Below are 141759 nucleotides of genomic sequence, written 5' to 3'. Positions count from 1 at the left end.
CATTACCACCTTGTAGAGTGGCCTTGACACTTATTCTTGGTATGCTGTTGGCTATTCCAGGAACTGAAGTATTTGACTTTTCTCATGAAGGTGATTTCTACAAGGAAAGGAATTGAGAGGACTGAGTCTCCTGAAATAAGTATTTATCATCAATTATTGGAAGGGAGTACGTTAAAGAAAAGATGCAGAGAAACAGCAGCCCAAATGCCCATGGTAGTTCCGCCTCGGGTGTACTTTGATGGGCATGGATGTATTATCATATTGCAGCACCTTATTCTATGAGCCAGTATACAGAGGGAGGCAGGCTGTGTTGGCAAAAGGTAATTTTCCATTTTCATGCCCCAGGTTAATATGGAAATACTCTTGCTCCATATCTTGGTGGAGGAAATCTCCACTTACCTCTTCATTTGCAAAGGACAGGGTTGTGGGGACCTGGGGACTGGAAGGGTGAGGCAGTCAAAAGCTTCAGGCCAGGGTTGGTGCTGTAGTATAGTGGGTAAAGCCACTGCCTGCAATGCCAGTATTCCATATGGGTGCCAGTTCGTGCCTCAGCTGCTCCGCTTCCAATCCGTCTCCCAGCTAATTGGGAAAAGCCATGGAAGATGGCCCCAGGACTTGGGCCTCTGCCACTCATGTGAGAGACACAGAAGAAGCTCCTGGCTCCTGGCTTTGGCCTGGCCCAGCCCTGGTTGTTGAAGCCATCTGGGGCGTGAACCAGCAGATGGAAGACCTCTCTCTTTCTGTCTCTTTCTTTCTGTAATTGTGACTTTCAAATAAATGAATAAATCTTTAAGCCTATCTTGTCAGGGCTTTTCATTCCACTCAGTGTTAATCTTACCATTTTAGGGGAGATAGGAGACAGTCTCAGGTTTAAGTAAGCTTGGGTCAGGATGACAATGGTACAACTGTGACAGGAAAGGAAGAATGGGTTACAGTTACAGAGGCTTCTATGTCTCCAGGTCTGTCACCCCTGTGGCCAGTGGACACAGCCTGAAGCCAGTGTTTCCCAGTGGCCTTCCCCTGCCCACTCTGGCCCCTCTCCCTGAATGTCCTTAGCTTGTTCCCCTCTAGCACTTCTCTCTTTGCAATTGTAGGAATCTGTAGGAAAGTTGGGTTTGAATTACAGAATGTCATTTTATGGGCAATTTGTTCCAATATCCTGGATAACGAAGGGCCTCTGGGTAGTGTAGGGATTACAAAGAGGACTCCAGAGTCAGCTTAGCCAGATTCGCATCCTGGCAGAACCGCTCGTTATCTGTGTGTCCTGGAGCAAGCTTTTCCAATTGGAAACACCGCGATGGCAGCCTCTACCCTAGAAGGTTCTGAGAATCCATCAGATCGTATATATGAAGTACTCAGAAGAGCACCCGGCACATGATAAGTGCTCAGGAAATATTAAGTGCTATTATTAGTAACAAACTGACATATATTTGTTAACTGTGATGGTGGGTTCATGGGTGTTCTTTTTATTAAGCTTTATACTGTGCATAGTTCTTATAAATCCCTTTTATGTGTATGATATATTTCACATGCATAAAAATACACATTAAAGATGAATGAGCATTTAGAAGGTTCATTTTAGCAGTCATCTGTTCCAGGGTTTCAAGGCAGCAATGAAGTAGAATACTCTATCCCGTTATGGAGCTGTGTGCCAAGCAAAGGAGTGTCCATGTGTTCTGCATCTTGGTTCAGGAAAACATATGGTTGCAACAGGAATTGCACTGATTCCCTGGGCGTTATTATCTGAGTGTGTTGTCTTTTTTCCCCCTTCTTCCTAGAAGATCAGTTGATTTTAGATTCAACAGAATCACTGGGGTGTTTCAATGGAGATGAGTCCTGGGGGGTTCTTGTCTTGGCACAAGAAAGAATTCAGGCGTAGAACAGAGAGCAAAGGAGCAGGGCTTTACTGAGGACAGGGCATCCGTCAGAACGGAAGGGACAGAGAGAGAGCCCAGTCACTCAGACTGGGGGAAAGCAAGGTTGCATGGTTAAATGCAAAGAATACACCTGGCAGGCCAGGCAGGCGGCTCAGCTGAGAGTGGAGAGAGCCAAGCGTGCGCAGTCTTTGTTCAGACTGAAGCTTCTAAGGGAACGGTCCAGTTCGTTCCTGCCGTTTCTCATTACCTCCTCCCCCTTCTCCTCCAGGACAAAAGGTTTGCTGAGTGTAAATTAAGAAATTCCTTCCCCGGTTTGTCATCAGATGGGGTGGGGTGGGGTGGGATTGAGGAGGTGGGGGGGGGGGTGGGGGCACCTGCTGGGCCTAGGGTGCTTGCCTTGGAGGAAGTAGGTAAAGGTTTTATTTTATTTTATTAAAAATTATTTATTTTACTTGAAAGTCAGAGTTACAGAGAGGCAGAGAGAGAGGTTTCCATCCACTGGTTCACTCCCTAAATGGCCGCAATGGCCAGAGCTGCACCTATCTGAATCAGGAGCCAGGAGCCTCTTCTGGGTCTCCTACATGGGTGCAGGGGCTCAAGCACTTGGGCCATCTTCTACTGCTTTCCCAGGCCATAGCAGAGAGCTGGGTCAGAAGTGGATTAGCCAGGACTTGAACTGGCGCCCATATGGGATGCTGGCACTGCAGGTGTGGCTTTACCCCCACAACACAGTGCCGGCCCAAATGTCAAGGTTTTATTGCTCAATGTTATCAGGCCAGGTAACCCATTTGGTCCTGGGGAGAGAGAATTCTCCCGGGAGCTTTCCTTGGGGGAAGGGCTGGGACCACCTGGAAAGTGTTCAGGGTCTGGGCAGCACTTTGAAGTGTAGATGCTGGGCTGCTTCCCAAGTGAGCTTCTGCAGATGTGCCATTGCATTTCTCTCAGGCTGATTTCTAACTCCCTGCCTAACAGATGGAGCCACTGTGTGCCTGATTGCTAGGATGGCGACCCTGGCCAGCAAGGTAAGGACAGCATGGGGTGGTCTCCTGGCTCACTTCCAAGTGAGCTTACACCCAGCAGACTTGAAAGCACCACCCACCCTTTCTTTCTTTTTTTTCTTGCTTTCTCTCTTCTTTCCCCCTCTCTTTCTTCTCTTTTTTCCTTCCTTCTCTCTTCTTTCTTTCTTTCTTTTTTTTTAAGATATTTATTTATTTATTTGAAAGGTAAAGTTACAGAGAGGCAGAGAAAAGAGAGACAGAGGAAGAAAGAGAATCTTCCATCTATTGCTTCACTCCCCAAACGGCTATAATGGCTATAATGGCTATGGCTGGGCCAAGCCAAAGCCAGGAGCCTGGAACTCCATATGGGTCTCCCACATGAGTATAGGGGCCCATGTATTGGAGCCATCTTCTTTTTCTCCCAGGTGCATTAGCAGGGAGCTGGATTGGAAGCGGACCACTGGGACTTGAATGGATGCTCGTATGGAATGGCAGCATCACAGTTGGTGGCTCAAACCACCGAGCCACAGCTCCAGGCCCCACGTTTTCTTTTTTTCTCTCAATTCCTCACGTAGAAAGGGGGTGATACTTGCAAGGATGTGTAGTTCTGGAGTTTAGGGCGTGGACGAGACAGGTACAGCTCATTCTCTGATGGAGTTTGTAGTGTTTACAGTGCCCTCTCTCACGCTAGCTGCTACACTGTAGGCATTTGTGCACCTGCTAACCTCCTCCACTGACTGCAAGTGTCTTAAAGGAAAAAAGTCTCTTATTTCTCTTCAAACCCCACAGTGACTTGCTTAGTAAGCATCTGTTGAGTGTATAAATGGATGAGAGGGTGATGGGAACCATTACACAAAAGCTGAAAAGAAAGTGGAGAGATTGGACCGTCAGTCTTCTAGGTAATAATATTTTAAAAATACAGGAATGGGGCTGGCCTTGTGGCACAGCAGGTTAAGCTGTTGCCTGCAATGCTGGCATCCCATATGAGCTCTGGCTCGTGTCCTAGCTGCCCTGTTTCCAATCCAGCTCCCTGCTAATGTGCCTGGGAAGGCAGAAGAAGATGGTCCGAGTGCTTGGGCCCCTGCATCCATGTGGGAGAGCAGATGGAGCTCCAGGCTCCTGGCTTTGGTCTGGCCCAGCTGTGGCCATTGCAGCCTTTGGGGAGTGAACCAGAATATGGAAGATCTCTTTTACTCCATGACTTCTGTTTTCAAATAAATAAATCTTTAAGAAAAAATAGAGGGGTGGGCATTTGGCACAGTGGTTAATAGAGTGCCTAGGATGTCCACATCCTACGTCTGAGTGCCTGCCTGAGTTTGAGTCCTGGCTCTGCTCCCAATCCTGCAAACCCCTGGAGGCAGCAGTGACGGCTCAAGCAGTTGTGTCCCTGCCACTCACGTAGAAGATCTGAACTGAGTTCCAGGCTCTTGGCTTTGACCTGTCCCAGCCTTGCCTGCTGTAGGCATTTGGGGAATAGAACAGTGGATGGGAGATCATTCTGTCTCTCTTCCTTTCAAATAAATAAGTATATAAATAAATAATTTATATTGATTCCTCTGTATCTGTAGGTTCTGCATCCACAGATTCAAAATTGAAAATACTTGGGCAAAATTGCAATGGTGCTAAACATATACAGACTTTCATCTCTTGTCATTATCCACTGAACACTGTAGTAGAGCAACTATTTACATAGCATTTATTAGGTGTTGTAATCTCTACAGATGATTTAAAGTGTATGGAAGCTTGTATGTAGAGTCTATGCAAATCTAAATTGCTGCAAAAATGGGACTTGGAGCATGCATGGATTTTGTGTCTGTGGAGGTCCAAGAACAAGCTCTTTGTGTATACGGAGGAAAAACTGTACTTTCAGGATATTCTAACACGTTGAGTTGATGGAATGGAGGTTTTTTTTTTTTTGATTATTTACATTTTTATTTCATAGCATGACTTTCACTCTGCCATCCTGCTAAACTTGGAGGGAAAGTAAGGAAAACATGGAACCCCAAAAACTGCAGTGCGAGTGCGAGTGTCATGAGAAGATGGGATGGAGGGCGTCTCCCGAGCCACAGAAGGAATGGTCCAGTAGTTAAGATAAAGCAGAAATTAGATCTGTGAGAGCTGCCCACCATTGGCAGTGGTCTTGCTGGTATTGTCATTCTCAGACCCAAAGTACCCGACGATTTCCATACTACCCATGTCCTCTTTCACTCTGCCGAAGACTGCATGCTCGCCATCTACCCATTCAGTGTGGGCAGTGCAGATGAAAAAACTGGGAACTATCTGTGTTGGGTCCAGCATTTACCATGGCCAAGATGCCACGGCCTGTTTGCTTTGGGATGAAGTTATCATCGAATTTCTCTCCAAAGATGGACTTGCCCCCAGTGTCATGGTTGTGGAGTCACTGCCCTGGCATGAAAACCCTGGAATAATCCTAGGAAAGCAGGAACCCTTGTAACCAAACCCTTTCTTTCCGGTGTTCAGAGCATGGAAGTTTTCTGCTGTCTTTGGAACTTTGCAAATAGCTCAAAGGAGACATGGCCCAAAGGCTTGCCATCGATGGCAATGTCGAAGATCACGGTGGGGTTGACCACGGCTGCCAGCAGCAAAGGTGTCTGCAAGGCTGGAATAGAGATTTTTTAAAAAAAGATTTTATTTATTTACTTGAGAGTTAAAGTTACAGACAATGAGCGGGAGAGATAGAAAGAGGTCTTCCATCTGCTGTTTCACTCCCTGAATGGCCGCAATGGCCAGAGCTGTGCTGATCGGAAGCCAGGAGCCAGGAACTTCTTCCAGGTCTCTCACATGGGTGCAGGGGCCCAAGGACTTGGGCCATCCTCTACTGCTTACCCAGCCATAGTAGAGAGCTGGTTTGGAAGTGGAGCAGCCAGGGCATGAACCGGCACCCATATGGGATGTTGGCACTGCAGGCAGAGGATTAACCTATTGCGCCACAGTGCTGGCCCCATGGAATATTTTTAAATGTGGTGTCATTTGTAAAGATTTATTATTGTCACAAGGTTGAGAACTCCATGAAAGCAAGGCTCACATTCATACCCCACAGCTGTCACATAGTGTGAATGTGTTATGGTTTGAACAGGCATTGGCTTCCCACTGTGAGATGTTTATACCCTGAAGTCTTTTGTTAAGGCTCAGTGGATTAACATAGTAGTTGATGGATTAGTTGGTGGTGGAGGCGTGGTCTATGGTATCTGAGGTGGGGCTGTAGGAAGTGATTGGATTGTATTAGGTTGCTAGGGTTAGGGTGCATCCCTGTGGTCAAATCATGAGGGCTTTAAATAGAGACTCGCAGAAATGGAGGATGAGTGTGCTTGCTGTGTCTCTCTGCTTTCTGGCTCACTGTGTGACCATCCCTCTCATGCTGTCAGCCACTGCCAATCTCCATGAGATGCTAGACCAATGTGACTGCCAGATCTTAGACTGTGAACCTCCAAAACGAAGCTGAAGGAAGTTGTCCTCTTCCCAAGAAGCTCCTCACAGGTGTTTGTTGTAGGAATGAAAATCTGGATAATGCAGCGTGCTAAAAGAAAGATCGTCTCCCCTTTCAGTTAGTCCAGCCAGTAACCCCCATGGGAAGGAAGGCACAGGCCACTCTCAATAAACCTTTGCAGAGCTTCCACTTCCCCGAGCGCTTTGTCAGGGACTGAGTAAGACCATGGATCGGTCTTGGATTTTCTGCTTCAGGAATTTTCAGTATTTGGAGGCAGATGCGTTGGAGAAATCACCTGACCTGAGTGTGGTGAGTGTGACAACAGAAGTAAAGACGCCAAGTGCTCCAGGAGAGGAGGAACCCGTTCCAGCCACCAGGAGCTGCAGAATGAGCTCCACAGGGCAGGTAGGGTTTTAGCGGAGGATCATGTCTAGTGGCTATTTTGCCGGATATTGGATGGGAAGGTGAGAGTCAAGGTTGAAAAGTATGGCAGCAGGCTCCAAGGAGGCACACACTGATCTGTGCCTCCTGGTACTCAGGCTGTTGTGTAGTCCCCACTCCCCAGCATAGCCCCCTCACACGTTGCTTCAAGGTTGGTATGTGTGACCCACTGGTTAAGGTGGAGTGGTGATCTGTGACCTCTAAGACTAGCTCATTGAAGATGCGGCCGCTTCCCTTACTGGGTCTTGAAAGCCTGCTCTGGGAGAAGCCGGCTGCCTTGTCATGAGGAGGCACAAGCATCCTAGAGAGAGTCCACATGGAGGAGGAACTAAGTCCCCTGCCAATAGTCAGTACCCACTGCTCTCCATGGGAGTCAGCCATCTTGAAAGTGGATCCACCAGTCAAGGATTCCGATGATTGTAGCCCTGCCCACACCTTGACTGAAACCTAGGAGAGGCCCCGAGCTGGAAAACCCAGTTAAGATCTTCCTGGATTTCTATACTGCGGAACCATCAATGTTTCATTGTTGCTTTAAGCTACTAGCTTCTGAGACCATCTGCTGTGTAGAAATAGATGATAAGAAACACAGGCTGGGCCAGTCAGAAGCCAGGAGCTTCTTCCAGGTCTCCCACATGGGTGCAGGAGCCCAAGGATTTGGGCCATCTTCTTCTTTTTTTTTTTTTTTTTTACAGGCAGAGTGGACAGAGAGAGAGAAAGGTCTTCCTTTTGCCGTTGGTTCACCCTCCAATGGCTGCCGCGGCTGGCGCGCTGTGGCCGGCGCACCGCGCCTATCCAAAGGCAGGAGCCAGGAGGACAGAATCCGGTGCCCCGACCGGGACTAGAACCCGGTGTGCCGGCGCCGCTAGGCAGAGGATTAGCCTAGTGAGCCGCGGCGCCGGCCTGGGCCATCTTCTATTGCTTTCCCAGGCCATAGCAGATAGCTGGATCAGAAGAGGAGCAGCCGGGACCAGAACCGGCGTCCATATGGGATGTCAGCACTGCAGATGGCAGCTTTACCCAGTATGCCACAGAATCGGCCCTGGGAGGTCTTCATTTACAAGGAGCTGCACATTGTTGGGTGTACAGTGGGGGGTGATGCTTTCTTGAAAGACAGTGATAGATAAATACTGAGGAAGGGTATAGTGTGGGTGGTCACCAGGAGAGACTGGGGGCAAGGAAGTGATCGAGGAGGTCACTGGGCAGTGGGAAGGCAAGAGAGGGTCTGAACTCAGTGGGCAGGGAAGGGGGCATCTCAGGAGTGCGGTTAACAAGGCAGTCAGTAAGGACAGGAAGGGAGAGCAAAGTATGACTCCTGATTCTGAGCCCGGGAACGCGGCTGTCTTGGTCCACTTCCAGTGGCCATCACAGAATACTCAAGACGGGGTCATTTCTGATGGAAAGAGGTTATGGAGGCTGAGAAATCAGATCTGGCATCCATATCTGGGAGGGCCGTGTGCTGCTTCATCCCAAGGTGGAATATGGATGGAGGCCAGGTGCACACAGGAGAGACGAAACGCTGGGAGCAGCCTCCGTTTCTAACAAGTGGCTCTCCCCATAACAAATTCAGCCCCTGGATTTGCCCCTGGCAGGACAACTCACTCACTGCCCTGAGAATTAGCCTGGTCCTGTGAGAAAGGTGGCAGTCCATTCCTGAGGGTTCTGCCCCATGTCCCACACAGCCCCGACTTGGCACCTCCCTCCCAGCACTGCCCCATGGATGAATTAAGGCTCCACCACCACTGGCACACACAAACACGGCAATGGAGGAGCCAAGATTCCTTTTATCCAAAGAGGAAACTTGGAAGTGAGCACTGGCAGGGGGGACAGGGCTGGGCAGGGGTAAAAAAAATGGGGACTGCCCCCCCCATGTCTCCAGAGAAGCCCCTGACTCCAGAGCTTGGCGGCAGGCAGGACACCAGGCTCCTTCCCAGACTGGGCTGTTTGTGACTTCGCTCCCTGAAGGCCAGGGCTGTGCCATGCCACAGCACATCGTCCTTGCCACCACGTGTTCCCCAGTGACGTCGCTGCCAGCAGTAGTTTGGCTTGCAGCCTTTCAGCGCTGAGGAGCTGTGTCCACCTCCTGGGGCGGCCAGCCAGTGATCTTCAGGGCAGGGAACTTCAGTGGGGCCGTGCCAGGCTGCTGGGGAGACAACGCCTGGCCTTACAGAAATCCCCCCCGCCTCTCTCTCTCTCCCTCTCTCTCTCTCTCTCTCTCTCCCAGCCAGCCAGCCAGCCGGCCAGCACGGGGCTGCCAGCCGCAGTGCGAGCAGAAGCTAACAACCCGGCTCCCGAATCCCAGGTGGGAGGAAGCTTCCACCTAATTGCCTTCCACGGCAATTACATGCAGCCTGAAGGGAAGACCTGGCCAGGGAGTGTTAGAAAAGCTCCAGGATGTAAACATGGCTTTTAGAGATCTTGGAAACAGCCTGAGCAGAAACCTCTTGGGATGCATAACATGCTTGGGTGCACCAAATAGAACCTGCTGTGGGGCAAAGGAAGAGAGCATTAAGGGAAGCTTGAGAAAGAGTGAGTGGCTCTCAGATGGGGCCTGCACCCTGGCCGTAACACTAACTGTAACACTAACCCTAACCTGATCCCGAACCCGAACCCTGGGGAAGCAGACCTCGGTGCACGTGCAGGGATTTTTAAGGTGTGTGTTTTCACTTTTATGACAACCTAAACCGACTGAGCTAAGCGTGGCCTCAGCTGTCCAGCTGTCCCCTTCCTTCGTGAGTACTCTCTTGCCACGGCTGGACCCATATCCGTGAATGCGTTTGTAATCATTTTGATGCCAAGCGGATCTTTCTAAAGTCACGTGGCCTCACGAAGAAAGCCAAGAGGCGGATTCAGTACAGGAGTATTTCAAGTGAAGGTCGGATGATGCATTAGCCCCCTAGTGAATACAAGTGTGGCAGCACCTCCCAACAAGAATACCTGGGTGTTGGGGCCAGCGCTGTGGCACAGCAGATAAAGCTGGCACCTCCAGTGCTGGCATCCCATGTGGGCACCGGTTCGAGTCCTGGCTGCTCCACTTCTGATCTAGCTCTCTGCTATGGCCTGGGAAAGCAGTAGAAGATGGCCCAAGTCCTTGGGTCCCTGCACCATGTGGGAGACCAGGAAGAGGCTCCTGGCTCCTGGCTTCAGATCAGCACAGCTCTGGCCATTGCGGCCAAATGGGGAGTGAACCAGCAGATGAAAGACCTCCCTCTCTGCGTCTCCATCTCTCCCTGTGTAACTCTGACTTTCAAATGAATAAATAAAAAAAAAAAAAAAAAAAAAAAAAGAGCACCCGTGTGGACATTTGGCTTGGCGGTTGAGATGCTGGTTAAGGTGTACCTGGGTTCGAGGTCTGGTGCCAGCTCCTGGCTCCAGCTTCATGCCGGTGCAGTTCCCAGGAAGCAGTGGTGGTGGCTCAAGTGACTGGGCCGCTGCCATCCATGTGGGAGACCTGGCTTGAGTTCCAGGTTCCTGCCTTTGGTCTTGGCCCAGCCATTGCAGGCATTTGGTGAGTGAGCTAGCTGATGAGCTCTATCTATTTACTTCTTAAACACACACACACACACACACACACACATACACAACCACCAAGCTGCCTGGGACAGCCAGGGTCACCTTCATGGCTTGAAGGGAATTAAAATTCAACAAAACAATGCCATATATCACTCTTTCTTTCTTTCTTTCTTTCTTTCTTTCTTTCTTTCTTTCTTTCTTTTTTTTTCTTTTGAGTTGCAAAATGATCTTATTTATTTATTTTATTTTATTTTAATTTTAATACTTCTTAATGGATTCAAAGTGATTTTTAGATACAATTATTTAATTTTTTAAAGATTGATTTTTTTTATTTATTTGAAAATCATAGTTAATGGGGGAGAGGTGGGAGGGGGAGAGACACAGAGAGAGAAAGAGATCAATCTTCCATCCGCTGATTCATTCCCCAAATGGTCTCAATGGCTAGATCTGGGTCAGACTAAAGCCAGGAGCCAGAAGCTTCTTTCTGGTCTCCCACATGGGTGCAGGCGCCCAAGCACTTGGGCCATCTTCTGCTGCTTTCTCAGGCACATTAACAAAGAATTGGATCGAAAGTGGAGCAGCTGGGACTCGAACCAGCACCCATATTGGATGTTGACATTGCAGGTCTCAGGCAGCAGCTTACCTGCTATGCCACAGCGATGGCTCCAGATACAACTGCAGCCGGCGCACTGCGCTGATCCGTTGGCAGGAGCCAGGTACTTATCCTGGTCTCCCATGGGGTGCAGGGCCCAAGCACTTGGGCCATCCTCCACTGCACTCCCGGGCCACAGCAGAGAGCTGGCCTGGAAGAGGGGCAACCAGGACAGAATCCGGCGCCCTGACTGGGACTAGAACCCGGTGTGCCGGCGCCGCAGGCAGAGGATTAGCCTAGTGAGCCGCGGCGCCGGCCTAACATTCTTAACTATTGCTTTGACAAAGGTATAAAACAAAGTTTTACAAAATTCTACTTGCAGCAATACTGATATACATAGACACTCCTTTTTTCTGTTTTAAACTTCAGCTCCCACATATAAGAGAACATGTGGTATTTGTCTTTCTGGGTCTGGCTTATCTCACTCAACATTATGTCCTCCAGTTGTGTCCATTTTGCTGCAAGTGGTAGAGTTTCTTTCTTTTTAAAGCTGAATAATATTTCATTATATATATATACATACACACACACATATATATATATATATGAACACCACCTTTATCTGTTCGTAATGATGGACACTTGGGTTGGTTCCAAATTTTGGCTATTGTGAACAGTGCTGCTGTAAACATGGTGGCACAGTTATCTCTTTGATAAAATGTGTATCAATGTCTTTTGGGTGTAGTGGGATTGCTGGACCATATGGCAAGCCTATTTTTGGTTTTTTGAGAAATGTCCACACTGTTTTCCACAATGGCTGCACTAATTTGCATTCCCACCAACAGTGTATAAGTGTTCCCCTTTCTCCACATCCTCCCCAGCATTTGTTACTCTCTGCATTTTGGATCTCAGCCCTTCTGACAGGGGTAAGGCGATAACTCATTGTGGTTTTGATTTGTATTTCCCTGATGGCTAGCGATGTTGAGCATTTTTGCATATATTTGTTGGTCATTTGTATCTCTTCTTTTCAGAATTGTCCATTGAAATCCTTTGCTCATTTTTCAATTAGATTAGTAGTTTGTTGTTGTTGTTGTTGAGTTTTTTAAGTTGCTGATATATTTGGGATATTAATCCTTTGTCAGATAGGTGGTTTGCAAATATTTTTTCCCATTCTGTTGGATGTCTCTTCACTCTTTTTTTTTTTTTAAGATTTTTATTTATTTATTTGAGAGGTAGAGCTGCAGACTGAGAGAGGGAGAGATAGAAAGGTCTTCCATCCACTGGTTCACTCCCCAGATGGCAGCAACAGCTGGAGCCAGACCAATCTGAAGCCAGAATCCAGGAGCTTCTTCCAGGTCTCCCACGCAGGTGCAGGGGCCCAAGCACTTGGGCCATCTTCCACTGCTTTCCCAGACCACTAGCAGGGAGCTGGATCAAAAGAGGAACAGCCGGGGCATGAATCGGTATCATACGGGATGCCAGTGCCACAGTTGGAGGCTTAGTCTAACTAAGTGCTATTACTCAGTGCCACCCCCCCCCCCCATAGAGTGCCATCACTCTATTGATTCACTCTGAACTAATGTGGTTACCTGGAATTTGGGGATATTGAAATTTGGCATTTAAGCTGCAGCCTACCACCTGGCAGAATAGGCCGATAAAATGTACAACCTGGCACAAGTCAGTTTGAGTAGACGGCCATGGAGGGGTGAAGCTGCACACACTTGGTTCTTCTCCCAGACATACAAAGTGGGGAAGTCCAGTCTTCTACCCAAGGGAGAGTGTGAAAGAGCAGGGAAGATGCAGCTGGAAACCCAGTTGATCCTTGAGAGTCTAGAACAAGAATTATTCTGAACCAGAGCCATTTATTGTCCCCCAAAATAGCAGTCCCAGTGGCTGCTGAGCTGGGGTATGATGGGTACCATTTCCAAGAGATCTGTGATTCCACCTAAAAAGAGAGGGAGAGAAGTTCTCCTTTTGGAGGGAGTTTATTTATTTATTTTTAAAGATTTCTTTATTTGAAAGACAGAGTTATGGAGAGAGGTAGAGACACACACACAGAGAGGTCTTCCATCCGCTGGTTCACTGTCAAAATGGCCAAAACGGCTGGAGCTGGGCCAACCCGAAGCCAGGAGCTTCTTCTGGGTCTCCCACACAGGTGCAGGGGCCCAAGGACATCTTCTACTGCTTTCCTAGGCTATTAGCAGAGAGCTGGACCAGAAGTGGAGCAGACAGCACTCGAACTGGTGCCCATATGGGATGCCGGAGCTGCAGGCAGTGGCTTTACCCACCACGCCACAGCGCCGGCCCCTTGGCGAGAATTTAATCATCGCCATCAGCAGCAGCATTGCCATCATCAAATGCATTTACTAGGGGTCTGCCCGATGAACCTCAGCGGGCTTTAATGACAGAGAGTTTATGTTGTGTGCTGGAGAATATTTTGAGATTAGCACCTGTGGTCACATCGCTAATGATGTGATGGCACACTTGGAGTCTGCCCTGGATGGCGTGGTTCAGATGGACAACTGCAGGATTTGTTCCTGAGCCTCAGTTAGGGCTGGGCTGCAGGGATAGAGGATTTTCAGGCCAGATGACAGGACCAAGTTTCGGGTGAAAAATGGGCTAGGGAAGGGACCTGCAACAAGAAGATTCTGTGTGGCTGCGAAAACTGCTTTGTGCTGAGTCCACTCCACACTGCTGCAGTATATAACTGCTGGGAGTTGGGGCAGGGACAGAAACAGCAGAAGAGCCACAGAAGGAATCAAAGCAGCAGGTAGAAGGCTCCTTCTCTGCCCCCAGCAAATTTGGCTCAGGTGGTGAGCCTTGTGCACACCAAAGATGCTGTGCCTGTGGCACACACACCTGGCTTCCAGGCTGTGGATTTCTTTTCTTTAAATTACTTTTAAAACATCTGTTTATTTGAGGGGAGAGAGAGAGAGGGAGAGAGAGAGAAATCCCACCTGCTGGTTCTCTCTCCAAATACCTCTGATGGCCAAGGTAAAGGAACTGGGCCTGGTTGAAGCTGGGAGCCAGGATCTCAGTCCAGGTCTGTCTGGAGTCAGAGCTGGGGACCTAACCCAGGTTCTCCCGTGTATGTGTGGCAGGGGGCGGGGGAGGTCTTAACTGCTAGGTCAAATGCCTGCCTTGCTTGTGAATCTTGAAGGTCCTCCCCACACTGCCTGAAAATGCTTGATAGCTCACCTGCCCCTGGCTCTTGTATTTCCCCTTGAAGCAAGCACATGTGGTCCCATTGCTCCCAGACAGGATTTGTCTCAAAGCTCAGTCTTTTGGTAGTCATCCACCTGTCCCAGTCAATCTAACTAAACCATGGGATTAATTCAATTAGTATTGCTATACTTTTGAAGATTTAAGGACTTATAGAGGGGCTGGCGCTGTGGCGTAATGGATAAAGCCACCGCTTGCAGTGCCGGCATCTTATGTGGGTACCGATTCAAGTCCCGGCTGCTCCTCTTCTTATCCGGCTCTCTGCTATGGTCTGGGAAAGCAGTGGAAGATGGTCCAAGCACTTGGACCCCTGCACCTGCGTGGGAGACCACGTAGGAAGTGGCTCCTGGCTCCAGATCAGCTCAGCTGCAGCCATTAGCAGCCATCTGGAGAGTGAACCAGCGGAAGGAAGATCTCTCTCTCTCTGTCTCTCTCTCTCTCTGCCTCTTCCTCTCTGTAGCTCTGCCTTTCAAATAAATAAATCTATTCTTTTAAAGACCTTATGGAGAGAGGTGACACACTGTCTCCTGGTGCTGCTTCATTTCACGATGACCTATCAGTTCCTCTGGTGCTTCTTCCCTGAATCAGTCAGGGGTTGCATGTGGCTGTAATGGAAATCTGACTGCAGAGTTAACCCAATAGAGTATTTTTAAAGAGAGTTATTGTGTATGTGATACCAGTTGCACAGATTTTAAGTATACAAGACAGTGAGGTTTTATTTTTATTTTTTTAAAAGATTTTATTTATTTGAGAGCGCTAGAGTTACAGACAGAGGGAGGTAGAGACATAGAGAAAGGTCTTCCATCCGAAGGTTCACTCCCCAAATGGTCACCACGCCAGAGCTATGCTGATCTGAACCCAGGAGCCAGGAGCTTCTTCAGGTCTCCCATGTGGGTGCAGGGGCCCAAGGACTTGGGCCATCGTCCACTGCTTTCCTAGGCCACAGCAGAGAGCTGGATTGGAAGAGGAGCAGCCGGGACTAGAACCGGTGCTCATATGGGATGCCCGCACTGCAGGCAGAGGATTAATCTACTGTGCCACGGTGCTGGCCCCGGTGAGGTTTTATTTTTTTTTTTAATATTTATTTGTAGGCCGGCGCCCTGGCTCACTAGGCTAATCCTCCACCTGTGGCGCCGGCACACCAGGTTCTAGTCCTGGTCGGGGTGCCGGATTCTGTCCCGGTTGCCCCTCTTCCAGGCCAGCTCTCTGCTGTAGCCCAGCAGTGCAGTGGAGGATGGCCCAGGTGCTTGGGCCCTGCACCCACATGGGAGACTGGGGGAAGAACCTGGTTCATTGCTTTGGATCAGCACGGTGCACTGGCCGCAGGCCGCCAGCCGCAGCGGCCATTGTGGGGTGAACCAATGGCAAAGGAAGACCTTTCTCTCTGTCTCTCTCTCTCACTGTCCACTCTGCCTGTCCAAAACAAACAAACAAAAAAACCATCCTAAGCCTCTTACCCTCAGCCTCTAATTCAATCCCGATTACCTCCCCAAAGGCCCCACCTCCACACACACACACAAAATATTTATTTATTTATTTGGAAGCCAGAGTTAGAGAGAGATCTTCTGTTCATTGATTTGCTCCCCAAATGGTCATAATGGCCGAGGTGAGGCCAGGCCAAAGCAGAAGCCCAGAACTCCATTCGTGTCTCCCACATGGGTAGCAGGTCTCCAAATACTTGGGACATCTGCTGCTGCTTTCCTAGGTGCATTAGCAGGGAGCTGGATCCGGAGTGGAGCAGCCAGGACTCGAACTAGTGCTCCTATGGGATGCCCGTGATGTGGGTGGCAGTTTAAACCTGCTGCACCACAACATTGGGCCCACAGTGAGATTTTAGAAAATTATTTTCAATGAACAGCATAACTACGTACTTATAGGATGCAACTCATTTTGATATAACTATATGCTGTCTAAGGATCAAATTGCTGTTTGAAACATTCGTCATTTGTGTTGGGAGCCTTCAAAATCCTTTCTGGTAGCTATTTTGAAATGTACCAGGAATTACTGTTGGCGATATTTCACTGTTATGCTATGGAACACTGGAACTTATCTGTCCTAGCCATCTAAATAACTGTAGTCGCACCCAGTGCTCAGCCTCGCTCTACCTGCCCTGCCCCTGCGCTGCCCAGCCCCGGGGAGCAGCCACTCTTCTGCCTCTTCTCCTGTGAGGTCAGTTTACTTAGCAGCCACAGGAGCGAGACCTTGCTGTGTTGTCTTTCTGTGTCTGCCGTATTCTGCTTTGCAGAAGGCCTTCTGGGCTCCTCCATGCTGCCGAAAATGACAGAATTTCAGTATTCAAAGTCGTTCCATCAGAAAATATCATTGGTGCCCTTAGGGAATGATGCCATTTCCCTTTCCTGTTAGTCTTGGCTGCTTCTGTTGGGACTTCTCTTGCCCCAACATTGTTTTACCTGTGTAATGGAATAATATAGGAGGACTTCAGAAAGTTCATGGAAAATGGAACTAAAGTTTAATGTGATACAAGAAATTTAGACTTCATTCCTACTTTTCTCATAATATGCATTTTTTTCATGAGCTTTTTGAAAACCTTTTGTGTGGTATTGGGCTTCTTTGTGCTTGACATAATGTTTCTGAGATCCATTCATGTTGTTGAATGTAGCAGTGAGTAGCATTAGTATTACTGAGTAGTGTTCTATTGAATGAGCAGATACTTCGAGAAGTTCACGGGAGGGGCAGGTGTGTGGCACAGCAGGTAAGTGACCACTTGGGATGCCCAGATCCCATATCAGAGTGCCACGTTCAAGTTCTGGCTACTCTGCTTCAAATCCAGGTCCCTGCCAATGGGAGGCAGAAGATGATGGCTCAGCTACTTGGGTCCCTGTTACCTGTGATGGAGACCTGGGTTGAATTCTAGATTCCTGGCTTTGGCTCAGCCCAGCCCAGCCCTGACTATTGTGGTTATATTGGGGGGGTGGTGAACCAGTAAGTGAAAGAACTCTCTCTGTTGGTTTCTCTGTCTCACCTCCTTTTAGATAAAATGAAAATAAATACATGAAAGTTAACAGTTCTTGAAAAATGGAATTAAAAGTAAAATTCTTTTGGTGCAAAATGTTTTGGAAATCTACGTGGTTTTTTTTCATAAGAGAGGATCTTCAGAAAGCTCTAGGATGTATATTATGAAAAAATGGATACATTATTTTCTATTTTTTTGTACCAAAAGAAACCTATCTTTAATTTTATGGTTCACTCTCCAAATGCCTGCACCAGCTGGGGCTCCTCCACTGCAACCAAAGTGGGGAGACTGGGACTCCATCCAGGTCTCCCACGTGGGGGCAGGAGCCCATTACTTGAGCCATCACTGCTGTCCTTCAGGGTCTACGTAAGCAGAATGCTGGAATTAGGAGCTGGAGCTTGGAAACCCATCAGGCTTTCCCATGTGGAATGTGGGCATCTTAGCAGAACTCTTAACTGGATTGGATTCTTGATACCGCTTTCCATTATATTTTTGAAATCCTGTGTTGCTACAATTAGTTTATTCTCTTGCTTATTGCTGAATATTTGGGCTATTTTCAATTTTTGCGTATTATGAACAAAACTATTAGAAACATTATTATGTAATTCTTTTATCTCATATGTTTTCATTTTCTGGAGCAAAGAACCAGAAGTAGAGTTGTTGGGTAATGAATAGGTGCCTATTTAATATCATAAAAACTACATGGCAATTTTTTTAAAGTTGCACTATTTTATACTCCAGATGGCAGTGTATGAAGGCTCTAGTTTTCCCACGTGCTCATCAACACTTAGTGTCATCATTTAAAACATTTTAGCCATTCTTGGGGCTGGCGTTGTGGTGAGCAGGTTCAGCCATGGCATGCGATGCTGGCCTTCCAGTGCTAGTTGGAGTCCTGGCTGCTCCACTTCCAATCCAACTCCCTGCTCAATGTGCTTGGGAAAGCAGCAGAAGATGGCCCAAGTGCTTGGGTCCTTGTGTCCCCCTGGGAGACCATGGTGGAGTTCCTGGCTCCTGGCTTTGGCCTGGCCCAGCCCTGGCTCTTGCAGCCATTTGGGGAAGGAACCAGTGGATGGATGATTCTCTCTCTCTCTCTCTCTCTCTCTCTGTCTCTGTCTCTGTCTCTGTCTCTCTCTCTGTAACTCTGCCTTTCAAATAAGTAGATCTTTTTTCAAACTTAAAAAAATAAAAAAAATTGTTTTAGGTATTCTAGAGTCACTATTATAGGAGAAATTAATGAAAATCTGAAGAGGGGCTTAGGCCATCTTTCACTGCTTTCCCAGGTCATAAGCAGGGAGCTGGATCAGAGGTGGAGCAGCTGGGACATGAGCCAGTGCCCATATGGGATGCTGGCATTGCAGGCGGTGGCTTTACCCACTGTGCCACAGCGCCAGCCCCAAATCTTCTGATTTTTTTTCCTGTGTGTTTTGCTACCGCCACAGAGAAAAGAACAGCGACTTAGGTGCCAAAATTGATGTGTGTGATTTTATATGCTCTCTCTAGTCCCAGCATTCTGACAGCTCCACGTTGTGTGTGTGTCCGTGTGAAGCTGAGGAGAAAAGTCTCCTCCCTCCACTCTTCAACACACCCGTTCGTAAATCAAAATGTCCACCTCCTTGTGTGTGCACTGGCATGTTGCAGCATAGGCTCACCGGGCCAGCTTTTCCTGGGGCTGTTTGGAATGTGCCTTTCGGGCAGCCGGTGCGTTAGAGGATTTCCCCATGGCTCTCACATCCAGCAACGTCTCTAGTGCGCGGCATCGGGACCCACATGTGGCCCTACCATTAGGGGTTGCCAGGCTTAGCAGATAAAAATGCATGCTGTATTTGGGACATACTTAAACTAAAAAATTATTCATTGTCTGAAATGAAAATTTAATTGACTGTCCTATATTTTGCTGGCTGAGGCTATTTGCAATGTAAGCAGCAATCTCTCATTCAGGCTATTGGGTTCATTTGCAAATTTTGAATCTCTGAACAGCACTTATGGCTTTACTACCTTAAAGCAGTCAGTGCCCCCTAGAATCTCAAAGCCAGAGGAAGCAGCATGGCAGGCGTTTCTTCTCAGATGGTTCCATGGGTCCAGCCTGTGGTGCAGAGCTTGCTTTTCATGTGCAAAGGATCCTAGCAAGCTGGCTGAGAGAAAAACCTCACCACGTCTCAGAGCAGGCGCTTGCTGCAGTTTCCAGCGTGGATCTCCTCCCTGGAGTGTTTGTAAACCCAGGTACACTGCCTGCTGCCGAGTCATTTATTTGTTACCAGCAGTGTCGCATCCTTGTTCCAAGGAGACACAAAATTGGGTGGCAGTAGCCGGGGAAGAACACAGCATGCCTCAGCCAGAACAGTTTTCCATTTTGTGGGGGGATGAACAGAAGCATAAGCAGGTGCCGACAGGAGGAGATTAGGGGACAGTAAAGCATCTGCTTGAGCTGGCACCACCCATGTAGGCTGCAGGGCTGGCTTCCAGAGCTGCCAGAACCAAGTACCACCGCTGGGCCGGCTCACACACAGGGATGCGTTCTCTCGTCTCCCTGGAGGCTGGAAAATCAAGGAGACAGCAGGGCTGTGCTCTCCAAAGGCTGCAAGGGCCGAATCTGCTCTGTGCTGCTCTTTGAGCTTCTGGTGTTCCCAGCAATCCTTGGTGTTCCTTGACATGGCTCTGGCCTCGGCCTCTGTTGTTGCATGGCACTTTCCCGGGTATCCGTCTCTGCTGCTGCTTCTAAGCACATCTGTGCTGTTAGATCAAGGGCCCGCCCTGCTCCAGCGTGAGCTCATACTCAACAAGTTCCGCTTGGAGCAGGCTTGTTTGCAAATGAGGTCCCCTTCTGAAGTTCCAAGGATTAGAACTGAACGTCTTTTTGGGGGACACAATTCAAAAGACAACAGCTCCCAAGACATGTCCTAGAGTTTGTAAGGTGGGCCAAGCCCAAGATGCCAGGATTATGATTTTGTAAGGTCCGCGAACAAAGCGGTGTTACTAGGAGGAGCCCGTACTGCTTACATCACACTTCCCTGGGCTGCTGCTCTGGGTGACGACTGAGGATTCCACTGTTAGGCTAATGCTGCAGTCAGACACTCACTGCCTCCGTCCAGCTGGCCCCGGAGCCCAGCTCCAGGTGGTGAGAAAGAAGCCAGTGAGCAGCCTGGGAGTATTTGGGTCCTGGTTCTGGATGTGCCTAGGGCCATCTTCCCTCCAGCCATGGGCACACGAGCCCACACAGCTTCCTTTTTGCCTCCCATTGTCTCCAATCCTGAGCTGGCAAAGGGTGGGTAGAGGGGTGACTCTGTGTGCACTCAGCAAAGCTGAGAATGAATTTGTCAAGACCCAAGAAGGTGCATCTTATGGGGAGGTGGGGTGGTGGTTGAGAGGAGCATTCTTTGTTAAATAGGGGGAGGGGCTGGGACCCCGGGCCCTAAGGACTTGAGAGGCTCGTGGCAGGAGAGATCAAGTGGAGTGACACAGGGGCTGGGAACCTGGAAGTGTCTACATGTGGCACTGTCCTTGCACCAACTGGAGTCTGCCAGGCTTCCTCCCAGCAGGTACAAGGAAGTGAGTGAGATCATGTAGCAATTTCTGGCCCTCCCACATGAACCCTGGCACCCCAGGTAAAAACTCTAGCTCCCCAACCCTTGTTTGTGGAAGGCCGGTGAGGTGAGGGGCACTCAGGAAAGAAGCACCTGCCCCTGTGGAGGTGAAGGGCCCACAGTGTGGCAAGGACTGCGGAGGAGGTACGTGGGCTCCCGCCATGGGGTAGCTCCACAGCCCCAGGTTCCTTCACTCCATGCTTGGTCTCCCTCTTGCTGCAGCTCTGGGAAAGGGGAGGGGCGACCTCGCTGGACGGTGCTGCAGGAACTTCACTGTGCTCTGGGACCTTGTCCAGCTCCAGGAACCACATCCCCCTTTGGCATGCATGGGAGAATCTAAAAACTTCTGGGTCTTGGAAATCTTTAGGCATGATGGGGAGCCGTGAGAACAGAGGTCATCTGTGTGTGTAGTGTGTAGTGTATGTGTGTTTCCTTGTGAATTTTGTGTGTTATATGCTATGTGTGTATATGCGCTGGGTGTATGTGTGTTGTATGGTGAATGTATGTGTTATGTTGGTTGTATGTTGGGTTCGAGTATGTGTGTTGGGTGTGTGTATGTATTGCATATTGGGTTTTAGGTATTTTGTGTTGTGTGTTGGCCATGTTGGGATTGAGTATGTGGTTGTGTGCATGTGTATATTGCATATTGGGTTTTTGAGTGTTTTGTGTTGTGTGTTGGCTGTGTATATGTGTATTGTGTGTGTTGGGTATATGTGTGTGTTTTGGGGGCACTGGGAGTTGGTGTGTATTGTGTGTGTGTGTATGGTGAGTGTATGTGTGTGCATCTCCTACCACACCTCCTACAACTCTCACTTGGGTGCCTGGGCTTCGTGCGATGGTTCTAGGAGCCAAGACTTTGGGGGTGGGCAGGGCAGTGCTGGGCAGCTGGATTTGCTTCCAGCTCCACCTATTTCTGAACCAAGTTTTTTCTAAAATTTTGTGCCATCAGTCTGCAGATTCCTAGAAAAACAGCTAAGCGGTTCCTCTCTGCTGCGCATGAATAACCCATCCCTGGAAAGCTGCCCTGCAGGACGCGGCCCTGCTGAACAAGCAGGAGGGGAGTGACGGCAGCGCCGACCTTCACGGGAGAGACCCGAGCTCAGTGCTGAGAGCCAGGAAGGCTTTGAACACCTCCCTGCGCCTCTGGGGGGAGAAGCCAGGCAATGCCACACAGACAGACGCGTGGGCAGGGCAGAGCTGTGTCTAACTCCCCATAGAGAAGCCATCCCAAGTCCCAGGACGGAGAGCTGGGGACCAGAGTCAGGGACTGAAGGAGTTAAGTGTGGCGCACCGTCCTGTGTGGGAACCTGTTGGTGCCCAGGGCAAAAGAGTCATTTCCCAAGGTATCATTTGCTCTTTCCTGTTCTCCTGCCCCTGGCCCCTGCTCAGGATGGCTCCAGCTGGCGCCCGGGTTCCTGCCAGGCTGCTGGCAGTGCGTGCCCCCAAGAGGCTCTCTATGGACCCAGCATGTGTTTTGCAGGCTGCTGAAGGCTCTCACAGGCGAAGATCCTGGCGGTGCTGTCGGGGCTTTGTGGCCTCTAGAAGACAGCTGATGTCCCCAGCTTGCCAGGGAGCCCTGGGCCCTTGGTGGGATGTCTCCACTTAGCTCACAGACCACCTTCCGCCCTACCCCGGTGGCTCCTCCGGGGCTGAGCTCTGTGGAAGCCGCCCTCGTGCTGGGAAGGACCTGCCCTTAAGGATGTGTTCTGACCCCTAGGACATTTTGAAAAGCTCTCCATTGAGTTTCTTTCCACAATGCATTAGCAGTCCTGGGCAGGTTGGCTTTATATATATATATATATATATATATATATATATATATATATAGTTGTTGTTTTTGTTTTTTGGTACTTATGTCCAGACAAGTAACTCTTTGACCTCTAGGGTGATCCTTGGACCTCAGGGTTGATCCCTTCCTAGGCGCCAAATGCAGCATTCAAAATGGTGAGGGGAAGAATATGGCCAGAGTTAAATAAGAGCATGCGTACTCAGTGGCCTCCTAGAAACATCTCTGTGCTGCTACGCTTGGGGCAAATCTGCCTGCTGCTGCCCTCAGGGCTGGGTTCCCTTCAGAGCTGAGATGCTTCCAGGGTGCTGGAGACAGGGGCTGTGGCAGGGTGGTGCCCACCATGTGCTAAGGAAGAGGTCCTCAAGGACCAGGGGCCTCCCGTGTGGGGGTGCTTTCTCCTCTGTAGCATCAAGGACTTGGGCTTGTGTGTGTGCCTGTTTCAAATTTTTGTTTAGATTTATCTGTTTATTTGAAAGGCAGAACAAGTGAGCAAGCGTGTGAGAGAGATATCTTTCATCTCTGGGTTCACTCCCCAAATGGCTGCAATAACCAGGATTGGGCCAAGCCAAAGCTAGGAGCCAGGAACTCCCTCCTGGTCTCTGACATGGGTGGAAGGGGTCCAAGCACTTGGGCCATCTTTCGCTGCTTTCCCAAGTGCATTAGCAGGGAGCACATTAGCACAGACTCAGAGTGGTAGCTGAGACCTGAACCAGTGCTCTGATATGGGACACCAGTGTTGTAAGTAGGGGCTAAATCCACTACTGCAACGTTAGTCCCTTAAGTTTTAAATTTATTTTTACTTTTATTTATCTTAAAGACACACAACACAGAGAGAGAGAGAGAGAGAAGAAATATTCCATCTGCTGGTTCACTCCCCATCTTCACATGAGTGGCAAGACTAAACTATTTGAGCCGTCACTTGCTGCCTCCCAGGGTGCACATTAGTAGGAAACTGGATCCAGAAATGGAGCCAGGACTTGAACCCAGATCCTCTGATATGCCATGTGGACATCCCAAGCAGTGTCTTAACCAGGGTGCCAAATGCCTGTGCCCTGGGTTTATTTTGTGTACTTCTCGAGTGAGTGAACGATCGATCATCCTCTGTTGTTGGCTTGGGTTTTTTGTTTTGGTTTTAATTTGAGAGGCAGAGTTACAGAGAGAGAGAGAGAGACAGAGAGAGAGAGAGAGAGAGAGAGAGAGAGAGAGAGAGAGAGAAAGGTCTTCCATCTTCTGGTTCACTCCCCAAATGGCCTCAGTGTCTAGAGCTGGGCCGATCTGAAGCCAGGAGCCAGGAGCTTCTTCCAGGTCTCCCACACAGGTGCAGGGGCCCAAGGACTTGGGCCATCTTCTACTGCTTTCTCAGGCCATAAGCAGAGAGCTAGATTGGAAGATGAGCAGCCAGGGCATGAACTGGTGTTCATACGGGATGCAGGTGTCATAGACAGAGGCTTACCCTGCTACGCCACAGCGGCTGCCCCTTGGCTTAGGTTTTGAATAAAGAGCGTAGCTTCCCCTTGGCCCCTGGACCCAGCTACAGAAACTGCTCCCCTCTCCCCGTCCCCTCCCTGCCTGTGTCCTGCTTTCTGTACCTGCCAACACTTGCAGCCACGACAAAGGGACCACCCGTCCCCACAGAGCTCATGTGGAGTTGTTCTTCTAGGTCCCAAGTGGGTTGTGAGGCTCCGGTGTCTGAAGATGGCTGTTCTCAAGCTTGGCTGTCAGCTGGAATCACATAAGCCATGTCTGAGGCTCATCCCTGGGTTTTCTGACTTAACACATGGAGCGCCAGCAGCCTGGCCAAGACAACTAACTAACTAACTAACTAACTAGCTTCCTTCCTTCCTTCCTTCCTTCCTTCTTCCTCCCTCCTTCCCTCCCTCCCTTCCTTCCAAGATTTATTTTATTTACTTGAAAGGCAGAGTTACAGAGACAGGTAGACACACACACACACACACACACACACAGAGGTCTTTCTTCCTCTGGTTCACTCCCCAAATGGCCATAACGGCTGGAGCTGGGCTGATCCAAAGCCAGAAGTCAGGAGCTTCTTCCGGGTCTCCCATGTGGGTGCAGGGGCCCAAGGACTTGGGCCATCTTCTACTGCTTTCCCAGGCCATAGCAGAGAGCTGGATCAGAAGTGGAACAGCCGGGACTCGAACTGGTGCCCATATAGGATGCCGGCACTGCAGGCTGGGGCTTTAACCTGCTGTGCCACAGTACTGGCCCCAGTGACAACTTTTCAAAGCTCCCTGGGTTTTAATGTGCAACAGAGTTTGCGAACCTTTGATGTAAGACCTTGTTCCTCCACGTGGACTCCACAGGACAATCGCATCATCAACTTAGCAGAAATGCAGATCAGGCCCCCTTAGACCTACCAAACCCAAATCCACATCTTAGCCAGGGTCTTGCTTATCTGCATGCACATTCAAGTTTGGGACGCACTGCTTTAAGAGGGTGGGGGCGGAATCTACCTTACTAACGATCTCTGTGCTCCTTGGCCATTGCCCGATATGTCAGCCCCTCCAAGAGCCCTGTTCCTTGGGCAGTAGCAGTCCTTGAACGTTTAGCCACCTGGGAGTTAAAGGGGACACCTTCCACGCAGCACTCGTCTCCCTTCTAACGCCAGCTGCCAGTTCAGGGGTCCCCTGGACCATGCTCAGTGGTCCTGACTGCAAGGGCCCACAGGACTGACTCAAGGCTGTCACACCCAGGGTTGTGTTACCAGAAGCTCAGTCTCTGTTTCCAGTGTTGAAGCAAAGGTGTGGAGGTGGAGGAAAGGGAAAGTTTAATCTAGCTGTGGGTGAGGACGACAGCCGGTTGACATTTTGAGGGCTGCCGTCCTGTGCAGTTAGGAGGGTCTGGGGTTTGTCCAGAGGCTGCAGAGGAGATGGGGCCGCTGAGCCCGCTGTGAGCCCGGCGCTGAAGCCCGCTGCGGCTCTGCCAACAGGTGTCTCGGCCGACGGTACGCTTGCTTGGGAAATTTACTTGATGGTTTGACTTCCTCCGGAGGAGGGAATCGCAGGACAGTCTGTGAAACTCAGCAGCTGCAAAATGTTATTTGGCTGAGGTCTCAAAAGCGTCAGAGTGTTGTGGTAAGAGATTCCAGTGTTTCATTAATCACGGCGACGTCCACTCAGCCCGGAGCCCACGCGTCCTGTAGCTGCCCGTGCTGCTTCCTTCCCTCTGTCCATTCTGTTACCATAAATTCAAGCTGCCAGTCGTGCCCACCAGGCAGGCCAGATCACTTTGCAACTTCAGCTGGCTTTCTCAAGGCCAGTTTCTGGAATTCACCAGCAAGCATCGTTTGTTTGAAGACACGCTAGTCAGTCACAGGCTCGGTAGTCCTCAGAATAGGAAAAGGAGAAGAAAAATGGCTTTGGTTTGGTTACAGTTACGATCTCTTATGGGGCAAGGACACAGGCTCAGCAGCCAAGGCACGGAGACGGGACTGAGTCCAGGAAAGCGCTCAGTGCACGTAGATGCTGTGGTCTCCTCCCTGTGGAGTCCCGGGCAGGGCCGCTCTCACCGCGTCCGTGTGAGACTGTGTTCCGGGAGGACAGAGGCGCCTCAGGTTGCGGTGGGGTTACATCTTAGGAAACCACTGTGAGTTGAGAATATCCTAAGTGGAAAATGCGCTTAAGCCACCTCACCCAGTGCACATCACAGCTCTGCACCCTGCCCGGCCTCGCTGTGCCCCCTTGAGACTGTGGGGCTGGCTGGGAGCTGCCAGCACCCAAGCCCAGGAAAGATCCAAAATTCACAACTCTAAGTGTGGTTTCTACTGAATGTGAATAACTTTCCCACCACTGTGAAGCTGAAAAATTGTAGGTTGAACCAGCTTAAGTTGGAGACCCTGTGTATGGCCTAGTTGGGAAGCGCATGAGGATCTTTGGGGTCCAGAGCCTTTTTCAAAGGATGTATTTATTTATTTGAAAGGCAGAGTGATGGAGAGAGAGAGGGAGGAAGAGAGAGATTTCATCCATCTGCTGGTTCATTCCCCAGGTGGCTGCAACAGCCTGGTTGGGGGCAGACTGAGGCCAAGAGCCAGTAACTCCATCGGGTTTCCCACATGGATGCAGGGGCCCAAGGACTTGGGCTATCATTCGCTGCCTTGCCAGGTGCATAGCAGGAAGCTGGGTTGGAGTGGAGCGGCTGAGACTTGAAACTGTACTCTGGTATGGGGTGCTTGCGGAATGCTGGTGTTGCAAGTGGTGGCTTAATCTGCTGCACCACAGCATCAGCCCGTGGGGTTCAGAGTCTTTACTGGGCTTAGCCACATGAGCACAGCTCACTGTGCACATGGCCAGTGTCAGTGTGCAGGCCCACAGTCCTGAGTCTCAATCACACGCCGTTAGGTAGAACCCAATGCCCCAGCAAAGAAAGACAGCCCCTCAGGCAGGACACTCTGAGGGCTTAGCATCCCCTCCAAGAGGCCAGGGCAAAGGCAGACCTCTTCACTGTACACTCCGTTCTGCTCAGTCCTGCTCCCGAGGTCTCTGACTGCCCTCCAGCCCTTCCTCCAGCCTTCTCTGCTTCCCTAAGCCTTTCCCCATGCCCTTTGGGGACATGCCCACCTCTGTCTGCATCGCTGGCATCCTATGTGGGCGCCAGTTCTAGTCCCAGCTGCTCCTCTTCTGATCCTGCTCTCTGCTGTGGCCTGGGAAAGCAATAGAAGATGGCCCAAGTGCCCACATGGGAGACCCAGAAGAAGCTCCTGGTTCCTGGCTTTGGATCAGCCCAGCTCTGGCCATTGTGGCCCTTTGGGGAGTGAACTAGCAGATGGAAGACCTCTCTCTCTGTCTCTCCCTCTCTCTGTTGCTCTACCTCTCAAGTAAATAAATAGAATCTTTACAAAGGGGGGGGGGGGGACGGGCTGGCGCCGCGGCTCACTAGGCTAATCCTCCGCCTTGCCGCACCGGCACACTGGGTTCTAGTCCCGGTCGGGGCGCCAGATTCTGTCCCAGTTGCCCCTCTTCCAGGCCAGCTCTCTGCTGTGGCCAGGGAGTGCGGTGGAGGATGGCCCAAGTGTTTGGGCCCTGCACCCCATGGGAGACCAGGAGAAGCACCTGGCTCCTGGCTTTGGATCAGCGTGATGTGCTGGCCACAGCGCACCGGCCGCGGCGGCCATTGGAGGGTGAACCAATGGCAAAGGAAGACCTTTCTCTCTGTCTCTCTCTCTCAGGGTCCACTCTGCCTGTCAAAAACAAACAAACAAACAAACAAAAACAAAAGGGGGGTATTTCAGCACAGTATCTGCTACACTTAGGACACATTAATAGGTGTTAGAGATTATTTTTATTATGATGATGACTCGAGCTAGGATCTCAGCTTCACCACATGTTCACCCTGGGATCTTTCTTGGTCTTCTCATCTGCAAACTGGGGGCAGTGGGGTGATAATGCCTCTTCATAAGCTTATTGTAAAGATTTAAATGAGGCAATGTGTGTAAGGTTGCATCCCTTTAGTTTCATCCAGTAAATGTTCTCTTATTTTTATCCTCATCTCACCTTATACTTTTAAAAGTTATTGATTGATTGATTGATTTGAAAGGCAGAACAACAGAGGGGGAGAGAGATTGATAGGAAGAAAGATGTTCCTCCCACAGTTCATTCCCCTGTGTGAAAATTGAGGCCAGGCCAGGCTGAAGTCAGGAGCCAGGAATTCCATCCGAGTCTCCCACATGGGTGCCAGGGACCCGACTGCCTCATCCGTGGTCTGTTGTCTCCCAGGGTGCACACCCACAGGAAGCTGGATCAGAAGCGGAAGGGCGAGACTCCAGCCCAGACAACTCTGATATGGGATGTGGGTGTCCCAAACAGCAGCTTGCCCCACTACACCACAACACTTGCTCCCATCACTTCTCCTTCTTCTTTTGTTTATTCCCTGCGGTAGGTATAGACTTAGGGAACTAAGCTTATTACAAACCTTTGTAAAATGACCAGGCCCCTTAGGGCCTTTCCAAGAGTCAAACATTGTTTAATGAATAGTCTCTGTTAAATCTGTTTTGACTGTGCAGGATCATCTTGTGCTGTGTCTCAGTTCGTTGGCTGATCTAGATGAGTGGATGAGTTCCAGGTGAGTGAAGCAACTGTTCAGGACATTCTGCCGATAAACTCGTGTCGGTTCTGATTTGTGAGTGTGACTCAAACACAGCCTGGCAACAGTGGAGCTGTAGTTCAAATGCTTTGTTTTCCTCTCTGAGGATACTTTTAAAATGTGTGTTTGCATTTGGAAAATGCTATGTACAAAGCCCTCTGGTTACCCAAAAAGATCTTTAACAAGCTTCGTATACAGTATGAATTGTATTGTCTCGCAGGATATGTGAAAACATCTGTTTTCCTTTGAATGCACAGTAAACATGGAAGGATCTCTTGGGATATCGTTTAAGTCGACGTAATGCAACATTCAGGAATGATAAACAAAATATAATCACAGTCATCAGGGCATGTGCACATTTCATATTAATGACACCGGAGCCTTATGTTTAATGCAGTGTTAAAAGTCGACAATGAACCATGGTGGAGTCAGGAAATTCAATTAAAATTATCACAGTCATATGAATTTAGCCACATCCTGTATTAGTTATGAAATCCATTTAACACCACAAGCAATAATGTTTTCAGCTAGTTTATTCAAAAGGAAAATAAGAACAAAACCACTAATGCCATGTATCCTCTGTTAATGGGGTCAGGCTGATTTCTGGGGAGCGAAACTTGATTTCTACATATTTGAATGGCCAGTCATTTAATCTGAGTAGTGCATTTCCTTGCTTGTTGCATAATTTCTCTCAACAGCAGAAAGACAGAACAGAAAACAGAGGAGCTTTTCTCTTCCCCCTACTCCTCCCTGAGAGCTGTGGGTAGAGTACTGCCTGCAGTGTCAGCATCCCATATGGGCACTGGTTCGAGACCCGGCTACTCCACTTCTGATCCAGCTCTCTGCTGTGGCCTGGGAAAGCAGTAGAAGATGGCCCAAGTCCTTGGGCCCCTACACCTATGTGGGAGACCTGGAAGAAGCTCTTGGCTCCTGGCTTCGGATCAACCCAGCTCCAGCCATTGCCGCCATCTGGGGAGTGAACCAACAGATGGAAGACCTCTCTCTCTCTTTCTCTCTGCCTCTGCCTCTCTGTAATTCTGCCTTTCAAATAAATAAATAAATCTTAAAAAAAAAAAAAGGATAACCAAAGTCAAGAAAGTGCTAGAACTTCAGCTACCCTCTCAAATGCCCCTGACCACGTACTGTAAGAATGATGATAGAAAAGTGGTCTCTAGAAGGACTTCTTGGGGATGGCACCTGTGTTCATTCAGTTGCTCAAGTCAGAAATCTGAGAACCATTGCTGATCCCTAATCCCTCACTAAGCTTTGTAGCTACTATTTAGTGAACAGGTCTCAGTTCCACTCGATTCTGCTGAATCCCCTTGCTACCATACGAGTTTAATGGGCAATCATTTCTCCATAGATCTCTGGAACACACTCCAGCCACTCTTCCTCTGTCCTACAGTGCTCCTCCTCTTAAAGCCCCCAGGTGACTTCTCTCTGACCAGGATCACTTAATGGGACTGGCAAGGCCCTTTGTGATGGACTTCCCCAAACTCCTCCCTCACCACTCTTCAATCCAGTTTCCAGATGAGTGGCGTTGTTTTCAGTTCCTCAGCTGCTTGGTGACTATCGTGTGCTCAGGATCGTTGAACACAGCATCTCCTGTTTCCTTGTGTCTTTGCCAAGGCACCATCTCCTCTGGGAAGAGTTCTCTGATACCCTCTGTGAAGAATATTGAGATGGTTGCCTACTCAGCATCCATTTCCCATTCACCCAAGCTCTGTGCAAGGCAGTAATGTGCCCAGCTGAAAGACTGTATTTCTAGTCTGTTCTGAAGCTAGGAGTGGTCATGTGACAGCAACCTGGCCAGTGAAATAATTGTAGAAGTTGAAGGGTGAGATTTCCAGGGAAGCTCTTCAAAGGAGTAATTCCTCTTTTCTCATTTTACTCTTTCTTCCCTTCTTCCTAAAATGCAAAACAAATGTCAGAGGCTCCAGAAGCCATCTTAGACAATAAGGTGATGTTAAAGTGGAAATAGCACCTTATGATGGTGAAATAGAAAAGACATCTGGCTCCTGCATGGCCTTGGAGTTGCCACACCTGCCCTGGTTTACCTATCAATGGAATTAATTTGCATGAGAGAAAACAAACTTTATGAGTTTAAATCCTTGCTAATTTTTTTTGTTTGTTTATAGCTAAATGAATTTAATCCTAACATTTTAATACTAATTGGATCTATTGCTTAGAGCCAAGCCAATAAGTCTTGAAGTTGGGTAGCGTCATTTCTCTTTGTTCTTCCTCAGTTTTCTCTTGGCTATTTTGGGTCTTGTGCCTCTTTATATAAACTTTAGTGTGAAATGTGCAAAGATAATTTCTTGGGATTTTATTGAATTGTATTGAATCTGTAGATTGAGTTGTGAAGAAATGACATCCTGATAATATTGAGTGTTCCTATCCGTGAACATGTATTATGTATCCATTTATTTGGTTCTTTCTTGGTTTCTTTTATTAGAGTTTTTAATTTTCCTCATTTATAGTTTGCATACATTTTGTTAGGATTATATCCAAATAGATTATTTTAGGGGGTTCTAATATAAATGGCATTGTGCTTTTAATTTCAAAATACCAGTTGCTTATTGCCGGTATAAAGGAAAGTGATTGACTGTTGTGTCTTAACCTTGTATCCTGCAACCTTGCTTTAATTGATTATTAGTTTAAGGAGTTTTCAATTGATTCTTTCAGAATTCCTTCACAGACAATAATGTCTTTTATTTCTTTCTTCCCAATATGTATATTTAAACTTATTTTTCCTGTCTTATTTCACTAGCTAGGATTTCCAGTACAATGTTGAAGTACAAAAAGAAATTATGCCTTGTTCCTTAATTTAGTAGAAAAGCTCTGGTTTCTCTTCCGTAAGTCTGAAGTTCACTGTAAGGTTGTGTGTGTGTGTGTGTGTGTGTGTGTGTGAATGTTCTTTATTATGCTAGAAAAGTTCCCTGTATCCCTAGTTGTCTGAGGATGTGCTGGCCATTGAGAGTGCTCACATTTCTATTAGCCAGTTGGTAATTTATGAGAGGAGCAGGGGCTGGGGCAGAGCCCGTGGCAGGTGAGATCCAGACCAGCAGAAGGCCACATCTCCTCCCTGCAGTTCTGCCATCTCCCAGCTGATCATCCTGGCCAAGTCGTGTGAGCCTCCGGTTCCTCTTGTAAAATGCGCTAAATAAGGGAAGGCATGCAGAGGGCTTAGATTCTGGGGACATGACGAGTCCTCAGTGGATTTTTGCTGTTACTGTTTATTCTTGGGTGGGGTTCCTGTCCCAGGATGTCCTGCCCTGTGCCCTAGGACCAGACTCCAAAGGCCATTCCATTCTCTCTTGATTTGAAATACTTAGTCCCTAAGACTTTTTCTGGGTAGTAGGTATATAATTTCCTGAGGACTTTTCTCTGAATTCCCAACAGAATCAGGAAAACTCCTATCTTTTAAGTGATTGGTTGCTTTTTAAAGATGGTTTATATTTAATGCCTTCCCTTAGATGTCATTTTTCTTGTTCACCTTACTTCTTTTGGAATGGAGCAGGTAGTCCAACCTCCTGGCTGAGTGGCTTCTGGTGAAGATGGTGGAGGACCTGAGACCAGGAGCAACTTCCAGCAATTTCTTTGGTTGTTTTCCATAGATGCAGAATATATTTATTGTTTGGGCCAGTCCAGGACATAGGTCACCTGACCTTAGAATCACAAATGGATGATTGTACCACCCTACCTAAAACAGAGGAACAGTGGTTATACAATGAGATATTAACTAACGTACCTGGTGTGGTCCCAGTGGCAGCATTGTTGGTCCGTGTAGAAAGGCGAGGTGACGAGCTTCCCAGCACCTGCTACTTCTAACCTATCTGAAATGCAAAGCCAGGAGCCTCTACAATCCGCACATTCTATATGTTAGCTCCTATGAATTTCTTTGTTGAACCTTTACTAAATTATTTCCATGCAATACACTCTTACCCCTAAATCAAAAATGACTAAGCTGACTAAACATCCATGGGTTTTTGAAATGCTCACTTAAATTCAGTGATATTGAGGTGTAATTTTTTAAAATATGTATGATTATTTGAGAGGTAGAGTTACAGACAGAGGGAGAGACAGAGAGAAAGATCTTTCATCCATCCCAAATGGCTGCAAAAGCCAGAGCTGGACTAATTCGAAGCCAGGAGCCAGGAGCCTCCTCCAGGTCTCCCATGTGGGTGCAGGAGCCCAGGCACTTGGGCCATCTTCCACTGCTTTCCCAGGCCATAGCAGAGGGCTGGATTGGAAGAGGAGCCACCAGGACATGAACTGGTGCCCATATGGGATGCTGGAGCTGCGGATGGAGTCTTAGCCTACTAAGCCACAGCGCTGACCCCTTGAGGTCTAATCTCCATACAATAAATGAATCCATTTTGACAAATATGTGCTACCATGTAACAACCCCAAAATAAAGATATAGAACATATTCATCACCCCCAGAAGATTCCTTATGAGCTTTCCCAGTCCCTACTGTTTTGCTTTCTCTCTATGTAGATTATACTGGCCTTTCTGGAGTCCCATGAAAATGGAATCACACAGCACCCACTCCTGGTCTCTCTTCCTTCATTCAGCATAATGCTTTTGATTCATCCAGGTTGTGCACACCAGGAATGTCTTGTTTTTATTTTTTAATTTTTTAAAATATTTTATTTATTTATTTGACAGGTAGAGTTACAGACAGTGAGAGAGAGAGAGAGAGAGAGAGAGAGAGAGAGAGAGAAAGGTCTTCCTTCCGTTAGTTCACCCCCCAAATGTCTGGTGTGCTGTGCCGATCAGCAGCCAGGAGCCAGGTGCTTCCTCCTGGTCTCCCATGCGGGTGCAGGGCCCAAGCACTTGGGCAATCCTCCACTGCCCTCCCGGGCCACAGCAGAGAGCTGGCCTGGAAGAGGGGCAACCGGGACAGAACCTGGCACCTACATGGGATGCCGGTGCTGCAGATGAAGGATTCACCAAGGGACCATGGCGCCGGCCCCATCTTATTTGATTACTGGATAGTTCCCTTGTTGAATGTACTAGAGTTTGTTTATCCATTCACCAGCTGATAGACATTTGGGTGTCTGCTTTGGGCCATTTTGAAGAAAACTGCTATAAACATTATAATACAAGTCTTTGTGTCAACGTGAGGTGCATTTGTACCTCACAAAAATTCTGGGGCCTGCCACTGCTGTGAAATTTCCCAGCGTTTCTGGGCATTTCTGCACATAAAATGTGAGAATATGTGTCCCATACAAATACCCAAAAAGCAACTGCAGCAGGGTAAGATTGCAGTAATTAAGTGGACAAGATGTTCCATCCTGAGAGCATCCGCCCACTTCTTTTCCCAGCAACCAGTCCCTTGCCCAAAGGGCTTACAAACATAAGGCCATGGGGACAGGGCTATGGATGGACACAGCAACACGGCTTTCCACTTGCTAAGTGTAATTTGGCTGCCACCACTGCTGAGCATTTAACTGCCAAGAATAGAAATCCACACCAATATGGCATGAGCCCTTGGGGTAGAGGAGGTGACTACAAAGCCACCTGGTGTTGGGCTGAGCACCCTAGGCCACGTCCATCATGGAAGGGGCAATGCTTTCCTTCATTGGAATAGGTGTTTTCTGTGGGTATGGATTTGCCTTCCCTAACCTCAGTGCTGTGCCAGGCCCACCATCTCTGAACAGAATTTTGTTTGTAATGAAATCCCACCCACCGTACCTCTGTTCAAGGCAGTGATTCTACTACAAAAGCAGGACAGTGGCTTCACGATCAAGGTCTTCTTTGATATTCATTGGGAGCAGGTGGCTTGATTAGCAAGTGGAATGGGTTTTGAAAGGCTCACATATAGCACAGCTGGGTGTCCAGCCTTTGCAGACCTGGAGTTAAGTCCTCCAGGCTGAAGTACAGGCTCTGAGCCACCTCTGCACGATGCTACTTCTCCCATAGTCAGAATTCGTGGGTCCAGGAATCATGGGTTAAAATGGAATGACTTTTCTTACTGTCGCCCCTGGTGTGGGCTCTGCTAGTCTAGAAGAAAGTTCCTAAGAGAGTAATAATGTTGCTGTAAGGGAACCCACAATGATTCCAGGAAATTGGAAGGTGAGTTTGCTCTCTCCTATGCCAGTGAAGCAACAGGCAAATCCACCTCACAGGGGGTGGATTCTAATTACCAAGGGGAAGTCAGACCACCACTAAGCAATGGGGGTGAGGAGCATGCACTCCATGTTTGGTGATTAATGTCAGTGACAAACAACATAATAGCATAGGACTAATAAAGGTCTAGGCCATTCAGGAATAAGGATTTGGCTCACCTCACCCAGGTAAGAGGCTGTGACCGCTGAGGTTCTTACTGAGGCAAAGGAAATATAGAATGAAGAGTGGAAGAAGGTAATTGCAAATATCAGTCAACAAACACATAACTGGTTTTAGGAATGTGATGGCCATAGTATTCGCCTTTTTCATGGCTGCGAAGGCTTTCTCCTATGTTTTCTTCTAAAAGCTTTATCTTTCTAGCTTTAGGTTTAGATGTAAGGCTCATTCACAGTTAGATTTTCTGTGATTTTTGGGAAAGGTCAGTGTTTCTTTCGTATGAGCATTCATTTGTCCTAGCACACTCTGCTGAAGACTTTCCTTTCCCCATTGAATTACTTTATCACACATCAGCTGAGCCTAAATGAGCAGCACAATGCTTACTCGCCTTGGAATTGAATGTTCTCAAGATAGCATGCCTGTTACCGACCTCCTTTCCTTAGACAGCCTGTAAGACAAAGCCAAGATGTGAGCAAGGGGTCCCATGCCTGAGGGATCAATGCCTAAGGGATCCCATGCCTGAGGGATCTCATGCCTGAGGGATCCCATGCCTGAGAGATCTCATGCCTAAGGGATCCCATGCCTGAGGGATCTCATGCCTAAGGGATCCCATGCCTGAGGGATCCCATGCCTGAGGGATCAATGCCTAAGGGATCCCATGCCTGAGGGATCCCATGCTTAAGGGATCAATGCCTAAGGGATCCCGTACCTAACCTTTGCTTTTGTACTTGACACACCATCGTGCTCCCTCCCTTAGGGCGTGCTTGCCTAATTTTCCTGCAGACCCTTAAACAACACGATGTTGTGTGTGTTTGTGATGGGAAAGGCAAGAGGATTTATGGATGCCGTCTTGGTCGCCTGCTGTCATGTGAGAGTCATGGACATCTGCTTCTGTTTGTCTGTACCACCCTGATATGGCCAGTTTATAACCTGAGGGTCTAGCGAATGGCAATCATATCTACAAATGCCATTTTGATTTGTAAAGCATGTAGCTCAATGGCCTGACAGGCACTGAACCAATAGCATTTAAGGTTATAGCGAATTCTCTCTGCCGGTTTCCTCACCTGTAGAGTGGCCTGAGGATCATCCCAGGTTGGTTCTAGTCCATATGGAGCCACAGACTGTTCATGGAGGGAAAGGCCATCGGCTTGTTGCCAGGGAACTGGAAATAACACTTCAACAAGGCCGCTTTGGGTCTCTGAGACCATCAGCCTGTGACTGCCTTGTCTGTGTTCATAACAGTTTTTCACATCAGTATTGGTCTGAATGTCCTTTATCTCAACCGAAATGGAAAGGAGGTGTTTCCTAACCATCTACAATCTGTGCCTTGTAGACCTGGATTTCTCTAAGCCCCGCCTCTCACTGGCCCCACCCTGTGTGCCTGCTCCCTCATCACCTGTGGACAGGTGAATCCCAAAGCACAGTGAGGGCAACCTTGACTGGGAAGCAAGGGGAAGAGATGTCACCTGAGGTGGAGACGAAGGATCCATGAATGCTGCTGCCTGACAGTTGGGTGTAGTGGCCTCATGTTGCCATGGTGATGGAGGCGCACCGATGCTAAGTGTATGAGCAGCCCCCATGCTTTTTAATAACAGCTGGTCAGTGCCACTGCTGTCCCCTGCCGAGTGGCTGCTTGGCCCCAGCTGTCCTGCTCTCTGTTGACAAATGGTTGTCCTTCACAGTCAAAGTACCAACAGTGCTCTAATTAATGAATGTGCTAATTATCCTTTCCTACTCCCAGCACATTTGTCTAACTAGCCTGTCACACACAGACAAGTGCAGCATATGCATGAGAACTGGGGGCCACGGAGTGCGCTCGGCAGGAGAGGGTGGGCTCGCGGGCTCAGAGCTCTGGGATGGTTCTTGTGAAGCCACATTTAACGGGCAGGAGTCTCTGGGATATGTGACCTCCTGTGAAGTGTGTATGTTTCCTTCTTTGCTTTACTTTCCTTTTTTTTTTTTTTTTTAATCACTCTTTGGGGCCAAGGAGCCACTGCTTCGTTAGCCAGCCTGTGACTGGATTGCCAAGTACAAGTGCAGAAGGACTGGGCAGACTCCGGCTCTGCAGATGGCTCCAGAGCAGCGCTCAGGGTGGTTTGAACCCCAGACCCTGAAGCTAGACAGGCCTGGGTTTGGATCCTTGTTCCCCTCCTTACTGGGTACGCGAGTCCCTGACTGTTGTTTAAGACTTCTGAACCTCAGTTTCTCCATTTGGGCAGTGGGGGAGGGGTGATAACTTAGCCCCTAGACTCCAGGGTTGCACTGAGGAGGCAAGGGTGGCGCTCTCAGGACAGTGCCCCTTTCAAGCCAGGGCCCCAGGACACAGGTGCCCAGGGCCTCTGGATGCTGGACTGCTCTGGGCTGTTTCCGGCCCCGCCCAGAGCGGGCGGTGGGCTGCAGGCCCTGCTGGGCCTGGATCCCAGCGAGGGAACAGCGCCCCTCCCCCGCACCCCTCCCCCTTTCCTTTTCACTCTGTCTCAGCAGCTCTCTATTGAGATGAATGGCATTTCTAGAGGCTTCACCTCTGGTAAGTGTTCCTCTGCGGCCGCAGGCAGAATCTTAATGTGTGCACTGTAATTTAACGGACATCTTGGCTGACTGTTAACAGCTCTTCCTGGGTGAAGGGGCCACGCTCCACCGGCCAGGCCTCCATGGGGATCACTGCCCTGTGAGTGGCTCCGGGGAGCTCAGAGCGGGGCCTGAGCCTCCCGCCAGGTGCCTTCGGGGCCTTCTAAGGTACAAGTGGCTGGACACTTACCCTGCCTTGCTTACGGGGCTTGGAAATGCTTGGGACACAGGCAAGAGAGGCTGCCCCCAGTGGATGGCTGCGGTGCCTGGTGCTGGTTAGATTTCAGGGCCGTCCTGGGCCCCCCAGTCTGGATCCTGCACATGCTGTGTTCTGTGTGCTGCAGGTCATGCACAAAATTTGTACCCCACAAATACAAAAGCTTGAGTAGGAAGGAAATGGGGATAATCTATAAAGACACCAAGGCGTAAGAGAGAGAAAATTCTTCAAAAACTGGACATTTTAGCCTAGGATTGCACGTAGTGGGCAGTCACAGCATCGCAGTACTCCCGCTTATCCGTCTTTCTTTGGGAGACTCCCTGTCAACCCTGTGATGCTGTGGCAGTCACCAGCGTCTTCCATCTTCCTGCCCTCTGACTCAGTTCCCCAGGCTTGGACACCTGGCCAGCCTGTGCCCGCAGGGCCGCCCTGAGAGTTTAGGTTAGAGAAGGCCACTCTGGACAGGGGGAGGAGCTGTGAGAGTCCTAGGTGGACGTATTTTCCACCTTGGGGAGAATGCTTGTCTGGGAGAGAGGAAGTCTGACCTGCTAAGAGAAGCTGAGGGGGCCAGAGGCTGAGAGGGAGACAGAGAGAGAAGGGTGGTGAGGGAGTGCTCCATTCACAATGACTCCATTAGAGGGAGGGAGAGGGAGAGGGAGAGGGAGAGGGAGAGGGAGAGGAAGAGAGAGAGAGAGAGAAATCCACTATCTCCAAGCCCATCCATCTCTGCCCATTTCCACTTTTGGTTACTCAGTTCTTTGAGTTCTTTGAGCCAGTGCATTTCCCTTTTGCCTGAGCTAAACCTAAGTTTTATTGCCTTCAACTGGATGACTTTTTATGGGGATTGACCTTCATTTCTGACCCATTACCACTAAGATATGGCAACTATTAGAAGATATTAATTATTAGAAGGTATTAAACTCTTCATGAGAGTTCAGACTTCTTCGCTATCAAAACCTAAATATCCTCTGAAAATTAAAAAAAATTGTACCTACAAATGAGATCTCACTCAGGTCAACACACTAATCTTGCTGGAGCATAGTCCCTCTCCAATCCTGTAATAGCTATGGGATGGTTATTTTTTTGTGTCAACTTGACCGCGCTAGAAAATGCCCAGAGGGCTGGGATGTGTGTGTGTGTGGCTGCTTCTAGAAGAAATCAGGATATGGATCAGTGGACCGGGTCAGGAGAACCCTCCCCACCCATGCGAGCCGACATTCTTGAATCCACTGAAACTCAATAGAACAAACGGGAAGGAAGGGCAAGTTTTCTCCTCTCTGTGAATGACTTAAGACACCTGTCTCTTCCTGGCCCTGGACCTTGGAGCCTGGATTCTCCAGCTTTCACACCCAGACAGCCTTGTACCACTGGCCTCCCTGATAATCAGGCCCATGGACTCAGACTGGTCTACACTGCCAGCCTTCCTGCCTCTCCAGCTCACAGATGGTAGATTGTGGCACTTCCTGCTCTCCACAACTGTGTGAACCACTTCCCACGATAAATCTCCTTTTGATGTATCTCCATATCAGCTCCATTTCTTTGTAGACTTCCACCTGTGCAAAGTGCACCAGACACTCAGTGCCCAGGAGCAGCATGACCGGCCTGACCTGCCCTGGCTGCTGGCCTCAGCAGTCCAAGCTCTACATGCCATCCCCCCTCCTCCTTCTAAGTTGAGCCCAAGATGCCCATGCTGGCCCCTGCTGCTCTGGGATGAGGCTGTGGTCCCTTCCCCCACACTGACCTCTCTTGGGGTCAGATGCTGCCCCAGCTGCCTCTAATTACAGTGGCCAATGTTTTCCTTTGCAGTGGGATTTTGATAAAAGTGCCTCTTAATCAACTATGCCAAAGAGCTGAGTCTGGGACAAAGGTGGCAGGAATCTCGCACTTTCTGCAGCGCCCAAGGGGTTGCTGTCAACACAGAGAGAGGCCTCCTATATGATGTGTGGCTTCCACCCAGCCCACCCCCAAGCCCACTCTTGCACTCTCACAGACGCTGGTGCCTCTCCACTCTCACTGTCAATGAGAAGAATTCCAGGGTAGGCATTTCCATAATTGCTCTGAAAAGCCAGTGTTGGACGGTCTTGTTTGGAAGTTCTCCTTCAAGGTAATTGTAACTCCATTTCTGCCCCTTATGGAATTCTTTGGTTTTGGTTTTAGTATTTTGATCTAGTTCTTGTATTCTTCTCATTTCTTTTATGCTGCAGAAAAGAAGACATCGTCTGCTCTCTACTCATCGTCATTCATTTATTCACTCATTCATTTGTTCATTTATGTCTTATGTGGCTGGTATCCCATGGTGTGTTAAGTGCTCATTTTTTTCCTAGGAATTCAAGATAGAAAGGACAGGGTTCAGCATACCTCTTTCTGGTGCTCTATAAAAAGTTTCATTTTCCCCTTTTTTTAAGGTTTATTTTATTTATTCAAAAGACAGAGTTACAGAGCGAGGTGGAGAGAGAGAGAGAGAGAGAGATCCTCCAGCCGCTGATTTACTCCCCAAATGGCCACAACGACCAGAGCTGAGCTGATCCAAAGCTAAGAGCCAGGAGCTTCTTCCAGGTCTCCCACATGGTGCAGGGGCCCAAGGACTTGGGCCATCTTCTGCTGCTTTCCCAAGTGCATCAGCAGGGAGCTGGATAGGAAGTGGAGCAGCCAGGACTCGACTGGTACGCATATGGGATGTTGGTGCTGTAGGCTGGGACTTTAATCCACTGCACCACAGCACCAGTCCCTCCTTTGTTTCTTTGTTGTTATCAGAGATCCCTGCATCTCCCAGAGTCTGGGGTCCTCAGGGGGCTCAGGTTGCTCAGGGTCTTGGGTCTGAGATTCATTCTGGAGGCTGTGAGGGAGGCACCCCCTGGCATTAGTGCTGGCCCCTCAGTTCCTCCCCCCAGCACCCTGTTTCCCCTGGCAGGTTCCGCACAGCCACAGCCTGGGCGCTCTGGCTGATTTCAGAGAATAGGAAGGAGGGGAGGAAGAGGAAAGAGGAGGAGGCAGCTGTGTAACCGTGCCGGGGCCTTTGGAAACTCTGGTGGTGAAAGACGGAGTGCAAGCCCTCACTTCCCCTTCCTGCACTGCGCAGGCTGCCGAGCCGGGGCCACAGCAGTCCTCCCTCGGGCACCTGCAGCAAGCATGGATCAAGAAGCCGTGGGCAATGTCGTCCTGCTGGCCATCGTCACCCTCATCAGCGTGGTCCAAAATGGTAAGGGGATGAATACCTCCTCCCTCCGGGGAGATTTTGTCTGATGGTTGTTCCTGAGTCAGCCTTAGACAGGGGTGTGTGTGTGTGTGTCTTTTCTCTATGGCTTCCTTTCTATTTAAATGTATAGTGGGCTACTATAATACTTTTTTTTTGTAATATTTTTTTCTCTAGCAATGTATCATTTTTGAAGCATTTTTTCATATGCATTATGTACTTAGAGAGAGAGAAACTTTTCTCTTTGGGGTTTGCATCTCCATTAACCCTATTATCAATTAAGAAACCAAGCAGGGTACCCAGATCTGTACCCTTGCAGAAAGACCTTGTAGGATGGTCTTGAACTGCTCCCTAAATTTGGACTTAAGACTGTCTTCACAAGTATTTCCGGCGGTGCTGTGTTACAGTTTATTTAAGATAAGAGAAGAGTAATTCCCATGGGTGGCTGTGGCGGCTCAGTGGCAATAACTTAACAGGGATGCATGGTCACATGTTTGCATGCAGAGCACCTTTGGGGTGTCCTGATCTCGGGCCCCATCTTGAGCACAGACAGATGCTGAAGATTTTGCCTTCTGGGCTCAGGGAGAGGCACCCGTGGGCCTCACACACCACAGGGGCATAACTCTGCATTCCCTAAGTAATGTCCTGGATGGAGCAACGCTGGGCAGCTACCTGGCCCACACATTTCCATAGGAAATCACTCAACACTGAGTTCTAGCTCCAAGGGAACAGGGCCTTCTCTGGGCTGCTCGCTCCTCAAGCCATTGCTGTCCCATACAGACCTTCCGTGTGCACTTGCAGAGACCCTGCTGTGTGCCAGGCCTTGTGCTGGACACATGGAGGCACATCAGTGGAAAACATAGCTCTGTTCCTGCCTTTGGGGACAGGAAGGGACAGGTAGAAGCCAGCAGCCACCCCTTCAGCCTCTGTGAAGGCAGCTGCATGGGAGGGTGGCTGGGCAGTGCTTTCGTAGCTCTGGGTGAGGTCCCTGTCCCCTCTACTCATCCATGTGACTGGCGGACATCAGAGGACCGGGGACCCCATGCCCTGCCTCCTGCTTCTGCGGCTGGGGCTGGGCTCAGCTGGGAAGTTTGAGTTCACTCTTACCCACCTCTTCTCAACTCAGAGTGAAGTTGTGGGCTTACAGGGCTCCCCATGGTGGGAACGGCGTCTTCACCTCTCCCACTGGAGACGTCCCAGGGACCTGCCCTGTCCTGGTGAGCCCTGGGCTTCCGCACTGTGGCTTAGCAAACGCGGAGCACACTGGCAGTGAACTGTGAAATTGGTGATCATTTTTGTAATTTGGGATCAAGGCTTTTTCAGTGGCACAAACGGGGGAGGGAGGTGGGATTGTTGGTGGGAAGATGTCTGGGCCCTCACAGCCAGTCTCAAGACCTTGACTTTCTAGACAGACCAGGACAGCGGCCAGGATGAAGGATTCCTGGCCGGGGAGATACAATCCTGGAGCAGCAAGGCGCAACCCTGTGGGGCTGGGCAGATGGATGGCTGCGGTGTGAGCTGGAGTTGGCAGCGTGGCCCACACATCACTGCCCCTGTCTTCCCAGCTCCTGGGAGCCAGCCTGGGCAGTGGGTGGCCAGAGTGGCTGTCCCTCCGGAGTTCTGGGAAGCCACGGAGGGCCCCTTGCCCACCTGACAGTAGTTTAGACTAAGCCACTTCTGGGGAGAGACCTGAACCTCCAGGGGATACCAAGCTTATCTGTGAGGACTTTCTGTAACTGTTAAACGTGCCTGTGCAGAACAACAAGAAAATTCAAATAACTGGGGAGGTAACACCTTGACTGGTTGCTAGCTGTGAATTTTTAGGATCACAAGCAAGTCCCGGCCCCTCTTTGCAATTCTAATTCACCTCAACAGTTGCAACCACAGACCTACCTTACAGGGTTCCAAAAAATATGCAAACACTCTTCTTTCCTCCCCCTCCACTCAAGATGCCCTGGGAGCGGTAAACAACATTTCCCTGTGGTTACCAGGCACCGCCCACACTCTCCCGAGCCACAAGGGTCCATGGCAGTGTCAGGTTCTGTGCTGTCTGGACACTCTGCGGGTCTGATCTTTCTGATGGGCAGAGCCCTGCCCGCTTGGTGCAACTTCCTCCTCTGCCTTCCAGATGTCCTTTAGTCATCAAGATCTTTGAAACCAGTGGCACTCTTCCAGTTTGAACCAGCAGAATGCAGGCTTGGCAGAACACAACACGTCCCAAATACGCTATGCTGGGCCAGAACTAGCGCAGCTTGGTTTCCAGGGGGTTGTGACAGGTGCACCTCCCGTGAATAATGTGCAGGGAGCTCCACCTTCTCCTGCCAGGGGCCGGCAGCTCTGCCCTGTAGGAAACCTGGGAGATGCATGTGCGTGGTCTCCCCTCTTGTGACGGTCTGATCGGTGATTTTTTTTTTTTTTTTGACCTTACGATGATGTGAAAGTGCACACAGCTGACTGTTGTGGCTTTCACCTTCAGGACTGTGTTCAGTAAATTACAAGAGCTGGTCCACACTTCGCTGTAAACATGGGCTTTGCGTTGGATAAGTTGGCAGTATTCTGAGCATGTGTGAGGAAGACAGGGCTAAGTGAGGACGTTTGGGGGTTAGTATGATGAATACAATATTTTCAACTTATGATGGACTTACTGTTATAACCCCATCGTAAGTTGAGGAGCACTTGTATTTGGGTAAAGCGTTCTTCATGGGAAACCAAACTCATGACCTCAGGAGGAGAAGGTGAGTGGGGGAGGGGCCGAGGGGCACTGGACTGCGTGTGGTGGCACAGGAAGGACCCCTCAGGCAGACACTGTTTGTTCTCAGCCGGTCCAGTTGCGGGGGAAGGAGGGTGTCAGGAGCTAACGTCGCCCTCTGTCCTCCTGGAGAGGCGGCCTTCTCCACGTTGGTTCTTACAGCGAGGCCAACAAGGGAGATGCAGTGGCCCTGTGGTTGAAAGGGTTTGGGAGCCTTGTGCTACAGGGGGCAATGGAGCCTCCGACTCTGCTGTTCCCACCCCAGCACGTGGGGGCACCCCATCGGAAGACCTGGCAACCCGCCCCAGGGTTTGACGGGCTCTAGAAGCAGAACCATAGACCCAGGCTGCTCCCTGCACAAGGCCTCTTCTTCAGCTCGACAGTCCGGTGGGGTGGGGGTGGGGGGTCTTACAGCCCTGAATCGCCCTTTTCATTGTTAGATGCGTGGAGAGCGTGCTATGCATAGGATTATCTCATTGCATTGTGCACCCCATCAGATATTTGCTATCATTTATTCCTTTCTTACCGGGAAGCAAAAGGAGGCCAGAGAGGTGAAACTGTTGGCTCAAAGTTTCAGAGCCAGTGGCAGTGAGCCATAGTTCCAAACCTAAACATCTGGCCCTAGAAAGTAGGCGTGTCTACCGCCTCCACTTCATTCATTCACACGCTCGCTCCTCAGGGAGTCCTCTCTTCCATGGAGCTGAAATCCACTGCCTGTACCTCCATCCAGTGGCCCTGGAACTGTTCTCTGGGAAAGCTTAGACTAAGCTGTGCCTTCTGCTTCTGTGTGTGCAGCGTCATCTGTTACGTCCCTTCTTCAACATAGCCTTTCTCATGTGACTCAGTTTCCTTGGTGTTGAGTCACTTCTCCTCTGCTTGTGTTCTTTCTGAAATGTAGACAGGTGTTCTGAGACCCAGATGCCAAGTCTAGTAAAATCATTTGTCTATCAGTTATCCTTCTGAGGATTTGTATCACACTGCTGACTCATCTTACTTAGCAGTTAACTAAAACTTCAAGATATATTTTTTAAAGATTTATTTATTTATTTGAAAGTCAGAATTACAGAGAGACAGAGAGAGAGAGAGAGAGAGAGAGGAGAGACAGAGAAAGGTCTTCCATCTGCTGATCCACTACCCAAATGGCCACAACAGCCAGGCTGGGCAGGGCCAAAGCCAGGAGCCAAGAGCTGCTGCTTTGTCTCCCACGCAGGTGCAGGGGTCCAAGCACTTGGGCCATCTTCCACTGCTTTCCCAGGCCTAGCAGAGAGCTGGATTGGAAGTGGAGCATCCAGGACTTGAACCGGTGCCCATATGGGATGCAGGCAGAGAATTAACCTGCTGTGCCACGGCATCAGCCCCTCAAGATTTTACATGATCTTGAGAAAGTTGTTTAACTTCTCTGATTCACAGTTTCCTTAACAGAGAAGTGGAGTTATTAATAGCTTGCATTCGTGGTTGTGGAAGGCATTGCGTGAGATCACATAAGCGAAGCAACTGGCAGCACCCAGCGGGCGGCAGACGCTCAATAACTGTTTGCTGCCTTTTCTCTGTGTGTGTCTCTGTCTTGTGCTGGTTTGGGCCAAGATCAGTGTGTTAATGGTCTTTGCATGTGTGGTTTCTGTGAGGTACTGGAGGAACACAGGGGTTGGGAGAGAGAGGATGGTGGGGAGGAAGCAAAGGTAACTCACTTTGGCATTTTTAGCTTAGAGACAAGGAAAGCTGGAATCCGAGGCAATACTGGTCTGAGACAGGCTTGGTCTGCTTTTGTTCTTGGGGCAGGAAATAAACACAGGAAAGACTGAAGAAGGAAAAGACTTGAAGACGGTGGCAGAGCTGGGGTGGAGACCACGGGTGGCGCGCTTAGGCTTGGGAAAGAGGAAGGGGTTGGTTTCTCTGAGCATCGTGGGAAGAAGTTGCAGCCGGTGCAGAGAAGAGCAGGCCCGGTGTGCAGCTGGGTGAGGTAATAACCTCTGACTTTCGTAATCCTGGCCCTGCTGCCGTGTTCAGGGGCCGGGGACGCCGTCTTGGCTTCTGGAAAGAAAACTACCAGAGTTTGTGATTGTGGCTCCGTGGTTAGCAGAGACATTCCGAGACAGGTGGACTAAACGCTGGGGAGCTCATGGAATCCTGCAGGGAATAAAATGGCAGAGACTTCCTCATCGGGCCAGCTCGAGGTGAATTCCCAGCCGCACGGCTCCCACGGCTGGGATGACTCTGAGAAAGGCGCCTCACCTCCCTGAGCCATGGGCTCCTCATTTACAGGGTGGGCACACGGCCACCCACTCCACGGAGCTGGCGCAAAGCTCCGCCAGGAAATATAGAAGGGTTCTCAGAAAAGTTCCTGACGATGCATATGAGGAAAAAAAGCTACGCATGGCTCTCTGAATTGTTTGGGGTCAAAAGCAGCTTGTCTTTTCGTTCTGTTTTGTGATGAACTTTTTGAACTGCGCTTGTAGGTCAGATACACACTGGAATGTCTGCGACATGGTGGGTCGCTTCAGACAGGCCAGCCCCGTGCATTCGCTGACCACGGGCACATTCCTGCAGAGGGGGTGTGTTTTTGCCAAGAAGAAAATTCCCGAAAGCCTTTTCTCCGTGTACACCACTGATAAGGCCGCCTGCTCATGTCTTTGTGAGGGGGCCGATGTGTAGTGAGTGAAAAGGACCCTGTGGGTGGATCCCTGACGATCACCCCCACCCCTCACTCTTGAAATAGGAGTCAAGGAATAACATAGGAGGGAGGAGAGAGGCCTTCATCCCCCACCACCCAATCAAAGCCTCGGGAGTCTGTCTCCTCGGCGTCTCTCACAGGCCCACAGCCGTCACCTAACCAGCCCCATCTCATCTCCACATTCTGGGTCTGGCTGCTCCGCCACTCCAAAGACAGAGTGGCTTTCTGATTCTGCTCTTCCTTAGCTCAAGGCTCTCTGTAGCTCCTGGTGCTCTCAACTGGGACTAAAGTCTGAATCTCTTTACCCAGTTCCCAGCAAGGTCACAGGCAAACTCCACGGGCCCTTCTCAGGCATCATCTTCTTCCAGGCAGGGTCCATGGTTGCTTTCTCACCGAGGCTCCCTCCATCCTCTGGACCGAGCACTTCAAACGACCCCTCACCCCATTCTACTTTCCCTTCGCTGCACCGCTCAACACACGCTGTCACTGTAGCTGCCGTCTCCTCCTCCACTGTCCTCGGCAGAACAGAAGCTCCTGGGGCCAAGGCTCTTTGTCTGTCTCGTTCTCAGACACAAGTGAAATGTCTGGTGCCCGGTGAGTGACAACAGATGTATATCACAGAAAGAATCATTCTCCAGTGGCCTCAGCTGTGGTTCTACCAGGCCTCACTCCCCAGCCTCAGCCTCGGCTTTCTCCCCTTCTAAGCTGCTCATACCGCCGAACATAGACAGCTCTTGCCTTTTTTTTTTTTTTTTTTTTTTTTTTGGCAGTTAGACAGTGAGCCAGGAGCCAGGTGCTTCCTCCTGGTCTCCCATGCATGTGCAGGGCCCAAGCACTTGGGCCATCCTCCACTGCACTCCCAGCCACAGCAGAAAGCTGGACTGGAAGAGGAGCAACCAGGACTAGAACCCAGCACTCATATGGGATGCTGGTGCTACAGGTGGAGGATTAGCCAAGTGAGCCACAGTGCCGGCCCCCAGCAGCTAAAGCCTCTTAACCTTGGCCTATCCCGTTGCACTTGAGCAGGGTGATCCCCGCTGGTACCCCCTGCTCCCCCATATAATTCCTACGTGTTCTTCAGGCTTTATCTGAGGCATCATTTCCTCTAGGGATTCATCTGTTGACTCAAACATGGAATTCAGCTGCCTCTCGCGAGCCTTGGTAATACCAGGGATGCACTTGATCTCATTCTGGCACGAATCCCTCTGCGGTGTCATTCCTCCTTTATCCTGTGTCCCTTTCTTGGGAGTGTAAAGTCCTTGAAAGTGAAGGCTGTGACTTGCTCACGACTGCGTTCCCAATGCTGCACAGTGATTAGCAGGCGGCAGCTGCTGAATACATTGCTGCTAAGTGACATCTAATGGAGGACATTTAGGGCTGTTTGGAGGTCAAGGAAGGTAGCATTTAATGGTCTTGTAAGGCAATGAAACAACACTATTTAAAAGGCAGAAAGAGAGCGAGAGAATCTCCCACCTCTCGGCTCACTCCCCATATGGTAAGAGACTGAAATTCCATCTGGGTCTCCCACATGGGTGGCAGGGTGCAAGTGTTTGGGTGATCCTCCACTGCTTTCCCAGGCACATTAGCAGGGAGCTGATTTGGAAGAGGAGCAGCCGGGACTTGAACTGGCACGCCTATGGGATACCAGTGTCGCAGACGGTGACTTAACCCACTGTACCACAACACCTGCCCCATTCGTGCCCGTCTAACCAAATCCAAACCTTCTTCTCTGGCAGGATTCTTTGCCCACAAGGTGGAGCATGAAAGCAGGAACCAGAATGGGCGGAGCTTCCAGAGGACAGGGACCCTTGCCTTTGAGCGAGTCTACACTGCCAAGTGAGTCCAAACCCTGGGTAGGGGCACGGGCGTGGGTGTGGGTTGAACTTCACCTATGAGATTTTGTGGACATACTTCATTGTCTCAGTGTATTTCTGATGTTAAAAGAAAGGAAGTAGGGATATTGGGGGTGGGGGAGGTGATTTCTGCAACTCCAGAAATGCCTGCGTGAGTCACTTTGCCAGGGGTTGACCAGTTCCCTGCAGGGTTAGTGCAGAGGCCCTGCCATGAAATCACTCATCACTTTGGCTCAGACGCAACAGGCAGGACACAGCAGCAGTCCTCAGCTCCCCTGCCCCTTGCTTTCCTGGAAATCTGGGGGTGATGTCAGCACATTTCACAACCAGGTCTCCTTGAGCCACCAGGACAAGAACAAAGAGGACAGAGCATGGTGCAATGGCCTTTCCCTCTCTCAACCTTTCCTTTTGAATAAAAAGCACTGTTAGAAAACACCTGACCAGCTCTGGGAGGGTGAGTGCAATCTATTTGGGATGCAAATTTGAATGAGTCTTATTCAAACACTTGCTTTTCTTTTATGCAGAATGAATTTAAATAGAGATTTGGCAGGAGCACCTGGGCCTGCTGCTCTTGTCCTCCCCCTCCCGCCCCCCCAAGACTGGAGCCAGTCACCAAGGAAGGGCCAACCAAGGGGCCATCAGCTCCCTCCCAGAGGTGACTCTGATGACCAGAGAGATCCTTCCAAATTGGGAGCCAGGGCCAAATCAAAGGAAGCACATTTATTTTGCATCATAGGAACAGTATAGGCAAGCTCATGGACTAGAGTTCAAAGGCTCTGGCCCTGAGGCTCTGTGGGAGGACCTGGGAGGAAGGGAGTGTCTCCACAGGGACACCTCTATCTTGTCCTTTGGAAAGCTGGCTTTTGATAGGAGGGCCTACATGTCACTCAACTTCAGCCCTGTGCCTCATCAGAGTACTTTGCGTTTTCTCAGTGAGGCATAGGCATGGTGGGTTGGCAGGGGACTTCTGGCAAGTGTTCATCATAGGCCCCTTTTCTCCCCCGGCTTCCCAGTTGCCCTGCCAACACTTTCTGGACCACTTGTGGACATGCTGGTGGGGTCATCGCAGGCTGATGTCCTGGCTCCTCTTCCTCTGTGGGCCCTTGGCTTCTCCAGGCTGTGTTCAAGCTCTGCCTGTGTGCAGTGCACCCCAGAGCCCTCACCCCACATTCTGCCCACCTGCTCTGGGCCCCTCCCTCGCACCAAGCTCTCCTGCCCTGAGTCATTCCAGCAGCCTGAGCGGAAGGGAATCCTTGGCTGCACTCCCTACAGGGAGATTTCCACGGGAACATCTGGGCCATGGGCATATTAGTGCTCAGCATCCATTGGAGAAAGTTAAAGATGTGGTTTCAGACACGCTAGGCCCGTTTGACGAGCACAGGGGAAACAGGCCATCGCATCTGCACCATTTGCAAGGGGAGCAGCAAGAGCACTCTGCTGACAGGTCCTGGGAACAGCAGGTACAAGAGCGTGCCTTTGATCAGGGGCAAGGTCAATGTCTCCAGAAAGCATAACCGAGCCTCAGCCCATGGCAAAGAGCAGAGCCCCCGCCCCAGAAGATGGCGTTCTCCCCAGCTCCCTGGCATTCTCCTGGACCCCTTGGCTCTCCCATTTTGAAGTGACAGTGGAATTTCACTGTCCCGGGGTAGAGGTTGACTTTCTACTTTGCAGGCGACGAAGATGAAATGGAGCAGACGGGGGCCGTTCTGTTCCTGCCACTTCCCCTGAGGCACGAACTAGCTGTGGCTAAGAAGCCATTGTGTTTACACCTGGCCTCGCCAGCTGCCAGCCTCCAAATTGCAGAAGTGCCCTTTGGTTGGGGGTTGTGCCGTGCGTCTTGGTGGGGGCTGGGAAGTTCTGTAATCAGGCCGGGGTCTCAGAGATAAGGAGGCCAGAGAGCAGAGGGCTGGGGCACTGCTGCTGCTCAGGGCTCCCCACTGTAGCCCAGGCCTCAGAGACCCTGTGTCTGCCCCACTTAGCCTCTGTGGGAGGGAGGGGAAGGAGGAAGAGGAGGAGGACAGAATGGCAGGGAGAGATAGGAAGTAAGGTGGTGGCTGCGGAGAGAACTTTCTGTAAGATAAAGGTTGCTCAGACTCCGCTGTGGTTCCCTTACAAACACCACTTCCTCCCTAGCCCAGCAATGCTATGCAGGGGCCTGCAGGATTGTAAAAGGGGGCCAAAGACCGGCACAGCAGGCAGCTGCCTATGTATGGCAGAAGCCAAGGCACAGAGTCTCCAGGAAACCTCTGGGAAGCAGGTTTTGTGGCTTCTCTGGGGGCCTCCAGAGGCAGACAGAGGGTGCAAGATGATCTATAGGGGTGCAGGAAGACACGAACCGTATTTAATCTTCCTATCCAAAAAGTGAGGAATGAAGGCTTACTCACTTTTCATATACAGAGAGTAACACATGTGGTGTATATAATTCATACATAATATACCTGTCATAAGGTTGCATAATCAAAAGTTTTGGTTGACAGGGTGTGGGATCATAAATGTTTAGAGACCGTGGATATAGAGGGAAAAACAGTGTAAAGGATGAGTGATACTGGGGGATGCATATTTCTCAGCATAAAATACGACTGGTGGCTGACAAAGATGGCTTGACAATCTGGGGTAGTTGATTAACAGATAGCTCCGCCAGTGTGGTCTGTCAGCTCAGACGTGGCCTTGACTGATGAGTCTTTCCATCACTTGTCTCCCGCCAGGACAGAGCTGAGTCAGGTGTGAGAGCTAAGGGGAGCTGACCTTGACTCTGTTCAGTTGTATAAAATGTAGCTTGATGCCGTTTCCAGCTGATGCACACAGCTGGAATGGTCTTGGCAGAAGTCTGGTTCCGGGAGAAAAATCCTGGTTAGCTGACCTAAGACTCTTCCCCATGCGTGCAGGAGAGCATGGGTTGCAGAGAGGAGGTGGTCTCTGGAGATGTGTGATTTCCTTAGATGTGTGCCAAGGAGCCCAGGTTCGTGGGTTACTGACAGGTGTTACCGGGAAGAGCAGGTTCTTTATGGCCAGACTTTTTTTTTTTTTTTTTTTTAATTTTTGACAGGCAGAGTGGACAGTGAGAGAGAGAGACAGAGAGAAAGGTCTTCCTTTGCCGTTGGTTCACCCTCCAATGGCCGCCGCTGCAGCCGGCGCACCGCGCTGATCCGATGGCAGGAGCCAGGATCCAGGTGCTTTTCCTGGTCTCCCATGGGGTGCAGGGCCCAAGCACCTGGGCCATCCTCCACTGCACTCCCTGGCCATAGCAGAGAGCTGGCCTGGAAGAGGGGCAACCGGGACAGAATCCGGCGCCCTGACCGGGACTAGAACCCGGTGTGCCGGCGCCGCAAGGTGGAGGATTAGCCTATTGAGCCACGGCGCCGGCCATATGGCCAGACTTTTTGAGAATCTTTAATGCACTAAGAGGCCCTTTGATTCTTGGTTCTCCAAGAGAAGAAGGGCTTACTAACCCCAGACCCTCCCCCTTGGTTGCCCCTCCCCCTTTTTTGCAGAACATATTAACAGTTTAGTGTTTCACAAAACACATTATGGGAACTGCCGCCAGTGCCACTGCTCCCCTGCCTCTCTTGGCATCCATCGAAGGTTCAGATTTAAGCGGCGTAGACTTGCAAAATTATTTGAAGGCGGCAGGTCTACAGTGATCCTATTGATTAGTGTCAATATTGTTGTTAACAGTATTTCCTCACTTCAAATTGATTCAAACTGATTAATGGAACATCAAAGTGTTAAGTGGAGAAAAACGAAAGGGCAAAGAGTGAGTCATTTTCTCCATGAACACATCAATCGTGGGGCGCAGCAGACTAAAGTGCTGCAATATCTGCTACGCAGCTCCTATGCGAGCTCCTTAAAAAATGGGAGCCCAATGGGTTTGTCAGTTCTGTTTCACAGAAGAAAATGACACGGGGTGAGTGTTTGGCACAGTGGTTCAGACACCACTTTGGATGTCCGCATCCCATGTTGGTGTGCCTGTGTTCAAGCCCTGGTTATTTCCAGTCCTGACTCCCAGCTGACGCGCGCTCTGGGAGGCAGTTGAGATGGCTGGAGGACTTGGGTCCCTGCCACTCCCAGAGGGGATCCAGAGTGAGTTTTGGGCTCTTGACTTTAGCTTGGTCCAAATGTGAGCATTTGGGGAGTGCAGCAGTAGTTAGGTGGAAGATTTTCTCTCTCTCTCTGTCTCTTTGCCTTTCGAATAAATAAAAAAAATTCAAAAATGAAACAACGAAAACTAGAAAATAGCACAGAGCTAAATCCTTAATAATAGTGCATTTGTAGGAAGGACCTTCTCTCTAGGGGCTAAAAAGAAAGGCATTGGAGCACTAAGAGCCACCATTCAGTGAGTGCTTCCTGTGAGCCGTGTGGTGCTTCCTCAAAATTTATTCTCAGGGAGGAAATTGCTAATGTCCCCCTCTCCTCTTCCAGATGAGCGCAGTGAAGCTCCATGGGGCTGGGAAGCACCCGCAATCACACACCAGTGAGTGGCAGCCCTGGTGTTGCACAGAAGTTGCATGATGGTTAAACACCACAGTGAGCAGCCGTGAGGCCCCACGGCAAGAGGCTGCCATGTCGCTGGTGGGAGGGACCAGCACCCTCTCTCGGAGGGGCTTCTGTGCATGGATTTTTGAGTGGAAGCTGCACTGGAAGTTCTGGATAGGGAAAGGGACCACCTGAGCCAGAGCAAGGGACAGGGCTTTTGAGAATACTCAGGAAACCCATTCTCCCTGAATCCAGAGCCTGTTTTCTACAGATGGGAGAGTTTCATTCAACTGAAGATGGACCATGTTTTGGCTGGAAATAACAAGCCAGAATGATGGAAGGAATGACCCAATGTCAAATCACTGGATGGTTTTCTCCCAGGAGCAAATCCCTTGGACAACTAAGGATGTTTCTCCTTTTTGTATCACCCAGTCAGAATCACTCCTTAAAAACAAACAGAAAATCCCAGAACGTGGAAGTGAGAAAAGAGCAGGGGAAGTATTTGGCACTGACAGATTTTCAAACGACGAGAGCATCAGCTGTTAGATCCCCTCAGACACAGCCTGTTCTTCAACCAGGTATAAAAGGAATTTTTCCTCTAGTTTGCTTCAGCTGGGAAATGAATCACATTTTCTCAGTCTTGAGACATTTTGCAGTTTTGTGCCTCTATTAATGTGTAAGGATGAGGTGGTGCTGGTGCTCAGAGCTGCTGTGATTGTAACTTTGGGACCTGTTTACTCAACAGCCTCGTCACCCCAGTGGTAGATTTGCATGGGCCTCCTGCCATTTGGAGTTCTTACTGCGTCCGCCAGGTCAGGGGAAATTGTGAGGTTCTGCTCTTTCTGTCCTGTGCCTGGTTTTTGGCTGTGCCTGAATCCCAGCACAGGATACAGGATTTCCCACTATTTGCATTGATTGGCTTGTCTGGGAAAGGGTCTCTGGACCATCAAAGGGGCATTGTCTCAGTCTGATTTCTGTTACTGTAATTAATGCCCCAGAATGGGTAACTTACAATGGAAAGAGGCTTATTTATCTCCCGGTTTTGGGGAGCAAGAGTCGAAACAGCATGGTGCTGACTGACAAGGGCCCCTTGACCACATCCCATCATGACCGTGGTGTGTGCGAGAGGGAAAGATCACACAGCAAGAGAGGAAGTCAAAGAGCAAGCTATTCGGGGACCAGGCTCACTCTTGTAATGACCCTCTATAAGAACTAAGCAGGGGTCCAATGAGAACAACAGCAGTCTACCCCGAGGGCAGTGCCGCCAATGACCTAGACACCTTCCAGTAGGCCCTGACCTTTAAAAGGCTCCACCTGTGAACTTCGCCGCACTGGGGGACCTGATTTTCAACCCTGGAGCCCCTGGGGACACACTCGAACCATATCCAGGCCACAGCAGGCATGAAGGCCCCCGCAGCCAGTCAAAGATGACCCGCCCAGTCTCTCTGGGTTCTCTGCAGGGTACAGATCAAGACCTGGCTGTGAGGCCCACGCTGTGGCGCAGCAGGTTAACGCCCTGGCCTGAAGTGCCGGCATCTCCATATGGACACAGATTCCAGTCCCGGCTGCTCCACTTCTATCCAGCTCTCTGTGACGGCCTGAGAAAGCAGTAGAAGATGGCCCAAGTCCTTGGGCCCCTGCACCCACGTGGGAGACCAGGAAGAAGCTCTTGGCTCCTGGCTTCAGATCAGCCTAGCTCCGGCTGTTGCGGCCAAATGGGGAGTGAACCATCAGATGGACGACCTCTCTCTCTCTCTCTCTCTTTCTCTCTCTCCTCTCTCTGTGTAACTCTGACTTTCAAATAAATAAAAATAAATCTTTAAAAAAAAAGACCTGGCTGTTCCAGAGTTCTCAGTGGTACCACTGAGGCACGTGACCCCAACAGTTTAAGAGATTTGAAAATTGCGTCTCTGCTAATACCTGTGTAGTGTGAATCACTCTGTACCAGTGGTTCTCCAACTTCAGCGGGCATCAGAGTCATCTGGAGGGCTTGTTAAAACACAGATTGTGCAGTCCTTTCTCAGGAATTTTAATTCTCTGGGTCTAAAGTGGGCACAGGTATTTGCTTTTCTAACAAAGTTCTTGAGTGTTGCTGATGCTGCTGGTCTGGGGACCGCACCTTGAGAATCACTGCATTGGACTTCGGCTCTGACAGCTTCAAAAGATCTTAGAGTTAAGGAACATGCCTCAGCCTTACAGGTAGAGGAATTAAATCCAGAGAGATTGCTTTGCCAATGACGAACAGCTAGTCAGTGTCAGAAGTGGACTAAAGGGGCTGGCTCTGTGGCTTAGCGGGTAAAGCCACCACTTGCAGTGCTGGCATCCCATATGGGTGCCAGTTCGAGTCCCGGCTGCTCCACTTCCTATCCAGCTCTCTGCTATGGCCTGGGAAAGCAGTGGAAGATGGCCCATGTGCTTGGGCCCCTGTACCCACATGGGAGACTGGGAGGAAGCACCTGGCTCCTGGCTTCGGATCAGCACAGCTCTGATCATTGCGGCCATCTGGGGAGTGAACCAGTGGATGGAAGACCTCTCTCTGCCTCTCTTTCTCTCTGTATAACTCTGACTTTCAAATAAATAAACAAACAAACAAACAAATCTTTTTTTTATTTAAAGAAGTGGACTAAATTCTGACAAAGCATCTTTTCCACTGTGTTGCCTTGCCACCTTCCTTTTATGCCTCCTGTGTCTCGTTATTTTCCATTGATGCTGCTCATCTCTTAGGTTACTTTGCCATGGATGTGCATACTCATCGTCCTGTCCTACACTGTAAACTCAAGATGACACCTGCTATTTAAATTAGTCATCAAAGAGATAGTTCCCCATACATGTCCAGATCCTAATCCTGGGAGCCCGTGAATATGTTATGCTGCATGGCAAGGAGGAATTCAGGTTGCTAAGCAAATGACTTTAGCTTAAGGATTTATTTTATTTATTTGAAAGACTTACAGAGAGAGGTAGAGACAGACAGAGAGGTCTTCCATCCGCGGGTTCACTTCCCAGATGGCCACAATGGCTGTAGCTGAGCTGATCTGAAGCCAGGAGCCAGGAGCCAGGAGCTTCTTCCAGGTCTCCCACATGGGTGCAGGGGCCCAAGGACTTGGGCCATCTTCTGCTGCTTTCCCAGGTCATAGCAGAGAGCTGGGTCAGAAGAGGAGCAGCCGGGATGAGAATCGGTGCCCATATGGGATGCTGGTGCTTTAGGCCAGGGCTTTAACCCGCTGTGCCACAGCCCCGGCCCCACTAAGCAGATGACTTTAAATAGATGATCCTGGATTATCTGGGTGGGATCCCATGCAATCACAGGGGTCTTTTAAATATGTAAGAAGGGGGCTGGAGAGTAGATGTCAAGAGTTACTCAACAAGAAAGACCTAATTGGCCATTGCTGGTTTTGAGGTTGAAAGGGGCCATGAGCCAAGTAATGTAGGTAATGTCTGGAAGCTGGAGAGGCAGGAGAATGAAGCTTCCCCTAGAGTCCCCAGACAGAACACAGCCCTGCTGACACCTGGCTGTTAGCCCAGGGACACTCATTTTAGACTCCTGACCTCTAAAGCCATGACATAATACATCTTTGTTCCAGCAGCAGCAGCAGCAGGTGTCATGTGTACTCACAACAGGATGGTGAATTAAAGAAGACTGGGGGTAGGAGGGTGGGGAGGAGGCGGGCGTTCTGGTACAACAGGTTAAGTCACCCCTTGCAACACTAGCATCACATATCATAGTCCCTGTTTGTGTCCTGGCTGCTCCACTTCTGATCCAGCTCCCTGCTAATGTGCCTGGAAAAGCAGTGGAGGATGGCCCAAGTGCTTGGGCGTCTGCACCCACATGAGAGGACACAGATGGAATTCCTGGATTCTGGCTTCAACATGGCCCAGACCTGGTTGTTGTGGCCATTTTGGGGAGTGAATCAGCAGAAAAGGATTCTCGGCTGGCACCGCGGCTCACTAGGCTAATCCTCCATCTGCGGCGCCAGCACACCGGGTTCTAGTCCTGGTCGGGGCGCCGGATTCTGTCCCGGTTGCCCCTCTTCCAGGCCAGCTCTCTGCTGTGGCCCAGGAGTGCAGTGGAGGATGGCCCAAGTGCTTGGGCCCTGCACCTGGCTCCTGACTTCACAGTGCGCCGGCCGCGGCGGCCATTGAGGGGTGAACCAACGGCAAAAGAAGACCTTTCTCCCTGTCTCTCTCTCTCTCACTGTCCACTCTGCGTGTCAAAAAAAGGGGGGGGGGAGGGATTCTCTCTCTTTCTCCCTCTCTGTCACTCTGCCTGTCAAATAAATAAATAAATGTTAAAGAAAAAAAAAAAAGGAGATGATGGTGGTAAACACTGGTGTCTGGCACAGAATACAGCCCCTGAGGATGAAGACTGTGCCCGCACACAGGGACTGTGCCATCAGCAAGCTAACTTTATTAGCTTTTCTGAATTGACCTTAATCTGCCTTTTAAAAAATGAATTTATGTATTTAATTTTATTTATTAGACATACACACAGATTTTTTCATACACTGGTTTAGTCCCCAAATTCCCACAACAACCAGGGCTTGGCTAGTCCAAAGCCAGGAGCCTGGAGCTTAAACTGGGTCTCCCCTATGGGTGGCAGAGACCCAAAGACTTACGCCATCACCTGCTCCCTCCCAGGATGTGCATCAGCAAGAAGCAGGGATGGGAAGGGGACCTGGGGCTTGACCCCAGGCACTCTGACATGGTGCAAGGGCAGGCATCCCACTTGTGTCTTAAATGCTGCTCCATACACCTGCCCCAACCCTGGTTGCTTCACTGCTCGAAGAGCACCTCTCCTCTCCTTCCTGCAAATCTGGGCTGATCTGTGTGTCTGACAGGAAGGTTTCCTTAGCAGGGCTCTGCTGCCTTACCACCCCCACCAGACTCAGCCACACCCTTCTGTCTGCATTGCTCACTTTGCAATTCCAAGAAGTGTGCCCGCACAGCGGCACAGCGAAGGAACAGGAAGCCTGCCAAAATGAATACATCAAGAAACCAGGGCTCTGCTCGGCTTCCCTGTAGGAGCAGAGCAAATGGATTCTGAACATGTGTTTGCTTTACGCTGCGATCTGTTCCCAATGTGGCAGCCGCCTCTTCCTGGGCAGAGAGAGAAGCGGAGTTATGAATGGAGTTTGCACCTCTTGTGCGATGATGATTCTTGGCTTGGGATTTGGGGTAATTTTCAGAGCACACTGTAGCAGTTATGTTTTTCTGATTGTTTTCTCCTTATTTATGTGTTCCCCAGCCAGAACTGCGTTGATGCCTACCCTACCTTCCTGGCTGTGCTCTGGACCGCGGGGCTACTGTGCAGTCAAGGTAAGTCCGACGTCCCTTGGTGTGTGCTCGCTCTAGAATGTGTGTGTCGCAGAGGGTCAAAGGGCAGGCATTTTGTTGAAAAGACTTTGCCTGACCTCCAGCTCTGACCTGCAAAGCCCTTGGAGAGAGGAGAGCCCCCCGGGATGTTGTGTTCCGGGCACGCTCTGTGCCTGTGTGGAGCGGCTGTGATAATGCATTGCTAATGCTTGCTCCCAGGTGGTTGGTTGAGAGCTGCTGTGCTGACAAGGGTGGTTTAAGGCTAAATGTGACTCAGAATCCTTAAGCAGTGTGAGCTGGGATACAAGGGCATTGTAAATGAGAGCGCCTGTGGGATCTATTCTGGGACTGCTGTCACTTGGCTCCTCTGCTAATAAGCTTCCGGGCGTGGTGGCCCTCCTTTGCACACGTGTCTGTGACACCGTCGCATGGATTCTAGGTCCCCAGCCTACCCTACGTTATCAGCATCCCACAGTCTCGACACCAGCAAGTTGGGAGAACGGCTCCATTCCCAGAGTTGATTTAAAATGGAACGGAAACCAGTGACTTATTTTCCTATCCCCTTTCACAATTTGGCAGTCAGCAGGCTTGGCCACCACTGGCACCTTGTCTGATGGTGGCGAGGCATGAACTGGCCCGGGGCCGCAGCCCAGCAGGGCCCGCGGAAAAGCCCGCAAGCAGTCCAGCAACCAACTGTTTCATCCTTATCATCTTCTCCCCACTGGGAGAAGTAGGCAGAGCAGATGTTTTCCCTCTGGTACTGTCGAGGACACTTTGGTTCAGGGAGATAACGTGATTTGGTCAAGGTGGCTCAGCAGGTAACTCACAGAGGCAGGCAGGAGGGGCGCCCAGGAGTTGGGGCTGTGAAGTATCCCCCGACTTTATGTAATGAGGTAATAAACGTACTTGGAGCATCCACAAATGCCAGATCTTACTTAATAACACAGAGACAGTGGTGGGGCACCTGCCAGAGGCAGCAGGGTTGGGGTGGGGTCATAGAAAAAGTGAGTGAAGGGATGTGGCATTGCCAAGAGCAAGAGGCACCATGGAAGTGCAAAGCAGGTGCCGGCATGGGGACCAACGGTGAGGGGCAGGCAGCGGAATGCCCCTCGGGGGCACCATCTGGCCTCCTTCTGCGCTCCAAAGGCTGTCGACAAGCTCACCACTTGCTTTCCGCTTTCTGTCCCGAGTTAAATAAGAAACACATCTGGCGTGACTTGAAACATCAAGTCGGATCGTGCTCAGGCCAGGAGCTATGGCGCTTTGTGTCTTAGATGCTACTTAATCTAGATAAATCTACAGATAAATATAACGGGAGCTAGCGGGTGTTTCAGAGCCTGGAAATAGGAATTTCATTCCCAGAGGACACCCGTGGTGGGTCATTGTCACTTTTTTTTTTAAAAAAGATTTTATTTATTTATTTGAGGGATAGAGTTACAGAGAGAGAGAGAGAGAGAGAGAGAGAGAGAGAGAGGGAGAGACAGACACTCCCCAAATGGCTTCAATGGCCGGAGCTGGGCTGATTCTGAAGCCAGGAGCCAGGAGCTTCTTCCAGCCTCCCACATAAACACCAAGCACTCTGCTGCTTTCCCAGGCCATAGCAGAGAGCTGGATCAGAAGAGGAGCAGCCGGGACTAGAACCAACTCCCATATGGGATGCTGGCGCCAAAGGAGAAGCGTTAGCCCACTACACCACAGCAGCCGCCCCCAGAGATTATAGCTTTTCAGCTGCAAGGAAGCCCGGAGATCTTTCTACCGCAAACCCTCATTTTACAAGCAGGAGCCTAAGCCGCCAAGGATAAACGTGTTGCTCTAACTTCATAATGCTTGAGTCTTGATTTCTACTGCCTGGTGTTCCCAGTAGCCCAGGACCCCATGGAAGCCCTCACTATTGCCTGCAGAAGGGCCACATGTGTAGCTGTTTTCCACCTGAGTGCCATTGGCTTTGTTCAACTGAGCCCCGAAGGTCAGAGAAATGAGCCACCTAGATGGGAAAACCCAGGCAAAACTTTGCCCAAGGCAGATAGTGGCGCAGGAGGAATTTCACAGCGGTGCTTTTGGGCTTTGGTTCACTCATCTCCAGGTAGCAATTGTGTTTGGGAAGGAGGTGAATCGGTGGGCAAGCAATGGGTGTTGAGCAGTGACAGACTGGAGGCAAGGCCAAGGACGCTCACTGCTGGGGTGCGACCCGGGGAGCTCACTCAGCCTGAGTGTCCTGGTTGGGAAACAGAACCCTGGTCTTTCCGGCAGCACTCCTGCGATGAGGAAGGCGATAACGTGCACACAGCCCTGGAAACAGTGCTTGGTGTGTAGCAGACTGGAGACTGCCAGGATTGGCTGTTTATGACTCGAAGAAATGGCACTTGCTTGCGGTTCCGTCTGATGATGGAAGCTCCGTAAATGCTGTCAGTGACGGTGCCGGGGTGGTGATAAAGTCTCGAATCAGAAAGACTCATTTCAAATCTCGCTTCCTTTGACCACGTGACTATTTTCCATATGCCAATTATTTCTTTTGGAAGGCAGTAAGCACCAGGCAGGATGCCAGGCCCAGAGATGATTCAGGAAAAGACAACTGGCCTCCATAGAGGTTTCAGTCCTAGCCAGAATTTGCCCCTTTGTCAAACGGTGACCCTAACATGTCCCTCAGCAGGTGTCTGGAAGGACTGGAGACAGGGAAAAGGGGTGTGACTGGCGTGTAAAAATTGCTCGTCAAGACAGCTAATTTGATATTTGACTGATTCTTGGAGGTTTGCAAATTGCCTTTATTTGCACAGCCCTGTTTTGCCCTTAATCCCTAACAGGTTGGAAATCTGTAATCAGGCCCTTAGTCAGATGCAGATGGAGCTTACCACGAGCCCCAGATACCACCAGTCCTGGTGGGTCCGGGTTTTCCAGCCCCCAGCTCCCAGGTTGGGAGGCAATGGGATTCTTGGGGCGCTGCTCGAGGCTGTTGCTGAAAGGGCTGGAACAGGGATGGAGTCTCCTTCCTTGGAATCTTCTCACACAGCAGCCATTCTTCAGGCCCCGTTAAGGGATGCACTGCTGGGAGCCCCCGGGGTGAAGGGTGTGCTTTGCAGAGGGCCAGCCTCAGAGCTGAGCTCAGGGTTCGAGTTCTGCCTCCCAGCCCCTCCTCGCCGACCGACAGCGTCATCCGGAGCCAGCTTTCCCCATCTGGAAGTAGAAACGCCAGTTACTACATGGGAGCATTCGTGGTAGGTGATGGACAGGCAAGTGCTTCCTGAGTGAGGCCCGGTGCAGGCCAAAGGAATCGCACTCACAGGAACGTCCTCGGGTTTCCTCCAGCCCAAGGGCTTCTATCTGCAGAACCCGTGGCCTTGGCTAGATTCTGTGACCACCGTTGATCGCATAGAGGCCGTGTACATATTGTGCTGAGCCAGCGCGTCACAGGTGTTTTCCTTCCTCCACTTAGTCCCGGCGGCCTTTGCTGGCCTGATGTACTTGTTCGTGAGGCAGAAGTACTTCGTCGGCTACCTGGGAGAGAGAACTCAGAGGTAAGTGAGGGACTGTTGAGGAACCGTGGGAGTGATTCGTGCTTTCCGAGCGGGAAGAGTGGTAGATGATTCCAAATGATGTAGGGACTAGCGCTGATGGCTTGGGATGCAGGGCGGGAGGCAGCCTGGGATCCATCATCCTCTTCTCCTTGAACTTAGAGGTCTGAAAACACAGCTGGGAGACTTGGCTGGATTTCCCATGAAAGCATTCCTCCATCTAGCCTTGGAATTACAAAGGGCGCTTTAATGCCGGCCACCGCACATTTCTGTACCTACAGTCTGCAATGACTGTTTTATGTCAGGCTGCCCCAGCCTCGGGGGAGGGAGCCACTCCGCTGTTCATCTAGAGAACCAGATCTGAAGCCTGCACCTTGTGATGATTTATTTTGAGCTACAGCTTTTCCAAGAACCTGCAGCAAGATTAAAAAAAAAAAAGTTTATTTAAAGACAGAGAAGAGAGAGAGAGAGAGAGAGATCTCATCCATTGATTCACTCCCCAAATGCCTATAGTAGCCAGGGCTGGGCCAGGCTGAAGCCAGGAACTGGGAAGTTAACCTGGATCTCCCACAGTGAGTGACAGGGACCCAACTGCTTGGTCCATGCTCCCAAGGCATGCATCAGCAGGAAGCTGGAGTTGGAAGCAGGGCTGGGACTCAAACCCAGGTGCTTTGCTAGAGGATGCAGATGTCCCAAGAGGTGTCTTACCCTATGTGCCCCATGCCCGCCCCAGAGAGAATGCTGAGAACGTAAGATGCGTGGGGAGACGCTGAGACCATGACTATAAGCAACCATCGAGTTGCTTTTAGATATTGCCAGAGAGAAAGCTCCAAGGCAGCCCTGTGCTTTTGTGACATCTGAACTGGGAAATCTGGATTTTAGTAAAATAAACAATGCTACTTATAGAAGACCCGTTGGAGTCCCAGTATGCCATTGTTTCCGTAGCGACTAGAGTGCCTAATGGACCAGACGGGCTTTGAGAGCCAGGAATACATCCTGGGAGGCTGCCACTCCATGTGCCAGCCCCAGCCATCCTGGTGTGTGTCTGCCTCCCATTCCGGCTTTTACAATAGCACATTCTCTAGTGGTTACTAGGCTCCCAGTGTAGACAGCATCGTTCAGCAGTGACAAGGGCAGTGGCATGCTCCGGAGGTTGGCAGAGGAATGCTGGGAGCCTGTGAGGTTCAGGGACTTCAGGGGTTCACGGGGAGCAGGGATGTAGTGGGGAAAATGACCACTGGCCTAGCGATCCCTCCCCCCCAGCCCCTTCTCTCCCCACCAGTGGCGCTCTTATTTACCCATACACCTGCAATGCTCTGTCTCTCTCATTCTTACCCACAGTGTCCTAAATGATGCTCTCTCTTCTCCATTACCCTGATGACCTGTTGTGAAGAGAGAGGGGGCAGAGGGTCCAGCATGGAAACAAAGCGTTCTCTGTTGGACTGGCTCCAGGTGTCCGCAGTTGTATCTTCCTCCCGCCGAGTCCCAGAGATTGGGCTCTGTCACCCTTCTCCATTCTCCTCTTTACCTGTCACCACCAGCTCGAGATCCTGCAGTTGCTTTAATCCTGAGAAGATCTGCTGGGCATGACAAAATTTGTCCGCCTACCCAGTGGCCCTTTAAAAGATATTATAGACTAATCCACTCTTTGGGAATAAAAAGAGGTGGCCAAAAATGTACGATAGAGTATAGACTTGTAAGAAATCTTACAAATATTCGATTTCTCTGGACCTCATTGGACTATAAATGGCCTGATCTCCTGAGTCCCGCCCTCATCTCCCCCATTAGATGATGAGTAGTATCATCAATAGAAATGAATAGAATAGAAATAAATAGAAATATCTCCTGGAGGAAATGTCTAATACGAATCTAGACCAAAATTCAGCCTGAGCTAGATGCAAGCCTGGGGGTATTATGGTAAGGGGAAGGGGTTTTCAATTCTGCCTTGTAATATCCTCTTCAGTTAGACACCCGAGAGCCCCTGTGTCCCTGGGCTGTGCCACCCTTGGGCTTTGCGGATACCTAACACTCCAGTGCCCTTGGGATCTGCTTTTGTCCTTGGCTCACCAGCCTGGGAGAGGATTGTTCATAAAGAGCCTTCTTCCAGGATTTCTCTCTTGGACTGCCGATTGCCTCTGCTCTCTTCCCCAAAGTTGCTTTGGCCCTGTCCAGTTCAGACTCTCTGGTGTCATTTCTGGTGTGACGGGTGGGTGAGCCATCGCTGAACTCACCGCCCCTAGGAAAGGGACTTACTTCAGGTTCCAGGCTGCCCCGGGGAGGGGGGGTGCTGCTTCCTTCTCCAGTTCTCCTCGAAGTTTGTTGCTCTTATTTGCATCCCTTATCCTGCTCCCGAATGCTTTCCTCTCTGTCCTGCTTAGTTCATCCGTGGCATGATTACTACGTAGTAGTTACAGGTGAATCCGGGTTTCTTCCCTTGCATTCTAAACCACCACCCGTGCCACACTCAAGGGCAACCAGCTCAGTATTACAACACTATCTGCTTCTTATCATCTGCCTTCCCCAGCTGGCACTAGGCTGCCGCCTCTTTCTGTGCCTCAGAGCCCTGTCCCCTGTGGGCGCTCCCACAACATTCCTCTTGACACTCTGAGGCTCTCAGCTCCATGGTGGCTGCACTACAACACCAAGTCACCTGTCAACAGCATAAATGCGTTTCTCACAGTGCTGGAAGCTGTGACTTCCAAGGTCAGGGTGCTGGCCATCTTGGTGTCTGCAGAGAGCTTTCTGTATCCAAGATGGCGCCCGGTTGCTGCATCCTCTTAGAGCGAAAGTCCAAATGGTAAAAGGGGCTTTTTAAGGTCATATTGCCATCCATGAGGGCTCACCCTCATGGCTTAATCATCTCCTAAAGGCCCCACCTCTTAATGAAGTTGCAACCTAGAAATTTTGAGCGACACTTTCACGCCACCGCCATTGGTTTCTCTTGAGGCTGATGAACTCAGGCCACCCAACTCTACCTTGTCCTGGGTTGCTTGCTTGGTCCTTTAGTCAGTCAACACTCATTCGGTGAGTGTGCACTGATGGCCTGCATTGATCAGGGCTCATTCCAGGCCAGAAGCATTCAACTTACTAAGATATTAATGGATTTACTTTTCAAAAGGTAACAAGACTGATCCCTCGTAGTCAGTTAGTCAGTTCTTCTTCTTAGAGTCAGTATTTCAGAGTCTCCGGGTCCCTCCAAGTGTGGACCGTACTATTTCTCAGCAGAGTGTGAGGGCAAGCTGGCTTTTTCTGGGAGCCCTGGGGTGCATGTGGATATCAAGGATTGTGTTTTTCAAACTGATAGCTGCCCAACAGCAGTATCAGAATCACTGGGGTGCTCATAACCTAGAGATTCCTGAGCCCCGCCTCCAACTTCCAACATCAGATCTCTTAACACTGCCCTGCACTGTAATACATCCTTCAGGTCATTCACACATACACTGCGGCTTGTGAATCACTGAAGGCTTGCATACTTTTTTTCTTTATTTTTATTATTTGAGAGGCAGAGAGATAGAGAGATAAACAGTCAGACAGGGAGCTCCCTTCCCCCGGGTTACTCCCCAAACGACCAAAACCACTGGGGTTAGGCCTGGCATAATGTGGGAGCGGGCAACTCAATCCAGGCCTCCCATGTGGGTGGCAGGGATCCAAGTACTGGAGCCATAGCAGTGCCTCCCACAGTCTGCACAAGCAGGAAGCTGGAATCAGGAGGTGGAGCTGGGACTGAACCCAGGTGCTCCAGTGTGGGGTGTGGGTATCCTAACGCTAGGTCAAACCCCGCCCCCACGCCTCTTTCCCCCATACGAGTCATTCCTTTGACACCTATTGATGGAGGGCCTGATTGATTGGAAACAGCCGGCTGCAGAGTGGAGACCACACCCTGCTCTCACGGAACTTGCAATTTTTCTTTCCTGCAGAAGTCACCAGGTCTAAAGTGACATTTCCCTGTCGACATGGAAATCATTTTAAAACCAGAGGGACTGTAAAGTGTTATGCTCCTGCCTTATATCTTGTGTACATTAAGGGCTGCGGTGAGAAGCGGTGCTGTTGAGGCAGGGGAGGGCAGTGACTGGCTGGGGTCCCCCAGGGCTGGACCCCGGGGTCTCTGGAGCTGGGGTTCACCACCTCCCACACCACAGCCTCTCATCCCTGACATTGTCAGCACATTTTAGATGGGATTTTGCTTAGCAAAATGCCTTTCATGTTTTTTTTTTTCTTTTCCTTCAAAGATTTACTTATTTGAAAGGCAGAGCAACAGAGAGGGAGAGAGAAAGAGAGAGAGAGGCAGAGAGAGATTCTCTATCCACCAGTTCAGTCCCCAAATGCCCACAACAGCCAGGGTGAGGCCAGGTAGAAGCCAGGAGCCGGCTGGCGCCGCGGCTCAATAGGCTAATCCTCTGCCTAGTGGCGCCGGCACCTTGGGTTCTAGTCCCGTTCAGGGCACCGGATTCTGTCCCAGTTGCCCCTCTTCCAGGCCAGCTCTCTGCTATGGCCCGGGAGTGCAGTGGAGGATGGCCCAAGTGCTTGGGCCCTGCACCCCATGGGAGACCAGGAGAAGTACCTGGCTCCTGCCTTTGGATCAGCGCGGTGCGCCGGCCGCAGCGGCCACTGGAGGGTGAACCAACAGCAAAGGAAGACCTTTCTCTCTGTCTCTCTCTCTCACTGTCCACTCTGCCTGTCAAAAAAAAAAAAAAAAAGAAGAAGAAGAAGAAGCCAGGAGCCATTCATGTCTCCCACACGGCAGGGAGAAAGATCAGATGCAGAGAAGGGATTCGAACCTGCACTCCAGTCTTGGCTACCAGGGCTGCAATTGGCAGCTCAGCCCCCTTTGCCACAATGCCGGACCCTTTTGTGTTTTTGTGTCAGTTTTTGCTGTGTGTGGAGGGCCCATTTATTTTAAAACTTATAACCAAATCCCAGTCTGCGGCCGCAGCTCACTAGGCTAATCCTCCGCCTTGCGGCGCCGGCACACCGGGTTCTAGTCCTGGTCGGGGCGCTGGATTCTGTCCCAGTTGCCCCTCTTCCAGGCCAGCTCTCTGCTGTGGCCCGGGAGTGCAGTGGAGGATGGCCCAAGTGCTTGGGCCCTGCACCCCATGGGAGACCAGGAGAAGCACCTGGCTCCTGGCTTCAGATCAGCGTGGTGCGCCGGCCGCAGTGCGCCAGCCGCAGCAGCCATTGGAGGGTGAACCAACGGCAAAGGAAGACCTTTCTCTCTGTCTCTCTCTCTCACTGTCCACTCTGCCTGAAAAAAAAAAAAAAAATCCCAGTCTGCAAAGCCTGAGGGTGGCCTCTGGAAGCCAGTGTGGTACAAAGAACAGGACGCCAATGTCGCACAGGAAGGTCTGAATTCCCTCTGCTTCTGCCTGGCTGTGTGCCCCCAGGCAAATCACTCAACCTCTCTGCTCTGTTTCCCCAGCTGGCAAACAGGTTGATAATGCAGCCTCACGCAGCGCTTGTGGGAATGCAGAGACTTCACAGACAGGCAATGCCTTCCCCACCCCCCAACAGATGCTTAATTACTGAATTCGGAGCTTCCCACCCATTGAGAGAGAATTATGCACCAGCTTTCACAAACGACAGAGAGATGTCTGCGCTGTTCAGGGGTTGCGGATCATGCGTGTGCACCGCGCAGGGCCCTGCTCTTCCTCGTGGGCTGTGTCTCGCTGCAGCTTCCCTGTGTCTTTGCCTGGGCCGGGGGACAGGTGCTTCCTCTGCACACACCATGCCCACCTTCCGGGCAGCAGCCTCATCTCTAAGCCTGAGAGACTGAATGATGCATCCAATGAGGGGCCCGCCTTGGGGCCAAGGTCACCCTGAGCCCTGCAGGGGAGGGAGCAGGTGCCTGGGTGCTTGCATCCCCACCTGTGCCCCCAGGAGTTAAAACGCCATTGTCCTGGCTGCTGTGGAATCCTACCTATGTCCCCATACAGCTCTCCATCCCCAGACACTGCCATTCCCTTCATCACCAGGGCTCGATCGGTTTTGTTGTGAGCCTAAAACAACTTGGCAGATCGCTTGTTCTTATTTCTGTCATGAGCACGCCGTGGCCTCGTGCATGTAGATAAATCTGAGCCAGCACGAGGCTTGACTGTTCACAATTTAAGTTAGCGGCATCCTCTACTTGCACTGCTTCATTTCGTTTGCACTTTTCTCGCCGGCACTCACAGGTGACTGTTATTTCTGCTGGAGCTGCCACAACTAAGGCCTGTAGACTCAGAGGCTTAGGTAGCGGAAATGCAGTCTCACATCTTAGAAGCTGCAAGACCAAGTTCAAGGTGTTGGCTGTTGGTTGCTGTCGATCCCTTCTCCCTGGTCTGCAGATGGCTGCCTTCTTACCTTGGGGGCATGTGGGCATCTCACCAGGACACCTGCCCTATGAGATCAGGGCCGGACCATAAGCCTGTGGTGAGCCTTATAGAAGAGACCTTGACCCCAGGAAGGGCGTGGAAAGCGGAGTTGTTGATCCAAGGGTACAAAAGTCCGATAGACTAAGGGAATCCGTTGCAATGACCCACTGCATGGCGATGGCTATTAATAATGATGTGCGGCCTGTTTCAGCATTGCTGGAAGATTACACTTTTTTTTTTTTTTTTGACAGGCAGAGTGGACAGTGAGAGAGAGACAGAGAGAAAGGTCTTCCTTTGCCGTTGGTTCACCCTCCAATGGTCAGCGCGGCCGGTGCGCTGCGGCCTGCGCACCGTGCTGATCTGATGGCAGGAGCCAGGTGCTTATCCTGGTCTCCCATGGGGTGCAGGACCCAAGGACTTGGGCCATCCTCCACTGCACTCCCTGGCCACAGCAGAGAGCTGGCCTGGAAGAGGGGCAACCGGGACAGAATCTGGTGCCCCGACCGGGACTAGAACCCGGTGTGCCGGTGCCGCTAGGCGGAGGATTAGCCTATTGAGCCGTGGCGCCGGCCCAAGATTACACTTTAATGTCCTCGTGCCCCCCAAAACTAAGCCAATAGGGAGATGAACGTGTGAATTCACTTGATGAACTCTTTCCAAAATGTGCAGATGAAAACATCCTATTGTGTCCCATAAATCTACACAGTTATCACTCATCAGTTCAAAATAAATTACTAAAAAGCAAGACTGCATCTCCAAGTGGAACCCCCAGTCTCAGGGACTGGGGCTTAGGACTTCCACATACAGGGTTTGGGGGAGGCACCATTCAGCCCACAGCACCCTGCTTTGGGACCAGTTCTGTTCCCCAGCGAGGAGACAGAAAGCTTCATTTCCTGTTCAGGGCTCTGAACAGGAAACCAACATGAGACAAATGGAGCTGCCCTGGAGCGGAGGTGGCCTCGGGCCAGCAGAGCCTCTCACAGATCTGGGTGTCCCTGGGTCACTTAGGGAGCGTGTCAAAATGCAGCTTCTGCTTCACTAGGTCTGCGAGGGACCTGAGATTGCCTGTTGCTGGTAAGCTCCCAGCCCGTCGCTGCTGGTCCACGGACTGCACTTGGAGTAACCAGGAGGCTGATCCCTAGCTGCCCAGACACTTTCAAGCGCTTGCTGTAGGGAAAAACCCGAGTTATACTACAAACCTATGGGGCGGCCTGCCAATAGGTACCATCTCCAACATGAGGCCCGTGCAGGGCAAATTCTGTGCCTCTGTGCACCAGCAGCGAGAAGTGGGGCTCAGCACGCACTGACCTGCTCGGCCGAGTAGGCTGTTCTGATTGCCGCTTGCTGCCCTTGCTGACACGTTTGCTGACAGCTTGTGAGTCATGTGACTGGACTTGGCAGGCGCGCTAGCACCGCTCACATGCATCAGGGCAGGGTCCTGCAGGAAGAGAGTGGAAGCCAGGCTGTCTTATCATGCAGTCAGACGGCCACATCACCCAGAGGCGGTGCCTCCCACCCCCGCTGATGCTCTGCCTGAGCAGCCTAGCGCTTACAGCCTTGAGATCGAGAGGGAAACAGGAATGCAAAGTGTAAAGGCCCTGGGGTATGCATTCAAGGCTCCAGTGAAGATGCCCACTTCACACGTGAGAGTGCCTGCCTGGGTTTGATTCCTGGCTCCAGTTCCAATTCCAGCCTCCTGCTAATGCAGACCCTGGGAGGTGGCGCTGATGGCTCAAGGCGCTGGGTCCCTGCCTGCCACCCACGTGGGAGACCTAGATTGAGTTCCTGGCGTCTGGCTTCAGTCATGGCTCAGACTTGGCTGTTGTAGGCACTTGGGAAGTGAGCTGACAGATGGGAGATCCCTCTGTGCGTCTGTGCGTCTGTCTCCCTGCCTCTAGCAGGGGTTGAGAATGTCCGGCCTGCAGCCCATCTAAGGCCTGGGAAATCATGTGGCCTGGCCCTGCCGAGGGAGCTGCAGGCGGGGCTTGAAATTCAGTCCATCCGTAGCAGCCTCATTTTCAAGTTGATCATCTTGTGTGGCCCGCAAATGATGTTCTAAATATCCCAGTGGCCTTTGATAGAAAAAAAAGTTTTCCCACTCCTCCTCTAGAGTCTAAACAAACAAAGGACCAAAAGGACCTGGTGGCCATCACTTGCCCAAAACTGAGTGCCTGGCTCTCATTACGGAGAACATGGGTTACTTCCGGGCAGCCTTGGGAGAACAGGTTGAACGCTGAGATGCTAAAGTACCCGTTAGATCCCACCAGCTTTATCAGCTCATTTAAACCATGGCTTCTAGCACAGTCCTGCATTCTGCACACAGACAGCAGTGAGGGGCTTATGGGCACCCCCTGAGAGGGGCAGCTATGGCAACAAGGAGAGGGTCCCTCAGTGAGGAGAGAGCCTTTGAGCCACAGTGCTGGCCTCCGTCAAGCGTCAGGGGGCTGAGCCCTGGGAGGATGTGCTTTGAGGTGCAGAGTCTCTGAGCCTGCTTTGAAATGTGATCCACGGCCAGCGATAGCTAAGACACTTCCAGCCTTCCTAGGCCGTAAATGGAACGTTGTAGAGTAAGAAGCACTATCAATTAATCCCCATGTACCCGAGGACGGTCATGTATGTGTGTGTGTGTGTGAGAGAGAGAGAGAGAGAGAGAGAAATCCGTGCATTTATGCCGCAGCTGCCGTCTCTCTCTCCTTTCCCAGCACCCCTGGCTACATCTTCGGGAAACGCATCATTCTGTTCCTGTTCCTCATGTCCCTGGCCGGCATACTCAACTATTGCCTCATCCTCCTGTTCGGCAGTGACTTTGAAAACTACATAAAGACGATCAGCACCACCATCTCCCCTCTGCTTCTCATCCCCTAGCTCTCTGCTGCATTCGGGGCCGTGCGCTCATGCGATCGATACCTCGGAGCTGTCATAACTCAGAGCTTTAAAGGATCCTGCTCCTCTCTGGGCAGCAGTAAATCTAACCACCATCTGGCCCTCACGGCTCCAGTTAACCTTGCCTTTCCGAGAAGACAGTTTTGTGTCAGCTCCGCCCCCTTGAACTTGGCAGTGGCCTCAGTTTTGTTATTCAGATCCGTTCTGTGTAGCTCTTGGCTTATCCTGCTCACCCAGCATGTTTTGTGACCAGATACATATTTTCCAAAAATAAAACACGGAGACTTCTCGCACGCTGCTGGTTGTTTTTGGATGCACAGCTGCAGTTGAGCACCTACGTTGTTTTCTTCAACATAAATGGTGACAGTGAAGAGTGCACAATGCTTCCTGTGGGCACATGCACACATCAGGGAGCTCACTGATCGTGCACCCTCTCCCCCTCCCACACACACCTTATGTGGATTAGGTTGATACCTTTATGTGCTAACGGCGAGTCACATACTCTCCGTATCATGCAGTTTAGTGGGTGCTGTTTGTCCCTGTGGGAACATAATGTAACGCCAGGCCCACCCCAGGTGACCCCAAACATTGTTTGCACAAGGGAATAAATGAGTGGGTGAGTGAATACAATCCACGTGTTGAGCCACTGCCCCTGTCGTGGACAGATCTGAGGGGACCCCATTGCCATCAGATGGGTGTCACTTGTCCCAAAGAGCACAGCTTGGAGGATGGCAAGCCGTGGTCGAGAGTCCAGGACACCCAGGAGAGAGAAACCAACTCCTCCGTGGAGTCAGCTGCCCCGGAATGAGTCCTCGAGGGAAACATGTCCCTCTTTGTCCTCTGAATATCAGGATGATGACAATCTCAGGAAGGAGGGAGCCCCTCCAGCGCTCCCCACTCCCCGAGGGGCCTGTAGAGGGGAGCGAAGCTGCTGGAATGTGGAGCCTGGCATGGTGTGAGGTCGGGGTCCACGTGCTTCCTGTGTGACCATCAAGGTGAGGGCATCTCACAGTTCAAGGGGAAGGCCCGGTCTTGGTCTGTCCCATGCTGCTCTAACAGAATTCCCGAGACTGGGGTAATCTACAAAGAACAGAGATTTAAGTCTTAAACTTCTGAAGGCCAGGGCATCCAGAATGGAGGGTCTGGGAAGGGTCTTCTTACTGCTGTGTCATTCCATGGCAGAACGCAGAAGGGCAAGAGAGCGGGCATGTGTGTGTGCGTGCGTGCGTGATCACAGGTGTGTATGTGTGCGTGTATGCATGTACACAGGTGTATATATGTGCATGGTCACAGGTTGTGTGTGCATGGGCACAGGTGTGTGCAGGTGTACAGGTGTTGTGTGTGCCTGTGTACATGTGCCCAGGTGTGTGTGTGTGCATGTGCCCAGGTGTGTGTTCATGGACACAGATATTGTGTGTGTGTGCCATGTGCATGGATGGGCTCAGGTGTGTGCATGCATGTATGCATGCACACAGGTGTGTGTGTGCATGTGCACAGGTGTGTGTGTACATGTGAGAGAGCGAGGTGAGAGAGAATGTGTGTGTGTATGAGAGAGAGCGTGCCAAGCTCGCTGTGAAGCCTGTTTCCGCGGTAATGAACTCACTCCTGTGACAGCAGCATGAATCCTTCCATGAGGGCTCTTAATCACCTCTTAAAGAGCTCATCTTTCCACACTGCCACCCTGGGGATCACGAGTCCAGGACATCCACACGTAACAGGTCCCTGCTTTGCTTCCCGGACCCACCAGATGGTCCAGGCTGGGACCCCCACCCCCCGCCGGGCTCGCACTGCCAGGGCCCACCCAGCAGGAGCCTCTTCTCACCCTTGGCCCCAGGACAGTGGCTTCTGCTTCCACCCTCGTAGAGGGCTGGACTCTACTATCCACTCCTGCCTCTCGATTCCTCCTGGGGGCTGGGAGGCACGGCAAGACGCAGAAGGAAGAGGCCCCAGGACCCCCTTGTGGCTGGGCTGGAATTCGAGGGTGGGAGGGGCTTCGGTCATCCCCAGTTCCCCTGGAACTGAGGGCTTCCTGGAAGTGGTGCTTTCAGTTTCAAAAGTGGGGAAATGAAGAAGAATCAGTCACCCTTGTGGCTGGCCAGGCCAGGCTATGCACACTGGAACCTGGTGGCACCTTAGAGACCAGGTTGCCCACACCGACCATGGGGCTCCAGAGCGGGGAGGGGCCCAGCAGAGGCTCGCTGGGGGAAGCCTCGGGGTGGGGAGAGTCACGGCTGATGGGGGGAGTAGAAGATGCTTCATCATTGTGGTGAGGAGGGTCTCCGGTGCAGAGCTGCACTCCCTCGTCTACACAGCACTGCGTAGTGGTCAAACGCTCTGCGGGACTTCCAGCCAGGGAGCTCAGCCACTGCTCACCCCCTTCTCCCTGAGCCCTAGTCATGTATGTTAAACTGGGATAGCCCACGGGGCTACAGCGAAGCAATCGAAATGTTTGGCACATAATATGAGCTGAATAAAAGCTACTCCTTCGGATGGGCACGTTGTACTGGTTTTCTATTGGGCGGCAAATTCTCACAAGCCCTGCGGCTCACAACCACACCCCTTTCCATCTCGCACCTTCCCTGGGCCTCTGCTCATGGTCCCTCCAGGCTGTCATCGAGGTCTGGTTGTGGGCAGAGTTGGGTTCTCTGGGTTGCGGGAATCCTACAGGAGTTCATACAACTTGCTCCACAGCATGGCGGGTTCTGTCTTTACGGTCAACGGGAGAGCGTCCTCGGTGCTTTCTCTAGCTCCCTGTTTAAAGGACTCACATGAAAACAAAAAAGGACTCACCTGCTTGTTTTCCCCACCTGAGTGCCCGGTTCCGTGCAGTGGTCTGTCCACGTTCACCCGTGTGCCTTTCCCCTCGCCTGGCCCAGTCTACGCGCTATCATGGAACGCCGTAGGTGGGTAGCCTGTAAACAAGAGAAGCTATTTCTCACGGGGCTCAAGCTGCGAGTTGAAGCTGTCGAGGGAGCCGCTGCCTGGCGCCCGGTGAGGTCGCAGCTCTGGCTGGCACTTGCTGCCTCCCTGGTCTGTCCTCAGCGGCCGGCCGGCTGGAGGCAGGAACCCTGATTCCAGCTCCCACACCCTCCTACTCAATCACTGCTCACGGCTCCCTCCCTCTCTGTAACTCCTGATGCTGGGGCCTGCAGATCCGCGTTCAGGAGAGCGGGCAGGAGAGGGGCTGCTGGTCGCACGCGGCTCCTGAGCCCCCCACGCGCGGCCCCCCTGACTGAGACGCGCTGCAGACGCACCAGGCACGGGAGCTTTTGAAGATTTCACAGCAACAGGAGCAGAAAGCAAAGTGTCTCCTTCATCTTTTCCTGTTGGTTCCACATTAAAACAGTGATCTTAGGGACATACCGTGTTCAATAAAATATGTGATTAGAAATAATTTTATTTCTTTATAAAATTTTTAAAAAATTAGAAAGCAAAAAAGAGTAGTAAGAGTCATAAATAATAGTGATCCTTCTTTAATTTTTAATATGTCCTGGCTGATGCACTGGGAAGTTTAAGTTTAACCAGGGAGCATTTTAGTCCATTCGGGCTGCCTGAACAAAGTACAGTCAACCATATATTTCTTTATAAAATCCTTAATGTGGCTACTAGAAAATTTTGAGTGACATTTGTTCCTTCCATTACTTTCCTCTTGAATAGCATTCATTCATAAGTTGGCAAGACCTCAGGGCTGGAGAAAAGGCTGGATCTTGTTCTAAATACTCATCGCTAAGTATGATTTCTTCTAGAGAATTTGGAAAAAGTGTGCTGATGAAAGTTTCCACAATCAACAAACTGGTCCCATCCAGTGTGGATAATGCTCACAGTTCCCTGACGCTTGTTGCCATATGATCATGAGACTGTTTCATTAAGCATTTCTGATCACAGATGTGGTGCATCATTAAAATAGCATTTTTACGGTCAGCTGAGAGGCAAGGGTTATCTGACTAGGGTGAGAGAAACAGGTTGTGGAGCTGCGGTATAAATGAAATTACCAGAAAGCAAACCCCACTGGCTTGGGGGATTGTTCTTATTAAAATGCTTGGAGAGGAGGAGTTTCTGCTCTCTTTTGCAGAATCGCTCTGTAAATGAAAACCTTGGCGTGGCACATCAGGAGACCATAGTCCCAAGAGAAGTGTTTCCTCCTTGCCCTTGTTTTCCTTGCTAAGCCCTTAGCTGCTGTACAGAGAGGTAGCACAAATTGTCTGTGTGGAGCACATGGATTAAAGTTCACTACAGCCCTGCAAACGGACGCACTCTTACTTGGTCTGAAAGGAATGAGGACAGGCCTCCCGAGAAACAGGTGGGCCAGCTAAAGGCATGCGGTGGCACTCTGTCTCCTTTTTGACAATTCTTGGAAGCAAATTTGAAAAGAAATTTGGAAATTGGCTTCAATAGTTGATGAAGCTCCTGCAAAAAAGAGGTTAATAGACAGGAACCCACTGCATTAATATAATGAGATTCAAGCCTTCTCAGAGTTCAAATGAATGAACAGCCATTTAGTCAATCAACAAGAGGCCAAGAAGATGAACATTTGCTGCAGGATTATTTAGTTGGTATATATTTATATTCAACATCAGAGCTGTGGCAGCAAAATCATGGCCACGGTGGCTGTTTGGGAATGTCTAATCTGATTTGGAGCAGGAGACTCTACCCACTGATGACATAATCTACTTCTCTTCTTGCTATGCTCTGAATGTTTGTATCTTCGCAAGTCCTTTGTAGAAATCCCAACTCACGTGGCCTGTTAGGAGGCGGGGTCTTTTGGGAGGTGATTGGATCATGAAGGCGGAGTTGTCATGAATGGGATCAGTGCCTTCTAACAGGGGCCCAAGGGAGCTGTCTCTCCTCTTCTGCCACACCAGGACACCCTGAGAAGGGACCATCTATGCATCAGTAAACGGGACCTCACCAGATACCCCATCTCCTCTTGGACTCTGTATTAGAGCCTCAAGAACTGTGAGAAACAGATTTGTGTTGTTTAGAAACCACCTGGTTGATTATACTTTGTTCAGGCAGCCCGAATGGACTAAAACGCTCCCTGGTTAAACTTAAACTTCCCAGTGCATCAGCCAGGACATACCAAAAATTAAAGAAGGATCACTATTGTTTATAACTCTTACTACTCTTTTTTGCTTTTTATTTTTTTTAATTATTGTAGTTATTTATTTATTTTTAAGGCAGAGTGAAACATTCACACACACACACACACACACACACACACAGATATCTTCCATCTGCTGGTTCACTCCCCAAATGGCTGCAATGGCTGGACCTGGGCCAATCCAAAGCCAGGAGCCAGGAGCTCCTTCCAGGTCTCCCACATGAGTGCAGGGGCCCAAGTACTTGGGCCATCCTCTGCTGCTTTCCCAGGCGCATTAGCAGGGAGCTGGATCAGAAGTGGAACAGCTGGAACTCCAACTGGTGCTCACATGGGATGCTGGCATCAAAGGCAGCAGCTTAACCCAGCATGCCACAAAGCAGGCTCCTATTACTTTTTTAAAAAATTATTTAAAAAATGATAATTAGCTTTTAACAGAATCAATATAGTTCATAGATACAAGTTTAAGAATGTAGTGATATTCCCTCCCTCCCTCCCTCCCTCTCCTTGTATCTCGTTCATTCTTTCTTCTTTTAGTTTTTGAGATAACATTTTATTTTATATTTTTAAAGATTTATTTATTTATTTGAAAGGCAGAGTGACAGAGAGAGAGAGAGAGAGGTGTTCCATCTGCTGGTTCACTCCCCAGATGGCTACAATGGCTGGAGCTGGGCCAATCTGTCCAGAAAAGCCTGGAACTTCTTCCAAGTCTCCCATGCAGGTGCAGGGACCCAAGTCTTGGACCATCTTCCACTGCTTTCCCAAGCTATAAGCAGAGAGCTGGATTGGAAGTGGAGCAGCCGGGACTCAAACTGGCACCCATATGGGGTGCCAGCACTGCAGGCGGCAGCTTTACCCACTAAGATGCATACTCTTTTAAAGCAAGCATTCCTTTAGAAGTAGGCCCCAGACAATCTGGTGGAGTTGACCTCTTGACAAAAGCTCCCAGGACAGTAGCCACATATTCCAGAGGTGGGGTTCTGATGCCCGAGAGTCCCAGCACCTCCTAACTGGTGCTGATCATTGGGCGGCCTGTGGAAGGGACCTCAGTGCCACCCCTGGGGACTCGGCTTGGGCCTCACTAAATGCCTACAGCCAGCTCATGCAGCCAGGGAGCACCTTGACCATATTTCATGTGGGCACTGCAACTTTAACCCTTTGAATTTTACCATCGAAAGCCCATTTCTAGGATTCATCATGCTCATTAGCAAATCCCTCATGCCACCGATTAAAAACCCACTTGACACTCATTCAGCCGGTTTTCCAAGTCTTAGGTGATGGCTGAGCACTGATGAATGGAAGTCTTTCTGAGCTAACACTCTGACCACTCCTGGAGCTTCTATTAGAGCAGCGAAATGCCCCTAGAGCTGAGCTCCCAGCTAATACAAACCCAGAAGTCCATTCTCAACCACCAACTATTTTTTTTTTTTTTTTGACATCAGAGTTAGACACAGAGAGAGAAACAGAGAGAAAGGTCTTCCTTTGCCGTTGGTTCACCCCCCCAAATGGCAGCTACGTCTGGAGCACTGCTGCCGGCGCGCTGCGCTGATCCAAAGCCAGGAGCCAGGTGCTTCCTCCTGGTCTCCCATGTGGGTGCAGGGCCCAAGGACCTGGGCCATCCTTCACTGCCTTCCCGGACCACAGCAGAGAGCTGGACTGGAAGAGGAGCAACCGGGACAGAATCCGGCGCCCCAACCAGGACTAGAACCCAGGGTGCTGGCGCCGCCAGCAGAGGATTAGCCAAATGAGCCGCGGCGCTGGCCAACAACCAACTATTTTACGTTATGTACACCATAAAGTGAATGCATGCTCTTAATTGTCATGCTATAAAATCTGTAACAGACATTGTTCTTTCTAATTGACCCAGATAAACAATAAAATACCCATGCTGCCTTATTCTTTTTATAGAGACTCTTAAACCTTTAGCCCAAGTAAGAAAATACCAATGATCTCTGAATGACCACTTTTTATTGTGGTAAAACACTGTGCCATCTGCTCATTTAATCTTCCAAACCCAGGCCTTAGTCTTAGTGGGGCTCTGCCAGCATACCCGAGTCTGGGCAGTGTGCACAAGAAAGGGGTCTGTTTGGACCCACAGTTCCGGAGGGGAGACTGGATGACATCTACCACACCACAGCAGGTGCCATAGCATAGCAGGACAGGGGAGAGCAGAAGAGGTTAACTTGCTTTCATGGTAGCTAATCTAGTCCCACAGGACCTACACCGTTTCTGGGACATGGGCATTAATTCCTTCCCGAGTGGTGACCTCGTGACCTCTAAGCCCCACCCCTTAAATGTTCTACTACCTAAATACAGCTAGGCTGGGAACCAAGCTTCCACCAAATAAACCTTTGGAGGACAAGCTACGCTCAAAACACAGCAGCCAGGTATGTTACCACATTGCTCTCTGACAGAGCCTTAGAGACAGCAAGTGGTTTGCCCCAGATCACACAGCTGGAAACTGATGGACGTGGGACCAGGGTCTGAACCCCAGCGATGGGGAGACTGGACAAACTTGAAATGACCCTCAGTACCATGTGTGTGTGGAACTCTAGGTGGCTTAAGTTGTTCCAGGGACTGCAGAAGGCTGGGGTCAAGTTCCACTGCTGTCATCACGTTCCAGAGAGACTTCAGCACCACCGTCTAAACCAGCCCGCTTGCAGCCCAGACCCTTGCCTGACCTAAGTCACCCTCTCCGTGGGGGCCCCAAGCGGATGCTGCATCCCCTCTTTGCAGACAGACATATCGAACCACGTCTTTTCATCTAAAAACACAGCAGCATTATCCTAATTTATGGAAAATTTGTCAGGTAAGACAAATCACATCCACACAAAATCAATTGATCTTGGGTGTCCTGTCATTTATTTTTTCTGAATTTTCCAATTTAGAATTGGGCCCCCAGTGAAGAAGACTGTTCCACACTGCAAGAAAATAAAAGAAATAAAAACGCAAGCCTTTAAAGAACGCTGTGGATAACACTTTCCCAAGCCTTTAAGACGTGCAGGCAACTTCTAACTCTATGGTCCTTTGCTGTTTGAAAAATAACCTACTCGTGTATGATTTGTACCAAAGCAAAAATGATCATGTTTCTTTTGGTTTTGGCATTGTGTTGACAGGAAACATAATGGGAATATCTGACTTGTTCTAAAGCAAACTGACTTGCAGCCGGCGCCGCGGCTCACTAGGCTAATCCTCCACCTTGTGGCGCCGGCATACCAGCTTCTAGTCCCGGTTGGGGCGCCGGATTCTGTCCCGGTTGCCCCTCTTCCAGGCCAGCTCTCTGCTGTGGCCCAGGAGTGCAGTGGAGGATGGCTCAAGTCCAAGCCAAGTCCTTGGGCCCTGCACACCATGGGAGACCAGGAGAAGCACCTGGCTCTTGGCTTCAGATCAGCGCGGTGCGCCGGCTGCAGTGCCCCGGCCGTGGCGGCCATTGGAGGGTGAACCAACGGCAAAAGGAAGACTTTTCTCTCTGTCTCTCTCACTGTCCACTCTGCCTGTCAAAAAATTAAAAAAAAAAAAAAAGCAGACTGACTTGCAAAAGGTGAGCTGAGATTCAAGAAGTAGACATTTTCTTAAAATAATTTGTCCTTCTCCCTTCCTTCTGGGAAATCCTGAGGTTTTTGTTTTTGTTTTTGTTTTTTTTTTTTTTTTTTGATTGATTGATTTGAAAGGCAGAGTTACAGAGAGGCAGAGGAAAAGACAGACAGACAGAGAGAGATAGAGAGAGAGAGAGAGGTCTTCCATCTGCTGGTTCACTCCCTAAATGGCTACAACGGCGGAGCTGTGCCAATCCAAAGCCAGGAGAGAGGAAGAGATGGAGAGAGATCATCCATCTGCTGGTTCACTCCCCAGAGGCCTGCAACAGCCAGGGTTGGTGCAGGCCAAAGCCAGGGGCCCAGAATTCCATCCTGGTCTCCTACATGGATGGCAGGGGCTCAAGCAGGCACATGGGCCATCGTCTGCTGCTTTGCCCAGGTGCATCAGCAGGGAGCTGGATAAGAATTAGGGCAGCCAGCACTTGAAACAGTGTGCATACGGATGCCAGTGTTGCACAGTGGCCTCAGCTCCTCTTATCTTTTTCCCACTCAAGCCATAAGCACTTGCCCTAAGGGTTGCCAGACATTTCCATTGGAAAAGGCCTATACATTTTATAGTAAATTTAAGCATTCCACCTGCACGTGCCCAGGCACCCACCACTTCAGTGCCGCCCAGCCCATCTCCTAGAAGTTAGGCCACAACCAACGGGTGGCTGATGGCTCTTTGAGGCTCACTCAGCCCTTACAGCTCTGAGGTCTCACTGGGTGCAGCACAGCACCTGGTTATATTATGCCCAAATTCACGAACTTCCCATTGCTGAGTTCGGCTATGCAGAATGGAGACGTATCTTGGGTAACTATATCGGAGCTGAGGGAGAAATCGGTGTGAAATGGATGTTTCTAAAGTCTTGACATTTCCAATGCAAGCCTCTGTTATCGAGTTACTTCTGGGGAAATAATAGTTAGGAGTTAATGAATGGAAAGAGACAGCAAGACATATCAGCTCCGTAATTCCTTTTCCACCACCAGTCCTATAAGCCAGGCACCTAGGAGCAGCCCCCTCACTGTCAGCTGTTGGCTCGGGTCCCTGCCTTAGAGGTGGTCATGTCCTCCTGCTGGATCCCCAGCCTCCTGGAGAAGCCCATTCCCCAGACATGTGCGAGCCACATTAAATGCAGACATTGAAGGCCAGACACCAGTAAGTGGCACTTGGAATATGAGTGGCCCCTCTTTGATCATACATGGTGCCTTTAAACTTGGTATGACAACTGTATGCCTTTCCTTCTTTTTTAAAAAAATTATGGAGAGTTAAAAAAATATTTATTTGAAAGGTAGACTGACAGAGAGTGAGTGAGTGAGTGAGATTTTCCATCCACTGGTTCAATGCCCCAGATGCTTGCAATAGCTGTGACTGGGCCGTGTTGAAGACAAGTGCCAGGAACTCCATCCGGGTCTCCCAGAAGGATGGCAGAGGCCCAAGCACTAGGGTCATCATCTGCTGGCTTCCCAGGTACATTATTAGGAAGCTGGATTGGCAGCAGAGTAGCTGGGGTTTGAACCACGGGATGTGGGAGTCCCAAACAGCAGGTTAGCCCACTGTGGCACAACACCTCCTTCTGCCTTCATTTCTACTCCAAGTGTTTCTTCTCCATTTACTCCAGTCTCCCCAACTAGGTTGCAAAATCCACAAGGGGAGTTTGTCCTGCATTTCTGCTGTATATTTTTATTTGTTATTTATTTGAGAGGGTTGGAGGGGCGTAGGGAGAGAGGAGGAGACCGAGAAAGAGAGAGAGAGAGAGAGAGATCTAACATCTGCTGATTTATTCCCCCAATGCCAGCAATGACCTGGATTGGACCAGGAGTCAGGAACTCGATCCAAATCACCCACACGGGTGGCAGGGACCCAACTCTCTGAGCCATCACCACTGCCTTCCAGAATCTGCACTAGCACAGCCGGCGTTGGGAGACAGACCTGAGACTCAAAGCGAGGCATTCTGATGTGAGACACAGGCAACCGAACCAGAGCCTTGAGCACTAGGCCAGATGCCGGCCTGGCCTGTGCAGGCTCAGCGGCAAGGCGAGTACTAAGAAGGGGGTAGGCTCTAGTTAACTCCTCCTCTCGATACTGCAGAAGCTTCTGTGGGTGCTGGGAATAGAAAGCTTCCCGAGGACAGGGACTGTGTGTGAACCATTTGTGCATTTTGCACAATACCTAATTTAATTTGTTGTTGACAGCAGATGCTTAACAGTTATCCTGGAGAGATGGTGACAAGTGGACCGAGTCATAGTAGCCCTACCAGCACATCTTAGCATCAGTCATTGCGGCGGGCTGGGGTTCTTCCCGGTGTTGGAGACATTATCTGGCATGGCTGATGGCTGTCTCTCGGGAATGGTTTCTTCACTCCACTCTCAGCGTTCCTCCTATGACCTGCTTGGCTGCTAGTTCTTCTCCTCCCAAAGGTGGAGACTCAGGCTGCTACCCAGGTCTCTTGCACATCTGCAGAGTGCCTGGGTGATTTTACTCCTGACAACTGCTACTCTTTTCTGTCCTACAAAACAGACCTCTTGGGGCCGGTGCTGTGGCATAGTAGGCCAAGTCTCTGCCTGTGTGACCAGCATCCCGTATGGGCTCCAGTTCATGTTCTGACTGCTCCTTTTCCAATCATCTCTCTGCTATGACCTGGGAAAGCAGTGGAAGATGGCCCAAGTCCTTGGGCACCTGCACTCGTGCCGGGGACTTGGATGAGGCTCCTGGCTCCTGGCTTCAAATAGGCCCAGCTCCTGCTGTTATGGCCATTTGAGGAGAGAACCAGTGGCTGGAAGACCTCTCTCTCTGTCTCCCTTTCTCTCTGTCTGTAGCAATGCCACTCAAATAAAAAACCAAAATCTTAAAAAAAGAAAAGACCTCTTTCTTGACCTCCAGAGTTACAAGCCCCCTTGCCTGTATCTCCACTTACTACATCCAAAACAAAACCCCCTCTTCCATCACTTTCTCCCTCTCTGCTCCCACCTCAGGACGTGGCAAGCATGTTCCAACGCACATCCTGGCCCTGGCAAATCCTCACAGTTTTAGCTTCAAAAGATATTTTAAAATCTGATCGTTCTCACCACCACTGCCACTCCCACCTGTTCTAAGTTTCCATAAAGTTCCATGAGGAGAGAGACCTCTCTCTGGCTTGCTTATTGCTCTGCCCTCAGTTCCTGGTACATAGTAGGTGCCCAGAAGCTGTTTAATGAGCGAATGTCCTGCTTAGAGTATTGTAATCCCCTAGCTCCAGCTTCCCAGCCTGCACACTGTGGGCACTCAGGGCCAAGGAAGTCTGTCATGGAAGCTGTCCTAGGTATTGTAGGGTGCTTAGCAGCTTCCCTGGCCCTCACCCACTAGACGGCAGCAGCACTTCTTAACCCCAAGTTGTGACAACTGATGTCTCTAGACATTGCAAATGTCATAGAGGGACAACTACCACTGCTGTTTGTCTCCTACACTGTGTTCCTGCCTGCATGGTCTCTGAGCCACCAGAGTGATGCTCCACACCTGTCAATCAACCCGTGGCTTTGTGTTGACCAAAGCAAACCCTAGGTGCCTTGTAGCACCTAAGACCTTGCCCTTCTCCTTTGTCCTCTTCCTTCCCCACTGCTCCTTCGTCTCAGGCCCAACCCTCATTCAGCCTCAGATCACCTGGGGCCTCCACACTCCCTCCGTTCTGCCAGGAACACCTGTTCTTAGCCATACATATAGAGCTTCCCCAAGAAGCCATCCATCACCACTCCCCTTCTACAAGGTAGCATCCTCCTTCTATTCTTGGCACTCCATTTCCCTTGCTGGCTTTGTCTGTTTACTGCTGCTAGAACAGAATGAAGGAGGCTGTGTCATTTATAAGGACAGAGGGCTATGTGGGCTCATGGTTCTGGAGGCTAGAAACCCAAGCTTGACACCAGCATCTGCTTGGCTTCTGGTGAGGGCCTCATGCTGCTTCCACTCATGGTGGGAAATAGAAGGGCAAGCAGGCATGAGTGAAAAATAGAGAAACACAAGGGCCAGTCTTGCTTTATAACACCCTGCTCTTGCTAGGACGAATCTGTTCCTTAACACTCAACTCCCCATAAAAGCCTTTCCACCTTTAAACAACTGTTCCATCAGGAATTGAGTTTTGATGTGAGTTTTGGTGGGGACAGGCCGTATTCAAACCACAGCACTTGCTCTGTCCCTCCCTCTTGACAGAGAGCTTAGAACAGGGTCTGGCAGGGCACAGGTGCCCACAGCATGTCTGTTGGGAGTGACAAATGCATGTGTGGGTGGGCACAGAAGACAATGGCTCCACGGAGGTCTTCACTGGCCTCCTGCCAATCACAGTGTGTCCTATTTCCCCTTAACCCTGAGGAATATAGGCCCAGAATCCAACAAATGGAATAAAGCAGACCAACATAAACAACCAAAGGCCTCATAGATGCTGTCTTTCAGATATCAACTTGAACCCACTCTGCTTTATTTGCCCATATTTGGGCTGTTGGGGGTTTAACAATATAGCTGGTGATCAGTGCTTGGCACTGAGCATTGAATGACACAGGTGCAAACCTGGCTTCATCATTTACCCCGAGTAACCATGGGCAAGCTGTTTTCCCTCTCTTCGCCTGTAAAATGGGATAATACCATGGCAGAACTGAAGGAATGTTCTGAGGATTCGGAGGACTACAGCTGAGTGTCTGAGCAAGTGTAAGCCCTGGGTAAATATTTGTTACGGTTATTATCTGCTGCAAATATGATGTCTTCATGAGGATTTGGTCTTGGGGATGTGATGAAGCTCTAGAAGGTTCTGCAAAGGCCCAGCATTGTGGCACAGCAGGTTGTTTCGCCTGCCATGCCGGCATCCTGTATGGGCACCTGTTCAAGTCCCAGCTGCTCCACTTTCAATCCAGCTCCCTGCTAATGCGCCTGGGAAAGCAACAGAAGAGGGCCCAAGTATTTGGGTCCTAACACTTATGTAGGTGACCCAGATGGAGTTCTTGGCTCCTGGCTTCAGCCTGGACCAGCTCTGGTCATTGAGGCCATTTGGGGAGTGAATCAATGGATGGAAGATCTCTCTGTCTCTGTCTCTGTCTCTCTCTCTCTGTCTCTCTCTGTAACTCTGCATTTCAAATAGATAAACGAAAGGAATGTTAAAGACATTTCTGTTTCTGTCACAGATTCAGTAACTTATTCCTGGTTCATCGACAGCCTACTATGTGCTAATGGTGCTTTGGGGACTGGGGATACGGACAGAACAGGACAAATGGGATCTTACATTCTTTTTTGAGGATTCAGATAGAACATGAATAAGAAATGATCAGACAGTCGTTAAGTGCAGTGATAAAAATAAAATGGGTGGTGAGATGGGGAGAGGGGTGGCTTTAGTGTTCCTCACCAGGAAAAGCTGTTCTAAAGGTAACCTCGAAGGTGTTTGCCAAATCACAGGACAGCAGCAGCCAGGCAAACACCTGGGACGCTCATTCCAGGCCTGCTCCCCAGCCAGGCGGAGCCCTAAGTGAGAATGGAGGCTGCTGTGTCTTGGGGCAGAGAGAAGGCAGCGTGTGGAGTGGAATACAGACCGTGGGGTGAGTGGGAGGAAAGGCAGGCGCAGCGTGGAATCGTGTGCAGCCACAGACACTGGGAAAGTGTCTAAGTACGTGACAGGGACTGGGAGGCAAGAAAGGGTGAACACCGGGGAACGGCATTTTATGAGACCTCTGTGCTGCCAGGTGGGGCAAGGACCAAAGAGGGGAAGCTTAGCAATCAGTACCTAAGGGGACAGTGACAAATAACACCCGTGAGATACCGGGGCGGCCGTGATGGGGCAGCTTTCCGTCCCGCTACTGACACGGGCATCACTGGCCCTCCTAGCAAGACGCTGCTGGGTGACTGGCCAGCCCTCCCCAGCCAGGGGTCTCTTATCCCTGCCGCCCCCTCTGCAGTGGTCTTTGCATGGAAGTTCTGTGTGGGAGGAAAGGCTGAGGCGAAACTCCCTTAACTTCTAGAATGCTCTTCCATGGCTTCTAAAAATGCCAAGAAAAGCGGCTAAAATAGTGTTGACTCAAAAGGGAGCCCACATGGCTGATTAGGAACCCTGTGCTGGGGTCGGTGTTGGGGTGTGGTGGGTGGGGCCACCGCCTGCAGTGTTGGCATCTCATGTGGGCGCAGGTTCGAGTCCCGCTGCTCCATTTCCGGTCCAGCTCTTTGCTGTGGCCTGGGAAAGCAGCGGAAGATGGTCCAAGTCCTTGGGCCCCTGCACCCGTGTGGGAGACCTGGAAGAAGCTCCTGGCTCCTGGCTTTGGATCGGCACAGCTCCAGCCATTGCGGCCAACTGGGGAGTGAACCAGTGGATGGAAGACCTTTCTCTGTCTCTGCCTCTCCTTCTCTCTGTGTAACTCTGACTTTCAAATAAATAAAATAAATCTTTTTTTTTTTTTTTTTGACAGGCAGAGTGGACAGTGAGAGAGAGAGAGACAGAGAGAAAGGTCTTCCTTTGCCGTTGGTTCACCCTCCAATGGCCGCCGCGGCCGGCGCGCTGCAGCCGGCGCACCGCGCTGATCCGATGGCAGGAGCCAGGAGCCAGGTGCTTTTCCTGGTCTCCCATGGGGTGCAGGGCCCAAGCACCTGGGCCATCCTCCACTGCACTCCCTGGCCACAGCAGAGGGCTGGCCTGGAAGAGGGGCAACCGGGACAGAATCCGGCGCCCCGACCGGGACTAGAACCCGGTGTGCCGGCGCCGGAAGGTGGAGGATTAGCCTAGTGAGCCGCGGCGCCGGCCCAAATAAAATAAATCTTAAAAAAAAAAAAAGAGCCCCATGCTGACAGCACGCGTACACTTATCAGCTATTGACAGTGACAACAACTTTATGAGAGGACTTCAAAATGCTCAAGAGAGGTGGAACTACAACATTAGCTGCTTTTGGCGTCCAAAATTTTGAAATCCATACTTCAAGAAGTACACGGAAAATGCATATGGTGAAAAAAACCATACAGAGATTCCAACATTATGTTGGTACCAAAACAAGTTTATCATTAAGTTCTATTTTTTCACAAGCTTTTTTTTTAAAAAGGTTCATTTGTTTATCTGAAAACACAGAGTGACAGAGAGAGAGGGAAAGACACAGAGAGAGAGAAAGAGGGGGAGAGAGAGAAACTCTTCCATCTGCTAGTTCACTCCCCAAAAACGCCAAGCTGAAGGCAGGAGCCCTGAACTCCATCCAGGTCTCCCCCAGGAGTGGCCGATGATGAGACCATCATATGCTGCATTCCAGGCTCACCAGGAGGAGCTGGACTGGGAGCAGCACAGCCAGGATTCAAACAAGTGCTCGGATTTGGGATGGGGACGTTCCAAGTGCTGGCCTGCCCTGCAACGTTACAAAGCACACCCCAGTCACAAACATTTTGAAGTCTGTGAATGAGGCTTGTTTTTAAGAATCTTGAAAAAAGCACATACAGACTTTCCAAAGGTTAAAAGCAGAAAGGGGCCCTGTGCGCCGCCTATAAACCCCGCTATGAATGGAGCCGTATGTTTCCCATTTAACCAGCAGGCACCACGTTGGCTGAATTTCCTTTCTGGAGCCAGTGCACAGAAGGCCACAGGGTGTCTTTGTTTTTAGCAGCTCTGACTTACACCACTATTTATAGACTTGCCATTTTCCATACTTAGAATACTTTCCACCAGGCAGTAAGTGAACTTGCTGGAAGCCTTCCACTTCCTGCCCATTCAGAAGAGGCCAACTGCCCCTGACAAGGGGATCCAAGTCCCTGGAACCCTGCACCAGCTCACACCAGTGTCTTCCCACTTGTCCACACAAGATCACTTTTAGGGCAACCTGCCTCAGGGTTGCCAGATCAAACACAGGGCATCCAGTTAATTTGGATTTCAGGTCCCTGATTAATTTTAATTAATTATTTATTTTATTTTTATTTGAAAGGCAGAGAAACAGAGATAGACAGAGATTTTCCATCTATTGGTTCACTCCCCAAATGCCCTGGTCAGCCCATATGGGTGACACATTGGCAGGTGACTGGGTAGGGAGCCAAAGTGGGCCTTGAACCAGGCACTCCCATGTGAATGTGTCTGTCCCAAGTGGGGACTCAATCTACTGCCCAAATGCCCATTGCAACTTCTTTTAGGATAACATTGCCCCAAATATTGTAAGGACAGATATTCATTGTTCTTCTGAAGTTCAAATTTAACAGGGCATCCTGGACCTTCATTTGCTAACGTGACAACCTTAGCCCTGCTGGGAAGGGGTGGGAAGAATTCCCAGCGGCAGGGCCCTTAGGCCACACTCTCCCGCCTCCTGGCCCTGCCGATTTCTGGTCTCCTACTGATCTCTACCCACCTGGACTTGCCAGTGTGCAGCAAGAGAGCACTGTCGCCTGAGTAAGCAGCCCTCTGGTTACCTACTGTTAACACTGGTTACCTAGTGTCTCAATTGGACTCTTGTCACTATATTTAGGACACCTTCTTTCCCCCCTGTCCTTTGGTAGAAGCCATTATCCACCCATCCCCCAACCCGCCCACCCAGTCACCCAGCCAGTGACGAGTACTTATAGAACCGCTTCTAAGAACCAGACACCATGTAGCTAATCTGCAACGTCCTGGGAATGTGAATGTGAAGGATTCATGTGCTGTCTTGGAGCCAGCTTCTCGGGAGCCCTCCAGACTGCAGGAAGCAGCTGTCACGGTCAGCAGAACAGTTCTGATCCCGGCAGCTCTGGACCTGTCCGTGTTGAGCCTGTGTATCACACAGGCCACCTGTTGCCCCAGAACTGCTGCCAACATAGGAGCTGTGCGGTGCAGGGAGGCTGAACGCTAGAAGAGACCATTTTCCTGAGTCAGCTGGGGAAGGCGGACTGTACGAACAATAGATCAGCCACACATGGGATTCCACCAGGAGTTTACTTCTCATTCAGAGGCCATGGTTCGTAAGTCGAGGTGCTAGGCAGGGGGAGGGGTCGACAGGCGGCCTACCTTAGCACAGGCACCCAGGAACTCAGACAGGCAGGGGCTCTGCCGTCTTCCCTAGGTCACTTCCAAAGCTGCCCAGAGGCACGGCCATTCCAGCCAGAAGAGGATGAGAGCCAGCAGCATGCGTAGGGCATTTCTAAGACCAGGTCTGGCAGTGGCCAACGTCATTTCTTCTCTCATTGCACTGGCAAACCATGTGGCCCTCCCAGCTGCAGGAGAGCCCAGGCGAAGCCCCCAGGAAGAAGGTAAGAAAGTTGATTTGAGGAAAAAAGGTGGTGGGGGACGGGGGTGCTGCATTGTGGTGCGGCAGGTTAAGCTGCTGCTTGGGACGCCGGCATCCCAAATTAGAGAGGAAGATGATCCTAGGGCTTGGACCCCTGCCACCCACTTGGGAGACCTGATGGAGTTCTGGGCTCCTGGCTTCATCCTGGTCCAGTCCCAGTCGTTAAGGCCATTTGGGGAGTGAACCATTGAACGAAATATTTCTCTCTCTCTCTCTCTCTCTCTGTGTGTCTCATTCTATCTTTCAAATAAATAAAAATAAAATCTTGTTTTAAAAACAGAGCATGGATTTTGGTTAACTTCTCTGAGTCTCAGCTTGCTCATTTGTGAAGTCCTACGCTGGCGGCCTCTCAAGGCCAATTGGTAAGATCTCTGCTGGGTCTTGCCCCCCGCAGGTCTGCCGGCATCCCCCAAGTACCCCTTCCCTGGGATTGGCCTTGCCCCCACCCCAAGGTTGCCCCGAGGACAGAGGGTAATGGACTTCTCTTCCATGTTTCTCATGTAGTCTGCTTCTGAAATTTCTTTTTAAAATTTTTACTTATTTGAAAGAAACAGAAAGAGAGAGAGAGAGAGAGAGAGAACTCCCATACACTGGTCATTCCTCAAATGCCAGCAATGGCCAGGGAGCCAGGAACTCAGTCCAGGTCTCCCATGTGGGTGGCAGGGACCCAGGCACTTGAGCCATCACCTGTGGTCTCCCAGATTCTAAATTAGCAAGAAGTGGGAATCGGGGTTGGAGATGGCACTGGAGCGCAGGCACGCTGTATGGGATGCAGGTGTTCCGAGCAGCATCTTCAATGCTATGCAGAAACACACTCCCCAGCTTCTGGGTTCTTTCCCTCCTCAGGATTGTCTCTTGGGGCCACTGCCTGTGACACTGGCATCCCATATGAGTCCCAGTTCCAGTCCTGGCTGCTCCACTTCTGATCCAGTTCCTTGCTAATGCACCTGAGAAGACAGCAGAGGATGGCCCAAGGACTTGGGCCTCTGACACCCACATGGGAGACCCTGATGGAGTTCCAGTCTCCTGACTTGAGTCTGGCCCAGCTCTGGTCATTACAGTCATCTGGGGAGTAAACCAGTGGATGGAAGATCTCTCTTTCTCTGTTTCTCCCTGTCTCTCTCTAACTATGTCTTTCAAATAAATACATCTATATCTATCTATATCTATATCTATATCATCTATATCTATATCTATATCTATATCTATATCTATCTATAAACTGGCTCCTGAAATGAAGCCACTGAGTTTCATGGTTTTCGCTCCAGTTATTCATTTGCTAGCTGATTGCTTTGGAACTTGGATGCGTTTCTCCATGAAAGTGGCTGTAAGTGGGGTGGCTCAGCACCCCAGCAGCCCAGCCCCCCAGCTTGCAGCCCCAGGCACCCTGACGGGTGGGCTGGAGCAGATGCTGGCACTTAGATGGTTCCCATGGCAGCATCAGAGAAGGCCACGGAAGGGAGTAGGGGTGGAGTTCAGGGGCCCCAGAGAAGGATGCTTTGTGAGTGGCTGGTTCCCATGGCAACTGCAGGCAGCCTCCCCAGCAGCCAGGAACCCAGTAGCCCAGCTAGGAGCTGTCAGGAAGCTCAGGGTTTGGGAACCTGGAACCACCTGGGGCTGTAACATGGAGCAGCTCGTCTTTCAAGCTGGGGCATTTCTAGTACCAGAGTGCCTTAAACAGCTCTGCTTCCAAACCAGCTTTGCTGGAGCATCTGCATGCCAAATACGGTGTGGGGTGCTGCACCCAGGAAAAGACATAGTCACCAGCTCCTGCCTGGCAGGGTGCCCAGGCTGAAGGGCACACAGAGGGATGGTGCCGGTCTTGCCCCCAGGGAGGAGGAGGACAGGAGGGAGAGTGGGAGGCATTCGGGAGGAGAGGAGTGGTTTGGGCCAAGCAGGGGCCACAGCATATGCAGAGGGTCAGAGAGAGGTGACCAAGCTCTTCTGAGGGGAGGGCAGCGGCACCACCTTCAGATCTTAGGTTCTGTTCTGGGAGGATGTGGGCCTTGGAACTTTCTCAGGGGGAATCAGTTGGGCATTATAACTCCAACAGACCCTTAAATACTGTTTGCTAGGTTAACTAGCCTCAGGTTTCTTGGATTTATGGAAAGGGCCCATGGCCGGGGACATTTGGCCCACATCTCCGCTCCAGACTCCAGCTTCCTGCTAACGTGCACCCTGGGAGGCAGCAGCCATGGCTCAAGTACTTGCATCCCTGCCACTCACGTGGGAGACCTGGGTTGAGTTCCTGGCTTCCAGCTGTGGCCCCAGCCCCACCCCAGCCACTGCAGGCATTTAGGGAGTCAGTCTGCAAATGGGAGCTCTCTTTCTTTGTCTCTCTGCCTCTCAAATAAACAAATAAAATGTAAAAACAAAAAGAAAGGAAGAAAAACTCAAGGATGTTTCTCCATTACTTGACCAATCTGCCCATCCAGCAGTTCTGTCTACACCCTCTAATGATCAGGGTTGTGCTCTGGCCTAGAGGTTAACGCTGAGCCCCTCTGAAGACCAGGAATACTGTCTGTGTTCTCTCAAAGCGTGCGAGAAAGAAAAGCCCTTTTCATCCCCTGTGTATGGAGCTTCCCTGAACGGGATTCCCTGTCTTACCAGTACTTCCTGTGGGGAGGAGTGCTTCTGCCTCCCCCACACAGCCGGCACCCACCCTCTCACCAGGCTCGACTGCCCCACTTGGCCGTGGGTTCTTGAAGTTCATGTCCATCTTTTGAGCCTTAGTTTCCTGTTCTAGGGGAAAAGGGACACCCAAGGCGTGGGATCATAAATGCGACCGCGTGTTGCTTGAAGAGGGACACACTCGGAGAAATGTGTCGGGTGACTTTTTGATCCTGTGACCATGGTTCGTGCACTTTCACAAACCAAGAAGCCCATGGCATCTCTAGGCAATGTAATCTCGAGATACGACCTCGGTGAGTATGTGGTCTGCCACTGACGACAAGGTCATGACGTGCATGATGGTAGCGTGTGTTAAATGCTTTCACACAGGAAGCAAATGATAGTTGCTAAGGGAAGGCATTTCAACAGTCCTAAGATAATGTGGCAAAAGCTTTCTTGAGCTTTTATATAGCATGCCAAGGGCCTAAAGGGGAACATGCCCCCTGCCTTAGCAGCCGGGGAAGTCCTAGAACTGCTACCTATCCTTGCAAGGCTCCGGGGGGGGGGGGGGCTCTCCTACCCCTGCCATGCATGGTGGCCTGTGACTGGCAATTAAGGGGCAGGCGGTACAGCAGGGTGAGAACATTCTGTGCAGCAGGAGCTCTCGAGAACTGACAGTCACAGAGACAGAAAAGCACCCAGCCCCTCAGCTCCAGCCCAGCTCCTGTGGAGGAAGAGCCTGGAGGTGGGAGGCTCTGTGTCAGTGCTATGGAGCACAGAGCCTGCTGACCTACTAGGAAGGTACAGGCATTCCAGAACTCTCAGAAAATTCTGGAACATTCTGGTACATTCTGGAATGCATTCTTTCTGGAGAAGCCAGAGGGCAGGGAGGAGAGCACAGGATTCTGTTTGTGAGGAAGGGATTGGGCAGCTGACTTGTTGGCATGTGAGGTACTCCTCCAAGGAGGACCACAGTGGTCCAGAACCATGTCTGCAGGGGTCTACTGCAGACAGGGAAGCAAACCCCAATGCTGCAGTGCAGCCAGGCCTAACCTGGGGCGTCGCTGTCTCACCCACCACATGCAATGGTAGAGATCTAGATCCTGGGCATGTTCCCCTCTCCAGAGGCGAGTGAGCAGGCAGCTAAGGAAAAAGGGCAGGTCCTGTCTGTGGTCCCGGGAGACCAGAACAAGTGCTCTGTCTCCACTTCTCTGCTACGCCATTTTCTCCCCCTCGCCTTTGCAAGGACCTGAGTGTTGCCACCGGAGTCCCTCCACTCTGGGGGCCACTGGTGAGTGACCCTGACCCTGACCCAAGAGCATTGACAGGCGGAGCTCATCAAGGCTGAACCCCAAAACTTCCCATCACCCAGGTGGCCCTGGTGGCAGCCAAGGTGGCTCTGCATGCTGTCACAGGGCCTTGCTTTCAGGTCCTCAGTGAACACAAGGGTGTTTCATGAACAAACAGAACTGAGAGAGAAATGAAAATATTTTGGTGTTAAAAACTATGTGAAATCCATGCATAGTTTTTTTATAAGTTCTTTGTCAGATATTTTGTAACTATTTTTTAAAAAGATTTATTTATTTATTTATTTGAAAGTCAGAGTTACACAGAGAGAGCAGGAGAGGCAGAGAGATCTTTCATCCACTGGTTCACTCCCCAATTGGCCTCAATGGCTGGAGCTGTGCTGATCGGAAGCCAGGAGCCAGGAGCTTCTTCCAGGTCTCCCACACGGATGCAGGGGCCCAAGGACTTGGGCCACCTTCCACTGTTTTCCAAGGCCATAGCAGAAAGCTGGATTAGAAGTGGAGCAGCCGGGACTCGAACCGATGCCCATACGGGATGCTGGCATTGCAGGCTGCAGTTTTACCCACTACGCTGCATCACTGGCCCCTCCATGCATAGTTTTTGCAGCATATGCACTTCCTATGAACTTGTTGAAGAACTTATAGGGGAAATTCTTAACTAGGACCCCAAATTTTAATCTAAAAATAGGAGCTTGTGTTCTAGGCGGGTACGTGGAGCTGTGTGTGAGCGTGCTGTAGACGCAGGACTCAATCCCGCTCATTTTATATCTAGAGCTTATATAATCGTGGGTGCATTATCTCAGAGCCTCAAGGTATATGCAAAAGGCATTGTCTCTGGGCTGACACTGTGGTGTAGCCGGCAAAGCCACTGCCTGTGACACTGGCATCCCATATGAGTCCCGGCTGCTCTACTTCCCTTCCAGCTCCTTGCTAATGTGCCTGGAAAAGCAGTAGAAGATGGCCCAAGTCCTTGGGCTCCTGCACCCATGTGGGATATGCAAAAGAAACTCCTGGCTCCTGGCTTCAGCATAGCCCAGCCTGGGCCATTGTGACCACTGGGGGAGTGAACCAGCACATGGAAGACCTCTCTTTCTCTCTGTGTCTCCCTCTTTCTCTGCAACTCTGCCTTTCAAATAAATATTTTACAAAAGAAAAAGCCTTATGTCCACCAAGTGCACAGACAGCAAACTCGGTGTGCGTTTTGCAGATGCACTTAGTATCATAACGAGAGGAGGAGGCTCAGTGAGGGCAGGTCCTGGGAAAACACTGGTCTGTTCCGGTGCTCTGACCCCTGCACACTCCCTTCCTGTTGCCCCGGCAAGGCGTCCACTTGTGTGGATCAGGCTGACCTTGGCACACACCGGTGGGACACTGGGGTCAGCGGCTGGGGTGCTGAGTCTCCACGCTGGGCAAGGAGGCCAGGGAACGGTGCCCACCCCCGCCTCCAGGGGCCCCTTCGAGAGCCAGGCAGGGCTTCTGGATCTCATTACGCCACCCTGCCTGCAGCCTGGACGCCGGGTGCAGCGCCGGGGCCTGGTTTCCATCACTCGGCTGTTGACTCGGCCTGCAGCTGTCATCTCAAGGCGCATTCCAGGTTCGTGGTGTAAGAGGAAGGCGTGCCTTTGTCTACAGCCGGGGAGCCAGTCCGGATTGAGTGTCCGATGGTCCTCCCAGGCTTGCCCGGCTCTTCCTCCTCCACCTGCGTCCTGTCATGCAGCTCTGATTCCAGGGGCAGGCCAGAAGGATTCTTGGAGGGCACAGGCTCCGCCCACTCCCCTCCCCCCACCCCCAGTCTGCCTTAGATCTGCCTAAGAGCTAAGAAGTGGCCAGATGAATGCGCTGTGTGATTTGTTCTGGGCTCCCCAGGGAGTCCTTGGGCTCCACATCTTTATTGGAAACACCCAATAAACCACTGGCCTCAAAGCTCCCTGTTGTTTTAGTGCACGCCTTAAATGCAGTCTCCTTCAGGCGGTCAAGGTACCTTTGACCAAACTGCCACTTGTAGTCTCACACCGGATGTAGCTCCCAAGCCCCCAGCCCGTGCTAACAGAGCCAGTGGGGACCAGAGGAGGCTCCCACCTGCTCTTCACATGCAGGGGGTGATTTCTGGGTGCACTCACTCGCTCATTCTCCTCTGTTCATGAACATGAACCTGGGCTCATCCATCATCAGGGATGCAGGACCAATTGCACACACACTGAGCTCCCACTCACTTGCCCACGCGAGACTTTCCAGGCAACAGCCTGGGCAGGGGTACCCCGGGGGCAAAAGGACAGTGTGCATCTGGGTCAGAACCAGCCTAGGCAGCTCTCCGATAGTCAGAGGCAGAGGGAGATCGCCTGACCAGAGAGCCAGAATGTTCAGGTGTCTGTGTTAAGTAGCACCCTAAGAAAAAAATGCATATTTCAGCTACAGCGATGCCCTGTTGTGCAGGCCGCTGGCCAGGGGCATTGGTGACTCATGATCGGAGGGCGCCTTAGTGGCTGAGCTTAGCAGAGCTCAGGGACGTGACATGGACAAGCACTGGCTGCAGAGGCCAGCGCTAAACAAGTCAGGGCTGGCTCCTGGTGCGCAGGAATCTGGGGTCAATTAGGGATCAATGGTGCCAGAGGATTTAAAACAATTGCAACCAGCAGGGCAGCTCTGGTTGTATCAACAGCGGAATGCAGAATGCACAGAAACAATCGTACCAGTCCTAAACTGAATCAGCGTTCCACCCTCCACAAGGCCCCTGTCTCAAAAAGCAGGCTTGCTCACAGCCAGGTTGAACCGCTAGGGACAGCAATGACCTGCTCTGTCGCTTATTCTTAGACGCGGACGTCAAAATCACAGTCCCTAGGGGATATGTCTATGATGTCTGGTGAATGATGGAATCTAATCTAATCTGATCTCATTCCACTTTTCCCTTCTCCGGTGCAGGTTTCCATAATTCTTTTTTTTTTTTTTTTTTTTTTTTTGACAGGCAGAGTGGACAGTGAGAGAGAGAGATAGAGAGAAAGGTCTTCCTTTGCCGTTGGTTCACCCTCCAATGGCTGCCGCGGCCGGCGTGCTGCGCACTGATCCGATGGCAGGAGCCAGGTACTTATCCTGGTCTCCCATGGGGTGCAGGGCCCAAGCACTTGGGCCATCCTCCACTGCACTCCCTGACCACAGCAGAGAGCTGGCCTGGAAGAGGGGCAACCGGGACAGAATCCGGCGCCCTGACCGGGACTAGAACCCGGTGTGCCAGCGCCGCAAGGCAGAGGATTAGCCTAGTGAGCCGCGGCGCCGGCATCCATAATTCTTTGACTGGCAAGAATGATAGGCCATTTCTGTGGCTGTGCCTGCCCGACGCAATGCTCACTGGATGGAAAGGCTGGATTTTTAACTGCAGACAATCCATGACTGCAGGGCATCCAGCAGGGGGCGTTGCAGGGAGGGAGTGGAGAGCCACTCAGGGGCTGGAGGGGTAAGCGGGGACTCCTGGTGCTATGGTTTGCATGTAAGTTTGGGTGTTTTCCAGAGGCCCACATGCAAAAGGCTTGGTTCTTAAAGTCTCGCATTAACGGTAAATGGATTCAGCATGCCGACTTCATCCAGTTACGGCATCGGAAGGTGGGGCCTTTAGGGACTGATTGCATGGATGAGGTTGCTGGAATGCTGGAATCATGGCTGCTTTATAGGGAGAGACGGTGCAGACCTGAACGGCCCGTGTGTCTCTGCCTCTCTGCTCCCTGGCTCGCCACGGCCCCTTCCTTGCACGCAAGCTCCACCATTGCCATTCTCCAGCCCTGCCAGGTGGCCCTCTAGATCTTGGACTGTGAACCTCTAAAAACACGAGTTAAAAAACACCTCCATCTTCCATAAGTTGGTGTCTCAGGTATTTTGTTATACATTTGCCCACCAGGAATCAGAGACCGCTGGAGGCAGGGACCCAGAAATTCAAGCAAAACCACCCAGGAGAATGACGGAACCCTGCTAGGTCTCTCATACCCTTCAGCTACCTTCCTGGCTCAGAATGAGTCCCGGTTGCTCCACCTCGTCCCTGTCTTGGATAGAGGTGCCTTGGTCCTGTGACAGCAGCCTTGGGGTCTGAATCGGGGCTGCCACCCCCTCCATCCCTCCACCTCTCTGCATTGTACCCAGAGGGAACACACCTGGCCCAGCCTAGGCAACCAGGGCCCTTCCCTGAGATTCACCTGAAACACAGCGGCTGAGGAAGAGGTGTTCCTTTTGGAAGACGGGGAAGAACCTAGAAGCCCCTGGTGGCAGTGTTGCTTCCCTCCTGGGGAAAAAGTTCACCTGCCTTTTGGCCGGAATGAAGCCAAAATGCAAAGAGAAGCAAATGGCAAGGAGAGCCAGAAGGTCCTGTCCGAGTTGGAATTGAGTGGTTCAAATGCTGGGGGACTCTCGCCTTTCTTGGGCCATATGAGCTCCTGTGGTTGCTGTATTTCGTATCCAAGTTCATGTTGTGGTCCCTGATGTTACACTTGCTAATAGCTTCTTAGCATTGTACATATGTCACGTTGCTGTTGTCTATGGTGCACAATTGTGGGCAGCCAAGCACTCATTCATTCTGGAAGCTCTCAGCATGGGACTTGGTTTGGGAGACCAGCCTAGAAGACAGTGAGTATGACAGCAGCCGGAGACTCTGAAGCCAAGTTCTGTAAGGCTTAGGAGACAGACACGCGGGCTTCTTACCAGCAGTTTGTTACCGACTCACTTATAAAGCAGGAGCAAGAAAGGGTTCTTTGAATATGCACATTTGATATGTAGCAGGGAAGGTCAAAGCAGCAAGCAAAGGTCAACCTGAGATGATGTTGAGACCTTGGTGACCACTGGGGTTGGTTGTCTCCGTGGAGGGTGACAACCATTAATCTCCACCTGCAATGAAGAGTATGCAGGTAGGGATCTGGATGGAAGATTTCCCTGTTCTTTCTAATCCATCCTCCAAAGCTCAGCTCAGCTCAACACGTGAGAACTCAGCTGTGCCAGGCTGACGCAGGCAGGTAAGTCCTAGCCTCCCAGACAGACCCATCACTGTCCAGGCTGTTCCCAAATCCTTTAGCAGGTGCTCCGTCTCCCCGCCCCGAGGCCCTCCGTCTCAGTCCGTTCTGTGTTCTCTAACAGAGCACCACAGACTGGGGAGCTGGTAAAGAGAACTTCTTCTTTCGCAGTTCTGGAGCCTGAACAGGTTTAGGGATCTGGCTCTGGTGCAGGCTTTCTTGTTGCATCAGCCATGGCAGAAGGCAGAAGGGCAAGGGAGCCCGTGTGAGAGAACAAGAGAGCAAGAGGCCGCTGAGCTTGCTTGCACAGCCGGTCTGCTCCGTCAGTCACAGCACCGATCTCTCCACGAGGGCAGGGCTGTCTTGGGAGGTCGGCCTCCCCTGCCAGCAATGATGCATTCGGGGTTAAGTTTCCAACGCTTGCCCTTTGTCGGACACGTCTGGTCTACACCACCGTCAGAATAAAGTCAACGGGAAGCAGCTCAGGGGCCCCTGCAGGAGCTCTGCGTTCCCCTTCCTCAATCCGCCCCCTGCTGTGAGGACCAGCCACCCACACTGACCATCTCCTCCACTCCTTGCCCCCACTGACACGCCACCCCTCTGCTAAGTCTCCACCAATCCCCCTCTTGTAGATCTTAAATCACACACACACACACACACACACACACATCTTTCCAGTGGCATTTCTATAATATTTGCCTTTAAACCTAGCAGCTTCCCGGGTGGGTTTAAACCACAGCTCATCACCCATCTGGTTGTGCCCGTCTATACTGCTTCCTCCTGGGGTCTGCCAGCAAGTGTGCCATGTGTGGATTGCCCCCAAAGTGGCAGCAAGGGCAAGGGGACCCAAGGTGCAGACTTGCGACTCAGCTGTGAGATCTTGGGAGGCTGCCGCACGCCCAGTCCTGGTCAGGCTGCTTGGGGCTCTGCTCCACCTGCCTGAAGCTGCTCCCCCCACCCCCTCCCCAACCCTGGCCTTGTGTGCCTGGTGGCCTCTGCTGTCAGAGAGGCTGACCTCATCAGGGGGCGCTCCTGTCACCTCTGCTCCCGCCTGTCTTCCTCTGAACTCTTCCAGTCCTCTGCAGACCCCTTGTCTCCTGAGCTGTCACCTGTCCTTGCGGAGACTCGGTTCCCCCGCCCAGCCAGCAGCTCCCGAGGTCAGAAAGGCCACTCAGTTCATCTGGGCCCCCCTGCTGCCACTGGGAGACATGGCAGGTGGCCAGGACTTCCTTCCGGAGTCTGTGTGTGTGTGTGTGTGTGTGTGGCTGTGGCGGTGCAGGGCTGCCTTCCTCTCTCAATGCCCGCCCCAGGAGCTGCGGGACTCCGAGAGTGGCACTTAACCTCTCAGCGCCGTTCTTTCTTGGTGACCATAATCGTCCCTGCTCTGGCTGTGGTAAGGATTAAAAGGCTCAATCTATGCGAAGTTCCCAGCCCAGCGCCTGGAGCTTAGCAGACATGCAAGAAGCGTGCCAAGTGCCTTCTGCCCAGAGGAAGCTTTACTTACCTTTGCTTTCTGTTTGTCCCGATTCAAGGGGTTGTTTCCTAGACAGTCAACAGACACGGCATTCTGCTACCTCTCCGTCGCCAGTATCCGGCGGACTCCCGGCGCTGGCATAAACACCATCTCTGGAAGCCGGCACACTTTGGCAAGGGCTGGCTTGTTGCTCCCTGGCTCCTGGAACACTGGGATCCCTGAAGGCAACCACAAGAAGTGTGCTTAAATATCTACTGTGCTCGCAGTCACTCCGGCATGATCGCGCTCAGAAGCCAACCAGAGAAGCAAGACAGCTCCCTGCTTGGCGGAGCGGATGTCGTGACGTCTCATCCATAGCCTGGGTGACCTGTTGCTTTAAAATAAAAAATTAACGGTGGTGATGTCCACTCAAACCCAACAACAGGTGTCAGGCATGCTGGGTTCTGGTAATCTGAACAGCTTCCTGGCACCGCTTTCCCAGGAGTCCTAGGTTCCCAGTGTGGATTCTGGGTGCCAAAGATTGAGGCAGGCAGGGTGGGATGCGGAGCAGATTTGTTCCAGCAAAGCCGAGCACCTGGCCAGAGCCTTATCTACCAATGTTAACCACGGACATTAAGTTATTAGTATTGCTTCTGTTGTGCAGATAAGAAAGCCCCAGGCTGCGGGCAGCGGGCAGCATGGAGGAGGTAAGCCAATGGACCCGAAGGCACACAGCTGTAGGAGCGGGGCCAAGATCTGGTTCCTGGCCCCCTGCCTCTGACAGCAGAGAACCAAGACTGACAGGAGAAAGTTCCAGCGTCCTTTTGCAGGGCTCCCTAAGGAGAGGGGTCCCACAGGGGTACAGCAGTGGCCCGTTCCACAATTGGAGGTTGGGAATTCCTCTTGACCCTGGGGCTTCCCTGTATAGCTCTTGCATTGAAGAGGGAGGGCTCACGATGGCGCCTGGCCAGGGCTGTGAATGGGACAGGGTGAGACACCCAGCGGCACTCGGGCAGCCCTAGGAGGCCAGGCCCTCTCCAGGGTGGCTGAAACCCACACCCTGGGGGGCTTTTGGAGGGATTCTGCTCACTCTCCCGCTCTCTGCTCGCTCTCTCTGATCTTCCCCAGGAACACCCAGGTAAGAGCAGCAGCCAGGCTCCTGGGAGGTGTCAGAGTTGGGGGGGGGGTAGTGGCAGCCACAGACTGCTGATGTCTTCATGGGGAGGCTGCCCTGGAGGGCCCTGCAGCCTCTGTGAAGTCCTCCCTCCTCCCAGGACCAGGATTCCCACACTGGAAAGGAAATCTGAGCTGACCTTGGGTGAAGGGCTTCTTTGCCCACTCCCACCTCTGCACCCCCACCCCACATCAGTAGACACTTAAAAAAAAAAAAAAAAGATGTATTCATTTATTTGACTGAGTTACAGAGAGAGAGAGAGACAGAGAGAGATCTTCCACCCACTGGTTCATTCCCTAGATGGTCACAACAGCCAGGGCTTGGCCAGACCGAAGCCAGGAACCAGGAGCTTCTTCTGGGTCTCGCACACAGCTGCAGGGGCCCAAACACTTCGGCCATCTTCTACTGCTTTCCCAGGCCATTAGCAGGGAGCTGGATCAGAAGTGCAGCAGCTGGGACTCGAACCAGCGCCCATATGGGACACCAGGCACTGGCATTACCCACTAAGCCTCCGCGCCGGCCCATTGGCCAGTCCTGTGTCCTTGAAGCTGGGTTGGTGCCGCTGGCGGTGGTGGTGGGGGAGTCTGCCCTTCTAAACAAGTTCTCCTTCCCTGGGTGACTTTGGAAACTGCTGCCCTTGCCACCTCCCTGGCTTTGCCCTGGCTACAACAGCACTTGCCACAGTCAGCTGGCTGGGCTCACTGTTCCTGCATTCAGAGCCATGGCCTGGGCTGGCAGTGTGAGGGGCAGGCCAGTGCTCGGAGCCCACCGGCGCCCTGATGCTCTGTGGTATTGGAAGAGTTAATGGTCTCCCTGGAAGCTGGGATTCCAAGGAGTAATTGGAGCCCTGGGAAAGCAAGGCCCTGAGGTTGCTGGGGTGGGGTGGGGCTGTGAGCCTGGTCCTGGGGGGCTCTCACCTTGGCCCTGATGCACGCTCTGCAATGGACCCTAGAGGTGTCCACGGCGCAGACGAAGCCCACGTGTGTAGCAGGCATCCGTGTGCATCCCCACATTTTGTGCATGTTCTGAAAAGGACAAATAATAGCAATAATAGAGTGGGGCCGTGATTAAAACAGGAGCAATGGGACAGGCAAGAGGCAGCAGTGACTTGTCAACCCCCCCCCCCCCCCCCCCGAGTGTAGACTCTCACAGCTTTCTTGACTTTTTCAGGGTTGTAACTGCCTGGGTGACTAAAACAAGACTCTATGAGGCCCTTTCCTTATGAGGGGGAAAAATGACTTACGGAGTTTAGGGCTTTGTCAACAGAGTAAAGAGAGTGGAAAGCGCTTCCCCCACTCCTCACCTCCTACCCCAGGCCTGAGGATTCCTGGATTCCTGGGCAGGAAGGGAGGCGGCATGGGACAGGAAATGCTTCCAGCCTCCTGGGGGCGCTCCTCAATATCCGCGCTGTTGGCTTGCGGAGCAAGGTGCTGGGATGCGTGGGCGCCCACAAATGCTGACAATGCAGCCAGTGGGAGAGCCTGAGAGACAGCGGCCGGCGGCAAGGGGATGTGTCTGCTGGGGCACAGACACCCCTGGCGGGTGACATTTGCACATACAAACATGTATTCTAAGAAAAATGTGTGTCTTTTTTGGCAAGTCCCGTTTTCAACACGACTTAGAAAAATCGGTTTTTCTTCTCTCTTTTTCCTGCCTGAACCGGCAGCTTAATTATCCTCTCTTTGGGCCTGGCCAATCATATAAAATCCTTGGAAATTTAAACACCCTCCCAGGACCAACATTCCAAAGGAGGCGGGAGGTGCGGGCTAGCAGGGGCTCCAGAAACAGTCTTCGTTAGGTTTTACTGCTCCTGGAAATAAGCAGAGCCCCTGGGCGGAGGGGTGCGGTGGACTGGGAGGGGAAGCATTTCCTCTGCTCTCTTAGGGAAGCTGGCCTGTCCTGTGCCTTGCGCCCCCTCAGAGCTGCCCTCCCTCGGGGACCAGGCTGGATCTGGGCAGGCCCCCTTGGGGGACCACAGCCCCAGGGGAGCAAAGCCCTGGTGTGTGCTAGGAGACCAGCGCCGCGACCCAGGGACTTGGTCCCTCCATTTCCCCCAGCATCTTGGTCTGGCTGCTTTAACTCGCGCATCCATCCCACAGATACCACTGAGCACCACTGAGCGCCTACTAGCTCCAGATTTTAGGGTGGGTCTTTGAGATTCAAGATCTGAAGACTGCAAAAGTGTCTCTATACTTGTAGTAGCAACAGGAGCCAAACCCATCCCTGTGGGGAGATAGTTTTTGAATCACCCTTGCCTGCCTTTCTATTTATTTCATGATTAATAAAAAAGATTTATTTATTTATTTCAAAGGCAGAGTGACAGAGTCTCTCTCTCTCTCTCTCTCTCTCTCTCTCTCACACACACACACACACACACACAATCTTTCATCCACTGGTTCACTCCCCAAATGGCCACAACAACCAGGGCTGGGCCAGGCTGAAGCCAGGAGCCAGCAACTCCACCCGGGGCTCCCACATGGGTGACAGGGACCCGAGCACTGGGCCCATGGTCTGCTGCTTTCCCAGGTGTATTAGCAGGAAACTGTCAGGAGCAGGACAGCTGGGGCTGGCAGTGGCACTCCAACATGGGTCGCGTGCCAGGGTAGCAAGAGGTGGCTTAGCCCACTGCCCCACTACCTGATGTTTTTGAAACAGCCAGGCTGGTGAAATGGCTGGTTTGTGACACTTGTCAGAAAAATGTTTAAAGACCTTTTCCAAACCAGCCACCTCAGTTCCCTGAGAAATTAAAATGCGCTGTCTGAAACTCATAAGTCAGGAAAGCAAGGCTTTGCGTACTACGTGTGATTCAGAAAAGTCTAGAACACGCTGGGCGAGGCATGCAAGTCAAAGGGTGACCAAAACTAAGGCGCAGAGTACACTGGCAAAGGTGCCCACAGATCTGGCCGGGAACTGGAAAATTCCTCTTCCTGGAAAAGCTTCGCGGTCACAAACACTCCTGTGCCCTACATCCCACGCGAGGCCAGAGCCGGGTCTGCATGGATTCTTGCTGTCTCTTGTGCACGCTCTTCACTGTTCCTGGAAGGATTTAAGGTCGTTTACCAAGGACACGGACACAAAACATTAAGTCAAATCTTTTTTTTTTTTTTTTTGACAGGCAGAGTTAGACAGTGAGAGAGAGAGAGACAGAGAGAAAGGTCTTCCCTCCTTTGGTTCACCCCTCAAATGGCCACTACGGCTGGGCTGGTGCGCTGCGCCGATCCAAAGCCAGGAGCCAGGTGCTTCTCCTGGTCTCCCATGCAGGTGCAGGGCCCAAGCACTTGGGCCATCCTCCACTGCCTTCCTGATCCGCAGCAGAGAGCTGGCCTGGAAGAGGGACAACCAGGACAGAATCCGGCGCCCCAACCGGGACTGGAACCCGGAGTACCGGCACCGCAGGCGGAGGATTAGCCTAGTGAGCTGCGGCGCCCGCCCTAAGTCAAATCTTAAAACCAGAAGCAGAGGAAAAGCAGAGAAGCCAAGGGAGCCAGCGGTGAGGGTGAGGGGAAAGTGCACCGTGCTGGTTTATGGATTTCTCAGTCAGGCCCGCTCTGGGAGGTCACAGGGCAGGGCAAGCGGATGTGTGTTTAACATAAAAGCAGATCAATCGCTAAGAGATCATTGTTTTTGGAGCCCAGGAAAGAGAGGCGTTTTTCCTGCGGGTCCTTCCCTACCGTCCCTGTAATGCGCTAAAGCCATAACCTTAACAGCATCCTGTACCCGACGTTCAGAGGCTGGGGCCGTGGGTCCTGCTTATGACCTGGAGCCCTCTTTCCTTGGCGCTCAGCCTGGTCCTGAGTCCCCCGCAGCCCTGGACACACACACTCCTCCAGGCAGCTCCACTTTGTCCAGTGCTCTCAGACTGGGCCCTCCAAAGTGACCACAGAGAAGGCAGCGGCAGCGTGTGCGGATGAGGGCAAGGTGCCCTGAGCATCCCGCATGCCCTACATACGCCAGCCCCCGGCGTTAGCACGCCTCTGGGCAGGGGCCGCCTCCGCAGGATCCAAGCAAACTCGCACGGAAGCCAGCGCCCAGCCAGGGCGGCGTGCAACAGTACCCACTCTCCGTTCCATCCTTGCCATGTTTTCTCACTCGGGGTGCATGAGACGCGTGTAATCGATGTCGTGTGGTAGCTTCATCCTGTGTGAGGATAGAGGAGTCTTTCCTTTCCGTCCAAGCCCAGCGCTCTTCCTCGCCACCAGGGCGATGCGGGAGCAGCCTTCTCCTTAAAGGGCAATTAAAAGCCCAGCTGGGCGGCGCAGGGCCGCGCGCGCGCTGCGGAGAAGGCAGGGCGCACGCGCCATCTAGTGGCCGCTCTCGGAACGGCCGCGCGCCGCGCAGTCCCAGGCTCCCGCACCGGGGGTGGCAGGTGTCGCCCGCGGGCGTGGAGGCTCTGCAGGTGGAGGCTGGAGCTCGCCATCCCTCCCGACAGCTTGAGTGAGCCTCTGCGTGAGGGTGACTGACAGGGTGGCTGGGCTGACGGGGATGTCCCTGCCGCAAACCCCTCGTCCAGGGCGATCTTGTCTCCTCTGCTTCTAAGCCGGGGACGCCCCTTCCAGCCTGGCTGCCCTTGGAGTTTCTCCTGCTCTGTGCCGGGCCAGTCGCTATCAGCCTAATTTCAGCAGGACTCCCCTGGGTAACTCAGGGGAGGACCCCCTAATATTTCAACATGATTATGAATTTAACAGATTTGTGCTAGACAGCCCGGAAACCTACTCCACCCACCACCACCATATCCATAAGAAAGCTGAGTCCAGGTTCTCAGCCCCATCACCAAGGCACCTGCGATCCTTGTACCTCAAGTCTCTTGCAGTGTGCCCCTGTGGCTGTCTCCTGCCAAGTGGGGTTCAGGACTTAGCAGCTGCCAGGGGAGACTTCCCGGGCTGAGGGCTGGCAAGTCGTGGCTTGGCTCACGTGGGGCCACCTGTTGCATTAGGAGCTGCCTGGGCAGGTCTGATGGCCAGCGAGGAGACCCTGCCAGCAGCTGTGGCCACTGCCCAGGCGGGGAGTACCTCCTTCCCAAAGGACTGCAGGCGGAGCCCTCAGAGCCCCTCAGAGGAAGCCTCCCCACCGAAGCACGGCTGTACTCTTCTTCTTCTTCTTCTTCTTCTTCTTTTTTGGTTTAAACATTTTAATTTCTATTGGAAAGGGGGAGGGGAGATAGAGAGAGAGAGAGAGAGGGAACTTTCATCCACTGGCTCACTCCCCAAATGCCTGCAACAACCAATGCTAGGTCTGACCAAAGCCAGGAGCCCGGAGCTGCTTCTGGGTCTCCCCTGGGGGTGGCAGAGCCCTCACGTGCTGCCTCGTGTGGTGCACATTAGCAGGGAGCTGGACTCAGAGTGGAGCCGGGACTTGAACCCAGGCACTCCCAGGGGGGCTGCAGGCATAGCAACCAGTGTCCTAACTGCTAGGCTAACCCCTACCCGGGACTCTGTTGTTCTGGTAGAGCTCAGGCTGGCATCTGAGCAAGGCAGAGGCCAAGGGCCTGGCCTGTCTGCCCACTGCCAGGCTGGCTGGCTCCTCCCCTGCCCCTTCCACGGGACTTCCTCAGTCACAGACCCCCGGGACCCCCAAGTGCAGCACAGAGCCTTTATGGGGGACCTAGCCTCACAAGCTGACTCATCCATGGCAGGCACCATCCTCGACGTGTTGGGATCCGGAACCCATTTTTCAAAGGTGATAGACGAGGGGCAGGCTCCTCCCAGGACTTAACACGTGCACAGTGTCGGCAGGTGCAGGGCCAACGGGCGCTGAGCGGCAGAGGCCACACCAGAGCTTCCTGCACTGGAAGCTTCTTCCCCCATTTCTCCTTGGATCCCAACCCACAGCCCAGCCTGCCTTGCACTCAGAGATTCTGTGAGCAAACCTTGGGAGCAGTGTGCCAAGGGCTGTGTGAGGCCCAGTCAGCCCTCCCAGGGCCCCCGACACAATGGCGGCATCAGGGGACAGAGCCAGCTGTGCCCCGGGGGGTGGCCAGTGGCATGGACGGCAGGGCTGGGGCTCAGTCTTGCAAATGACAGAGGCTGGGTGGGCACCACGGCACCTGGCGGGAGCCACAGCGCCCAGGAGGCAGGGGCAATCAGCTGAGAATGAACAGCTGGAGAGAGACCCACTGGCCGGCCGCCAGATCCTCCTTGCTGAAATAATCGCCCTGAGTTTACAGGGGGTCACACGGCCTCCCCTGGGGAGGCTGCGCAACTGGGTTGCGCGGGAGGGAGATGCGCAACCAGCGCCCGATTCTCAGCACTCCCATAGATGAGCTGGTTGAATCCACAGAACACCCCGCCGCCCAGCACTAGGCCCTATTGCTAGTGTCCTGTTAACACCCAGAGAAACAGACGCACAGACAGGCTGGGCAGCGTGCTGAAGTCACAGCTGTAAGGTCGCCCAGTTGGCCTCCTGAGTGTCCGCGGTGCGCCCCCACCTGCACCTGGGACTACGCAGCGCTCCGCCTCCACCGTGTCCTCTGCCTGGCTCACCGTGTCCTCCCCGGAGGGTAAGGTGACAAGGAGCCTAGCGCCTAGGGCCCCGCAAGGGTCGAAGGAGCCAGTTACGTGAAGGGTGCTTCCTGGCACGCGGCGACACGCTCCAGGTGACACCGGCTGCGGGTGTGACAGCCTCCAACTAGCCCCACCCGCTGGACTCCGGTGGCTTCTTCCAAGGAAACGCCTGCCCCGGGCTCCCCAGGGCCGCCGCGGCCGCTGCAGCGGGAGCCAGCGAGCTGTTCCCTGGGGATTCCTCGCTGGGCGGCGGCTCAGAGCTCTACCGTCTTCCCCATGGCTGCCCCGGGCTTTCCCGCCGCATTCCTCGCGTCAATAGCGTCCTTGTTCTCAGTGGAGGCTTCGGGCCAGGGCCTGTCCCACCCAGCTGTGTGGCAGGCGGGAGGGAGCAGGAAGAGCCAGGGCTGCGCGAGAAGCCAGAGGCCGGCCAGGGAGGCCCCGGGCTCCAAGGTAGGGAGCAAGCAGACCAGGCGGGAGGCTCCACGTGGGAACAGGGGCCAAGGGCGCAGCTGGCTCTGTCAAAGTCACTGAATGGGAAATGGTTCTGCTGCGTTTTCTGTGGGGCGAAGTCGCAACGCCCTCACTTCCAGAGGTGCTGCAGATCTGTTCTAGAAAGATCCGTGCAGGGAGGAGGCAGAGGGGGCAGAGGGAGCATGCAGACAGGCATCTGTGTGAATACATGATGTGCAACCACTAGGTGCATGTGTGATGTCACCGTTGGAGTTCCATGCAATCTGCAGACAATTGGAGGCTTCCTATAACGGAATGCATGTCTTTATCTCTTACTTTTCGTATCAGAAATGATCGGTTTGGTGCAATGGTTAGGTCACCACTTGGGATACCTGCGTCCTGAGTTGGAGTGCCAGGGGTGGAGTCTGGCTCTGCTTCAGATTCCAGCTTTCTGCTAAGGCACACCCTGGGAGGCGGCAGGCGATGGCTCAGATCCCTGGGTCCCCACCGCGTGGCCTTTGGGAGACCTGCCCGGAGTTCTGGGCTCTGGACTTGAGCCTTGTTCAACCCTGGGTGTTGCAGACATTGGGGGAGTCAGTCCACAGATGCGGCATCCCTCTCGGCCTTTCAAATAAAGAGTGCAATTACTTTACAAAGGAATTAATTGGTCTCTTCTCCTTAGAGGCATTTTCTTGGCATGACATGGCAATAAGAGCTGGCAAGTGTGGCCTCATCATCCAAGTGAGCTTTGCAAGTCCCCTGGTTCTCGGTTCACGCCGTGCATCATCGTTGACTCTCCTCCTCCTTTGCAGAATCAGAACTCCAGCCATTTAGGATCTCCCGCCACCGTAGCCACCTTTGCACGGCCAGTGTCTGCTTTTTCTCCAAAAATAAGTATCTTCCTTATTTAAAAAAAATATTTCCCCTAACCAATGTTATTATGCATGTACCAGGGAAGTTCATTTTTCAAAACTGCCCTAGAGCTAATACTTTAAATTTTTATTCTTTTTTGTTTGCTTTTACTCAATAAATGTTAAGTGCTTATTATATGCTGGGCATCAGTCTAGCCATGGGGGAAGAACATCAAACAAAACAGAAAGGTTTCTGCTTTTCTGGAGAATTGATTTGAGAACATGCACATTTTTTAAATGAGGGAGCTAATTTCTGAGTGTTAAGGTGGAAGGTGGCTCCTTGGGAGGGCAGAGGAATGACTCACCAAGGGTGGGTGTCAGGGGAGAGATTGAATGCCAAGGCAGAGCCAGCCATGTAAATGGAGGGCAGTAAATGATCTAGGTGGCAACACAGCAAGTGCAAAGGCCCTGGGGTATGGGTAAGCTTGGTGAGTCCAAGGGACAGAAGGGCCTGCGTGGCTGGAGTAGAGGGTGGAAATGCCAGCAGAGAAGTTAGCAGGTGCCAAGGCCAGCAGAGCTCAGAGTGCCAGGGTGAGGTATAGGGTTTCACTGTAAATGCCTTGCAAAGCCCTGGGAGTGTTTTCAGCTAGGAAGTGCCTCCATCTGATTTGTGCTTTGCGGAGCTCCTCTGCTGTCTAGGATTTGCAGCAAAATAGTGCGGAGCAGGGAGAAGTAGGGGAGGGGTATAGCCCAGCCCAGCCCGCCGGGAGTGGGTAGGGAAGGAAGCCAGGTGTTGTATTCACTTTTGTTTCAAGCGTGCTTGCAAATGTTGGTAAAAAAGCTTGCTCAAGAACTCTGGAAACTGGGAAAGAAGCAGCATGGGAAAAAGAACGTTTCAACCTACGAAGAAGCACAGGAGCACAGCAAAAATGCACCCTTGGGCTGCTCCGGGGAGAGCTGGCGAGCCAGGGCGGAGGCCCAGGCACTGTGGCCGGGGCGGGTCTGGCGTGGTCTGGAAGGCAGCCGTGTGGACTTGCTGCTGGCCCGGGGTGGGGGTGGGGGTGTGTGTGAGGAGGGTGGGCGGGACGGAAGGCTGCAAGGCGAGCTGTCATCTCCTCATGTGCCTTCTGCCGCTCCAGGGGCCTCTCCTGTGTCGCTGCATCAGCGGGCCCGGGTGCCTGGACAGGAAGCACGAGGCAGGCGTGACTTCCTGGCGCTGGTGTCTCGGGTGAGCGCCAGGATGCGAGCGTCACCTAGGACCCTGTGACCTCCCCATGTTCGCGTTGGCCTTGGCACAGGTGAGGGATGCACTTCGGGTCTGTCCAGGCTCACGAGGATGGTGGTGGTCATTTGTCCCCGCGGCTGGCTTGTTCTGACTCACGCACCTGCCCGCTTGGCAGGAACAGAAAGCCTGTGAGAATTGAGCTGGTGATCAGAACCCTGGCCAGACCGGGGCGCGTGTGCTATCAGCTAGTGAGGTGTTGGTCCCTGCTTCTTCCCACCTTGTGAGGAGCATTGGAAAGACCAAAAGACGGAGAACAGAAGGCAGGAGGAGGAGAAATGGAAGGGACTGGGGAAATGTTGCATCTTGAACAGCCAACCTCCAAGACCACCGCTTAGCTGCACTACAGCAGGAACTGTGAGTAAGAAGTAGAATTGAACAATGACCCTGGATCCATTTTCCCTTCATCCAACACATTTAATGAGCATCTACTATGTGACAGGCTCTGTTCTAGGCGCTGGGTTTGCCATGGGAGGTAAATTATACATGGCACCTGTCCTGAAGGCAATGCTAAGCTAGTCATGAGAAACAGACAAAAACGAGCAGATTGGATGAGGGTTGTGACAGCATAAACGGGGGAGGCTGGCCTCCTTGGGGAGTGGGGCACAGGGGAGCCCTCTCCCAGGGCTGAAGGAGTGAAGGTCAGGTCTGGGAGAGCGAGTGGAAGGTGGGGAAGAGGAGCAGGAAGGATTCCTGGCAGAGGGGACAGCCCATGCAAAGGCCCTGGGGTTGAGAGGCTGCACATGCTTACACAACAGGGTATAGACCAGAAGGAGAGAAGGGGTTGTGAGGGAAAGCAGCATAAGACAGAGATGGGGCCTGAGTCACGGTGTGGATTTGGACTCATTTCGGTCTCTCACTGCTCCTTATTTACAAGGCCCCATCCTGCCTTCTCTGGAGACATGCACTGGGATTTTGAAGTCGGCATCTTTCCAGTCTTGCTCCGAGTCTCTCCCTGGCCACCTGCCCGAGGCTGAGCAGAGCCCACACATGGGTGGGGGGTTTGCTCCTCCGCCTCCCTGGCTCCCGGCTCCAGGAGGCCAGCCTCAGAGATAGGTTGCTGCTTCCTGGCCCTTGGAAGCTGCAGTCAGCTTGTCGGGTGACTGGCTGTTGTCACCGCTGATGGAGTTTTCAACATCATTGCTTCGCAGGGAGCCCAGTCAGCAAGCCAAAGCCAGGGGCTTTAACTCCATGCACACATGCCGGCCCCACCCTCTCAGAGCCCTGGGGTGGAGCAAGCGCCAGCAGGGAGCAACCCATGGAGGAAACCATCCAGGAATCTCAAGGTACCCAGGAGAGCAGGGCTACAGAGGCCACACTCTGTCCTTAGGAGCACTCAGAGCAGTGCAGAGCTTCAGCTGTGACACAGGCCACTGCAGCCAGGCCACCCCAGCCACCGGGCGGGGGCCCAGGGCACTGTCCTGGCTCATCTTCTCCACCCAGTTAACTCCCCAGAGACCCATGCCCAGGGCCCGGAGCTGTCAGAGGCTGTCCCACAGCCTTTTCTGAGCTCCGCCTCCTAGCAGGCCATTTGCACGCTCAGCCCGACCTCTGCAGAAGCCAGGCGCGCCACCCAGCGCTGATGCACCTGCTCCGGCAGAATCCGGAATCACCCGCAATGAGTGGGAGTTGGCAGGCTTTGAGGAAAGGGCCTCCAATCTTCAAACGTGCAGCTGCCATGGGTCACATAAAATGTTTGTAGCTTTAATATACTGTTTCATTTGCTTGAATATCAGCTTGGGTGCAGATAATCAAAGAATGGCTCGGGGTGGAGAATTTAATATGAGGATCCAGCCGGGGCTGCCAAGCCATATATGTGCTAATGTTGCAATTTCAACCTTGGACTTCAGGTCAAGATTAATTTAGTGAAAAATATTATTTTAGAAGGTAATAGATGCCTTGTGAGGAAGAAAGCGGGAGAAATTCGGGAAGATGGGGAAGGAGTGGGGGTGTGGGAAGCCAAAACGGCAGAGGTGGGAAATGAAAACGCTTTGAGACAGTGCCCCAGAGAGCTGTGTCTTTCTTAGACGCGTGGGAAAATGCAGGGAAATGTCACCGTCAGCAGACTGCCCGTCCCTTCCAATATTAGTTAGCATCTGGGCACACTTGAGAAACAGGTTTTCTTTTAAATAAAAACTTTGATTAAAGCACATGTCGGGCACACATCGTGACTGCTGACTTGGGGTGGTTTAACCTAATGGTTTTTCAAGTTTGCCGCAGTGTGAAGCGACCTGCATTCCCCAGGCGCCACACACAGACTTCCGAATCCGGATCTCTCCCAGCTGGCGCCGTGCTCGGAGCTTCTCTCGCGGATGCTGGGCACCAACAGCTCCCCAGGGTCACGAGGGCGACACAGTTGGCAGTCCGCTGCGGGCTGGGTTCCAGCCTTTTTTGGACATGGTATTTTGTGTTTTCACACCCCGTGCTGTCTACGGCATGCCCATCTGTGTGTGTACACCAGATATTTAATGCTTAATGACAAGGCTCTGGGTTACAGGGTTTTGCCCAACTGGAGGTGATGTCACTGCCCAAAGTATGTCTTTGACTGGGCTGGGCTAGGAAGCCCCGCAGTGTGGGTGTAGTAAAGGCAATTCCAGCTATCAAACGGTGAGTTTATCTGGACCTGTGGGAAGTCAAGCCGCCTGTGAACTAAATCAGAACAGCAGAGGAGGTGGAAAAAACCCTATTCTGTGGAGGGTCAGAGAATAAATATTTCACATTTCTCAGGCCATGTGGTCTCTGCCTACTTAACTCTGCTGTTGTAACAAAAAGCAGCTCCAGATGGTACCTCAATGAACAGAGAAGGATGTTGTTCTAATCTAACTTTATCTATGGACACTGACATTTGAGTCTCGTATCATTTTATATGTTATGTAATGGTATTCTTCTTTCCATTTTTTCTACCATTTAAAAATATTGAGGGGCTGGCACTGTGGTGCAGTGGGTTAAACTGCTTCCTGCGGCATCCCATATGGGCACCAGTTCGAATCCCGGCTGTTCCACTTCCGATCCAGCTCCCTGCTAATGGTCTGGGAAAGCAGCAGAAGATGGCCCAAGTGCTTGGGCCCCTGTACCCATGTGGGAGACCCGGATAAAGCTCCTGGCTTTTGGCTTCAGCTTTGCCCAGCCCTGGCTAATACAGCATTTGAGGAGTGAACCTGTGGATGGAATCTCTCTCTCTCGGTAACTCTGCCTTTCAAATAAATAAATAAATCTTTTCAAAAATATATAAAAATTCTCCTATGCTTTCAAGCTGTGGAAGAGCAGACAGTAGCTAAATTTGGTCTTCAGCCACAGGCTACTCATTCCAGAAACAGGAGAAGGTGTCCTCTGTATTTTGTATGTCACAACAGGCTTTTCTGCCAGCTATAAGGAAGTTAGAGCCAAATGTTCAAGGAAAGTCAGGTTTCATTTTGTTTGCATTTTTTGGTACAATTACGTCACAGGCGGTATTACGTTCTCCCATCAGGGGGTACATATTATGGGGTTGTTTCTTTTTTTTTTTTTTTTTTTGTGATGTCAGCACCCATTGGTTAACTGGATTCATTACTTTTCAAAAAAAAGTATGAATTTAATTTAACAATTTATTTGATAGGCAGAGACAGAGAAAGAGAGACACAGACAGAGGTCTCCCTTCTGGTTCACTCCTCAAATGCCCACAATAGCTGCAACTTGGGCAGGCTTAAGCCAGGAACTGGGAACTCAGTTCAGGTCACCCACGTGGGTGGCAGGGCCCTGAGCATTTGGAACATCACCTGCTCCCCCCACCCGCGCCCCTGCAAGGTAGCAGAAGCAGGAAGCTGGAACTGTGAACAGAGCCAGCATACAAAGCCGGGCGCTCTGATATGGAATGTGGGCATCCCATGTGTTTAACTGCGACAACCAAAGGCCTGCCCCAGAATCCTTGGTTTTTAAATAATTAATACTCTGTTTTTTAGAAAAGTTTTAGAGTTATAGAAAAATTGAACATGTGGCAGACCGAGCTTCCGTCAACCCTGCTGTACCCACAGGTCCCTATATAATTAATGTAATGCATTAATGTGGTCCATTTGTTGTGAGTGAACTGATATTGATATATTCTCCTAAAAGTTATTGATTTATTCATCCACTTTTATTTGAAAGAGAGACAGAGAGAGAGAGAGAGAGAGCGTGCGCGCAAGATTTCTTCTCCGCTGGTTCACTTCCCAAACACCAGCAACAGCTGAGGCTGGGCCAAGCTGAAGCCAGGAGCTGAGAACTCAGAATCTCTCATGTGGGTAGCAGAGGCCCAAACACTAGGACTTTCACCTGCTGCTTCCCAGGGTGCGCAGCAGCCGGAAGCTGGGCCTGGAAGTGGAGCTGGAGCCCCAAGTCAGGCTCTCCAGGGTGGGATGCCGGCATCCAACCTGAAGCCAGGCGCTCCAGCGTGGGAGACGGGTGCCCCAAGTGGCATCTTAACCGCCATGCCAAGTGCCTAGCTCTGTGTGCCTATACAGTCTTATTAACTGGTGTCCACAGTTTGCTCTAGGGTTCGCTATGCTGTGCACAGCTCACTGGGTGTTCACAAGGGCGTAATGACGTACAGTCGTCCTTGTGTCAGAACAGTTTCCTCCTCAAAAAAATCTCTGTGCTCCCACTTTTCACCCACCCTGAGTCCCAGCCTCGTGGCAATCGGCGCACATTGTTAATGGCTCTGTGGTTTTGCCTTTGCCAGAGTGTCATGTGGTTGGAGTCTTATAGAACGTAGCTTTTCCATATCGGCTTTTTTCACTTAACGAGTGCCGTGCATTTCAGATCCCCCTGTGTCCGTGTGTGCCTTCAGGGCCCAGTCATCTTCAGCACTGAAAAATCCCTCATTCTACGGCTGCACCACAGTTTGTTTATCCACTCACCCAGTGACAAACATCTTGGTGGACTCCAGTGTTTGGCAACCACCAATGCCATTGCTATCAACATTCATCGGCAGATTTTTGTGTGGACTGAAGTTTTCCACTCAATTGGGTAAATATTAAGGAACAGGACTGCTGGATCATTGGCTAAGAATATGTTTAGCTTTACAAAATTGCCAAGTTGTCTTTCAAAGTGGCTGTAGCATTCTGCATCCCACCCGCAGCAACGAATGAGCTCTCCTGTCGCCCCATGTTCTTGCCACAAGTTCGTATTGTCCATGTTTTTCTTTTCTTTTTTTTTTTTTTTGGATTTTGGCCAATCTAATAGGTATGCAGTAGTACCTACTAGCATTTGCCTAATGGCATATGACGTGGAACATCTGTTTGTCATCTATGTCTTATTTGGTGAAGTCTCTAATGAGACTTCTTTGCCCATTTAAAAAAATTTAATGTATTTTTTATTGTTGAATTTTAAGAGCCCTTTGCGTGTTTTCAATACAAATCCTTTATCAGATCTGCAAATGTTCTGCAAATATTTTCTCCCAGTCTTTGGCTTGTCTTTTCATTCTCTTTATAGTGTTTTTCACAGAACAGAAGCTTTTTATGTTAACCAAGTTCAGCTTACTGTCTTGTTCTCTCATGGATCATTCATGGTTCGCTGTGCTGTATCTAAACAGTCACCGCCCAGCCCACGGTACCTGCAGGTTTCACTAAGGTTGTCTTCTCGAGGTTATCGGTTTGCACTTCACAGCTTGGCCTGGGATGCATTTTGATTTGTGTAGCTGATCTGTTCCTTCACACGCGGCTGTAAAGCACCATTTGTGGAAATGATCACCCCTTCCCCAGTGCGTGGCCTCTGTTCTTTTGTCAAAAGCGAATGGACGGTATTGGTGTGGCTCCATCGCTGGGCGCTGTTCTGATCGATTTATCCACTCTCTCACCAAAGCATGCTGTCCTGGGTGCTGTAGCTTCTCAGCCAGAGGTGAGGTGGGGTGGGGTGGGGTCCGTCCCTTGATGGATCTTCTCCAGTACTTTGTCAGCTGTTCGGGCTCTTTTGCTTTCCCACGAATATTTATTGTTCACAAAAATTACTTGCTGGAATTTCAATTGTGATGGAATTAAATCTATAGAGGAAATTGGGAAGAACTGACGTCTTAGCACTGTTGGGTCAGAAGAGGAACAGCTGGGATTAGAACCAGTGCCATGTGGGATGCCGGCACCACTGGGGGAGGATTAACCTACTGCTCCACAGTGCATAGCCATTCATGTTGTAGGGCTTGTAGAACGGTGAGATCCTAACTCCTTCTCTATGGAGTAGGTGACACACTTCCATTAAAGATTCTTCTCATCAGCTCTTCAGTTAGCCAGAGAGATGGATCGTTGAGGAAAGAGGAAAAAGGAAAAGTGATTCTCGCCCTTCATTTATTTTTTTTTTCAAAAGTATTGTTTCTGAAACACTCCAAAGTTCATCAATAAAGGCTTTGCTTTTTTAGTGTCAGTATGAAAAAAATATTGGAAGTATGTCGATTCATTGCGTTTAGTGTCCTTGACAGTGCTCCAACTGTCCCTGCGTCGTGGGGGCCTCTCCAGGGGACACCCGACAGACGAGGTGCTGCAGTTCCGTGTCCTCCCCGGACCTGAGAGCAGCTTCTTCTCCAAGAAGCCCAGGTTTCTTCGCAGGAAATGGTGGTTAGAAGCCACCAAGATGGGTATTTCTGGTTTTTAAGTAATCAGAAGTAGGGATAAAAGTTCATTTTATTTGGCTGAGATACAATGTATCACGATTTATACTGTCACTTTCAATGTAGAACTGTGAGGTTTCTCCATCTTAAAGTCTGGGTGGGCGCTGGGCACAATGGTTAATATGACTTCTGTTCCATACTGCATTCTTGGGCTCCTGGATTCAAGTCCCATCATAGCGTCCAGTTCCAGCTTCCTGCTGATGCACCTCCTAGGAGGCAGCAGGCAACCACTCAAGTGCTTGAGCTCCTGCTACCTATCTGAGATCTCAAGTTCTGGGCTCTTGGCTTTGGCCTGGCGTAGCTCTGGCTATTTGTGGCTTTTGGGGAAATGAACCAGTGGATGGAAGATTCCTCTTTCTCTGCTGGTCTGTCTGTCTTTCTCTCTTTTACCCTTTGTCTTTAAAATAATGAAATGAAAAATTTTAAAAAATGCTTAACTTAAAATATCCCCCCAAAATACTATGGGGTTTTTACTGAATCACCTTGGTTTTGTAACAGTTTTTCCTTTGCTACATGCTGAAATTGCTTCATGGCACAGCTACACAAAATCAACATTCCACTAACAATATGTTTATTGAAAATAGTTTAGAAATTAGTTTCCTTGCCCTTAAGGTACAATCATCAAAAGATATATAATCAAATATTAAAGTAATCAAAAAGTTCATGGAAAATTCATATTACATCAATTTGATTTTCCATGGACTTTTTAAAAAGATTTTATTTATTTATTTGAGAGGTAGAGTTACAGACAGTGAGAGGAAGAGAGAGAGAGAAAGTCTTCCATTCGCTGATTCACTCCCCAAATGGCCCCGATGGCTGGCACTGTGCCGATCTGAAGCCAGGAGCCAGGTGCTTCCTTCTGGTCTCCCATGGGGTGCAGGGCCCAGGCATTTGGGCCACAGCAGAGAGCTGGACTAGAAGAGGAGCAGCCAGGATTAGAACCCAGCACCCATGTGGGATGCCGGCGCTGCAGGCAAAGAATTAACCTACTGCACCACAGCACCTCCATGGACTTTTTGAAGTCTCCTAGTGGTTGTGTTTGAGAGGCGCCTGATAGAGTGCCTGTCTGGACCTCTGTCATAGAGAAGGTGTGCAGTCCAATGCATCTGTTTCAATTTGGTTTTGGTTTTAGAGATTGCTTGTTAGGAATTCAGCCTTCTGAAAATAGTCCACCCATTGTCTTCTCGTATTTCTTCTCTAGTTTTGCCAGTTTGAATTTGGAATCAGTTCCCAGAAGTGGCTGCTTCAAAAGGCAAATCTTGTGTGTGATTTTGCTGGATCCTGACAAGTTTCCCGCTACTGAGGTTGTCCCATTGTGTGTTTACTGGCAAATGGTGCCTGATGCTCCGCTCTGAAGGTTGGTTCTTATGATCACGCAGTGAGTGAGGGCTTGGAAAATGCTTTCCTTAAAACATAGCTCGTTTCCTCCTGATGCCAGCCCTTCACCTCGGTAATATTCTCACCCTGGCTTTTTTATATATGCCTGTATTGTTTGGATCTGTTTTTTCATCACCAAACCTCATGCTAAGGATTGGGCTCCAACATAACAGGGTTGGGAGGCGGTGGAATCTTTGCAAGACTTTTGGGAGGGCAAGTGTTGAGGGGCTGCTTGGGATGCCAGCATCTCATATGCGGTGCCAGTTCAAGTTCCTGCTACTCTGCTTCTGATATGGCTTCCTGCTAATGCACTCGAGAAGACAGTGGATGATGAGCCAAGTGCTTGAGTCCCTGCTACTCATGTAGGAGACTGGATGGGCTTCCTGGCTCCTGGCTTCTGCCTGGTCCAACCCTGGCTGTTGTGGTTATTTGGAGAGTGAACCGTAAGATAAAAGATCTCTCTCCCTCCCTCCCTCCCTCTCCCCCCCACCGCCTCTTCCTCTTTCTGTCTCTAGAGCTCTGCCTTTCAAATAACTAACTAAGAAAACAATTTTTAAGAGGCATCCATCCTCATGAGTGGGTTAATGCCTTTCTCCCAGTAGTGAGTTCTTGCTGCTGCAGGACTGGATTAGCCCCCTGGTGCAGGTTGCTGTAACAGTGAGTTTGGCTTCCCCAGCGCTCTCCTTGTTTCTCCTTCACACAGGCCTGTTCTTTGCACGCCTCTCTTCCCTTTCCTCTTCTCTGCCATATGGTGATGAGGCACGAAGCCCTCACCGGAAGCCAAGTGCATGCTGGCGCAATGCTCTTGAACTTCCCTGCCTCCAAAGCCATGAGCCAAAGCAAACCTCTTTTCTTGATAAGGCACTCAGCTGGGGGATTTTGTTATAGCCACAGGGACAGACTGAGACAGATGGGGAAGGGGCAGCAGGCTTAGCGGGGCTGAGGTGTCCTGTGTGCACAAGAACAAGCTGCCTGCAGCCCTGCCCCCATGCTCAGCCACCCAGGACCCTCGTCACTGTCCTGCCTCCCACGCCTCAAGCACGGGCCTCTGCTTCTGGCCTTGTTTTGGTTTCCAGTTGGATTTAGCTCTCCCACCAGAGTCTGATGGCGAGGGCATGGACCCTGAAGGCCCCTGGGCTATCTGATTCTCTCACCATTTATTACCAGTTGCACAAGGCAAGGGGCCTACGATGGCAAAGATGATGTGTGCGGATTCGAGTCTGGGCACAGAAGGGAGACACTTGGAGCAGTGGAGTTCATGGGGGAGCCTGAGTGTCGGGGTGAAGAGAGTGGAGGGATGGGGGAACACAGGGGAGGGACTTGGAAGGCTAGGAGAGGCCGGAAGAGGTTTCCAGGAGGAAAGGCCTGCTGAGCCTGAGGGTGAGTCAGAGGCAGACACCCCAGGAGGAGGCAGGCGCACTGAAAAAACTGAGTTTGCAGATTGTGGATTGTGATTTGTGTAGTTGTATGAGGGTACTTCAAATGGTTTGCAGAAAAATGGGATTCAAAGGTAAATTTGTGTTGGTGCAAACCGTGTTGAAATCCATGCACAGAGGAGTCTTCACAAAGAAAACTAAAGCAGGGCTGATGCTGTGGCGTAGGAGGTTAAGCCTTTCCCTGCAGCGCTGGCATCCCATATGGGTGCTGCTTTGAGTCCCGGCTACTCCACTTCTGATCCAGCTCTTTGTTATGGCCTGGGAAAGCAGTGGAAGATGGCCCAAGGTCTTGGGCCCTGTACCTGTGTGGGAGACCTGGAAGCAGCTCCTGGCTCCTGGCTCCTGGCTCCTGGCTTCGGATTGGCCCAGCTCCAGCCCTTGCAGCCATTTGAACCAGCAGATGGAAGATCTCTCTGTCTGTAACTCTGCCTTGCAAGTAAATAAATAAATCTTGAGAGAGAGAAAACTAATGCATAGTCCCTGAGGTTCCAGCTCTGGAAATCCAGTTCTGTGACATGATAGTGAATTCTGTGACATAGATCCTGCCACGTGCTCTGCATGGCCTCATATGTGGAAATCCTCCCAGTGTAAGGCAGAGGCGCCTCTCTCTCCCATCTGCCTGGACCAGCATTTGCTAGTGACTGGTGTACTAGGAAATTCTGGGTGCTGGACCACCAGTTAACGGTAACACAGAAGTGTGCAGATTAAACAGTGCTTTGATTATAGGAAACTTAACGCACGGCCTGTATCTGAGAGGAGGGAGGCAAAAAGAAATGATTTTTAAAAAATCTTATTTAGGGGCTGGCATTGTGGCATAGCAGGTAAAGCTGTTCCCTGTGATGCCAGCATCCTCTATAGGTGCCAGTTCACGTCCTCTGATCCACTTCTGATCCAATTCCCTGCTAATGGCTCGGAAAAGAAACGGTGGATGGTCTAAGTGCTTAGGCCCCTGCCACCCACGTGGAAGACCTGGATGAAGTTCATGGCTCCTGGCTTCAGCCTGGCTCAACCCTGGCCATTGCAGTCACTTGGGGAATGAATCAGCAGATGGAAGACCTCTCTCTCTCTCCCTCTCTCTCTGTATCTCTCTCTCTCTGTATCTCCCTCTCTCTGTATCTCTCTCTCTCTGTATCTCTGTTAGGTGGGAAGTCAGTTATGAGCTTACGTGTGTGTGACATAAAGGCCTAAAGAGAAGACATCTATGTCCAGCATATGCATCTGCTGACAATGTTTCAGGGGCAGCCTGGTATTCACATTCTGCCCTACCCCCTTCTACCTGATAACCTGCCAGGTGGAGGTCCCTGCCCCTCCTGCCTGACAAATCTTCCACAATCTCCCAGATGCAGCCCAGTATCTGCATTTCAAATAGCCTGCTCCGGATCCCCATTCTCCAGGGGGTCCTGCTCACCCTTCCTCTGAACCCAGGATGGCGCCAGCTAGGCTTCCTGCTGTCTGATACCTTCAAGGGAAAACTCAGTTAGGAGCTTCTTAATATTTACAGCCATAAAATCCTTTGTTTCAGGAGGAGATGTGTGAAGACAAAGACCCATCTCCTTAAAAACCCCTGGCCTCAACCATACTCAACTCAGCCCTCTGCCTCTCTGCTGAGCTGCCCGCCTGGTCTGGCCAGGTGTAATCTCTCCACTCAACCATGTAACCTCCACTCCCCCCACCCCCCAAGTCTCTCAGGCTCTGTCTGGAGAGGTGCCCATCCATCCTTACGGATGTCCCTTCTCTAATAAACCTTGCTATTTTACCTCCCACTACTCTCTGTCTCACACCTGAATTCGTTCTTGCGCTAAGACAAGAACCCTGCAATTTCTCCGGTAACATCTCTATCTCTATCTCTATCTCTATCTCTATCCCTATCCCTATCCCTATCCCTATCCCTATCCCTATCCCTATCCCTATCTCTATCTCTATCTCTGGCTCTGACTCTGTCTCTGTCTCTGTCTCTATTTCTTTCTCTGTCTCTTCCTGTCTGTCTGTAACTCTGACTTTCAAATAAACGAACAAATCCAGGAACTCCATCTGTGTCTCCCACACAGGTGTCAGGAACTCAAGCACTTGAGCTATCGCCTGCTGCCTCCCGGGATGCATTAGCAGGACGCTGGATCAGAAGCACTCAGAGATGGGGTGTGGGAGTCCCCAGCTGCAGCCCAACCCACTGGGCCCCAAAGGCCCACCCCAAGAAATGGGTTTCAACAGCGTACAGGAATCCGAATTTGCACTTGTTTACTAGAACAAAAAGTTGGCTGATGAGTTGATGGGCTGATAATGACTCTGCACCTTGATCAACGCCTTCTCAGGAGGCTGATAAACAAAAATAAAGATCTTTGCTCTGAGATCAAATATATCCTAGACCTAGCTCATGGAGGTTAATAAAATTAGCGAGCAAGATAAATGAGTGGAAAGACTGCAGTGAGCATCTTTGATTTTGTCTGAGAGCCTTGAATATAGAGCTTCTGGGGCCCATTGCTTCTTAATCACTTCCGAACCCGGCCTGCCTCCTGCTTACAGTATCAGCCTGATCACCCCAAGCCATCCAGATGGCTGTGTGCATGGCTGGGCACACATGAGCATATTCGACTGGAACTTGGTGATAAACGGCTTTCTAGAAATTGGAATTCTTGGGGCGGGCAGTTAAGATACCACTTAGGACTCCCTGCATCCCACATTGCAATACCAGGCTTCAAGTCCTGGCTTTGCTTTCTGCCAGTGTAGACCCTGGGGGGCAGTGGTGATGGCTCAAGTAATTGTCTTCCTGTACCCATGTGGGAGAGCAGGATTGAGCTCCTGGCTCCTTGCTTCAGCCCAGCTCAGCTCCAGGTGCTATGGGCATTTGGGGAGTGAATCAGGGGATGGGAGATCTCTGTCTCTCTACCTTTCAAATCAATAGAACAAAATAAAAATGGATTCTATGTTGTGGGTGGTCTACTGCGAGTGTTTGTCCTAGGATTTCTCAGCTGTAGAACAGCAACCCCTAATGTGGCTGCTTCCGTCATAGACAGGATGCATAGAACAAGTGAGAGTGGCTGTGACGTTTCGGAGCCAGCTTTGGTGTGCCATGACTCATACCAGCTCCACATCCCAGAATCATGTCCAGAAACCCGAGGTTAACTGTGTTCTCCCTGCTGCCTTGCTCCTCATGCCTTTGGCACTGTGGCCATCCAGACAACGGTGCATTCCAAGTTTGTGTCTCTAGCTCATGTCTCTCTCCTGCATGTTTTCAAGGGCTGCTCAACTTCCCACTTGAATATTCCACTGCCAGTCACCTCTCAAACCTGGTTCAATTCCGGTGAACAGCAGTGCAGGAGTCGAGTTGAGTTACGTACGGAGCCATCTGTAGACACAGACTCTCCTTCATGCCCAGAGACTCTTCCCTCCCAGCACCTGTTTGCTTCACCTCCTGTGCAACTCTGTGTCTATCTCCTTGCAGTCAGATGGGACCCCACCCCACTCTCCTGGTTTCAACACGAAACCCTTCAGACCTAAGCTAGCCTCCTAACTAGCTTCCCTGTCTTTCCTCTCATTTGCACCTCTCCCGTCTCTTCTACAGATTGCCACCCAAACAGTTTTTGCTATGTGGCAATCTGATTGTGTCATCCCTTCTTGCATGAGTCCAGTCATTTTAGGACATGGACCAGTGTCTTGAAGAGACCCTATGGCCCTGTCCCCTCTCCTGGTTCCCAGTGCTTAGGCCACCTGCTACGGTTTGGGTGTTAGTTTGGGTCTCCCCCAAAGGCTCATGTGCTACAGATTTGGTCCCCCAAGTTTTAATGGAAATAAGAGGGTGGGAACTTGACCCAATTATGGTGTTCAGAAGTGGGGCCTTTGGGGAGTGATAAGATGGGAGCCGGTTGTTGGGAAGGAGCCCCATGGTCAGATCATGGTGGCTTTCTAAGGAGAGACACACAGTTAGACAAGCACACTCGCTCTTGCCACGCCAATCCCTGTGCCTCCAAGGGAACCCCACTGGCAAGAATGCCATCCCTGGAGGCCAAACCAATGGGGCCAACTGATCGTGGACTGTGAACCTCCAAACCAGGAGCAGAAAAAAACCTTTGCCCTTTATAAAGTTAGCTTCTCTCGGGCATTGTAGTGACGGGAAGCTGACTACTGCACCACCCTTGTGTCCTTTGCACATCACAGCACAGCACAGAGCTGGAGCCCCACCCCCAGCTCCTGACACTGTTGCTCCCTGCAGCCACCCTGGGTCCTTACTCAGCCTCCCCAGCTCAGCTCTGGCACGTGCCTATCTTGGCCACACCTTCCCTAAACACCAGCCTAGCTAAGTGTTTGTCCATCAGCCCTGCTTGAGATGATACATTTGTGGGCATCATTACTCCGTTGCCCTGTGCCTGCCTCTGCCTTCACCTTACCAGGAATGGTGTCTGTTCTTACCACCATAGAACCCTCACTCACATGCCTGGTGCCTGGTACCACGTGCACACAGAATGCATACTTGATGTGGGAATGGATCGACTGATTGATTCACCTATGAAAGGGACTTTGATGTCTCTGCCAACTCATCAGAATAATCTAAAATAGGTAACTCTGGAAGAAAAAGAACATTCATTTGACGCCACAAAGCATTCTAACAGAAAAGAATGCCCTGAATCTTCTAAGGCACATATAATAGGGAGACAGGGTCTGGGATGAATAGCTTGTCAGTTTAATGACTAGTTCAGTGTTTCTTTTCCTGTAGGATTATGACGAAGGTAACAGGACTGTGGCTATAATTAGCCCCAGAGTTTGTGCCTTAACTTTTATACTTAGCAGTTTTCATAGAAATAAATCTTGACTGCTAAAGCTGTCATCGAAGTGGATGCTGAAATTGCAATGACATCATGGCCACCCTGATGTGGAACGTTTACGACCGAGCTCTGCGGCGTGCAGGCGGGTCATGCCTCCCGTGTTCAGCATCCCTAGAACTCTGTGATAGCTATTGGACTGCTTAGTTGTGAAGGCAGCATAGACACAGATATCAGAAGATACTTAGGGGCCAGGAATGATGACCTGCCCCCTGCACAGAGTGATCGAGACAGTGAGATCAGCTCCTGGTGATTTGGAACTAACCCTGAGTGAGTGGTGAGCCAGGTCATCCGTTAGACCTATGGAGAGGCAGGACCGCCTGTGAGCCGGCACTCCTCTGAAACCAGTGCTACTGCAGAATAGGAGAAACTGGGTAATTTCCACACAGTGGGATCACCCCAGGGCAGCCTCTGTCGTATTTCAGAAATGTCACAAATAAATCGAACCCTCGTGTCCTGGATTAAACGAGTCATGATCGCAGCGAGTGCAGTACATGTGTGTCTGTGTGCTTATGTATGTATCTGTATGTTCAAGCTCATGCTTGTGCCTGTGCACACTCATGCGTGTATATATGTCTGTGCTTGTGTATATATGCATATATTAATGTGTGTCGCCCGTGTATCTCCACATGTTTAATATACATATGTGTATGCATGTTTGTATAATATATGCCTGCCTATATTTGTGCACATATTCATGCAATGCATGGACACACATATGCATATGGATGTGCATATGTGTGCACACACATACACACCTGTATGTATGTATATGTGTGATGAGTGTGCATGTATATGCATGTGTGTATATTTGTGTTAGCCAAGGAAGAACCTGCAGGTGTATTTTAAGCCTTTGATTTGAGCACACACCTCCCATTGACAGTAATAGGAACTGAACACCCAGACAGAGGGAGAAGATCGTAAATCAATCCCTAGCAGAGAGGGTAAAATAGCTGTGTAAAAGAAAAGGCAGCCAGGGATTTGTGAAGTGAGTTGAAAACGAGGAAAACACCTTGAAACATTCATAAGCATCGCCTATTAAAAACTGAAGGGCTCTGAGACACAGAACATGGCACGCACGGGGCCCATGTCATCCCGTCGGTGCTGCCAGATGTAGCATGATTCTGCAAGCGGGACGTGTGACCAGAGAGCTACGCTGCTCTTAATTTTTGTGCTTAGAGCATCTTATATACAAACGGACATTTTTCCTAGGACTGGAGACACAGATAAGTATGGGGAAGCGGTGCCGTCATCCAGTTTAGCTCCAACTCACTGATACCTTCATCTTTCTAATGTTTTAAATAAAAGGGAAACCCTCTTGTTTTCATTCATCAGGCAAATTTTAACTCATTTTGGCCATTGTGAGTCATTTAGGAGGTGAGGGAAGTCGAGTGTGTCAGACTGATTTCTTTCCCCGCTGCGTTCTCTGGGTTGCCTGTTACAGGGATGCAGAGACATAAGCTGCACCTCCTTCCTGGTTACTGTCCTCCACCATTAATGCTCATCTCAGAAAGGGAAGGACTGAGCCAATCTGAGGCAGTGGCTCCCGAATCAACCTGCTGAGCAGAGCTCCCTGGGAGCTTTAAAAGCATGCGGAGTCCCAGTTCCCTTCACATGTCTATTGAATCAGAGGCTCTGGGGGTGGGGGACCAGGGCACAGGGGCCCTGGAGACTCTGACGCACTGGGTCTGGGCCTCCAGTCCCCCTGACAAGACAGAATCCTGAAGGCAGCAGGCGCAGGTGCAGGGTCTGGCATGCCAGAAGCAGGGAGTGAGCCTCTGTGGCAGCAACTCAATCTCATCCCTAAGTCCTACTGAAAATCGTCCAAATCCTTAGTGCATTCTAAGTTCTTTGCTTGGGAGCAGTTCTGGTCCAGGGTGTAACTGGGAATTCCAGGCTTCAGTTTCCCTTGAATGATTCTGGGTAGCTCCTGCCCTCCAAGGTATTCTACTCCAATGCCCCTGCTCTGCCTTCCCAAATCCAGAGCAGCCAGCCAGCCAAGTTGTCTTGAGTGTGATGGCTTCTTCCCTCCTCGAGGATCCCCTGGGCTAGTCAGAGGCATATAACAATTAATTGTTTGCTGATTGCTCCTACTGTGTTCTGTCCCCTCACCTATTATAAGCAGCTCCAGGGTGGAGACCTTGGCTCTGGCACAGGCTGGTTGCCCACCTCGCCATTGTGACCCCAAAGGGATGAAATGAACTAACTCTCTGTGAATATTTGCTGAATTAATGACTTTGTGGATGAAACAATTACTGGAACACTTGGAATGATTTTGACCTGAAAACACATGACCCCTTAACAGGTGCCAGCCTGTTCCATCTCGTCAACATTGAATGTGGGTGTACTGAGACTCTTGTGTGCTGGCTGCTGTCCCAGGTGCCGGGGACACGGCAATGGATAGCCTTCATTGACCCACTAAGCGTGAGCTTTCAGAGCAGTGTAAATCAAAACCTTTTGAGACTAGAAGTGCACTTCTGGGTCCAACAATTAGGTGGGACAGGAAAAAGATCATTTCAATAATAATCAGAACTCAGAGAAATGAAGGATGACAAGCCAGTGCCTGTAATCGGGTTTTGCATGATTGCAAAGTAGCCCAAGTACAGAGAGAGTTTTCTTCCTTTCCAGAGTGGTAGAGACCTCTACAATTAGGGCATCGCTGTTTATCTCAACTTTGGGTATCTTCTGTGTTAAAAGTTTGGCCCTTCGGAAGCATGAGCCAGACAGGGTTTCTGCCAATTGGCCTTGCTGTCTTTTGCTGTCTCGTTTCATGGCAGAACTGCAGATCCAACAAGTTGAGACCTAACTCATGGCAAGTTGATCTGAAGCCACCCAGGACTGGAGGAGTTAATCCAAAGGATCACAGTGTTTGTTTTGGCAGAAACAAATCCTCTTTTTCTATTCATAGTGGCTGGTTTGTGTTTTTAAAATTGAGTTGCAGAGGGGGTGGGGGAAGATATATATATAAAGAGAGATCTTCCATCCATTGGTTCACCCCCCAAATGGTTGCAACCACCAGGGCTGGGGCAGGAGCTTCGTCCAGGCCTCCCACATGGGTGCAGGGACCCAAGGACTTGGCCCATCTTCAGCTGCTTTCCCAGGTGCCTTAGCAGGAAGCTGGATGGGAAGTGGAGCAGCTGAGACTCCAACTGGGATGCCGGCATCACAGGCCACAGCTTACCTGTTACACCACTGTGGTTAGTTTTCAAAATGTGAGTAGGTGTTTCTCCTTTCTGTCCTGGAAGTATTATCTTTCTACGCACACTAAAGTCGGCAGCAGGAATTTCAGCCTAACCTAATGTCATCCTTTCCTCAGTTGGCCTGGCCCATGGTAATTAGTGAAGGCACTGAGTGTGGGGAGATGCAGCCCACCGAGATTTCTACTGCCAAGTAATTAGGGCCAGAGAAGTTCCGCAGACCACTAGTGTCACTTTGGGGAGCAGGGTTTCACAACCATTGTGGCAGGCACTTGATCCGAAGTCCCATGTCTTTGCAAGAAGGGATGAATATCAGAAGAAGAGAAGAAAAGGGTGAGACAAGAATGAACAAACAGAAGGAGAGAAATTAATCCAAAGAGAGACCAGGAGGAAAGACAGAAAGAGAGGAAGCCTTAGGTTTGGGAAGTTCTCCGTTTATCAAAGAAGACAACGCGAGTGTTCATTGAAAGGATCCGTTAGTTGTCTTCACCTTGTGGCTGTCCTCGAAAGAGGAGTGACTCACGTGGGAAGAAGGCTTTGCCAGGCAGGTTGTTATCCACATAACGCCAGCAATTTGCTTCACATCGGCTTCCTTTATTATGGGAGCCATTACTGTCGTGCTGTCCTTTGGGTCTCTGGCACGCGTGTCCATCTAACCAATCACAACCGGTCTCTGGGGGAAGTACTGCATACATTTCTGACCTGCTGTATACCTGGCATTGCCCAAGTTTACATCATTAAATATTTGCAGTTAGAGCAATTAGCACATGACAAACTAAATATGACTGAATTTTAAGACCTATCCATGGAACAAATCAGAAAAACCCAGGAATACAATGATGGTGGTCTGTGCTGGGATCATTATTTTAGGAATTGAATTATTCTAAGAGAACCCAGAAATATTAGACCATATATTCCCAGCTTGACTGGCTATCTTTCCATCACTCTTCATCATGATGATCATAATCATCTATTCATATTGAATATTTATCCACCACCATCATCTATCATCCATATCTAATCTCTCTACCTTCATCATCATCATCATTGTTCTATAAGTAGTGTATCTATTTTTATCTCCCCACTTATCAGTCTAATCTATCAATTATCCATCATCTATGCATATCTAGTCTATCATTCATCTATGTATCTATCATCTATGTATACATGTGCATTTGTATGGATCTCAAATGCCAATTATCTAATTTGTGAATTATTTTATTATGTATACATAGCTAATTATTGTTCATTTATCTGTATCATCTGCCTATCTACCTATCCTCTACTTGTCTACTGACCTACCTGGTGCAGTAGCATTTGTTTCCTCACAGCAAGCTGTCTTCCTGGTTTCTGGAAAACACTGCGTGCCTCCGTCACAACCCTTCTGAGTCCAGCTTTGCTTCCGTCACAACCCTTCTGAGTCCAGCTTTGGTTCTTGGTCCATAACATCGCTCCTCCAGGTGGTAGCCTTGCTGCTCAATGTTTAGATCTCTCAACAGCTTGGAAAGCTGAGGCCCCGCCCATCAGCCCCTCGGTAGGAGAGGGTACAGTTGCTTCCTTTTGAATGGGTCAGTGGAACTTGCCTCAGGCAAGGCTGCTACATCTCAGTTTGAAACAGGAAGCTCCTGCCAGTGCAGTGCCAGTGGTAGCCAGCAAATGACCTCCAGAGGCTGAAGGCTGCTCTGCCAGATGGGGCGAGGCCTGGGATGACAAGCATCACGTATGTCCTTAGATTTGTACTCTGGGTTCACCTGGGCAATGCCCGGGTGCCCACTCACCTCTTCCACAAAGCCCCCTCCCTCTCCCCTGGCCACTGTGCACCTGCATGGTGCCCCCTCATGTGCGTGCCCATCAGCCTGTGGGCTCCCCCAGGATGGAGGCTGTGTCTGATTCATCCTTGTTTCTAAAAAACAACACTCAGGTCTGGAAGACACTGATTTTATTTAGTGTTTTTCTGAAAACACAAAGACACAAATAAGTGAGCGGACGTGGAGTTGGTGGCACAGGGCTCCTCCGACAGCTGCTATACCTAAGTCCAAGTTTTCTTCTTTTTTTCCCCATCTCTGGCCTGTCCACACTGAGGACATGGGGACTGTGCTCTTAACATGTATGTCTCTTTCCTATTTCTTCTTGATCCCGGAGAAAATGTGAGCTGGGCTGGGTGAGAGGGCAAATGATACACTTCCAGATTCACTCGGGTAGACTAGATGTCCCTTTGTGCTACCCTAACAAAACTACTGCAACTGGAGTGGCTTCTAAACCACAGAAATTTCCTACCCACAGCTCTAGGGGCTGGGGAGCCCACGATCAAAGCACAAGTACACTTGGTATCTGCCAAGGACTAGTTCTCTGATTTACTGATGACTGAAGAACCTTAAAAATTAAACCAAGATGGAGTGACCTAAGCCAATACCATTAAAAACAAGAAGTTACCTTTGCCCCAAATAAAATTAAAGTTTAAAAATTACAGCCCTAAACTTTTTCCCCCAAAGCTAAAATTAGGTGCAACAAAAACATAAGGGACCCTATGCTTAGCTAGCTGCGACACTTGTGCCTGGCTGTGCTAGATTTAACCTAGTTTGTATGCCTCCTAATACTCAAATAACCATGTGGGAAGCGGGACGCCGCTCTCCCACCAGGGGAACAAAGGGAACGAGACGTCGTCCCCCTCAGGGTGAACAAGATGGCGCTGGCAGGGAAAGGAACTACTAAAGAAGTAAACAACAAAATGGCGATGAGGTGCATGCCTCCCATGTGATCCCATAGCTGATTGGATAGAAGACGCATGCCCTTCACATGATCAGCTCACGGATTGGACTGCTGTGTGCATGCCTCCCATGTGATCCCATAGCTGATTGGATAGAAGACGCATGCCCTTCACGTGATCAGCTCGCGGATTGGACTGCTGTGTGCATGGACTCTATAGTGCTTTTGATTGGTCGCTGCGGGTATATAAACCGTGTGGCTTTGTGCTGGGGGTGCTCTCTGGACTCCCGAGTTCAGGAGGCCCGTCTGCGCAGACACCGAATAAATCCTCTTGCTTTTGCATCAGCTGGTCTGGACTCTGAGTCTTTGGGGTGTGCCTCTCGACGTGTTAGCATCCTCACTCCGAGGGTCTAACAATGACAATTTGTGGTGATGTCTTGAGGAGGTGTGTGGGGAGCAAACCAGACTAGACTGAGTTACTGGAATTAAGACTTATTCTATGCATCTGCTCTCCCACAATATGGCGCTGGGAGAGAAGTAAACAGCTTCCGCACAGCTGCCTCCAGTTCAACCAATTAACTGTAGGACTTGCTCCTGATTGGAGAGCAGCGTACTCGGCGTGTGGGCAGCCGAGTTGGGATTGGCGGAGGAGGACTATAAAGGAGGAGAGAGACGGCATGCACCAGGAACATCTATGGGGAACATCTAGCTGAAGGAACACCTGTGCAGCCCCCGAGAAGAGCCGGCCGGCGGTGTGCCGCTCCCCTGCGGAAGTGGGGAATGTGGCCAGGGGGAACTGCCCTTCCACGGAGGTGGAAGGGATAGTAGCCAACCCGGGAAGAACCAGCAGCAAACCCGGGGAGGGCCGAGCAGACAGAAAGAACAGCGCAGGGTCCTGTGTCGTTCCTCCACGAAGAGGGGGAGCGACATAATGGTGCCGTGACTCGGATAGGAAACCTAGCTCGGATAGGAAACCTGACTCGGATAGGAAACCTAGGACGGATAGCAAACTTAGGAGGGAAGAAATGGGAAGAAATGGGAAAATTACCGGAGAGAGAGACTAGCAAACAGCCTAGGGAAAAGCCGGACGGAAAGGGTGCCGGAAGAAGCTATTGAAAGCCTAGGCATAGACTCAGATACGGACTACGGGGGGAAGCTGGGAGAAATCTCTAAGGTCGAAGGCGAAAGTGAAAGCTAGAACAAACAGACTCGGATGCAGACTGTGGGGAGAGGCCAGGAGAAATGAGGGAGGAATATTGTTGGAGGAAAGCTTGGGGAAACATACCGGGTAGAGAAAAATGTTAGGGAAATTGAAGCCGCGGGGGGCAGGCCAAGGCGGACACGAAAGCCACTTTGGGATTCTCAAGTTAGCCCGGGAATAGGGGGCGAAAAGTTGAAACCAGAAGCTGAAACGTAAGCCAGATTGGGATCCGTCTGATTAGCCGGGGAGCAAAGGACGGGAAGCCAAATCGTGGGGCGGAGACATATGCTGGGTTGAATTCGCCAGGCTAGCCCGGGGAACTTAGATTGAATGCTAGTGGCGGACACGTAAGCTACGCTGTGTTACTCGCGGAAGCCGCCGCGTGCAGAGAGAGCACGGGGCGTGAATAGATAGGGAACGGGGCTGGCGCGAGGCCGTGGTTCAGACGCGAAAGGGTTAAGTGCAAGACCGTGGAGTGTGCGCGCAAAGCCGAACCGCGCAGATGAGAGAGGCGCGGGCTGAAGCGGCTCAGAGCCGGCGAGGCGCCGAGAGTCAGCCTCGGGGCGGGTGCAGCCGGGAAGCCGCGGGGATAAGAATGAGAGCGGGAAGCTGCGGGGATAAGAGAAACAGAAGTTTAGAAGTAAAGTGAGAGAAATAGGAATGCTGGAAGACATAAGTAAAATGGGAGAAATAGGAATGCCCGGAGATAGAGAAATAGAGAAATAGAAAGGCCTCCCCTCAACATGGCAATTAGAAGGCTTGGATTCGGTCTGCCCGATTAAGTGAGGCGATGAGCACCTGCGGGCACCTAGCAGCTTATGCGCCGCAGGTCACCGAAGACAGGCACGAATTAACATCAGTAAGGCTTCCCCACAATACAACAATGAGAAGGCTTGGATTCGGTTTGCCTGATAGGTTTTGTAAGCACCTGCAGGCAGTTCTAGCAGAGTAGAGCATGCGCTGCAGGGCACCGAACACAGGCATGCATCAGCGCCTAGAAACCTCCTCACAACATGGCGAAGAGAGGACCCGGATTCGGTTTGCCTGATTGATAGGACTTGTAAGAGCCTGTGGCAACTCTAGCAAGTAGAGCAGAGTGTGTGCCGCGGGACACCGAAGACAGGCGCGTATCAACGCCAAAAAATAAAAAGAAAGGGGGATCTGTGGGGAGCAAACCGGACTAGACTGAGTTACTGGAATTAAGACTTATTCTATGCATCTGCTCTCCCACAATATGGCGCTGGGAGAGAAGTAAACAGCTTCCGCACAGCTGCCTCCAGTTCAACCAATTAACTGTAGGACTTGCTCCTGATTGGAGAGCAGCGTACTCGGCGTGTGGGCAGCCGAGTTGGGATTGGCGGAGGAGGACTATAAAGGAGGAGAGAGACGGCATGCACCAGGAACATCTATGGGGAACATCTAGCTGAAGGAACACCTGTGCAGCCCCCGAGAAGAGCCGGCCGGCGGTGTGCCGCTCCCCTGCGGAAGTGGGGAATGTGGCCAGGGGGAACTGCCCTTCCACGGAGGTGGAAGGGATAGTAGCCAACCAGGGAAGAACCAGCAGCAAACCCAGGGAGGGCCGAGCAGACAGAAAGAACAGCGCAGGGTCCTGTGTCGTTCCTCCACGAAGAGGGGGAGCGACAGAGGTGGAAGGGGCCGGCTGAATTCCTGCTGTGACTTTCGTACGGGCACGAATCCAGCTTAACCACCTCCCAAAGGCCACACCTTCTTGGACTATCACACTGGAGACTGGCTTCTAATGTATGAATGTTGGGGACACATCAACATTCAGACACCATAGCTCTAGGTGATGCAGTGGTAATAATTCCCCCAAATCTCAGTGTTCAAAAGAAAAGCAGGGGCCAGTGCTGTGGCGTAGCAGAAAGCTGCCTGCTAACATCCCATGTGGGCACCAGTCCGAGTTCCAGCTGCTCCACTTCCAATCCAGCTCTCTGCTATGGCCTGGGAAAGCAGTGGAAGATGGCCCAGGTCCTTGACTCCCTGCATCCATGTGGGAGACCCAGAAGAAGCTCCTGGCTCCTGGCTTCGGACTGGCACAGCTCCGGCCTTTGTGGCCACTGGGGAGTGAACCAGCAGATGGAAGACCAATCTCTCTCTCTCTCTCTCTTTCCTTCTCTCTCTGTGTAACTCTGTCTTTCAAATAAATCCTTAAAAAAAAAAAAAGAAAGAAAAGCAGGCATTTAAAAAAAGACTTATTTATTTGAAAGAGCATCAGAAAGAACTCAAGCAAGATCTTCCATCTGCTGGTTCTGATGATGCAGGAACCCCCCCCCCCTCCCCAGCTGACTGAGCCAGGCTGATCCCTGAAGCCAGCAACTCCATCCAGATCTCCCATGTGGGCGGCAGGAGCCCCAGCACTGGCCCATCATCCACTGCCTTCGCAGGCACATTAGCAGGAAGCCAGATCAGAAGCAGAGCTCCCGGGACTGAAAACAGCACTCCAACATGGGATGCCGCTGACACAAGGGTTGGCTTAACCAGCTGCATCACCACGCTGGCCCTGAACAAAGGTGTTTTGCTTTTTTTATTTGTTATTTTGCTTACTATGAGCGTTCACCGCCATGTGGCTGGTCCTCCCTCTATGACCCCAATGTGGGAGAAGCTTGAACCTGTGATATTCAGAGAGAACAGAGGTTAAAGTATTGCAGCAAATCACTCACTGGCTCTTGAAACTGTCTCCTTGAAGTGACACTGACACCCTCACATTTCCTTGCCAATACTTCAAGGGAAGTTGAAGTCCCTCGGTTGTGTGTTGAAACTCGCAGGCTGAAGGCAACCTCAGAGGGTTCCCCCAGTAGCCTGCCTTCTCACAGATGCAAATGCTCCCTGGGGACTCTGCACTCAGTAGAGTCTGCAGAAATGACTCCTTCAAGGGGCCAGGAGATCAGGACCTGGAGTTGTAGTTTTGGAGAAAATTGGGCTAATCAGAGTCGCTATGGGTGTAGGAGACCAGGAAAGAGAACGCGTGGCAGCACTGGGCAGCCAGGCGGAGTGTCGTGTACTTTGGATCACCCACCTGGAGGACAGAGTGGCCCTCTCACCCCCGGGATGTTCCCATCAAACCCAGGCTGGACACTGGCCCCTCCCCCGCCCTTTCCCGCAGCTCTTCCTCCCTCCATGTGCCGGGGACAGGCCCCAAGCCTCATCTCCACCTTCCCGTTCCCTGCCACACTGTCCACCTGCTGCTGAGGCTGTCTCAAGCTGCGCCACAACTGTGGCCAGCAGGTGGAGGGCACGCTGCGCTCCCCCAGGTGGGGACGCCTTCTTACCCACCTTGGCAGAGCAGGGCTCAGGCTCAGCTGAAGGTGCCCCTGGCTGGAAGGGAGTTAGACCTGAAACCGATCCTCCCTTCTCTGGCCTGGGCGCTCCCAGGGCCTCCCACTGGGCAGGCCTCCTTCCATCCAAAGGCCTCCACATGGCTGTCCTAGCTTCCTGGGCCAGAGAATCAGGGACCGAGTGCAGCTCTGGCTTAGTGGTGAGGAGGGCGTCTCCCCCACCACGGGCCTCTTCTTTTGTCCCAGGGTGGGCAGCTTCCCAGAGGCTATGGTGACAGCTCTCGGTCCTTTGGAAGGGAGGCCCACTTCTGCCTGGCCCTGGGGCAGGTCTTCTGGGAAACAGGTTCCAGGACAGGGTGAGCTGTGAGGAGATGCGCTGGGGGAAGTGACAGCAGAGGATAGCGTGGTGGGCGGAGGCTCTGGGTGCTACACCAGGGCTGGCCTTGTGGAAGGAGCGAGAAGAGCTAGTTCATGGCATTGGTCTTGCAACACTGTAGGTGGTACCCCTGTCTTCTTTCTTTCTTTAGCTTGCTTTTTACTTGTTATTTATTTTTATTTGAGAGAGAGAGAGAGAGAGAGAGAGAGAGAGAGAGAGAGAGAGAGCTCTCTTGTCTGATAGCTCACTTCCCAAATGCCCACAGCAACTGAGGCTGGGCCAGGCCAAAGCCAGGAGATGGGAATTCAATCTGGATCTCTCACAAGCGTGGCAAGGAATCAAGTCCTGGAGCCATCACCACTGCTTCCTGGGCTGCGCATTAGCAGCAAGTCGAAAGTTGGAGCTGGAACTTGAACCTGGGCTCCCAGGTGTGGGATGTGGGCTTCCCAACCACTGGGCTAAACGCCCACTATCTTGACCCAGCATTTTTTTTTTTTTTTGACAGGCAGAGTGGACAGTGAGAGAGAGAGACAGAGAGAAAGGTCTTCCTTTTTGCCATTGGTTCACCTTCCAATGGCCGCCACGGCCAGTGCGCTGCAGCCAGCGCACCGCGCTGATCCGAAGGCAGGAGCCAGGTGCTTATCCTGGTCTCCCAGCATTTTGAATGCCCCTCCCCCGCAGCTGCAGCCTCAGCAGGTCTTGGTGGCTTTGCTGGCGGTGTGACCCACGCTCTCATTCCTGAGGGTCTGGGCCCCTGGTGACCACGCACTTCTCAGGCCAGGGGCGCTTTTGTGTCCATTCATGGCTTCCACCAGGCAAGGGAGTCCCAAGAGACAGGCAAGGAGATCACAGGGGTCTTTTACGTACTCCTGCCTCTCCTGTGGGAGGAAAGCAGCCCTGCCTCCCCATACTGGCTGGGGCCCATTGCCCCTGCCAAGGTGGGGATTCCTCCTGTTGTGGTGGATGGCACCAAGCTGTCCAAGGTGCCGCGGTAACGCGTCCTTCGAGGGGGCCCTTGTGGGGCTCCTGGCCAGAGTGTGTCCTGTCCAGAGACCAGGATCTCCAACCCCGCACAGCCCAGAGCTGTGGGGGCAGGGAACAGAACAACTCCAGGTGGTTCACTGGGACCCACAGGAAGTGGGTTTTCCTCTTCCCACAACCTTGCTGGGTTAAAATACACAAATGCATGATCTTAATGTTCTGCAAGTTAGCATCTCAGCATGGGGCTAAGATGGAGCTGTTGGCAGGGCCACATTCCTTTCTGGAGGGTCCAACACAGAATCTGCTTCCTGTCCTCACAACTGCTGGAGGCTGCCCACATTCTGCGGCTTGTGGACCACGTCCTCCATCCTTTTTTTTTTTTTTTTTTTTTTTTTTTTTGTAAAGAGATTTATTGGCCAGCACCGCAGCTCACTAGGCTAATTCTCTGCCTGCGGCGCTGGCACTCTGGGTTCTAGTCCTGGTCGAGGCACTGGATTCTGTCCTGGCTGCTCCTCTTCCAGTCCAACTCTCTGCTGTGGCCCGGGAAGGCAGTGGAGGATGGCCCAAGTGCTTGGGCCCTGCACCCGCATGGGAGACCTGGAGGAAGTGCCTGGCTCCTGGCTTCGGATCGGCGCAGCATGCTGGCCATAGCAGGGGATGAACCAACGGAAGGAAGACCTTTGTCTCTGTCTCTCTCTCTCTCTCACTGTCTAACTCTGCCTGTCCAAAAAAGAAAAAAAAAAGAGAGATTTATTTATTTATTTATTTGAAAGGCACAGAGAGGGAGAGATAGAGAGATCTTCCAATCTTGGATTCACTTCCCCAAATGGCTGCAATGGCCAGGGGGCGGGGCCAGACCAAAGCCAGGAGCCAGGAACTCCATCCAGGTCTCCAATGGGTGGCCAATGCTCAGATTGCCTTCCACTGTTTTCCCAGCTGCATAGCAGGGAGCTGGATCTGAAGCAGAGCATCCAAAACTCGAACCGGTGCTCTGATGTGGGAAGCTGGCATCGCAAGCTGTGGCTTAACCCGCTGCACCACAATGCTGGGTCCAAGAATGCTATGTAAGCTACCAAAAAGGTCCCCTGGCTCTGACACTTGGTCCTCAGTATCTCATCCATCCTTCTACAGGATCTCAGAACAAATAAGCAGCCCTCAGACAAATCTCCTATCCTTGTGGCCATTCCCCACAACCCCACCTCTTCAATGCCTACTGCTTCACCCAGGACATGTTCACAGGTTACAGCCTCTGACGTCTTCAGCACTTGGGCTATCACTCTGAGCTGGGGACTCACCAGCCCTAGATGCCATTCACTCAAAATGGGGTCTGATTTGTCTTCAAGGCAGTAGGGGACATGCCTCCCATATTGTGCTACTGTTTCTGTTTCTTTCTTTTTTAAATATTTATTTATTTATTTGAAAGAGTTACATAGAGAAGGAGAAGCAGAGAGAGAGAGAGAGAGAGAGAGAGAGGTCTTCCATCAGCTGGTTCACTCCCCAGTTGGCCACAATGGCCAGAGCTGCGCCAATCTGAAGCCAGGAGCCAGGAGCTTCCTCCGGGTCTCTCATGCAGGTGCAGGGGCCCAGGGACTGGAGCCATCTTCTACTGTTATACCAGGACACAGCAGAGAGCTAGATCAGAAGTGGAGCTGCCGGGACTAGAACCGGCACCTGTATGGGATTCTGGTACTGCAAGTGGTGGCTGTCCCTGCTATACCACAGCACCGGCCCCATCGTCCTGCTATTTTTTTCCTGGGGGTGCTTTTGTTAAGTTTGAGTTCTCTGAGAAGCTGGTGTCAAGTGAGATGATACAAACAACAGGTTTGTTTTGGGGGAAAATACCCGTGAAGCACCAAGGGTAAGAGCAGCGTCAGGCAGGAGAGCCTTAAGACAGGGAGGCAGGTGGGACACCAAGAAGGGAGGGAGGGAAGCAAGGACTGGGTGTGAGGCTCAGACCACAGAGCGGGTCTGAGAGTCGTGGCCAGGCCGGCTGGCTGAGTGAGTGCTGTGGTTCGGATACGGTCCGAATGTGTTCCCTGCGGGTTCAAGAGCTGGAAGCTTGGTCCCCAGGGAGGTGGTGGTGGTGCCTTTAATTGCTAGGGTCCAGAGGGAGATGATTAGATCATGGGGCTCCTCCCACTGCAGGGACTGATGCTGGTCCCTTGGAGCAGAGTCAGAAAGTGAGCCTGCCTGTCTCAGCCCCCGTTCTTGCTTCCTGTATCCTCACGCCATCTCTTCCACATGAGCTCATGCCACTCTGATGCCACCTGCTAGGAGGTCCTCACCAGAGCCTAGAAAATGCTGGGTCCCACTCTTGGACCTCCAAAACTGTAAGCTGAAAATAAACTTCTCTTCTGTATAAAGGGCCCACTATTGGGTATTTTGTTATAGGAACCCAGAACATATTAAGATAATGACCCCAGGGGCCAGTGCTGTGGTGCAGCAGGTTAATGCCCTGGCCTGAAGGGCTGGCATCCCATATGAGCACCGGTTTGAGACCCGGCTGCTCCACTTCCCATCCAGATCTCTGCTGTGGCCTGGGATAGCAGTAGAAGATGGCCCAAGTCCTTGGAACCCTACACCTGTGTGGGAGACCAGGAAGAAGCTCCTGGATCCTGGCTTTGGATCAGCCCAGCCCTGGCCATTGAGGCCAACTGGGGAGTGAACTATCCGATGGAAGACCTCTCTCTCTCTTTCTCTCTGCCTCTCCTCTCTCTGTGTAACTCTGACTTTCAAATAAATAAATAAATCTTAAAAAAAAAAAGCATAATGACCCCAGGCAAATGAGGCCGTGAAAGGAGCCTGTTCTGGGACTCACAGGTGATGCGTGGCTTAGCACACAGGCCACGGAGGATCTGAAGGTGTGGCTGCTGGAGGCTCCTGGTCGACCATGCTTCCTGCAGCAGGGGAACCCGAGAGCACGCGCCGATGGCCATCACACACCCACGAACTTTTGGGCCACAGCTCAAAGGCCCAGGAAGACTTCGATGCACTGTGCCCTAGCAGTCACTCTCCCTGTCAGTGGCCCGGCTGCGGGACACAGCTGCTGCTCATGCTGCCCAGGCTCGGCAAGCTCGGTGCAATGCCTTTTATACCCTCGCTGAAAGCTCAGGCATGCAGAAGGCCCACTTCCACCACGGGATGATGTGTTTTCTAAAAAGCAGCTTCACGGAAGGGGGGCGGGGTAGGGATTGATTGATTTTTTTTTCTCAGCTGAAAAGTATACCAGAGAATTTTGTGTTAGACCACAAGCATGATGGCACCAGAAAAAAACAACACACAGTTGGAAGTCATTTGTTGAGAACTTACTTATGAAGCCGGCTGTAGGGAAAACACCACAGGAAGTGCAGTGTGCTGGGTTAGTTGGAGCTAAGTTTGCACCACCCTAGGGCCTGGACAGGGTCACACAGAGACCTGCTTGGGAAGACAAGAGACACAGAGAGTCTGAGGCAGCCACCAGGGAGTGAGCTTGGGGAGACTGGACTGACCTCACTCTCCTTTCACCTTCAATGTGCTGGGAATCCCACAGCCACACCCAGGCAGAGATGAGAGGGGAAAGAAACCCCTGGTGTGGTCCAGACAGGTGAGCTTCCCAGTGACTGAATGTGCTGGGATTGCCTCCCCCTGTATTAATCTGCTTGTCAACACTGCAACAAAACGCCCCAGGCAGGCTGCTCAAGAAGAACAAAGTGGTTCACTCAGTTCACGGTTATGGAGGTTCAAGGGCATCGGGTCAGCTGGGGTGACAGACCCCTTGGCTATGTCACATCATGGTGGGAACACATGTGGGAACCAGAGGTTGTAACAAGAAATCAGAGAGAGCCTTGGGCCCCACAAATTCCTTCTGACCGTGGAGTCCAGACTTCCCCCTAGTCCCCACGTCTTTTTTTTTTTTTTTTTTTTTTTTTTTTTTGACCAGCAGAGTGGACAGTGAGAGAGAGAGAGAGAGAGAGAGACAGAGAGAAAGGTCTTCCTTTTGCCGTTGGTTCACCCTCCAGTGGCTGCCACGGCTGGCGAGCTGCGGCCAGCGCACTGCGCTGATCCGAAGCCAGGAGCCAGGTGCTTCTCCTGGTCTCCCATGGGGTGCAGGGCCCAAGCACTTGGGCCATCCTCCACTGCACTCCCTGGCCACAGCAGAGGGCTGGCCTGGAAGAGGGGCAACCAGGACAGAATCCGGCGCCCCGACTGGGACTAGAACCCGGTGTGCTGGCGCCGCTAGGTGGAGGATTAGCCTATTGAGCCGCTGCGCTGGCCCCCCACGTCTTAATAGTTCCATCAGCTCCCCCAGCACCACATTAGGGACCAAACTTCCAACTCATGGATCTTTGGGGGATGACCATATCCAAACCATAGTCCGTCCAGGGTCATACGAATGCTTGAATGAAGATGAGCAACAATCAGCCCTCCCTTCACCGATGGAGGAAATACTTTCTAAAGGCAGCACAGGTGCAAGGTGCAGCAGTTTACAAAGATGAGTGAGTAGTGACTTGGTTCATGGCGGCACTCTGAGCAGTGAAATCCATCGAATGAACTAAGGCGCGGGAGCTGCCACGGTTCTAGTCTCGCAATGTCGCGCTCTCCTATTGCTGATAGGTAATTGAGATGTAAGATACAGCTGCTCTTTCCTGTAGGTAGTGACTGAGAGACGCTTGGACGGCTCTGCTCACCCACTGCTGCCCGGAGTCCATCGTTTCAGGTCAGAATGGAGTCTTAAAGGACCTGTTCACTTCGGGGAGTTGTCTGTGCAAATGCAATCCCTGTTACCCGAGCGAGGGCAGCAGTCCCTGCCTTCCCCTTATCCCTGGTTTTACTTTCCCTGGTTTCAGTTATATGAGATAGAGAGAGAAAGAGAGAGAGAGAGGGACCATTCATATAACTTTTGTTACAGTACATTCTTATAATTGTTCTACTTTATTATTATTGTTAATCTCTCAATGTATCTCATTTATAAATTAGATTTTATCGTGGGTGTGTGTATAGGAGAAAAGCATCGTATATACCAGATAGGGGTCAGCACCATCTGTGGTTTCAGGCATCCTCTGGCGATCTTGGAATGCAAATAGAGAGCACGGTAATGCCCTCTACGCTTGGTTCTGAACTTTGGCTGCACTTGGCAGTCACCAGGAGCTTCTTTGAGAATGAAGAGGCCTGGCCCACCCTCAATAGGCTCAGCTGGTGGGACCCGGTCTGCTGCACGTTTGGATCCATGTGTACAGCCTGGGCTGAGAGCCATGGAAGCAACCTGAGTGGCTTGAGTTTGCTGAGCTCAGCTATGAGCAAATCCAGTGCTGAGCTGGAGGCAGACGTTAGCATGGACAGGGGCCACTGAGGGGACAAAGAGCTGTACAGTTTTGTCCAGTGCTGGCCACACTGGGCTGGAGAAGAGTCACGAGTCTGTTCTGAAGCAACTGGTATGGGATGAGGAGTTGGGGTCTCTGTCTGTTGGAATGAGGACATTTTGGAGACTGTGTGTGGGGAGGGGTAAGGGTGCATGGCTTAGGCGGCAGGCAGCCTTCTGAGGCAGGCCCATATGGGGTCAGCTGAGGGGTGCGCTCCCGCAGGTAACACAAACGCAAAGCTGGTTCTCGTCTTTATTTATAGCTATGGTATTTGGCTCATCATGAATGTTTTGCATTGATCTTGATTTGCATTAAAACATTAATCACCACGATGGCTGAATTTTCTGGTGTGCTTTTCCATTTTGCACAGAAGTGGGCCAGACTCTTTACCCTGGTCCTGGGCTGCTCTGTGGCAAGGGGAGTGGCATTCACTGCAAGGCCTGGGGGGCCGCCGATGGATTTGAATCTCAGCCCGGCTGTGTGACCTTGGGCCGATTACTCCCCATTCGGAGCCTTGATTTCCTTCGCTGCAATCAGCAGACACCAAACCCCTGCTTGGTGGGGCCGCTGGGGCAGTGCCCTCACTGGCGGGGACGTTTGCGGAGGAGCACGCTCCAGGGGCACCTGCCTTGGCTTTTGTTGGACACACGAGGCTGTCTCGCCCGGCAGTGCTGTTTCCCCTTTCAGATGCCAGCAATCCCCTGTCCCCTGCTGGCCCTCGCCCGCCAGCTCCCGAGGCGCCCGCAGCATCACACAGGGCCCCTTTGTCTGCCACCCACACCTGCTGGCGGCGCAGCAGAGGTGGTGACAGCGCCGCTGGCACGCGGCCAGGACACTTTCAGTAAAGCAGCATTAGTCATGCCTCTCCCAGACGCGGCCGGGGTCTCGGTGGCCCTGGGCGGGTGCATTTCATTTCCTTTCCATGTGGATTTTTACGTGCAGGCTGCATTTTGCTGCCAAACAGACTTTGTGGGCTGATCTTGGACTTGCTTCCTGCTGCTCTGAGAGCTTTAGGGGGCGGGTGCCACGTTGGCCCCCTGCAGAGCAGACATGGGTCTGTCTCTTGGCAGTTAGGGAAAAGTGCAGTGTAGCAGGCTCCTTTGTTCCCAGGGCAGGCTGCTGCCCCATCAGCCGGCATTGGCCATCTTCCCTCCATGTACTGTGGCAGCACAGCCAGAGGAGACAGGTAGCCCCATGCCCGGAAGTAACCAGACCGTGCGGATGAATCGATCAACTAGAGGACTTCCTTCTCCAGTCTTGGAGCACAGTCTGGGGTCTTTGGCACAGGGGAGGGGTCTTGGCACTGGGGAGCTCGTGTATT

General features: G+C 51.2%; 1 protein-coding gene and 2 long non-coding RNA genes across 5 annotated transcripts; 2 read left to right on the top strand and 1 right to left on the bottom strand.

The window, feature by feature from the left end:
• The first annotated feature begins 40611 nt into the window (after window positions 1–40611).
• ALOX5AP (arachidonate 5-lipoxygenase activating protein) lies at window positions 40612–70885 on the top strand. Of its 2 annotated transcripts, XM_002720606.5 has the most exons (5): window positions 40612–40803; window positions 47954–48053; window positions 57786–57856; window positions 61284–61365; window positions 70412–70885. In XM_002720606.5, the coding sequence occupies exons 1-5, from the start codon at window positions 40734–40736 to the stop codon at window positions 70572–70574; spliced, it is 486 nt and encodes a 161-aa protein (XP_002720652.1). In that variant the 5' UTR covers window positions 40612–40733; the 3' UTR covers window positions 70575–70885. The 2 variants fall into 2 exon arrangements, with proteins under 2 accessions (XP_002720652.1, XP_051687704.1); XM_051831744.2 differs by lacking the exons at window positions 40612–40803; window positions 47954–48053 and adding an exon at window positions 57505–57683.
• On the bottom strand, window positions 68707–99019 carry LOC127487160 (uncharacterized). The gene is made up of 3 exons (XR_007913689.2): window positions 98900–99019; window positions 73383–73504; window positions 68707–69147 (listed from the first exon to the last, which is right to left on the bottom strand). It is a non-coding gene; the product is annotated as an uncharacterized lncRNA (long non-coding RNA).
• On the top strand, window positions 87863–99287 carry LOC108178804 (uncharacterized). Of its 2 annotated transcripts, XR_007913687.2 has the most exons (3): window positions 87863–88455; window positions 91240–91417; window positions 98928–99287. It is a non-coding gene; the product is annotated as an uncharacterized lncRNA (long non-coding RNA). The 2 variants fall into 2 exon arrangements; XR_011378858.1 differs by lacking the exons at window positions 87863–88455; window positions 91240–91417 and adding an exon at window positions 91717–92394.
• The last annotated feature ends 42472 nt before the right edge of the window (window positions 99288–141759 follow it).

This window comes from Oryctolagus cuniculus, chromosome 9 (assembly GCF_964237555.1).
Source record: "Oryctolagus cuniculus chromosome 9, mOryCun1.1, whole genome shotgun sequence".
Lineage (NCBI taxonomy): Eukaryota > Metazoa > Chordata > Mammalia > Lagomorpha > Leporidae > Oryctolagus > Oryctolagus cuniculus.
The sequence above is the reverse complement of the archived record's forward strand: the minus strand, read 5'-3'. Positions and strand labels throughout refer to the sequence as shown.

Excerpts from the sequence above, each read along its gene's own strand:
- ALOX5AP (XM_002720606.5), top strand. The coding sequence starts at position 40,734 with ATGGATCAAGAAGCCGTGGGCAATGTCGTCCTGCTGGCCATCGTCACC. Across the intron at positions 48,054-57,785 it reads GAGCGAGTCTACACTGCCAA|CCAGAACTGCGTTGATGCCT; the intron begins GTGAGTCCAAAC and ends TGTGTTCCCCAG. Across the intron at positions 57,857-61,283 it reads GGGGCTACTGTGCAGTCAAG|TCCCGGCGGCCTTTGCTGGC; the intron begins GTAAGTCCGACG and ends TCCTCCACTTAG.